Source organism: Miniopterus schreibersii (assembly GCF_964146895.1).
Source record: "Miniopterus schreibersii genome assembly, chromosome: 13".
NCBI classification, from domain to species: domain Eukaryota; kingdom Metazoa; phylum Chordata; class Mammalia; order Chiroptera; family Miniopteridae; genus Miniopterus; species Miniopterus schreibersii.
The window spans coordinates 39,622,854-39,745,504 of record NC_138113.1 but is presented as its reverse complement, the minus strand read 5'-3'; the positions used below and the strand labels follow the sequence as shown (position 1 = coordinate 39,745,504).

Here is a 122,651-nt window from a genome sequence, read left to right as displayed (position 1 = left end):
GGTTGATGAACTCCTCTTGTCTCCCTCTCTCCAACTGATACCATCCCCTATGACTTCATGACTGGTCATTGTCTCCTGTCTGGCCCTTTGGACTCTAATTATTCTGAATACTACTACCAAATATCCACATGGCTACTTCCCTCCTTGTCTTTTTTGGCTTCTATAGTTTCTGATAAGTCTGCTGTATTTCTTATCTTTTTCCCCCTCTGGATGTAATATACCTTTTTTTTTTTCCTGACTGCTTTTAAGATTTTCTCTTTATCATTGGTGATATCCAGTAATGAATTTATAAGACACAGTGTCAGTGGTAGGGAGGGAAACAACAGGAGCCCACCAACCACATCTCATTGCTCTCCCGGTAATAAATCTTCATCTTTGAAGAGTATTTCTGGTTGTCCAAGGATCCCATATGAACCTGAAGACCCTGTTTTTCAAAGCTATGAGATAATGTAAGCCCCTATTGCACCATACACCTAAAGGCCACCTTAGGAAAAGAAGCAGTGGATGGTATGGGGAAGTTATCTTGGAGACAAATTGTTTTTTTCTAAAAGAGATGTGTATCTTGTTGGACCCATTTAAATTATTTAATCATATAAGTTTAAAACAAGAGCAGGCAATCCTGAAAGGATAGGAAATATATGAAGCAATGTGACTAGTGTTACTGGTGTTGTGCAGTGTACTGGCCCTGCTTATCAACCACCTGTCTACCCTTCACTTCACATTATTCACATCTCTGTTCAATGCTCCTTCCTCAGACAGCTCTTAAACTAATCATTCTACCCAAAATAGCTATTTCCTAAAACATTCCTTTACCTTGCTTTATTTTTCTTTGTAGCACTTAATCACAGCATGACATTCTATTATTTATTGGTTACTTGTTTACCGTCAGTCTCCTCCCCTAGAAAACAAGCACCATGGGTGCTTGTTTTATTCATATCGTGAATACAGAGCATAGATCAGAGCATATGCTCAATGATACTTGTTGAGTGAATTTATTTAATTATTTATGTATTTACATTATTTATATAAAGAGTATATATCATTTATTTCACTATTGTTATTTAATCTGACATTAACTGTCGTTTTCATTTTTATCATTTATCCACTTATTGTGCAATCACTTACCAAGCCTCTGCTTTGTGTTATGTATAAGAGAGGTGGGGAGAGACAAAAACGTGTAAAGTAATACTTCCATAAACAAGTCCCCACTTCCTGATGAATAAATTAGAAGTCCTTAGCAAGCAATGATTGGACACCCTAAACCCAAAGGGAAAATAGGATTTTCTGTTTTTAAAAACACTGGAGAAGTTAGGTTTGTTTCTATAAATGTGTAAGAGTCACTCTGCTGCTTTGCAGCCCCTCCAGGGAGCCCAACTCTCCAGTTTTCCGCCAGAGCCACCTCCCCGCCAGCTTCGCTCAAAGCTCCTCCCTTGGTAATTGATAGCAGGGAAATCCCACTCAGTCCCCCCCACCCCCGATACGCTGAGTATCACAGCCCGTGGGAGGGGCTGCTGGATCGACCAATGGAAGGGAGGGGGAACGAGAGCCTGTGTAAACAAACGCGGAGGTGCTGCTCGCTGGGCTCCACCCAGCAGGACGCCGCGCGCTTTGGCCCAATGCCTATCCAGGACTCGCACGGCGCCCTTTCAGCCAATCAGAGCCGGGGTCTCCCGCAAAGGGGCGCTCCACCTGGAGGGAAAGAACCAAGGGAGCGAAGAGACAGTTGTTCATACCAATCAGAAGCTGGAACTTCTGAGGGTGTGGGCGGGAAGTACTTCACATTTAAGCCAATAAGCACCACACGTGCCCTTTTAGGTGACTGAGCGGCATCCTCTTTGGTCCAATAGACGAATAGGGCGGTGCCCAGCAACCAATGGCTTGGGTTCGGGGGCGGGGTGAGGAGTCAGTGTGCTGTAAGAGGCAACCTGGCTAGTGGTAGGGGCGCTTCTCCGTGCTGTGGCTCACGCTCGGGTGCTAGAGGCCGAGACTGTTTCGGCAGCGACGACCTCCGCGGCGACGGCTGAGGCTCTCGGAAGAGCGGCGGAGTAGGGTCTGAAGGAGGGACTTCTGGTCAGCCCAGGTGGGCTCGGGCTCCCGGGCTGCCGGGGAGGGGACCCAGGGGAAGCGCCGCTCTCCAGGTTTTGGGGGCGCCCTGCGCCTCCCTTTCCGCTGTCCTCGGGGCTGCCCGAGCTCCAGTGGGGAGGGTAAGCCGGCAAGTCCCATGTCGCGTCCACTGCGGTGCCCCTTAGTCCCTTAGCCCCTTGGAGGCGCGGGGATTCTTAGTCGTTTTTCCCCCCCGCAAAGGCTCGCTATTAATCCCCCTCCCCCCAACTTCCCTCGGCCCCCTTCTAACACTCGGACTGAAATCTCTGGCTTGCGAGCCCTTTACTACCTCAGTGCAGCACTGCTAGGCACATTAACCAGCGCTGCGTCCCCCTGCCCCCCTTCCCCTGGAGATGCGCATTTTTGCCCCTCCCCCATTCGCGGGCTCCTGTGCGAGTTTTGCGTTTATTCTACTCCCACCCACCCCCTTTTCTCCAGCCTCTCATTCTTTATACCTAATTTGGGTTAGGGACCTTGCCCACTTCTCTTCTGCCTTCCCTTCCGAAAATGAGTCGTTTACCCTCCTCCCACCCCGTAAATTTCATCCTCATGTCATGGAAACTAACATTTTCCACTTGCCCCTTCCAGGCAGCTGGAAGGTGAACACCGGAGCAGCAGAATACACTCTTTACAAGGTTGGGAACCTTAATCGGTTTTGTTCAAGGTAAACCATTCTTACTTAAAATAGCATTGGGTCATTATATCCTCTCTAGAATCTTTGTCCCAAAACAGTTGTTTTGGTGATAATTTCTGAAAATGCAGGTGAGAAGGATTTACTCGCAGCAGGAAATTTAAAATGTATTATTATTTTTTTAAGTAGACAGAATTGGATTACATTTTAAACAGCTTAACTGGGGTAGCAGAGAGTTTGCAGTGTGAGGGCCTGATCACTCTAGTTTGTCATAAATTATGGAACATACTTTAGCTGTGTAGCACAGTATGATTTGTTCACATCCAACCTATGGATGGTATAGCATTGAAACTGTTCAAAAATAACTTTCTCTATTCCCCTTTCACAGAGAATTTGTATTCACCTTCATAGTATATCTGTTTGGGTTTCAGCAGTGTTGATTGCAGCCATATGTTCTAGATAATCGTACAAACTATGTTGTGCCTAAATAAAATTATGCCAAGAATTTTATGGGGGAAAAGTAACTCACTACACTTAGATTTGATTGAAACTTTAGAGTTTTAAAAATATTAACCTAGATATTGGAGGGTTTTGTAACAGGGTTTTGTTTTTGGGGGTAGGGGAAATTGAAGTATTGGGATAAGCCTGATGGGCCCCTTAGGCTGTGCATGTATGAGAGAGTACACGTGGAAGAGAGAAAATGTACGTGTACAAAACCTTGTAGATTCTAACAGTGCTTAGTTTCATGACTTTACATAAGTTGGAATTGTTTTTCCTAGTTCTCAGTGATGAATTGTAAGCAGTGAATTTAATATCATGTCCACATTGTTTTGGCCAGAATTTTGCAAGCTTTTGTGAAAAATTCTTACTGTTTTTCTTATTCTATTTGTAACATATGTGTGCTTCCTTACATTTTGCCATGGTAATACTATATCTTATGTATAGAGAAGTAAGTCTAGTAGAGTGAGTTAAAAGGAATCTTTGCTATGAGGAGGTATCATTGTCTAATGGACCATATGTTTGAGCCCTATTAATAAATCATACTAAAAAGAGGAAGATCTTAAAGCTATTTCAACAAATTCCCAGGTGTTTAGAACAATAAAAAGAATTATAATAGAATTACTAGCAGTCAAAAAAGAAAAGTCCTGGGCAAATAGCAAATCTGTGAGTGGGTCACTATTATGAGTTGGTATAAGCTGCAGTTGGAAACCAAAGTTATTTTTGTACAGTCTTTTCATGTGGATTTGTACTTATAATTACTTGTTTGAAAATTTAAAGGACTATAGTTATGATTTCTTTGTAGAGATCTTGCCTTTAAGGAGTTCACAGTTTAATGGAAGGAAAACTTGTAAACCAAGAATTAACTGTCGAGGGAGAGGTTCTGCAGTACAGGATGTGAACAGGACCCAGAGAAGCACTGTGGCCCCGTGCCAGAACCCTGTCACATCTCCTGCTGTTCTAGACTTTCTGAAGTGCCATATTCCTGAACCTGTTTATTTCACACACCTTGGCTTCTCTCTGTAGGTGCTGTTCCCTATTCTTGAAGCCCTTTCCACAGCGTATGTGCCTAGTGAGGTTCTATTTCAAAATCTTCTTGAAGCTTGCCACTGGCTTCCACTCCATCAAAATAATTGTTTTTGATATCTCTGTTATTTTGTTATAAATAATCTGTTATTTTATTTTGTTACAAATTACAGTTGATTCTCATTATTCATAGTAATCATGGTCTATAAAGTCACCTAGGTCACTAAGTTAGCAAATACTGAACCATTGCTCCCAGGGAAAATAATCTTAAATTAACTAAATACAACTCATTGTAGTAGATTCTGTTTTCTTATTTTTACAAAAAAGAAAATGAGGTTCAGAAGTGTTAAGTGACTTCCTTGACGCTGCTCCCTAACAGGTGCCAGAATTAGGATTCAGACCCTTTTCTGTTGGCTCCAGTGGCAAAGCTTCTTGCACTATACTGCACTGCCCCCTACCGTTTGTGTCCTTTAGTAATCTCTGTGTGAGCTGAAAGAAGGCAGCGAGCATTGCCTTGTTCTGCCTTAGCTGAAAATGTGAGTGGTGACTCAAAATTTTTGCCATTCTCTGCATATCTGTGAATGACTGTTAAAATGCCATGAGTATTGATTTTAGATTTACAAATAAATTTTAGCAAGTAGGCTAATTCTTAAATACAGGATCCACAAATAATGAGGATCAACTGTACTTGTAAGTGATCCCTGGAGTCTTATTTCGTGGTAACCCTCCTCCCTAACACCCCCCCTCCCCCGTCCACTGTAGATTCCTTAGCTTCGAGAGTTTGTTCACTTATTCATTTATTCAACATTTTTTAAATTAAGCATTTACTATAAGTCAGTGTCTCTTCTAGGCTGTGGCAAACAAACTAGAGATTAAGCTCTTGCCTTTATTGATGTGTTATTTAAGTAAGAGGGACAGACAGATAGCAGTCTAGAGCTCAGGGGAGAGGTCCAGGTTGGAATTATAGATTAATTTGATCATGGTGAAACCTAGTGTGCCCCCTCCTACTTCACATCCCTTAGAATACTGACTTCCAGAACATTCTTGGTCTGCTCTGTGCATAAACACTTCCTTTTGAGCCCAGCCATGTCCTAGGTGATCTCCTTCAAGTTTAACCTGTCCTTAGTTAGGGCTCTGAGTCCTGGTCCAGTCTTTTGTGATCAAAGAAGTAGGATTGGTTTTATGCAATATCTGTCCCACAGACTATAGTATATACAAAAAGAACCCCTTGGAGACAGTTTCTTCAGAAGACGATTGAGACTATAGCAGTCTTTAGAGTTTCCTGAACATCTGTCTAATTCAAATACCTATCACATGATTATAGATAATGTTCAATAAAGCACCTAACAAAATAATTGACACATGTCACAATATTCCATAAATCTTCCTTTTGGTGTTGCACATAATATTATTATAGTGTGGTTATGTGTTCATATGGCTGTCTTCCTTCCTAGACTATGAGGTCCACGAGGCAGGATCCACAGCTTCATTCTTCTATCCTTTGCATTTAGTTCAGTGCCTGTTATATAGTAATAGATGCATAAATGTATGACTTGAGGAATTCCTAACTCTTCCTGAAAAGATGGGAAGATATGAAGGCTTCCTAGAGAATGTATTGTTTAAGCTGCTTCTTAAAGGATAAGTAGGAATGTCTTCCGGGTGAATAAAACCTTGAGACAGCATGGTAAGCAGGGACCCGCAGGTGCAAAGGCACAGAGATGTAAAAAGATAATGAAGGTTACTGAATACTCCTAGTAGGCTAAGAAAACAAAAAGCAAGCAAACAAAAATCACCTGAGGGAAAAAACGAGTGGGCTTAACTAGAGGGCATGTCACAACTGAGTTAACCATGACCACAGCTGCTCACAGTTATAAATGTAAGTTTTAGGGAGAAACTTTCTCAAGTTGTTGGCACGGTATTAATAACAGTTTAGAAATACATGTGTTGAACTCTGGAAACTATTATGCTGCAGTGAAATTATTTCCTTCATCATGAAGCTCATATGTGTCCCACATTGTTCAAGGTACTCAAAATATAATCAAACTTTATTCTCAAAGAGCTAACAAGTGAGCAAGGAGACAGATGAACTGATTTATCATATGATAAGTGAGGTAATATATAACTAAAATGCTATCTAAATAAGGAGAAAGGAGCACTGGGGGGAAGTTTCTCAAATAAGGTGATAATTGAGCTAGACATTGGTGGGTGAAGAGGAAATTCACTAAACTGAAATTAGGGACTTTTTGAAGAGTTAGTATTTTGTGGTAGAGATTTAAGAATTATGCATTTTTGCCACATCTATTGTGGGTTTTAATTAATAGTTACATTTATTCAGACAGTTTTTCTGAACACAAAATGTGAATAGTTATAGTAGAAGAATTTTGTGTCAAAATAAACTGGTTTAAACAAAGGTTTCTGTAATGCTAGACTTTTCTAGAGCCTTATTATATTATTGTCCATTGTTAACTGTGTATCTCCAAAAAGAGTACATTGCTTTTAACCATGGCTTCTCCTCCCTCCCTCTTGCTCCCCTGCCCCTGCAACATACCTAAACATCTTTTGGAACAGAATTATATGAGACATAGTTTGAGGAATGATGAATTAAAATATATTTCTACCAAACCATGATTTATCCTTGCTCTCCATGTGCATTGTAAAATAACCTGTATAATCTTATAGGAAGAAGGAGAGACATTTGGAGAGAAAAAATATATTCTAACCAGGTTATTATCATCTTGGTCAATAAGTTCCAAACTTTAAGAAAGTTACATAATCACACACACCTTCGTTGAAAAGTATAGCTTATTCATATTTTAAAATTCCATTGGAGACACCCTGGGGTATGGCAAAACCAGAACACAAGTAAATGCTGGGACCAAAGGCAAAAGTTGTCTTGAAAGTGAGAATCTTGAAATTTGAGAGGATGCTGCTTTTATTATGCATTCATATTAGGCCATATTAGACATATATTTTGCCAGTTATGTATTTTATTTGGGAACATACTGAAAATCCACACCCTCTTCTGACTCTGGACTTTCGGGGGGTGTATGCCAATATTCTCCTTTTAGTAAGATCTGATTATATGAGTATTAGGGACTGAGGCCTTATACTCTGTAATTTTAACTCATTTGTCAATTCTGATTGTGTGATTAACTCCCAAAGAATTGTTAAAATTAAGGAAGCAATGATCATGTTTTTGATAACGCACTGAATTTGAAGTTAGAAGACCTGGATTTGAAATTTGTCTCTGCCAGCTTTCTATTTGAATGACCTTGGGCACAACTACCTAACCATCTATTGCCTCCATTTCCCTTTTGGTAAAATGAAGATACATAGGGTTAGTGTAAGAATTAAGTGGCGCATGTAAACATACTTTATAAACTCTGAAGCACTACACAAATGTAAGACAGACAAATATATCCAGCTTAATTTGACTTAACATTTTATTTTTAGTTTTTAATTTTATATTACAGAAATAGTATGTAAAATTCGAAAGCACTGATAGGCAATGGGGGGGGGATTGTAAAGCCCTCCATAGATCCATCATAAGGAGACAGTGGTTAACATTTTGATGGATATGTTTTATACTCTCTCTGCATATTCTTGTCTATGCATATATAGACATATATATGCGTTTTTATAGAAATTGGTTCATCTTGGGTGTTTTATTTAGTCGCTTTATTTTTATAAGATAAATCCCCTAAGAGTACAGTTGCTTGGTTCAAGGAGTTATTAAGTCTTTTGCTACATGTTACTGTATATAATGAGAACTAGAAAAGGCTCTATCTTCTCAGCCTGATGAACGTATGACCTTGTGGTAATCTAATACCAGAGCTTCGTCAAAGACACATTCAGAAATGAACTTGATGTATATATGTGGTTATGCTTGGCATTGTAATAGCATGGTAGGAATGACTCTAGTGTTTGTTAACAAGGCGCTGGTTAAATAAACTTTGGTGTATCCAAACCATGGAATATTATATATCGTTTTCAAAAAAGAATAAGGAAGGACTTTGTACTCATGTAAAAGAGCTTTAAGATATGTTGTGATTTTTACAAAAGGAATAAGGTATGGAACTGTGTTTAGTATGCTTTTTGTGTTGAGAAAGAAGGGTAAAATAAAAATACACATTCATATTTGCCTAAAATTGCAAAAAGAAATTCTGAAGTGTTATATTACAAGTGGAAATGAGATTTCACCATATGCCTTTACATAAATATTTTTAAAAATTTTTTGAATCATGTGTTTGTATTACCTTTTCATAAATTGAATGAATAAATGAATGAATGCATGGGGTTATAAGAAAGAGAGAAGATAAAAGGATCTGAGGGACTGCCCATCTTTTTGGTACCTAGTGAAAAGATAGACAGTAGCAAAGATTGGAAGAGTGGCCCCAGGAAGGGGTTGGCAGCCTTTTTTTCTTTTACTCAGTTTTGTGTATTTTAAAAATAATTTGAGAACAATAAAACAATTTAAAATGTTTCCAGACAGCAGTTCCCATTGCTTTAATAGCTGCTTTCTTTTTCATATTCACTTGTAGAATTTTTTCACATGCACATGTATTATTGTCTATTGTAATCACACTTTTCATATTTTTAAACTTAACCTAGTTATATTTTTTCACAGGAGGACCTTTTTTAAAAAAATCAAGGTAAGGAAGCTTTGTCTAGTACAGTCGCAAAAGTGGGCTTATCTACCTCAAGAAGCAGGTATTCAAGCCCTCTAGTCTACATGTGACACACATACATGAGGAAAAAATAAGAACGAGATGTAAATAAATATAAATGAAAGTAACATTCCTCTTGATTATAAAAGAAACCTTTTCTTTTTTGTAATTATTCAGAAAAAAGTAAAGAAAAAAATGATCTCTAATTTTGCCACTCAAAACATTGCAGTTGTTTTGCTTTTTATACCTTTTTAATGCATGTAAACATTTTATTTTATTTTTATTTTTTTAAAGGTTTTTTTTTAATATCTTTATTGATTTCAGAGAGAGGAAAGGAGAGGGAGAGAGAGAGAGAGAGATACATCAATGATGAGAGAGTCATTGATCGGCTGCAGCCTGCAACCCAGGCATGTGCCCTGACCGGGAATCGAACCCTGATCGCCTGGATCCTAGGTCGACGCTCAACCGCTGAGCCACGCCCGGCTGGGCTGCATGTAAACATTTTAAAAAGAATAATAATATGTAGTCTTTTTTTTTACCTACCATATTTTGGTTCTATTTCCATGACAGTTAAATACATTTTGGCATCATTTTTAATAGCTGGACACACATTGTTAACTAACTATAGTGAAATTCCTTATACATGCATTTTAGCAGACTTGAGCAAGTATTTTTGGACTGAGTTCCTAGAAGTGGAATTTCCTGAGGAAAAGAATACAAAATAGTTTTATTTATTTATTTATTTATTTATTTAGAGATATCTTTATTGATTTCAGATAGAGGAAGGGAAGGGGAGAGAGAGATAGAAACATCAATAATGAGAGAGTCATTGATCGGCCGCCTCCTGCACGCCCCTGACTAGGGATCGAGCCCGCAACCCGGGCATGTACCCTGACTGGGAATCGAACCGCGATTTCATGGATCCTAGGTCGATGCTCAACCGCTAGGCCAGGCCTGACCGGGCCAAAGTAGTTTTAATATAAATTTTTTAATTATCCTGTAGAAAAATTGCTTCCATTTATATTTCCACCCACAGTTGAGTGAGAACTCCAGTTTCTCCCCTACATTTGCTATTTTTTACTGGTCTTTAAGCAGAAAAATCTCACTTTTAATTTACATTTCTTTGATTTATATTGCCTTTGACTGTCTTTTACATGTTTATTGGCCATTTTTATTCCTGTGAGAGTTGCCTGTTTCTTATTGTCTATTTTCTATCGAAGCATTTGTCTTTTTAACAGTAATTTTTAAGATTTCCTTATAGGCTAAGAATATAAGCCTTCTAGTTGTTGAGATTGCAAATACTTTCCCCCAGAAAGTAATTTGCCATTTAACTTTATTTTTGTTGTCTTCCTGAATGAAAGCATTTTTTTCCTGCATTGTACTCACATCCATCCTTTTTTTTTCTTTTGTGACTTTTCACTTTGGTGCCTTATTAAGAAAGACGTTCTCCCATCCTAAAGTTAAAATTGTTTATTTAAACATTGCATTTTTTTAACATTTTAAACCTTAATCTGTATGTAATTTATTTTTGTGTGAAGGTAGGCAGTTTGTTTTTTATTTGCCCTCCCACAGTTTTGAACAGCTGACTAGTTGTCCCAATGATTATTCTTTCTCTGCTATTTAAAATACAATTTATAACATAAACCAGAATCCTCTTTCTGGGCTTCCTGTTCTGTTGATTCGTTTGTTTCTTTCCTTTTTTTTTTTTTTTTTAATTAATTCTCACCTGAGGATTTTTTTTCCCATTGCTTTTTAGAGACAATGAGGGGAGGGCACATACATCAATGTGAGAGAGACACCTTGATTGGTAGCCTCGCGCACCAGCCCTGACCCAGGCCAGGGATCAAACCTGCAACCGAGGGCCCGGCTGGCATGGCCCAGCAGTTGAGCATCAGCCTATGATCCAGGAGGTCAAGGTTCAATTCCCAGTCAGGGCACATGCCCAGGTTGCAGGCTCGATCCCCAGTCGGGGGCATGCGGGAGGCGGCTGATCAATGACTCTCTCTCATCATTGATGTTTCTCTCTCTCTCTCTGTCCCCCCCTCCCTTCCTCTCTCTGAAATCAGTAAAGATATATTTAAAACAAAAAACAAAAAAACCTGCAACCGAGGTGCATGCCCTTGACCAGAATCCAACCTGAGACTCTTTGGTGCACAGGCTGATGCTCTAACTACTGAGCAGTACCGCCAGGGCTGATGTTTATTTCTATGCTCATTCTACACTATTTTACTTGATTTTTAAATTTCCCTTTTTTTAAAAAAAAGAACATCCTGTTGACTATTCTTATGCAATTATTAACTCACTTGAAATTAGAATTAATTTGTCAGGTTTTTGAAAAATTCTCTTTGAAAGTTTTATCAGAATTTAAGAAAGGCTTTAGATTGATTTGAGAAGAGTTTATATTTTATAATATATCCATCCATTTATTCAAGTCATTTGAAAATTGTCACAGTAAATTGTTTTATGTTCTATACATTTGTTTAGGTTTTATGTTCTATACATTAGGTTTATTCTGAAGAAGTGTAGATTTTTGTGTATATGGTATTATAATTTGGGTCTTTTTTTCTTTTTTTTGATTGTTGGTTTATATGAAAGCTATTTATTTTGTATGTTTATTTTGCAACCATCCCTTTTTAATTTTAGAGAGAGAAAGAATCATCGATTTGTTCTACTTATTTATGCATTCACTGGTTGATTCTTTTTTTTCAGTCTTCACCCGAGGACATGTTCACTGATTTTAGAGAAGAAGGGAGAGAGAGAGAGAGAGAGAGAGAGAGAGAAACATCAATCAGTTGCCTGTTGTACGCACCCCAGCCGGGGATCGAACCTGCAACCTAGGTATGTGCACTGATGGGGAATCACTCAAACCTGAAACCTTTTGGTGTAGGGGACAGTGGTTTAACCAACTGGGCCACCTGACCAGGGCTCATTGGTTGATTCTTGTATATGCCCTGACCAGTTATCGAACCCTCAACCTTGGCATATCAGGACGACGCTCTAACCAATTAAGCTATCCAGCGAGGGCAGTCTTATTACTAAATTCTCTTACTGTTTCTAATAGTTTTCAGTTGATTCTTAATCTTGCTGAAAAATGAAAGTCATATTGGCAAAGAAGGATAATCTTGACTCTTTATGATAGTTATACCTCTTATCTTGTGTTCTCGACAGGTTGCATTGGATGGTAGCACTCAAAGTTACAAGTGGTCATGATAGTGCACATTCCTAACATGCTTATATGAGTATATTGATTGCATTAAAGAAACTTGATTTTATTCCTTTTTTAAAAATTTGTATTCCTTCCTAAAATGATTTTTATTTTAAATCCTCACCTGAGGATATGTTTTAATTGACTTTTTTTTTAGAGACAGAGGAAAGGGCGGGAGGGGGGCGGGGAGATCAGTCGCTTCCCTCCTGTATGCACCCAGACCTGGGATTGAACCCACAACCTAGGTACGTGCCCTGACTGGGAATCGAACCTGCAATCTTTTGGTGTATAGGACGATGCTCCAGCCAGCTGAGCTACCCGGCCAGGGCTCTAAACTGGTTTTTTTAATGGGTATTCAATTTTATTAAACACATTTCTGGCAAGTATTGAAATGCTCGTGTAGCTTTTTTTCCTTTGCCTAATATGATAAAATACATTTATATATTTCTCAGTTTTAGACCATCTTGCATTTCTGGGCTGAACCCTATTTAATCAAAGTGGTTTAGTTTTAAATAAATTGCTTGATTTTATTTGCTCACATTTTATTTAAACGTATATGTTTGTAGCCTAAAAATAGGTCTGTAGTTTTCTTTTGTGCTATTTTTGTTATTTTTAATGTATTGAGTTACCTGTATACTAACCATTAGAAAACTCTTTTCGTTTTTTTGTGCTCTGAAACAGTTGCATGGGAATTACCTGCTTTTTGAAAGTAGGTGCTGTGTGGACTATAGACAGTTCTTGGCCAATATTTAAAATGTCATAATCTCAGGGGTAGTGAGTTTTAACATAGTGATTTTAGTGTAAATAGGAGCAGAGCAGAATGTAATTACCTAGTGAAAGCTGACTTTAGTTTGATAGTGGTGTTCTTGGTGTCTTTTTATTACTGATGGTGGTATTACACTCACCATCTGAGAGTTTATAAGACCTTTGTTTTAATATTGAACCCATATAACTGTTTAGTTCTGCAATCTCGAAGATTTGCAGTGTGCCTACCAGGGTTCTGCTTTATTCTCACTGAAAGCAAAAAGTTAGCAGTAAAATTTTGCTGTGCTAGAAGCTTTTGAAGAATGAGATATTCCGTTTAATTTTATTAACTTAGAAGTATAAAGGTGAAAACAGTCCTAAACTGTAACCCCTGTTGAGTGCAGTTCAAAGATGGAGCAAATAATTCCATTTTACTTCTCTGGTAAGTTTGATATATTCAGACTAGTTGATGCTTTGTTACAGAATTCCTAAAGTGTCAGGCTCACTTTATAAAGATCCTTGTTTGGACTTTAGATGTATGAAAATGTATTGTATGTAATCAGGCTGGATGGGAACCGATGCCTAAGTATATGTTTCAGATGAAATCTCTCATTGCACCTTGTTTTCTTATTTAAACCATAAAAATAAAACACATTTGATTGAGGGTGGGAGTTGTGAGGAGATTATGTTTTTTAATTGGATGTCTTTATTTCATATTAAGATAGAATATACAATCCCCTGGCTTTAGACCTACAAAAGGAAACACATTTTTCTACTTGCTGTATATCAGTGGTTCTCAAACTTGAGATTGCTTGAGAATCACCTGGAGGGCTTATTAAAACACAGATTGCTGGGTCCCACCCAGAATTTCTGATTCAACAGGTCTAGGATGGAGCCTGAGAATTCGCATTTCTAATAAGTTCCCATCTAAGGTGATACTGATGCTGCTGGGCCAGGGAACTATATTTTGAGAACCACTGCTTTATACTCACTGGAAATACTAGAAATCTGGTTCTAGAAGAAAGCTGAATTTGGTCTGGGAGTATTGCATAGGTTATGGAGCAAATCAAGAAAGATTCAACCTTTTGCTGCCAGCGTAGTGTTGTGTTCAGGTAATTAGTAATACACAGTGACACAACACAATTCTCTCTTCATAATTGTAAGTCCTAGCCAAATATCAAGTGAGAAATTATTTCATTTGCAAGGCTTAGAGACTACGGGACTCTGGTCAGGTAGGATTTAGTGATTAATCCCATTGCTTTGGTCCAGTAATTTTTTTTTAAATGTCAAAGAACTTTGAGTGCTTATTAAATGGAAAGTTTTGTGTGTTTTTTTAAAGATTTTCTTGAGATTTAAAAAAAATAGTAACTTAAGAGAAAAAGAAACTTTTTCAAAAAAGAATCACTGGAACTATTTTATCTTCTTGGAATGTTGGAGAATATAATCTGCATAAAACATCAGAAGTGCTATGGATTTTTTATTGTTTTAGTGATTTGTCATTGCATTGTTTGAGATAATAGTAGTAATTCTTGTAATCGCTCTGAAGATGAAAGATGAAGTCCAGAATTATAGACCTGGCATAGAAGCTGGGCACAGGAGACAACTATGAAGGAATAGATAGGTGGATATGTACACACATATATACATATATAATATACATACACTCATATGTTTTAAAATTTATTTATTTATTTAATAAAGACAGAGATACCCGTTCTGAACTTAGGCATCATCTAGAAGCTTCAAGTTGAAGAGAAAGCAAACTCTGGAAGCCACACCTTTTCACAGAGATTTGCTTCAACAAGTTTTACTCGCTCATCTGCTACCTAATTTCTGTTGTTCTGCTAACAGCCTCAGTTTTCAAGTTGATCAGCTGGTCCAGCATTGACTGTTGAAGGATAACTGGTATTGCAAACAGTGGGTTGGGCAGACTCCCTACATGGTTGCATTCCTGTTTTGTTCCCCCCTTTCCCCTCAGAGAAGACTTGAATGAGGAAAAGAAGAGTAGAATTAGATCCTGCAGACTAGACCAGTGCTTCTAAAGCCTGGCTGCACATCACAAACAATTTCCAAGAGTGGTTAGATCAGAGAAACTCAATCTTCAGGATTTCACAGGCCAGTAAATTTTCAAAAATATTTTGAGGACAAATCAACACTGTAAGAAAACCACTTTCCTAGTATCAGCAGTCCATATCATAGGAAAGTTTTCAACTTTTCTAAAGTGTGTTAATTTGGGGAACATCCCCAGGTTGAGATTATGGTAATTTTCCATTCCCTTTCTCATGAACAAGTGCATCCTGCAGTTTGCTCTCTGTGTTCTGCCTTGTTCTTGAATTAGAAGGGTTATTCTGTTCTTTCTTCCTCTGCCTTCCTGTTTTCCTTATGGTCATGTGCACTCAGGATTTATTTTTTGGACAAAGGCAGATGTTTTAGAAAACTAAGCTCTGAGTCTCTGAGAATGATTTCCATATTGATAAGGACAAGTTGTGCTGGTTGTAAACAATTGCCAAATGAATCTTTGGAACTATAATACTGTACAACCTGCTACTCAGCAAGGATCAGGACCTTTAAGAGTCGCTGTGCTAAGGAATAGCCCACTTACTTACACAGTTGCCCTGGCATTTAGAACAGACTTGCTTTTGACGTTATGCTGCAAATGGAAGTGGTAAGAATAAGGAACTGGTTTTCTCTCTGCTGTAGCCGTAGTGAATTATTATGGAGCTGGATTTGGAATATAAAAGCAACGTTTATAATACAGAAACATTAGAAACACCCCAAAAGACAGTATGGCTGTATTAACATAGAAATGAGAAAAAGCAAATGATGGAACACCATGCTGTTACTATTAAGAATGGAGACTTGGGGAATGTGTGTGTGCCTGTGTTTCTAAATACAGGCAGGGGGAGTCAGGAAAGTTATATGCACCACATTATTAATCATTCTTTACTCTGGCTGGTTGGACAACTGATGACCTTAATTTTCTCCTCTTTGCTTATCAATACAACGAACATGTATTATTTTTTGAAATATGTTCTGAAGAAAAACAAGCTTGAGAATCAGAATTAGAGATAGTCGCTTACAATGTTCATTAAGAATGCATTTTCTTTGCTTATTTAAGTATCAAGAAAGCCATGTGATCTTGATTAGGTTCTAGAACCTACAGAATTTGCCTTGGAAGGATTCACCCCCCTCCCACTTACCTAGAAATGCTAACTAACCCTAGACAGGTTTTTCTTTTTTTCTCCTTTCTTTTCTTTCTTTCTTTTTTTTTTTTTTTTTTTTACAAGAGAACAAATCCATTTATATTTCAATAAATTTAAATCCTTGAGGGGTATAGCATTACACAGATTCTGTGTCCAATAGTCAAAGCAGGAAGGTTGCTTTGGAATTAATTTAGTGCGAACCATGCCACTGTTTCCATGAGTTACCTTTCCCCAGATTACTCTGGTTTTGCTCCATTTGCTACCAGGGGTCACTGTGCTGTTCTTGCTTTGTACACATAAGCACATATCTTGCCTAGATAGTTCAGTTTCACCTGAAGCATAAATACCTTCAATCTTAAGAGCTGTATGCTCCCTCTGGTTCCGGAGACCCCACTTACAGCCAGCAAAAATGGTCTTGGACCACAGCCTTCCAGACATAGATTTCTATTATAGAAGCCCTGTTCCCAGAAGCCTCCACAGGCTCCAAGATGGCAAAAAGAGGATTTCTTTTTTCTTTTAACTCTTAAAGAATTGTACATCTGTATAGTTGATAACTACAGGATATTGTTAGTTTTGTAACAGGTACAGATTAGCAGTTCGTGTTCATGTATAGTTAATAACTTTGACTTAGAACTTCAGAAGCTTCTGGAAGAATCTGGATAATATTACAGGTTTCATTTCCTTAATCCTTGTAACATTTTGTCCTTTCTTTTGCTTCTGTTTAGGTTCTACCATAATGAATGGATCCAGTGTGGCAAATACATCACCCAGTGTAAAAGCCAAAGAGGACCAGGGGTTAAATGGGCACGATGAGAAGGAAAACCCATTTGCAGAGTACATGTGGATGGAGAATGAAGAGGATTTCAACAGACAGGTGAAGAAGGAAGTGGAAGGACAATGATGTCTGTAACTCAGCAGCTATAATGTTTTATAATACTTCTGTTACAAAAGAAATGGTTTCCTTGGCTTTAGAATAACTTAAAAATACATGGAGGCCTGGTCTGAGCTGACCAGGAAGCACCTTCAACTGGTAAGAGACCAGACAATACTTTAGAGGAAGAGCGTGATATTTTTCTACCATATTGTTTTAAAAGAGGGTCTAATGGCATGGTGAACTGGTATAGACTGCTGAGAAACAGTAGTTTTGTGCAGACAGGCCAGCTTGGCATGCCCCAAACAGCAGCTCAGGGACTGGCAGAATGTGAGCCTGAGACAGTGCGTAGTAAGGTGGGGGAAGACTAGACAGCTTCAACAAAGATTGAGGAGTGATTCATTGTTTTCTTTCTCTGTAACGTTAATAGCCCAAGGTAAGCCATTCCAGGTAGACAGGTGTGACCACATAGTTCCTTCCATGGTGTTGCTTTGCCACCTCCAGGGCATTTTTATCAGCTGAGTAGCTGAAGGATAACTAGAAGTCTATCTAGCATGGGAGACTGGAAATTCAGTATTAACTGAACAGCCTGTTGCTTTGGGAAGAAGAAAAGCTGTGGGGATGCAGCCAGCAATTTCCACTCCCAGTGACTCACTGTGTCGTGATTTGTGTGAATAGCATATATACCATGCTTCTGTCACACCCCTATGCCCAGGTCACCATTTTTTAGGGTTGTGCCTATGAATAAAGTTAATTTTTTAAAAAAATATATGTCTTTATTGATTTCAGAGAGAGGAAGGGAGAGAGATAGAAACATCAATGATGAGAGAGTCATTGATTGGCTGCCTACTGCATGCCCCATACTGGGGATCAAGCTCGCCACCCAGGCATGTGCCCTGACCGGGAATCGAACCTCGACCTCCTGGATCAAAGGTGGATGCTCAACCACTGAGCCACACCGGTCAGGCAAGGGTAAATTTAATAAGGGGAGCACACTGTTATGCTTTTGGAGCAGATCTTGAGCACTCACATTAAATCTCGTGGCTTGGAAATATTTTGTGATTATTAGTTTAAGTACTTCATAACTTTCTAATTTATTTGAAAATTTTTTTTTTAATGTTCCTAATTATAATGTTGAAATACTATTTTTGAGTCTTGCTACCCCACTGACTTTTCCTTGAATTTGTGAGGTTAGCTGTATTGGCTAGTTTGGGTGATTATTTTTGCTTGACCACCCTGGTGGTGGCCTGAGTGAGCTGTGACTATGTCACCAGGCCAGCTTTGAGAAAAGGGATGGCCAAATGTGAAGCAGGAGGCCTGTTAAAAATCACAATGTGCAGAATGAACTCTTTTGTAAAAGCTAACAGTGCCTGCAAACAGGTATAAGATATCCTAGATACATACTGCTTTAGTTTAGGGCAATCTTTAAGAAATATGGAGTTGTTTAAATATTCATATTCTTTCTTTTTTAATCCTCACCCCCGAGGACATGCTTTCATTGATTTGAGAGAGAGAGTGAGGGGGAGAGAGAGAGAAACATCAATGTGAGAGAAACATTGATTGACTGCTTCCCAACGTGGGATTGAACCCACAACCTGGGTATGTGCTCTGACCAGGAATCAAACCCGCAACCTTTTGGTGTATAGGACGACACTCTAACCCACTGAGCCACACTGGCCAGGGCTAATATTTTTCCTTGTTTTGAAAGAATACTACATTGATGACATCATTTTCTATTGGTATGCCAAAAGGTGTTCTTTATATCTTTCTAAGGTTCTGAAAGTATTTTTCACCCTTAGAGGCCTCATTTACCTGCAAAGTGGGCCAGAAGCTGAGAGTTGGTTTTGATTTAATGTCTGCTATCCAGGTAGTGGTCTAGTTACATAGTACCTGTACCTTTTTCATAGTTGTAAAATGAGAAATTTAGGAAGAGTTGCTTCTTAACAAGATTGAGAAAATAATTTTATGCTTTAAAAATGATTTTCAGTAAGTACCACATGAATGGAAAATATCTGTGTCACATATTAGAGGTCTTAGAAGACTTGTGAAGAATTTCTATTATTTTGAATAACTATTTTCTCAGTCCTGTTGATGGAATTTGGTTGAAAAATTAAAAATTATGTTTTCTGCAGCCAGTCATTAGAAGTATCTTAATTCTTAGTCGATCTCATGCAAGATCATTCTTAATCTTGGAGTAATAACCTCTGAAAGAAAGAGGTGGAGAAAAACCTGGAAGGGATGAGTGCCACGGGGCCGGTAAGTCTGAGCTCCTCATCTTTGCTTGCCAGGTTGAGGAGGAGCTGCAGGAGCAGGACTTTTTGGACCGGTGCTTTCAAGAGATGCTGGATGAAGAAGACCAAGACTGGTTTATTCCATCACGAGACCTGCCTCAGGCCATGGGACAGTTGCAACAACAGTTAAATGGACTGTCTGTCAGCGATGGCCATGATTCTGAAGATATTTTGGTAAGAGCCATAAGTAGTTCCACATGTGACATAGTGAGAAGAATATGGATTTGGAGTCACAGACTTATTTTCTGGCCCTACTACCTTGGGCAAGTCTCTGGAGCCCTGTAAGCCACTATTTCGTCATTCATCACGTGGGCATTAATAAGCAGGTACATTGAAGATGCATTCGCCTCATAAAGCACTGTGAAAACAGTAATGTTGCAGCATCACCAACTTTCATTTTCCCCAATGGGCTTTTCAAAGTAGAACTGGGATTAAGGATAAAAATTTGAACATGGGAAGGGTTGGTTTTAAATTATCATTTGCTGCTGTCATTTTCTTTTACTATCCCTCAAATCTATATTTATAATTTTGAATGATGCTGTTACAAAAATTGTTCATTATGGAGGAAACATTCTCGTAAGAGGCCATTTTCCACTTAAAATTAGAAGACCAGATAATTGAATTCCCTGCCTTCCATGTGTACTTAGGAAATTCTGAGTGATTTAGTTCTCACACAGCTCATGTTCTGAATGATTATGCCCCATAGTTTGCTAAGGTTTTGACTCTCTTGCAGAGAGAGTCCAGCAGGATGAAGAAAGATATGTGTGTATAGGGATTGTGGCAACCAAACTGGTTTGATGGAGTTCTTGGATGCTCATCAAGTTAGGGTTCTCAATGAGTTGAATTATTTTTGGAGTCACAAGCCCCTAATGGAAGCATCATGAAGGGAGCAAGAGTCTGAGCAAGAGGAGAAAGTGAGGTTGGTCAGGGCTTAGTATGTCAGGAGCCACTGAGACCAGCCCAGCAGTAATAGCCTGAGTTGCAAGGAATTCTGTTTTTCTCTCCTTGAGGTTGAGAGGAAGGTACTGGTAATATATGGAAGCAGGGAGAAAATAAGTTTTAAAGTGCAGCCTGCCATGGGATTTATTATCTCTTGGTTCTTATTTCAGAGCAAAAGTAACCTGAACCCGGATGCCAAGGAATTTATTCCAGGAGTGAAGTATTGAGCTGGCAGAAAAACTTTGAGGAGGACTTCTATGTCCCCACATCTGGGGACATCACTGCACAAAAATGCAGAGCTGAAGGGGGTGGGGTGGGCTAGGGATGCACAGCGGGGAAGGGGAATAGTGGTTTAACTTGACACTGTGACTGGAGTAGCTAACGTGCTCAGTCTTACTCTACAAGCCTCTGAGTATTTCTCTTTTGTTCTACTGACTTTCATTTTGATCAGTTTCCTATTATTATTATTAGGTTTTGGCTTTTTGAGTTAAAGAAATTGCAATCTTCTTTTTTTCCCTTTCATCAGGAACCTTCTGCTATGTGTGTTTAAACAAAATAAGCTGACCAAGAAAATCTGGGTGTTTATGAATGCCCTTTCACACCCTGCTGTATACTTGCAAGGGCAGTGAACACCTACAAAACTACTATCGAGTCTGTTAAGCTGGATGGGAAGAGGGACGAGTGGAAGAAGTAGGTGTTTTAAACCAGACTATGCAATTTAGCTCTCCTGACCCCTGGGGGCTTTTTGCAATGAACTGGGATTATCCTTGGCCTGCTGAGCCCATGTCTTCCTGCCTTGAACCCCATTCAAGAAAACACAGACTTAAAGTACTGGTTTACGGTAACTCTTGATGATTGATGAAAGTTGTAAATTATAAGGGGAAAACTGTGATGATTATTGTCACTTGAATCATACGGTTACTGTTGGCCTACTCTTAAGCCTCTGTTTACAGCTACCATCAAACTCATCATTTACAAGGTACAAAAGCACTAAGGTAGATTTGCCTCTTTGTCTCTGATGGTGTCTAGTCCCCTATCCCTTTCCATCCCCACCCTACTCTGATTTTAAGAAAAGATACTGTTACCAAAGGTGTGTGAAAGGCATGCTGTGCTGACCATCAGCTTCAGCCTGGAGAAGTCATCCTTGAATCCTGTTAGTGTGTCCCAAGTTTATTTTTGACAAGTTTTTTTTCCAGCCTCATGAAGACTTTGTTCTTTTGGTATCTTACTTCCCTTGGAAAGGTTTATGCACCTTTACAAGTAAATATATTTTTTTAGAACACTAGCAAGAAGCTCAGTTCACAATTTTGATGCTTCTCCCACTTTATAGAATTATGCAAAAGAACTACAAAAAAAAAAAAGCCTAGTGGAGTGAGTCCAACTTGACCTAGGTGACTGTGCTCCCCACCAGGATAATTTCAGCAGCTATAAAGTTTTGCTCTTCCAACATGCCCAGCTTTGCGAGATTGTGAGTTTTCTAGGTTGGGCTCTTTGGGTACATTCCTTTTGTCTTCCCTGCCTGTAAGTCACAGTGGTTTTTTGTTGATACTCATAAGGAACTAAACTGGGCACCAGGTGCTGCCTTTGTGTGATAGAGATATAGGTGCAGTCAGGTCTAAAAGAGTGTCTCAATTCCTGACCATTCTCCCAGGATGAGGACTTGCAGAGGCCTGAGGACAGTGGCTTCTGTGTGACTGCTGCTGTGTTGTGTGATAGGTATATCAGGGCGAGATCTTGTAACTTGAAATAAAGTCTGTAAATTCAGTATGTGGATGTGGGAGAGCGGTTGGAAGGAAAGGACTAGGGTCTGGAGAGCTTAAGAACTACTTTTTCTTATGAGTTCCATGTTGACTTTTTGAACAGCCACAGCCTATGGTCAGATTTAAAATAGTAACCGACAGCTTTTTCTTATATGAGTCTATTGGACGGCATTATTTGAACTGGCCTTCCTTGTTAGTTCACATGTCATAGGAGAGTATCTTAGGGAGCTTGTATTGCCAGATGTGTACATTGATTCCCAAGCCTTTACCTTGAGAGAATGGAACTCTGACTTGTTTTTAGGGAGGTGTATAAGCAAAGAAAATTCTTTATTCCAGCTTCAGCTTTCAGCTGCAGTCGTTGCCTAAATAAGGAGAGGGCCTTGGAAGTACAGAAATAGAAGTATCTCTTTCTTCTGGGGCTGCTTTTCTTTCTTTGGTCTCCAGTAGCTTGCACAAGCTCAGACTTATAAAAGCTGTTGGAAATGTGTTGCACTTGCAGAAAGAGCCATTTTCTAGACCGTGGGTATCACCGTCACAAAGAGTACAATGGATTCCTGTGTGGCTCCAGTCTGGAAAGTGCTACAGGGATCCAGATCTAGCCATTTCTTCATCCTGAAGACTTGCTCTTCTGACACAGGGCAGGCTCCGATTCTAGGTGCAGTCTAAAGGGCTTGTCCTTCTGTCTGGTTTGGGGTTCCATCTTGGATGTCAATTTCAGTGTGGTTTCACAAGGCATATTTAGTCAGGACTAAGAAATGTTCCTGCCAAATGAGCAGTGAACCTGAGGGCTGGACTTTCCAGTCCTATTTGGACAGAGTGTGCTGATTCCAGGATCAGAAAGCAGCTAGCAGTGTGATCCGCTTTTTAAATGTTTAGGCTGATGCTTCCAGTGGCTCCTCTTACAGCCCAAATTTTCTCAATCCATTTTGTTGTGAGGTGGGAGCACAGCTGTTACCCAGATCACAGGCTCAGCTATTTTAGAGTTTGCCAACTTCTTAGCAGAAAATGCTTTTGGGTCTCATTGGACCTTGACTGGGAAAGGCTGGGAGCCTCTGTCTGTCTCGTAGGAGAGGATCTGGGTGCAAGCCAAGCTGGACACCTTTATCCTTTAAAGGCGAGGCTGTTATTTTAAAGTGACCACTTTGATGTTGAATTTAAGTTACTATTTTGTTGAAACTTTTTTTATTGGCAACTGGAAGTTGGAGAATTTGTATAGAAAAAAACATGTATTTTTAACAGTTGCCAATGCCTGCTGGTCTCAGTGTTCGTTTATTAGTGATTGATTTCTAATTTTTGTGGTTATTGAACTCTAAAACTCTAAGACGAAAATTATTTTATCTCTTGCTTTTCAAGGAGAAAAACATGAAACAAAGGAAATGCCTTTTCAGTTTCTTCGGGCCTTAGAACTAAACAGAAAACTTGATGGTCGCAGTCTAGGCCTAAGCACCTGTAACTTCGGGTCTTTGGGCCAGTTTCTGACTGTAGCAGTTGACTTTGGTGGCCATATAAGGCCAAACCGAAAAAGATCATAAATAAAAGGCTGGACCTTTGTAGCACTTCAGTTTCCAAAATCAAAATAACTGGGATCTTTTAAATTAAGGTTCTGATGCTAACTCTATGGCTTAAAACTGTTTTTAGTGAAATACTAAGCAGTTTTCCAATTGTGTATTGCTACAATGTCAAAGTTTTGTCTTGATTTGGAGAGGCTGAGAAGTAAGGTCAGTTGGATACTCTGGCAGTTATATATCAGAGAGGAAAATCTTTTGAAGTAGTCAAAGGAAACAGCTTAACTGAATCTTCTTACATTAGTGCTGCTGCGAACACCACATAGAAACATTAGGAGCCCAGGAATCTACCTACTGTGATTGGAAGGGGCAAGTGTTCTTCAATAAGGGTCCTAGCAGCACAGGTTAATAATGTTTCTTGGTTTAGGTGATGTTGAGGTATGGGAACAGGCAGAAGAGACCTACATTTAACTAAGATTTGGAGATACCCACCTATTGGGAAAGACTATATATCCCTCTCCTTGGGGATATTGCAAATCTTACTAGTTTAGGAGGTGGGTGGGGAAAACAGGAGGGTTGACCCAGATCTGGTGTGCATTGGGAACCCTCATCTCCTCCTACCTCTGCTTGCGGTTCCCAAGTGAATCATTGCTCCTTCATTGCCCACAGTATCCTTCATTCTTCTGGTCCCGCTGCCCTTTGTAGTTCACAGAGTACTTTCTGCAGCCACTGCTCTGCTGTCATGTGAATTTCATCCACAGACTTGGTTAGTCACAACTTTGAAAGATTTTCCCCCATTGTTTTTAATCTTCTGTCTTTATTTCTCCCATTTTGCAGCTGTAATTGTTGGCAAGGGACAGGGCAGTAGGAGGGTGACTGAAGGCAACACTCAAATTTTGTGCCTGCTACTTGACTCTCTGCCCACCCCCGTACTGCCGCCCCCATCAGTCTAGTTTTTATGGGAGTCATAGGAATCGGACAGCTTAGTACACTGAACTCCACAAGGTGTCAGCCAAGAGTCACCACCCCACCCCAGGGGATAGAAATCTGTAAAGGGACAGAGGCACCATTATTGTTCCAAAAGAAAATGCCCCCTTAGATTTTGTTACTAGGAGTCTCATTTTTGAGACTACCTTCTACTGGCTACCTTTTATTTTATAATAGTGAAGAAACATTCTAGGCAATTTACTATAAAATGGTACAATGTTTTCACTCTGTAACTCAATACTAAGTGATAATCTGCCCTCTTGATTGTGAACCTCAGGAATGTTTAGTGCTGAATGGGTGGTTTGGAAGGCAGGGTCTTTTTTTTTTTTGAACAACTTTATTGAGGCATATTTTACCTATCATAAAATTCACCCATTTCAAGTGTTAAATTCAGTTATTTTAGTAACTTTCCTGAGTGCCGCTGCCATAACCGTTTTAGAACATTTTTACCCACCCCAGTAAGATCCTTCATTTATAGCACAGTCATCCCTGTTCCCAGCTCTAAGTGACACTGATCTTTGTCTCTATAAATTTGCCTTTTCTGAACGTTATATCAATGGAATCATACAAAATCTGGTCTCTTGCCTCTGGCTTTTTTCACTTAGCATATTGTACGATTTGTCCATGATGTTTAACTTGTGTTGGTAGTTCATTCCTTTTTATTGCTGCATAGTATTCCATTGATGGATATACCACATTTTGTCAGCAAGGAATCTTTTAAACTTGGACTTTAATCTCCTGTGGTCTAAAGGAACCCTCAGAACATAGGACTCTAGGGGAAGGTGCTCTGCATATCAAAGGAAATGCTTATCAGAACCAGCTTTGTCATCAGAAGCTCCGCATTAAGAGCCTGAACTGCTGCAGAAATTTTTGTAATTTTGCAACTTTTTTTTATAAGGAACTACCTGCTCTCTACAGGAATAGCATCTGATATTAATTTATTCTAACATATGAGCATGTATTTGAGTGGACAAGAAAGTGAACCATCAATAATACTGTATTGGAGATTTTTTTCCTCCTGAACTGGATGGTGGAGTCTCTGAACTTTATAAATACAGTATCTCCCACACAAAGCGGGACCTTTATTAAAGATCATGCTGCCTTCGTTGGACAGATTTTGGGCGGAGGACCGCCAGCAGAGGAAGTGCATAGAAGGGGAGCGCAGCTTGTGGAGCAAGAAGCCCCCAGAGGTCTGGGCACGCCCGCCTTTCTGCTGGTGTGGATGGTGAAGTGCTGATGGTGTCCAGAGGCAGCGTAGCACCTCCAGCTGGCCTGGGTCTTGACTTTGGACCTTTATCCCTGTTTCACAAGTATTTAAAAGCTGTTTTTATTGCTTTTTCCCCCTAAATAAACATTACATGGTAGCTATTAATACTACTTTGGGGGAGGGGCAGGGTTTTAAAATTGAAAATAATTTTCATAAAAATGTCAAAAATAGAAAAAAAAAGTTATGTTTTAAGAAATTTGCTATACAAACCAAATGGCAGCTGTTGAAAATCTTAATAAAATGAGAATAAAATGTGTTTGCTGGCAGTGGGACCCTTTTTCCTAAGGTTGGGTCATATTATACAGGTTGTGTATATGTGGTGCGTGTTTGTGAGAGACTTTTTTGTCTCAAGATCAATCATAGTTTTCAGGTGCATAACTTTCCATTCTAAATAATGTTACAAAATAGTATTAAGCATTGACTTGGATATTACAGACCTGAGTAAATTCCACCTCTACCACTTTCTTTGTGCTTTCGTTCTGGACCTCAGTTTATTTGTAAAGCTTCCTGGGGATAATACAACAATTAGGCTGAATTTAATTTCAAAGTACTTCCTGGCACATAATAGGCACTTAATACATGGTAGCAGTAGTGGCAATAATATGTACAGGTTTGAACAAAGAAGTGGTAACAGGAAGTCCTTGGGTTTGAAAAGAAATTGGTTAGCTGTTATTTTTTCTGTTTCTGGGTAAAACTGACTCTTACCTAAAATACAGGGATTCTATATCTGCCTTTCAACTATTGAACATGTTTGAGAGCCTGCTAGGTCCCAAGCCCTGTCCTAGCTGCCGTTGCTGCTGTGGTAACAAGGTGCTGTCCCTGCTGTTTGGAGGTTAATTATTCCTACTACTCAGTTTACACCTAGCCTGAACCAGTTGTTTTCTGAGGGGCTTTGTCATGCGGTAAAAAAGATCATGGGACCAGACCATAGTCCATGGATGTTGCTTTGAGTGCTGTCATTTCTTTGCCTCCTTCCTTAAACCAGGAGAGCAAAAAAAAAAAGCTGATTTGCCAATTTATAGCTTTTTGAGGTACTATAGTTATGTATATACAGGGACTGAAATACATCCTTGAAGATGTGAATGGTGTTTTCATTTTTTAAATTTTCATTAAACTTAATGGAAGTATGTAACAGAAAAGCACAGATATTGTAAACATGCAATTCCATAAATTTTCACCAACTTTCAGTTGGCACAAGGTGTAAGGGTATACTTTCTTAATCCTTAGAGCAGCCATCACAGCTAGAAGACATTTGATAAATGTTTGTTGAAAGAATGTTCCAGATGAGGCTGTGCTGTCCACAAGATCACACAGGTAGATAAGGCAGTGCTGGCCTCATCCAAGTCCAGTTTTCTTTTTTAAATTTTATTTATTGAATTTAGAGAGATTTGTTGTTCCCCTTATTTATGCCTTCATTGGTTGCTTCTCGTATGTGCCCTGACCGGGGACTGAACCCATAACCTTGGTGTATCCTGACGACGCTCTAACCAACTGAGCTACCCGGCCAGGCCCTCCAGTTCTTGTTCTAAGCTCTCTTGCTTTCTCCCGTATTACAGGCTCAGATGAGATGAATATATGCATCTCCAATGCCTTGGTAGTGTGGAATCCCATTAATTGCTCCTGATATTTGGTTGGGGAAGAGTGTAAGTTTAAAATTGAAAGGGAAAAACTCATCAAAAATCACTTCTGCACTACCACCTGTGTGCCATAGAACTTTACTAATGAGTAAGCTACCTCAGCACCACTCCTGTGGCCAAAGGAAGTAGGAACACATCTGGTGTACTTTAATAACTAAGACTTATTCAACTTATGTGCTGGCACTGAAACAAAATCCTCCACTGTCCAGCTGGAAGAGTAGAGCCTAGGCAGCAGTGAGGAGGGTGAGGCCTCTATTTTAAATTCTTCACCAGTAAAGTTTCAGATTCTAAATCCAAAATACTGCGTGATCCTGATCCTGATATCATGTGAAAAACCTCCAAAGCTCACTGCTCATTAAGTGTTATCAGGACAAAGGGATAGCAAAGGCGCTTCCACTGTGTCTCTGTTCCCTTTGCTTTTACCAGATGATGTATTGGAGACTTGCTGAGAGCTGGACCCCAGTGATTTGGACCATAGATGCAAAGATGGCTAGCTGTCCCTTCAGAAGGGACTTGGCATGAGTTCTTATTGCTCGAAGCTCCACCTTACTGTTGGGCAAGAGCTGATGGAATGAGAGCTGCTACCATTCTGTGAAGTAAGTGTCATCTGACCTGGGAAACAAATATCCAAGACCCCTTCAAGGATCTAATCAGAACTCAAAAGCTGTAGGGTAGAGCTCCCGTAAGTGCAGATCCTGGACCTCTGCAGCAGAAATTACAAAAGGTGTTTAGAATAAAAGTCCCTATCGCATCCTTAACTTGTTGAATCAGACACCTTATAGAGGGGGAAGAAAACAGAAATCTCAGTTTAAAACAAGCTCTAGAATAACTGATACATGTAAGTTTGAGTACTGATGTCCAGGAAATAATCGATGCCATCTAACAGCTTATACTCTAAACACCTAGAAAGGTAGCCACTGTTAGTCAAGGCTGTCTTTGGCCTTCACTAAGCAGCATGGACAGCAGAACAGGAAGCTTTGGGCTTGTCTTCACCAGTCAAACTGCAGTATCCAGAGGACATGAATCATGTCTGCTCTTCACCGACGTTCATCTTTCCTGGTGCCACACAACAAATACAGTGTCATGCTGTAACCAGAGCCAGGCTAGTAGTCCCAAAATAGGTAGGCCACCTAGTTGTATCTAGTTGGCCTTGAATCTCAGCCATTCTCATAACCTCTCCAAGAACTCATTCATGCAGAAAAACTGCAAAATGTGCTGGTTACCCGTAAGTACCAAATCCAGTGAGGTAAAAATTCTCCCAGATGAGATTTGCACCCTGTCTCCTAAATCCTACTTGGGACTATCAGTAGAGGAGTGTGTGGTATGTCTAAGGTTATTCCCCGTGATGTTTTGCATGGAAAACATTTAATTTCATTGAAAATGCTCTGGCAGAGACTACCCACTTTGACAGAAAACTGAGGTCACAGGTTAACTGGCAGAAGTATGCTAACATGGGGGGAGTGGCACGCGGATCAATTATTCAACTGCAGGGAAGCAGACTCTAATCCACAGGCCGAGCACCTGGGAGTAGGGCTTTAAACCCTGGGCCAAAACCATTCCAGAGTCCTCCGGGCTCCCTGCCGGCAGATGCACTGAATGTACACAGCAAGTGTGCTTCACAACACAATCCAATTGGAGAGTGGGTAAAGTGCATTTATTTTCTTTTATATGTGTTTTTTTTAATAAAAAAAAAAAGGAAAAGAAAAAAGAGTCCCCTCCCTTCCAGCACCCAATGTCCACTGGGCATGGAGGGGGTGGAGCCAGGGCCAATCCCCTAGGAGAAGGTATAAGAGTAGAAGGCAACGGCGTTGACACTGTAGTCCATGGGGAGGAGATGTCCAATGTGCCGGGCCCCTAGGCTGGCCCCACCCAGAGCAGAGGAGTGATTCAGCTTCATCAGGGTGAAGCTGGAGAAGGAGTTCTGAGCCTGGATCTCTCTGCCCTGCGTCAGCGCCAAAAGGAAACCTGGAGGAAAAGAGCGCATGACAGAGATAAGAGGAGACCAGCAGCCTGTGATGGAGACCAGAGTGGAGACAGAGTGAGGAAAGAAGGAATACCCAAGCCCTGAGGTGTGCCTGCAGAGGTGCTAAAGGGGCCCACATGCCAAATCCCCAACAGGTGGTGCACCAGTATGTGGGCCCAGTAATGACGGGGGTACTGGAGCCAGCTGCTCCCAGCACCCAATGCCAGGAGCTTCAAGAAAGCAACAGGTCCTTGAGCTACTTCAGAATGTCTAATTGCCTAATGGAAACCAGAGTTGCCCAAAACAAGGCGGCAAGGGAGAAGGCATGTTTCTTTCCTTAAGGCTAGCACAGTGTTAAGACTAGGGATGTCACCATATGCTGGTCTGAAGCTCTGATCTTGTTAGATTTGTCTTTAATTGTTAAAAAGTGGTGCTTATTTAATAAATCCTTTGGAAAAGAACATCTTTTTAAGAGTTCAAAGACCCTGGATAGGACCTTGTAAAAGGGCTCCCTGGCAGACTGAAGGCTGAGGGCCTTGAGCTGAGGCATCAGTGGCCTGTCCAGGCCTCAGGTTCCAAGTCCTCCCTGAAGCAGGCACTTTCTCTGGGCCACCTCTTTTCCAGCACCATCCCCTGCCCTTGGCCCCACCCCATACTCACCTTCCTTCAGCAGCTCCCAGCTTTTCCACACAGAGCCCACACACAGGATGGGGAGGCCAAGGTCCCCTTTGAACAAGACCTGGGCAGGGAGCAGAAATGGATAGTGGGGGTGACCAGTCTTTCCAATGCTGTGGTGGGTAGACCAGCGCTCCCTATCGCACTTACACTCCTAGTCAAGAACCAGAGGTGAACTCAAGAAAAGATAAAAAGGAAGGAAAATAAGGAGATCTGTAAAGGCAAGAGGGGAGAGGGGAAAGGAAAACGTGTTGAGCAACAATGGAGGAAGGAGAGGGAAGGGGGCAGAAACATGACTGAAAGGGGAGAGCACATGTACATTAAACCAACTTACTATATATATAGAAAGATTACAGACCAGCCAGAGGGAAGGCACTGGACCAAAGAACTATTTTGTGTTATAGATGTTCTACAAAATTTTTCTCAAACCCAAGTTTTCATTTAAAATTGTATCCAGCTTACAGAGTTTGATGGGACAGTCTCACCCTTCATGGGAAAGGGCCAAACCCCGCCCAGCAGCTCCCATCTCAACTCACTGGGTCAATCTCAGGCAACACTGCCACAACATGTCTGCCCAGCATCTCCCCAGCCTTCCGGAAGATGTAACGGGAAAGGGGGTCTCCCTGCTGGGCACCTGGGGGAGGCAAGAGGGAAGGAGTGGTGAGTACCTAGGGAGCCGCCAATGCTCAGTTCTCTCTCTGGTGCAGGGCAGCAACAGCTAAGTCTAAATCTGGAATGGATGCCCATCTCATGGCATGTGGGTAAGTAAACCTCCAAAGCTGCCACTCCACCCTTTATTCCCCCACCCCCACCTGGCACATCTACTGTAGGAAGGGTGTCCGGTATGGATGCACTTGAGCAGGGAAGCCCCCCACTAGAGAAGCACACTGGCACCTAGTTCATACTCCGGCTTACACAGAGTTGAGTCTGTCTCGGAAGGTCCCTCAGCTCTGGAGACCCAGGACCTACTTGAGCAGCTGATGGTGCTCCTGTGAGGGCCCCACCTCCAACAGTCTGCTATTGGTCAGCCCCTTCCCAGCTCTGCTCTGAAGGGGCCTCAGTCCCTCCAGTGCCCAGAGGCTACAGGAATCCAAATTAAGGAAGTGTGGACCATACAGAAGAGAAAGAGTAATGTGCAGACAAGTAGGCCCTATGGTTCAGCCTCTCCTGACACCCAACCAAATATGCCTAACCTCTCCAGGATCCCTTAGTTCTTTGGGAATCATCAGTTTAAAAAAGTTACAGATTCACCCAAAGGACAACTGCTTCATAAATTTCAGAAGCAGACATACAGCCTGCATAAGTCATGATAGCTGCCAAGAAGAGAAACATAGGCACTATAAAACAACTGTCAGTACAACCCGCGTGTCCTTCTGCCTCCACCTCAAGGGCCACCAGTACCAAGACCCATGGTAGCAGAGAACTGAGGTCACTTGGTCAAAGGGAGATTAAACTGGCTTCCAGGCCCCATCTGAACCTTACTCCACTACACCCCTCTTCCCATCTGGGAGGGTCTTTGGGGAACAAAGCCAGATAAAACCTTGCCCCACCTACAGTACCTTCTGCAATTTTCCGGCAAAACCCAGCAAACCTGCATTTATCAAAGTCCCTATACAGGTGTACGAGGATTCCAAGCCGATCTGGCACCTGAGAGGCAGAAAAAGGGTACAAGATAGTCACCAGAAGCAAAGGAAAATTCCCAGTCTTCCCACCCAAGTTGGCCTTCCTCATGTCTCTACTGTTTGAAAAAGTAAAATAATGTTTGTTTTTAAGCTCTAGAGAGTACGAGGATTTGAGATTTCTCAATCAAGAAAAGTTCTTTGTTTTCCCAACATGAACTCCATGGCTCCTTACTGATTAGATTGGACAGAACACATATCTCTGCTCATCAAAGTGTGTTCTGTAGTTCCTTGAGGTGCTCATGAAAAGATTTCTTTGGTCAAAGGAATCTAAAGACTACTGCACCCTGTAACTGTCCCTTAGAGATTCACAATGCACATTAGCAAGTTAAAGGCTCTGAGAAGTCCTGAACCAAGAAATCTATTTGTTTCCCCCAAACTCATTTGACCACAGAAGGTCCTTCTTCCACCCCAACAAACTTAACACACTAGTAATACCTCTGAAGGTCCTGAGCAGACAGTGATTCCCCAGATACAAAACTAAGATGGAAGGGGGGGAGGGGGAGCTAAAATTTGAGCACCTATAGCAATGTTTTAAGCATGTTATACAGACTATCTCATTTACTCTTTGTAATGGCCTTATAAAAATGACCAAAGGATAAGAGAGGGAGTGGTAGATATTACTGGTGTTTAGAACCAATCTGCTGAGTCAGGATACCTTAACTCCACTTCCTACAGCAACAGGAAGTGACTTCTCTCCCTGTTCCTCATCTTGGCCCAGGCCAGTTTCTCTATAATTATCAACCCCTCAGCCTTGAAAATACAGGTCCTGCCTCCCAGCATTTCTAGTCTTCTTCCCTGGCCCCAGCCCCAGCTCGCCTAAGTGGCTGTCACGCAGAGAGATGTCTATCACATAAACATTCTCTTCCTTCTCGTCTTCCCCTTTTACCTCTGGCTCAGATAAAGACAGCTGTTTCCACACCCACTACAAATAAGCATGGCTCAGAAAGAAGGAAAGTCAATCCCCGATACCCTGGGTAGAAGGCTACACCTCTGGAAGAACTCTCCCTGTCCACTTTTAATGGCTGCTGTCTCTGTAAGCACTATTTCCTGATCTCACCCTGCATTTCTCATTCCAGCTTAGAATGTCATCTGCCTTTAACTCCCAGCAGGGTCTAGCTGCCCAAGAATGAAGTGTGGCTAACCACCTGTCCCCAACCTACCCCTCCCTCAGGCCTGATGCCCTCCTGGAATACAACGCCCATAATCCAAATCCTGTCCTCACCTATGACTTTTCTATCATCCAGCTCTGACCCTGACTCACCCCGACTCTCCTTTGGCTCACCCAGTCCCTCTCCTGCATTCACTCCTGCTCAGTCTCCCACTGCCCTATCCCAGGTGTGCATGTTTATGGGGGACAGGGGAAGTACCTGGAAATAGTTGAACATGGCCTGTTTGACATAGCCAATGTCATGAGGAGCTGCCTCTAAGTTGTCGATGGAGTCAAACACTATTTTCACTGCTTGATGTGCAATCCAGTAGGCTGTGGAGAGCAGAGAGGGCTAGAAGATGGGGTAATCTCCCCCGGCTCACAGGGAAGGAAACTCAGGCCTAGACAAGGTTAGTGATTAGCTTGTTTATTACAGCAAATTAGGTGTCCCGATTCCCAGCCTGGGGGCCTCTAATTAAACTGTATCTGACAGATTTACAGAAGGGAAAGCTGGAGAGGGAAGAAAGAACAGGTGACGCTGTGTCACACCAGATGCTACCCAAAACTAAAGACAAGGTAAATCAGTTATCCCACAAACCACTGAACCACCGCCATGAACTGGATCCCAAGGGCCCGTATGAAAATGTACACCTGCTGCCTGTAACGAGGTGCTAGCAGGAGAAGCTTCTATAGCCTTTTCCCACTAGTGGAATAGTACAGCATCTCCTGGCCTCTGTGGCCCTAACCTTCATAGTGTCGATTTCTCCCCAGGGCTCCAAAAGTCAACAGAGGTAGTCAACAGCTATTATGCTGAGGCATGAACCTGAATCCTGGGTGCAAATCACTGCTGAAGAGCAAGGCCAGCCACTTGTCCAGCATTTGCATCTCTATGATCCCTCAGTCATTATTATGTACTCAGGACCATCAGATTCAGGAGCTGTCCCCAGAAAGCCCCAAGGGGTCAGCAGGCTGAGGGCAAGAGAGAGAAGATGGAGAGCTGCAGGAAGGGCAGGGCCCAGGACCCTGAGCCAGGCCCAGTCGGCGTGATCTCACCTGAGCCCTCATCCCCCATCATGTGGCCCCAGCCACCGCAGCCACTCTCAGAGCCATCGGGGTTGATGAGCCTGCAGTTGGAGCCCGTCCCAGAGATGAGAACGATCCCACCTGGGGAAAGGGCACAGGAGGTTCAGTGTGGCTGACGCCCTGCACAGAGCAAGCACACAGCTTTCAACTAAGGAAAGACAGTACAAAAAACCAGCCCCAGGCCAAGGAATCACCACCCAGTCTTGCAGAGAAAATGGAGTTAGCTAGTTTCCTGCTAAAGGTGAGGGGGGCGGCTCTCAGAGAAACTCCAATCACAGACAGCCCTTCTCTGGGGGACAGAGAGGAATATGAGACTGTGTCTCCTTGCTTTATTGAGTACTTACTATGTGCTAGGGATGGTGTTACACCCTATTCACAGTGATACTCAATACCCTAAACCACCTTATCAATACAATTACCCCCATTTAATAGATGAGGAAATTGAAATTCTGAGAGTTCTGTAACTTCTACAAGATAGTACAGCTGGCAAAATAGGAACTGAGACTCAAATGCCAATCTTGTGGTGCCAGTGCTTTTACACTCCTATCAGAGCTCCTCCCACCTTCTGCTCAGCATTTTCTGCTTTCCTCAGCCAGACTCAGGACCCCCTTCCTTTGGGGGGGGAGTCTTATGTCTGACTACACTCCTTGCTTCTCAACAAGATACCCTCTTGCCCTCCCTCCTGTCCAGTCCTTGAGCTGGCAGGGATTTAAGCTAATTAAAAGGGGGTGGGGTATGATGGAGGATGCCTTCCAGATATTTTGCAAGACAAGTTCTACCAGCTACATCTAAGCTTTCCCAAGAAAAACAATTCTCAACCTCACCCCTCCCTCCACCTCCTCACCATCAGGTGTAGCTGTGGCGATGGAGCCAGCGGCGTCAGTGGTGATTACGTAGCTTTCGCTCAGGTAAGGAAATCGGTCCCTCAGCTCCTCCATCAGGATCCTCACCGCATCCTCCTGCTCCCCACCGCTCAGGGATAGGCCCTAGGCCACGGGGGAGGTGAGTGAGGGAGCAAGGCCCCAGATCCAACTCCTTTCTCAACCCCTCCCCTCCTATCTGCCCCCTGCTCTCTACATCTGGGCCCTGCTTATCCAGCCCCAGTCCTCCTTCCACCCTCAGAAGGCTGTGGTTGTAAGAAGAATCTGGGCTGGGAATGGATGGAGAGGGGATTCAACAATGCCAAGTTTGGAGCTAGTGCCCTTAACAGAAAAATTAGGCAGAGGAGCAACTTGAGGAGAGACAAGTTTGGTCTGGAATACATGGGGTTTTGCTGTGCCTGTAGAGCATCTCACCGAGGACATGTCCAGGGAGTAGCCAGAGCAACATCAACTTGGGAGAAAGGCCTGAGCTGGGAGTAATAGCGAACATTTAATGAGTGCTTATGGGTCAGGGTCTCTGCTAACTACTTCAGGATGTGTCATGCCATTTTACTTTCCCAACAACTCTGAGGTAGCTACTGTTATCTGCACTTCTCAAATGAGGAAACTGAGGCTTAGGGAAGGTAAATAACCTGCTTAGGGTCACAAAGATGTTGAGTGACAAATCAAGATCTCAGTGGCTCTCCAAAGCTCTGTGCTCTTCCAATTGTTGTGATTTGTAGACGATAATGGAAGCCACAAGAATAGATGAGGTCATGCGAGTTTCTAGACCAGACACTAAGCCCCCAAGGTCTTTCCCTCTGCAGTCAAGATCATCAAACTCATCTAGTTCAAACTCGCCTTCTCAGTGTTGCTGTGACTTAATTCCCAGGCTCTACCCCAGACTCACCAAGCTTCGAAGCGGTACCAGAGGGTCAACCCCTGCTTTCCGTTTGGCCCTGCTCACCATCTCGTTGATCCTCTCCACACACTTGTCTGTCCCGATCAGCTAGCCCCAATCAAGGGAAGGAGGAGTTACAAAGGCCTGCACAACCTGTGCTGCCCCGACAGGCTGCTACATTAGCCCCCCACCACCACTTTAGCAGGAGCTACAGAGAATAAAGCCACAGCCAAGCCCACTGGTCCCCTCAGTGTGGACTTTACCCAGTGGTTTGTGCTGAGCCCATCTGCTTCTGCCAGGATCTGCCCATCTTCTGAGAGTAAAAGGACCTTGGACTGTGTTCCTCCCCTACAGAACACAAGGGGGCACTCAGTATTGCTCAGAAAAACCCGAAGATACAGCTAAGCTGGCGCAGTCCTTGTCAGAACCCAGTATGATGGAGACTGCTTCAGTAAACCCAGTCACCATCCCCAAACCCACCTCTGTGGTTTGGTGTTTGCTGTGCTCTTGGACTGTACAAAGGCCCTGCTCAGCTTCCCCTGGGGAGATCTTACTTATCATGCAAGGCCCTACTTATACAGCAGCTAGTCCCTGAAACCTCTGATGTTTGGCTCACCCACATAGCTCCATTAGTTAAGCCAAGTCAGTGCCCCCCATAACTTTTAAGGATTCCTCTGTATTGAGAGTATTTAGTTGTTTTTCTGTCAGCCTCTCATTAGACACAAGCTCCAGGTCATTTACTATCCTCATGCTTAGCACAGGCAATGCTCAGTAAATGTTGACTAAAGAGAACGGCATATCTCTGCTTCTCACAAAAGCTAAAGGCTGCCTTTCAAGATCCAGCTCCAGCTGCCAAGGTCTTCAAGACACCCAAGTGAGAAACACTGACCAGATGGCAGGGAGAGTTTATACCCACTTAAGCAACTAAATGGTGAAATGCTTATTACTGGGGGAAATGGTAGTTTGGAGGGAGGTCTGTGGTGGTGTGATGTATATTTCTTTACTGACCAGTACTTTTAGGAATATCAGAAGCTGACACTGAAGACCTGCTGACCAAACTCAAAAATGACAAGAAGTTTCAAGGGAGAATTAATGCATGAGATTCAACACAGAAAAGAATCTCTTGACAAACTGGGAAAAAAAAAAAAAAGGCCATATCTTATACATATAACAGGGATAAATGCAAACTCCTGTATTTAGTCGTTGTTTTTAAAAAGGGCAATAGTTACAGGATGGGGGAGATCAACTTTAACAATGCATGTGAAAAAAAGACGTTGGGGTCCGTGAGTCAGCAGATGCGGCTGCCATGGAAGTAATCCAATCTCAGATTCAGAAGTGCCCTGGCTGAGACCACAGCCCTTTCTATTATGCTCTGAGTTGACGCACCCAGATTCACAGAAATGTTGTCACTGGCAGGGGACCTGGAGATCATCTCCTTCATCTCTCTTCTCCTTTATACACATGTGGTAACTGAAGCCTATACTGGGCAAAAGTCTTGCCCATATTCGTACCGAGGGGAAGAGCTATTACAAAAGTCCAGTAGACAAGCTTCTAAGCAGGAAAAATGCAAGAACAGCAGAGTTCTATCTAGGGTGAGGAGCCCGGAGTGCCAAGAATGAAGGAGTTTCAGAGATCAGGATGGCTAGCCCTCTGGCTCGCGGCTGTTCCAGCTCCCAGATACCCTCCGGCAAAGATCTTGGCCCCGTTTTCACTACGTTCTTCCTCCCCACCCCCCACTCCAGCAACTTCACACCTGACACCTGTTGAGCAAAACTCTCTATGGGATCGGGAATTGGGACAAGGAGCATCTCCAGCAGGTGACAGAGGAGTGGGTCGTTCTTGGGAGAAAGGGGCGTGGCTCCGCCGTGAAACACAAAGGACCCCCGCCCCCCCGGGGTGTGGCCGTGGCACACGCAGAGCCCCGCTCCGCAAGGCCCCGCAGCTCAAAAGCCCAAAGTGGTCGGACTCGGAGGTGGGATGTCATCAGCCTGCCCGCGGTTCCCTTCCGCCCCGCCCTCGGACGGGGGAGGCCCAAGCTCCTCCCAGGACGCCCCTCCCGGACTCCCTCCACCGGGCCGCACTCACCCCTCTACACCCCCGTAGAGCGCGGCCATGCCGACGTTACCGCTGCGGCCGGTTCCGCGGTCTGCTCCCCTCGGGCCGGCGATCCCCCGCCGCTGCCCGCCCCGCGTCACGTGAGCGCCAGCGCCGTCCAGCTGACTGCGAGTGCGCGTGGGGAGGCGTGGCGCCGAGGGCCCGCTCGCCCTCAGCTGGCCCGGCCGAGTGGGCAGGTCTCCCGGGAGGGCGGGGGGAGGTCGCTCCCGGGCGGCTCCTCGGGCCCCTCAGGCCCCTCCCGACCTCCTGGCCCCTGCTTCCGGAGAGGGACACCCGATCCCAAGCGGAAGCGCCATAGAGGGGTGCCTGGGAGGGACCCGCGGGACACTGAGGTACCCGCCCCTCAGCGCCCGGAAGTTGCTGGCGGCCCAGCCTCGCGCGTGCGCACTGCTGGTGAGCCACGTAGACTGTGATGTGCGGTCCTGCGAGCGCCGCGGGAGACCCGCTCCCGCAGCGTGTGGGGTCGGCTAGGTGCTCGCGTTAGCCTTTAGGAAATTATTATAATATGCAGCCCAGCAGCTGTCTGGAGATGGCAAAAGTCACAGGTGCACACACTAACCCCCCGCGGACTTGACGCGGCAGTTGTGTGATTAGGCGTCACCTGGAGAACCCAGACGCGGGCTGGAGGAGAGGAGCGCTGGGGCTGTCCGTGCCCTTGGCCCAGAGAAGGCGCCTTTAGCTGCTACTGCCAGTCCAGCTTATTCTTGGCGGGGGAGGGGGGAGGAAGCAGTGAAGATAGGGAATATATAAAATAGAGACACTTTAACCAAGCTGCTAAAATTAGTAACGTTATGAAGGATGAGGCATGAGAAAGGAGTTCATTCTTAATTCTAACTACCCTGGGAACTTAAACTGTTTTGAATTTTCTAATCCTGCATCAATGCCTGGATACATATCTGGACTTGCAGGTAACCCTCTAATTACCCCTGAAGGACACCCATATACAGGGTGTCCCAAGAAAATGTATACACGCTTAACAGCTGGTAGCTCAATTGATGTTTCCTTCTTTTCAGATATAACCCATTGGAGTTAATAATTATTCAAAGTGTATATGCATTTTGGGGGGATACCCTGTATATCCACCTGACATCCATTATCCAGACCACTGGGTGTGACCAGACCTCCTGACACCCATCTTCTAGACCACCTGGCATCCATCATCCTGACTGCCTGACATCTGTCTGATAACTGTCTGGACCAATCCTAGGGCTCAGAACGTAGGACTGATAATTCTCAAGTTAATAGTTCTATAAGAACTTTTAACTTTTCTTTTTTGGAATGCTTGTGGGGTTTTGCCTGGCTGTGTTCCCAGTCTGCAAACTCCAGGACCTTGAATAAATCTCTATAATTTATTTCTAGCAAAGCCTCAGGCTCTTTTTGAGTTAATTTGACAAGGGTATTTGTGGGGACATAGACTACCAGATAAACGAGCAGATACGGCTTCACAAGCCTTTTGCTGCCCTCCAGCCACCGCCCTGTGAAGGGAGGGGGAAACTAGCCAGGTCTGGAAGTCAAGCTGGAGCTCCTGCCAGCAGCTCTGGGCTCGTGAGGGGCAGCTTTGCTGGTCAGGAGGGTGGTCAGTTGCCCTTGGCACCTCTTTGGGAACATTAATTTAGGGACTGGTCCTTAACAGGGCAGTTCTCAAGCTAGCCTGTCCCCTACTTTGCCCCTCACCCATACCCTCACGTGCCTGCTATCTTCTTATAGAGAAATCCTGCACTGGGAGCCTCTCCCTGTTATCCATCTGGGTCTGGTTATGCCTTGGTGTAAACATTTGGCATGTATGTGCTTTTTAAACTAGAAGAGGGAGTCTTTACATCATTTCTTACTTATTTGGGATGCTGAAACACCACAATGTAATCCTCAAGGGTAATTAAGAAGTAAATCACTATATCATAGAGAATATCAGAGAGAGGTAGGCTTTTAAAATACCCATTTATATTATTTACATCCATAGCACATCAGAGCTGAAAGGTGCTTGATCCAGTACACACATATTTTTAGAACAATGATGCTAACTGATTCTAGTGGGATTAAACTGGGCATGATTTTTGAAGGGAGGAGATTATAGGTGGATTTTGAAAGAATTGTACCTTTTCATGCACTGGTGAAATGAGTCTTGAGAGCTGTGTGTATAATATTCAAGTTTCCCTTTGTATTGCTTGTTTAGAAAAGGAAGCAAAAGAGAAAGTGTCAAGTTTGAAGACAAGGATTGAGTTCACCATTTACTAGCTGATGATCTTGAGTCAGTTACACATAATTGCTGCTGCTTCTGCTCATCTACAAAATGGAGATGATAAGCCTCGGCCTAGTCAGGCTAACATGGGATTTAAATATCAAGAGTTTTGGAAACTGTTAAGTACTATAGAGATCTTTAATTTTTATATGCATTACTGATTAGTGTGTGCTGCCCAACACAGCAGCCACATGTGAATGTCAAGCACTTGAAGTGTGGCTAGTCCCAAATGACGTGTGCTATATGTGTAAAATACACACAGGATTTCAAAGATACAGTACCAAAACAGAATGTGAAAATAGCTCCAATAATTTTCATGTGAATTACATACTGAAATGATAATATTTTGGAGATAATGGGTTAAAATTATGTATTATTAAAATTAATTTTGCCAGGCTGTTTTTATCTTTTTTAAATGTAGCTACTAGAAAACTTTAGATGACACATATTTGTGGCTCACATATTTCTGTTTTACAGTGGTGGGTCTCTGTCTTGTCTCCTATCCATCCAGACCAGAATATTTCTTCTTTAAGTCAATCCTATGCCATTATTTATTTCATAAACAGACACTCAGTTGATCATTCTAACAACACTATGAGAATGACAGAGATTTCTGACCACATATTACAAGTGAAGAAACTAAGGCTAGGAAATCAAAGTAACTAGCGAAGGCTCACACAAATAATAGTTGTTGCTTATTATGGGTATGGGTAGTTACTGTAATGGGAAGGAAATAAAGATATTGCAGTGCAGACAAGTGTTAACTTCTATACAACTTTCTAAGAGCTCACTGCCCTCTGTGCACTGGGCTTGCAACATCTCAGCACTGCTCCTGTGATGCTCACAAGGTTAGTGAAGTCCTCTAAGAATCTGGAGGCCAAAGTCTTGTTCTGTCTTTTCTACTTTGTCCCCATGACCCCAGGGAGGCCATATTTCCATGGGAGTAGGGAAGCAGGTAGGAGGGACAGTGGAAAAAAATACTTCCCTTCTAAATCCACTTATGATTTGGAGCAGAGGATGTCAACAGGTTATGTTGTCTTGCTTTGTGAAAGCATCACCACGTCCATTTTTACTCACCACTGTGTTTCCAGAGCTAACCACAGTACGGGGCACAGGATAGGAGGTCCACAAATAGTTTTGAGAGTGCTTATAAACTATAAAAGCACTGTACCACAACCATAATAGGTGGTAAATGCCCCACTTTGAACAAAAAAGACAGCTAGCAGATTCTATGGCAAAGACCATTTGTAGACCAGACTGGGGACAGAAAGACATTTGAAGAAAATAGAAGTGAAAATTAAACTGGGGAAGGAGTTGGACATGTGGTTAGGGGACCTCAAAGGGATCTAGCCTTAATCTGTCCTGCATGGGGAAGTTGCCAGTACATGTCTGGCCTCAGTGCTGTGCTTTAGGATAATTTATCTGGCAGGTTTGTTGTAGCAAGAAGAATGGGAGGGAAGAGCTTGGAACAGGAAGACATTTAGAAGGCTGGGGCAATGGCCCAGGCAAGAAATAAACAAGGAAGTAATAAGGGACAGGGAAGAGCAGAAGTCATGGGGATGGAGCCAAGCGGGGTCATGTTGACCTCTTGCTCTGTAGATCTGGGATGAGAGCAGAGACAGAGGCTGGAGTTGGCTTTCCCACAATGAAAGAAAGGAGTAAGGGGTTGCCTGACTGAGGTGGAGTGGGATTCTGGGGCTGGTAACTGTAAGGCAAGGGAAGGGCTCTCCCAGACCTGCAGGACTGCCAGGAGTAACCCAGAAAGGACAGGGGTTGCACGGGGGCCCCAGAGTCTACTAGCAGCTACAGATCGCTGACTGTAAACCGTGTGCCCTTCAGGTCTCCTCTGCCTTGAGCCCAAGTGGCCCTGAAAGATGTGCGGCCATAGGCCAACAACCTCAGAAAATCAGGCTGCTTTATTTCCCCTTCCTGAGTGCGTAGGTGGCCATGTGTGCATTTATATGCATGTTTTGGCTTGTGTTGGTTTATATGTAGATGTATATGTATTTATATATTTGAACTTGTCTTTGTATATTTCTAAGTGATTAAATGTACCTACAAGTGTGTGTATCTGAGATAATGTCTTTATGCATTTTTCTGTCCTAATGTATGTACTAATTAGAATTTCAACTCTAGGCACCTTTTCGCAGATGTGCAGATGTATAAATGGAATTTTGCGGCATCGTGCCAGAGCCGGCTCGCACTAGCTCACACTGGTCTGCATCTTTCTAGCTTCCATTCAGTGATATCACATTGGTAGCTCAAAATGGCCATGGTGGGAGTATTTGCAACACAGAAGTCATCAGCTGCTACAAATCAGGTTGTTGATTGTTTTCCAGAAAGCTGGCTCTTAAACACATCCCAACACACTGAATAGCTGTTTTACTGATGTGAGAACGTCCGTGGTCTGTGTCTATCAGTGTGGAAGTACAATATGAAAGTGGGTACCTATGTAGCCAGTCCAATTTTTTATAGACCACAAACTCAGAGATGAAAAATGCAATGGGTTTCTTACAACTAAACTGAATTTCTGACTCAGTCCTCCACTCTTGATCTAATCACTTATAGGTGAACTCGGTCATTTCAGGTTTCAACTTAGACTGAACACGCCCTCTTCTTGGTTCCCAGCTCTGCCCCTGAGGGCTGGGGTCAAACAGCACTGCAGCCGTGAGGAGGGGCAGCCGCGTGCAGTTGGTGAGATGTGCAGCTTTCCCATCAGGGCCTCTGCTCATCTGCACTAATAAGTGCCCACGGTCTAACATCTTCCGGTCTCCTGACAGCCCTTGAGATTCTCTAGGCCCCAGTGCCATTTGGGGAACTTGTACCCTTGTCCAGTGTCAGGGGTGGTTTATATTTCCTTCCTCTCAGGCTCCAGGACTTACCCTCCACGCTGTCGTTTCCAGGAATCTGAAAAAAAAAAGAGAAGGAGCATCACGTTACCTAACTACACCACACCTTATAAGATAAACTCTACGCCCATTTTATAAGGGCTGAAATTCCCAGAAGTCAGGGCCCTCAGGGCCAAGCTGGGGTTCGAACCCAGTTCTCCCTGGCTCAAGACTTTTCAGTCTACAAGACCAAGGATCTGTGGCAGGCACTGGATCAGCAGAGGGAAGAACCAGGAAGAGCACTGTGAGTGAAGCAAGGGCTGGGCGAGGAGGGTCTATGTTGGGCAGGGGCCAGGATGAACAGGGTTCTTTAGGGTTCCAGAGCCATGACTCAGTGTCTTGCGTGGGTGAGGGTGGTGAGTAGGGCCAGGTATCTTTCCTTCTATTCTCTACCTGTTCAAGAGACCTGGCCAGTGTGACCTGCCAGGCAGGAAATGAGGCAGAAGGGAGAGGAAGGGCTGGCCTGGAGCTTTATCAGGTAAAGCAGTCCCCCTGTCGGGCGTCCCATAGATCTCAGGGCTCCTAGGACTCCTTGGAGCCCATCCCTGCTGTTTCAGTCCCTGCTAGGAAATAGCAAGACCAGCGGTGTGATTCACTCAGGGCTGAGGGAGTTCCTATGATGTAGGGCTTCCAGTTGTAAAAATGGGAGGAGTTGGTCACCCTATGAGAAGTTGGACTCTTCTGGAGAAGGGTCCTGGGGCACAAATGAGGGAGTCACCAAAAAGACCTATGATGGATAATATGACATGTGTTTTTAGGAGAAGAAATGTTCAGTTTTCAGTGCTATAAAATCATCTTCCAGTAATTCAGGAGAGCAAGATTTATGTGATGGCAGACGACAGAGCAGAGCATTACTCCCCAGATCAACCACAGTGTTTCCCACTGTTCCCTTAGGAGATGGTAATCGGTGCTTCCAGAACAAAGGGTTTCTGTGATCCTTGGGAACACAGAGTCCTCTACAGTCCACCCTGTCCCGCCCTAATCATGGAAGTCCTGCTGCCCATCAGTACATTCAGGCTCAGAAAAGTCCCAAAGGAGAGAAACCTGTTTCGTCCCATTAACTGGCACAATAAACAAGGTTATTTGCACAAAGAGAGAGTCTACCTCTCAAGAGGTATTAAGTTCCCAATAGAGGTCCCCACCAACATGCCCCCAACATACACCAAATTTTCTCTTAATTCCAGTTTGGAAGACTCTGGAAGAGAATATAGATCTACAGGGTCACCTGCTTTATCGTCCTAGGGGACCTATAATGATAATCCCATGAGCGGACTTTAAGGATAACCCAGTTGGAAGTGTAATTTCTATTCTTGTTCACTTTCTCTCTTTCCTTTCTTTCTTTTTAAAATAATCCACTGGCTTTTAAATGCTGGACTTTCCACCTTTCCAAGATACCTCACTCTCAGGCCTCAGGCCTGGGCTTTGTTTCCCTCCCAGTTGGAACCACCAGCAGCCTTGGATCATTCTGTGGACCCAGATCATGTCTGCTGGAGGCCCAAGCCCGAGGAAGATGGACAGAGCTGTGCCCTCCCGGGGGAGGATGGGGCTGGCATTCCTCCACTCCTCCTCCCTCCTCCCTCCTTTCCCTGAGCAGCCCAGATTCTCCCCCAGATTCTGGGTCAGGCAGACTTTGGCCTGCCCAGCCTTTTCTGGCCTCTAAGGAGGAAGGACAAGGTGGCTTTCAGCTCTCCAGATCCAGAGCAGGTGACAGACCCAGCCAGGGGGTGTTGCCCAGAGCTTCTCTGAGCCTTCCCCAGCATCCTGCCTCTGAGTGGTGGAATATATAAACGGAGGCCACCAGAGTTATTGAGCAGATGGATTTTTTTGCAGCCATGGTCCCTCCCCACCCCCCACCCCCAGCTGGGACACTGAGGGAAGACAGGCAAGAGAGGCAAGATACCCAAATCTGCCCCGACCTCTGTAGTCCCCTGAATGGGGCAGATGAGACAAGAATGTAGCCACAGGTTGCAAGACCAGGGCTGAGCAGCAGTGGGGGAGCCTTCCTGGAGGAGGCAGGATTTGAGGAAGGCTTGGAGAGTGAGAAATATTCTAATCTCAAACTGAGAAGAGGCTTGGGCCCTGGCAAAGCTGTGAAGGGGTACACGTTAGGCTCTGGAGACATGAAAAGTGAGAGCAGGTTAAGCAATCTCCCATAGGAAACCAAATCTTGAGTATTCTTGTGGCCCAGTCACTGGCCCACTCTCCACCCTCAAGCCCCCCTGGAAAGGAAGTCAGATAAACCAGCATCCACTGAGGATCCCACTTGGCTAAGGAAAGGCCACTTAACCTTCCCCAGAGCCCTAATTTCTCAGATATGGGTGTATGATATCAGTAAGCTGGGGCAGCTGCCTCTCCTCTGACAGCAATCCACTGAAAATGCCTGGAAATGGGGTGTCGGGGCATAACGACATCAAGGTCAGAGCCCTGGCAGATAGTATAAGCAAGGATTGATTGTAATATTCCAGTCAGTGGTGTTTCCTCTTCCCCATTCAAGTTCTCCCCCCAAATTAGGCGATGTGCACTTTAAGAGAAACCCTGAGAGACACCAAGGATTGACCCAGAAGACTGGCCTAACGGTGGCATTTCAGGCACTGTAACAGGCTCTGACAGATATTTGGGCTAGGGGCCTTCATACCCTTGTTATCGTACCATACTGCTTAGGTAAATGCCCACCCCAAGGCCAGTCCTGTTTGCTGAGCTATCTCTGCTCTCTCCCGAGAGTGAGTGGGGGTGGGGACCACCATCAGAAGGGTTCATTGGCACCGTCAGTCCCATGTGGCCAGGCATGTGCGGTTCAGTGGCCAGCTGAGGCCTAAGCAGAGGGGACAGCAGCGCCTTTCCTGAGACAAGTGGAAAGAAGGTATCAGCCATGGCTGACCGAGCTGTGACCCAGGGCCCAACACAGAGCCAATTAGCAGCCACCACAGTGGTGATGGGCTTGCTGCAGCTTCCACAGGAAGCCCCACGTGAAACCGGCATGTCAGGACGATTTAGCACCAGGAGGGCTGAGTGGAGTCCAGCTGGAGGCTGCCTGGGTGGGGGAACATGGGCGATAACGCTTCCCCCTGGGCTCTGGGGAGCTGGGCCAAGTGAGACACGTGAGAATGCACCCCTCTGCCTGCAAGCTGTGTGCGTGTGCACGTGTGTGTAGTGCATGTGTTCATGCACATGTTCATCATTTAGGACTCGTGTGTCATAGGCATGTGCATGCCTGCTCATGCTCATTCAGCATGTTTAGTGCAAACTTTGTGTCTACTTCATGCCTACTTTGTATGCGCTAGGAATTCTGGGACCACACAGGCCAAAGTCCCTGCCCTCATGGGGCTTATGTTCTAGTGGGAGAGACAGAAAAGAAACAAATAACATCTACTATATTGACACATAGTGGAAAGTGCTATGAGGAAAGGTAAAAGAGGAAATGGGGTGGGGTTGCTATTTTAGAATATGATCAAGGAGGGCCCCTCTGAGGAGGTCACCTTAACCTAGACAATGAGAAGGCAGCCTGCTGAATATCAGGAGGAGGAGGGCTGGAGACTGGGGGGAAGAAGTGGAATTCTACCATTCTGCTGGCGTATATGGTGTGGACAGAGGAAAAGGGCAATGCCACAGCTGAAGTTACAGCTGATGGTCCAGATAGCACGACAGCCCTCAATAAGAACCTACATGCCCAGCTCAGCTCTGAGGGGCAGCTCTGACCCCTCCCCAGATCCAATCCCACAGTCCAGCACACTGAGGCCTCCCCTGCTAGTGCAGGGCCTGGGGCCATCCCCAGGTGGACAACCTCAGCTCTGCCAATCCAGCTGTGTCCACATAGCAGCCAGCAACAAGAGAGCCACTGGGAGTAAGAACAAAACTCCGACAGCCAGCCTGGACCATGAGACTGGAGCCCGGAACTGTCCTTGATGCTGTGTCGTGGTGGCCTGGGGCAAGGCTGCCTGTGGATACTCTGACATGTGGGACCTGCTGGCAGATGGTATGATGGGACTGCTGAAAGACCAGAGGGGAACACTGGACACCCAGGACTAGGCTCCCTCTGGACTTTCTTTTGGGACACCTGGCATGGTACAACAGGCAGGACAGGGCCTTGGGACAGCGGGAGACCTTAACTGCCCTGACTGCCCTGACCATTTCCTCTTCCTGAAAGGGGCAGGCTGCAGACCCTGGTGAAAGTGCTAAAAACCAGCTTCAAATTTTGCCTTCATTTCCCAAACCACACAGCCCTGGGACAGTCCCGTAGGCGCAGGAGGGGTACCAAAGCTGGCCTGCCTCAGGAGTCCTTCAGGAGAAATTGGTTGGATAAAAGCAAAGGGAGGCAGGTGGGTGGGAAAAACGTCACCACGCCAAACCACCCAAAGGCTTCCTTTGACTGGGGAAGATTGATTTAGGTGTCTCAGGCACGATACCTGTGTCTGTGGGCCTCCCTGGGAACCTGCACCTGTGGGTCTGTGTATTTGCCGTCTGGGGCAGTGTATTTGGCGTCTAGATCAATCTGACGGCTACCCGATTGTCTACGTGTCTGTGAGTGAGTCCCATGTGCCTCTATGCCTGTGTCTGCCTGTGGGCCTCTCCGTGGCCCTGCACATGAGGGCTGTGTGGGGCCTCTCTGTGCACATGCCTTGCTGGGTGTGAGTGCACGAGGTAGCCTGAGGTTGGTCTCCTATCAGCCTCTGAAGTCTGTAACACCCTGTTCTCGAGCCTGACTCTGAGGCTCTCTAAGGAGAAACTGCCTGTTCCACTCTCATCAAGGCTGCAGATGGAGTTGGCAAGGAGACGGAGCTGCTCTCGGGAGATGTGCTTCTGCTGCTGTTTGTTGGCAGAGATTTGCACTTAGCTTTGTCTTCGGTCACCATCCACACACACACTCAGCCCCACTGCTGTCCAGCTAGCCGGACTGGCCCTGAAACCAGCACATGCTGATTCTGGCCCCTTAATGACCTCTGGCTGTGGGTTCAGACCCTCGTCACCGCCGCTGCCCACCCTGAAGGGGTCTGGAAGGTGGCGGTAAGGAGAGGCATGCAGGTCAGCTGGGACAGGCAGTGTGACTGGGGCAGGCAGCTCACCTGGTGTGTTGGGCTCAGAGATTTCAGCTTTGGGAGGAAACTAAGAAGTAATCTAGCCCCCTTCTCCAACTAATCCTTGCCAGCGGCCACAGCTGCATCTTTGTGTGAGAGAGAGCACCTGCTCCCACCAAACCTGACTCTCTCAGGACCCTCCTGAGGATGGGCCCCTCTCTGAAACCCAGGAGTGGGGAGGTGAGAGAGAGGGGCTGGAAGCAGCACCCAGTGTGCCAGTTTCTGAGCATCTACACATGCCTAGCCCAGGGTTTGGCCATGCTGAGGGTGGGCACACATGGGGTCTCACAGACCAGCTGGGAGGTAAGGTGTTAACTCTAGGAGAGTTCAGTAAGAAGCCCAGAAGTCATGAGGAGGCAGTTGAGTATGATGAGGACTGTGGATTCTGGGTGCAAACAGAGAAGACAGCGGTTAGAATGAGCTGGAGCACTCAGGTAGGCTTCCTGGAGGAGGAATGTTAAGTGGGTCTTGAAAGACTGGCAGGAACTGGATTAGCAGAGAGAAGGGACAGGGCGAGCACTGTGAGTGAAGCAAGGATTGGGGAAGGAGGGTCTGTGTAGGGCAGGGGGTCAGATGAGCAGGGTTCTTTAGGGTTTCAGACTCATAATTCAGAGTGTCTTGCATGGGAGGTAGGGCCGGGAAAGCTCCGGGGAGTCGCCCTTGGCTGGATAGGGGCTGGAAGGCAGGGGAGGAAGAAGGGTAGGTTGGGCAGGGATGACTACACATGCAGGCCCCTCTACTGCCAATGTCTCTGCAGCTCTACCTGGTGGAGGAACTGGGTATGGGCACTCAGGACTCCAGTGACTCCATGCTCTCCTGAGCTCTCTTTTTCCCCGGTCGGGCAGTGGCTGCCATCCTGGCTGCCCTATGGACACCTTGCACAAATAGGGACCGTCCTGTGCAAACGAGACACTTAAAAAACTGTTGCTGCCTGGGTTCCAGCCCAAAAAGTCTAATTCAGTTAATCTGAGGTCATTACATTGTGCAGCCAAGACCCAGAGCCACTCATGTTGGAGTTGGAGGAGTAGGGAGTGAGACAGGTGGAGCTCAAACTTCAGGTCAGACCCTGGAAACCTCCTCCCCTGAGGCAGTTAGGACTCTTGAGTTGCAAGCATTGATTGGTTGTGTCCCACACGTGCCTCGACCAGGATCTGGAAGAGAACCCTCAATCCTTTGGTTCATGGGCCAATGCTCTAACCACTGAGCAACACCGGCCAGGGCACAAGTTGACATCTTAATGGCTAAGTGTCACATACTGCACACAAGCTTATGCAGCTCTCTCTGGCTCTCTTTCCAGTTCTAGGAAAGAGAATCTGTTTGGCCAGCTGAGGTCAAGGCTCCACCTCTCCAAGGGGTGTAGTGTGATCCGGCAGAAATATGGCTGCAGGGGTCAACCGTATAGATGGGATGGTTCTTGCATGCCAGGCCCTGTGCTGGACACTGGGGACACAGAAACGAGCAACTCCCCATGGCCTTCTCAGGAAATATTTGAGCTGGGTCTTGAAGAATGAGAAGGAGTTGGCTGGGTGGAAAGACAGGGAAGGGTGCAATGAGCAAGGCTGTGGAGTCTGGATTTGAGGCAAGAACACCACAGAAAGAGAAGGAACTGGCCAACTCTGTCTCTGTGTACACAGGGAGAATGCCAAGGCGAGAGGGGCTCCAACAGGGCAGAGTGCTAAGGAGTTTTTTTGCATTTGATATGTGTCATACTTCCATTGCTCCCACCCATCCCTCCAATGATTGGGCTGAGGCTGATGACAGAGACTTTTGTTGCTTTTTAAATTTTTTTTGAAAAGCAGGGCCCATTGCTGCTCTAAACAAAGTAGAGGTTCTGTTAGGAAGGAAGGAGAAGAGGGGATTCAGCGGAAGCCCCTCCGCCTACACACGTTCATTCCCCTTTATGTAAGCACCCGACTCGGACACCACGGAGCGCAGGGAAGAAGCGATGGGCAGGCTGTCCAAGGAAGTTTGCAAAAGCAGGAGGAGACGGGCAAAGGGATGTGACAGTCTTCCATATGAGGAATGGCTGGCTACAGGAGAGGACTTGGGGGGGGGAGTGTGTGTGTGTGTGTGTGTGTGTGTGTGTGTGTGTGTGTGTGAAAGAGAGAGAGAGTGAGAGAGAGAGAGAGAGATTGAGAAAGAGAGAGGGAGGGAGGGGGCACTAGCTCTGCAAGGGTTTCATGTGATGTGTGCAAAGTCCCAGACTGCTTCCCTTCCCCCACCTCCTTCTTTCTTCTTGGTCCCCAGCCTCACCCCCTCTCCTCACCTCTACCCCCTCAAGCCTAGCAGCTTCGATAAGGACAATGCTGAGGCAATTAACAGAGCCCTTTGAGGACTTGTCACTAGAAAGCTCTTTAACTCAGCCACCTGAGTTGGGGCCCCAGGCATGTGACAAGGATGGGGGAGCGGAGCCAGGAACACCAGGGCAGCAGCTTGGGTGGGGAGCAGAGGAATAGCAGAGAATCAGGGCTGGGAGGACTAGATCACAAGGACAAATAGATTATGTGGACATAGCAGTGGTTGTTGTTTTCACTGTGGTTTCCTACTAGAACTTTGCTCTGCTAATTTGCTGCAGAACCAAGACCTGAGAGGTAGGATGCCAAACTAGCCTGCTGACTACATGGACTGTCACAGGAAAAATGCCCCCTAGGATGTGGGCACCTTAAAGAGGGGACACCATGTGGTAACAGTGTATGTGTTAGAGGTGGAGTGGGGTGAGGTAACATGTCCTTAAATCTTCCTACCCCAACACTGCTTCTTTTGGGGCTGGGGAGCTGGCAGGGAAAGTGCTACATAGGGGAGGAGAGAAGAGGGGCCTGGGTCTCCAGGCCTGTGTCTGCCTGTCTCTGACTTCATGGTGTCTCATGCAACAAACATTGTCTGTAGCCAGGCCAGGCAGGGGCAGCAGAGGTCCAGATGCTGATGTGGACCCTGTTTCCAACTGTGTGTAATGTGTGTTTGTGTGCGCTTGGAGCCAAACGGGGGATGATCACCAGGTCATGTGATCCAAGGTTAGCCAATTTATCTGTAAGGCACCACACCGTGCTTTTCTCACAAAGGGTCTAAGTAACAGCAGGAAATTTGAGGCACCCTAGCTGGTCCAGCATACCATAAAACTTTTAATTTTTTAAATTGATTTGTGTGTGTGTGTGTCTGTGTGTGTGTGTGTGTGTGTGTGTGAGAGAGAGAGAGAGAGAGAGAGAGAGAGAGAGAGAGAGAGAGAAGGAGAGGGAAAGAGAAAGGTTTGTTTTTCCATTTAGTTATGCATTCGTTGGTTGATTCTTGTATGTGTCCTGACCAGGGATCAACCCTGAAACCTTGGTGTATCGGGATGATGCTCTAACCAACTGAGCTACCCGGCCAGGGCCCAAAACTTTTCCTTTTAAACTTAACTTATAAATAGGTAATACATTCACATATATTTCCATAGTTCAATGTTTTATGGATATAAAAAGAAATACAGTGGAACACCACTTTCTCTTCCTAGGAAGCAAGCAAACTCACCCTTTTCTAATGGATCCTTCCAGAGATATTCTATATAAAGTAATACTTATGTAGCTGCTTTTCCCCCATGCATTTGCCTTTCTCAAAAGGGGATCCTCCTATTTGGGTACATAAAGAACATTCTCAATTGTTTTTATGGCTCTGCTATATAATGTACCCAAATGTACTTATCCAGTTTCCCATGAATGGGCATTTAGATTGTTTTCAGCCTGTCCTGGTGCTATAATGAAGATTCTTGTAAATGAGCACACAAGGTGCTACTGCTCCTTATACATATTCCTCAGGGACTCTTAACCAGGGCCTTGGGACCCCTTAGAAGTCAGCAGAGAGAGAATTCAGGGAGACAAATTGAATGACCCTGATGGGAAAAATCTTTTATCTTTATCTGCACTAACCTCTAAGTGAAGTTCAACATTTCCTTCCATTATGAATACAGACAATAAATTCACAGTAGTTGGCAGTATCTATGGCTCTCTCATCTTATATGATAGAAGATATTTTGAAATATTTACTCTCATCCCTACTTTGTCATTGTGGTAGTAAAGGAAAACTGTTTCTTTACTCACAAGACTTCTTACACCAAATGTGTGCATTTTCCTTCCACATCAACCAATTTTCCAACTCTCTTGACACCAACTAGGAGTCCTGTAATTATATTCATTTCTGACAATAACTACCTGGGGATTAGCATCAGACTCCACAAGTTTAAAGGCTCAGTCCCACAAGACTTCCTTCACCCCAAATGCCAGTCACAGTCATGGGTCCCTGGGGTACCTATGCTTCTGTCTGACTTGGCTACAAATCAGAGGTGCCCCCCCCCCCAGGGCTCAATAATTTGCTAGAATGGCTCACAAAACTCAGAAACACTTACTCACATTTACCAGTTTATTAAAGGACATGATAAAGGGTAAAGTTGAACAGCCAGGTAAAGAGACACATAGGGTGAGGTATAGGAGGGTCTTGAGCACAGAAGCTTCTGTTCCCATGGAGTTGGGGTGTGCCACCCTTTCAGTACATATATGCATTCACCAACCAAGGTCTCTGAACCTCATAGTTTAGGGATTTATATGGAGGCTACATCATGTAGGCATGACTGGTTATTAACTCAGTCTCCAGTCCCTTGTCCCTCCCTGGAGGATGGGGGTGAGATGGAAAATTCCAAGCTTCTAATCATGGCTTGGTCTTTCCAGTGACCAGACCCCATCTTGATGTTATCCAGGAGCCCACTAAGAGTCACTTCATTAGAACAAAAGATGCTCCTGGCACCCAGAAAATTCCAGGGGTTTTAAGGAGGACTGCATGAAACACTCCTAACACTTCCATCACTGAGAAAATTACAAGGGTTTTAGGAGCTCTGTGTCAGGAACTAGGGGCAGAAACCAAATTATATACATTTCTTATTATACCACAGGTAGATCCTTATTAGATTTTCCATTAGATCTGGTTTATATGATGCATTAATAAAGAAGCACATATATTATTACATCACACATTTAGTTTTGGAAATAATATTTTAATATCTGTATTTCAATATAATTTTTGTCTTATGTATTTTTTTAAAAAAATCATTGATTTTAGAGAGAGAGGAAGGGAGAGAGAGAGAGAGAGAGAGATATTATGCATTCATTGGTTGATCCTCATATGTGCCCCAACTGGAGATCAGAGATGGAACCTGCAACCCTGGTGCATCAGAATGACTCTCTAACCAATTGAGCCACCCAGCCGGGGCTTGTCTTATGTATTTTTAAAATCATGGTAAACTATACACAAAATTGCCATTTTAACATTTTAAGCGTACAGTTTAGTGACATTCAGTGCATTAACACTGTTGTGCAACCATCACCACCACCCACCTCCAGAACTTCTCATCTTCCCATTGAACACTAATTCCTCATAGCCCTCTCCCCCACCCAACCACCATTTTACCTCCTGTCTCTATGAATTTGATTACTCTAGATGCCTCAAATGAGTGGAATCGTATACTATTTGTCCTTTTGTGTCTGGCTTATTTCACTTAGTAAAATGTCTTCAAGGTTCATCCATGTTGTATCAGGTGTCAGAATTGCATGTCTTTTTAAGGCTGAATAATATTTCATTAGATTTACTCACCACATTTTGCTCATCCATTCATCTGTTGGTGGACGTTTGAGTTGTTTCTACTTTTTGACTACTGTAAATAATGCTGTTACGAACATTGGTGTACAAACACCTCGAGTCCCTGCTTTCAATACTTGTTGATATATACCCAGGAGGGGAATTGCTGGTAATTCTATGTTTAATTTTTTGAGGAATATGTATTTATTTTATGCATGAAAAATATTCTGAGATGAGAAGCATACCAGACTCCCGTTACACACACTCTATTTTTGCAAGCCTGCCTCGGCCACTAGAGGGGGGACTTCTTGACAAGGACGGTCTGACTCCTAGTGCGGCTTCACAACTCTCCCAGGGGTGTAGTAAATGCGTTCCGCGCCTAGTGGGCGCCTTGCGGGCGCTGTACTGGGCGAGTTGTAGGTGCTACACAGGTGCAGGCTGTACCCCAAAGGAACTCAGCCAGAGGGAGAGTTAGGCTTGAGGCGGACTGATCAAAGCGCCCCGACTCCTGCCTGCGCCGCTTCCCAGATGTATAACCTGAGCCAAGGTAACCTTCCTTGGCCCCAGCTTGCCCATCCATGACATGATCTACATCACGAATCAATATCCGTCACGTACATACTGCCTGCCTTTAGCACAGTGCCTGGTACACGTGAGGCGCTCAACAGTTCCGTCCCTGTTACCTGCAGGCCAAGAGAAAGTCCTGTAGAAAACCTGGAGGCTTCTGGCCCATGTTGCTGGAGGCGGGTCCGGGGGCCCTCCCCAGTCCTGCACCTCTCCAGGCTGGCGCGGGAGTGCACGGGGTGGGTCCGGAGGTTGCCTTCCGAGCCGCTGTAGCGGAGCCGCACCTTCGCCGCTCTGGACAGTGCTGCCTGCGCCAGCTGCATCGCGAACCTCCCCCTCGGTGTTGCCATCGGAGCCTGGCCATCTACCAGCGTTCGCCTCACGAGGCAGCGGCGGTTGGCCCTCCGCGCCGGCGGGAGGCGCTAGTCTAGACCCGGCCAGGGCGGCTCTCGGGCCCGGCTCCTCTCGGCCGCGGCGCACGGCGGTCCCGCCGTCCGAGGGGCGGGGACTCGGCAGCGGTGGCGGCGGCTCCGTACGGTCCGATCCGGAGCGCGCAGGCCCCCCCCGGCGGTCGGGGGCCGGGCGGGGCGGGGGCGCCATGTGGTTCATGTACTTGCTGAGCTGGCTGTCGCTCTTCATCCAGGTGTCCTTCATCACGCTGGCAGTCGGTGAGAGTGCGCGACCCCAGCCCGCGCGGGCTCCCTCCCACCGCGGCATCTGTGCTGGGGGTCGCACCACTGGGGCGCCGGAGCGACCCAGAGACCCCTGCCCGGTGCTCCTGACCTTCGCATCCCCCCTCCTGGCCCACCTGGTCTTGCCCCTCCTGCTGACCCCAGCAGCCCAGCCTGATCGCGGGTCCTTCCAGGTGTCACAAAGTCCGCCCCAGAAGTGCCTGGGAGTGGCTCTCAAGTGCCCGGCACCTGCGCACCGCCTACCGCGGCAGCGCCCACCCTGGGGGGCCAACCGCGCCCTGCTTCCCCCCCCCCCCCACTGCCGCCGCCCTTTTGCCTGGGGGCCCTTCGAACTTCTAACTCTGACACACTTCCCTCTTCTGGCTAGTGCTACTGTGGATCTGTTGCGATCTCACCTCCTCCGGGAAGTCCTCCGTGTGGGGTTTGATGGTTCAGCTGTACCCCTCCTTTCCCTGAAATAGCACTTGTCACACTGGAATCGTCTGATTCCCCTTCCTCCTCCTCCCTTACCCCCCATGCCCACCCCTAACTGGGTCAGAGAAGGGACCTTATCTGTCTTGACTGTATTCTCAGCACTCAGTCCAGCAACTGGCCCATATTAAGGACCCAACATGGGTCCTTATTTATTGAATAAGCGAATGAAACTCCCCTTTACAGGGTCAGAGGTTAGCAGAATGCTGAGGGTCAGGTACAGGTTTCCACTTTTATGAAATCTCCTAGGTTGCCCTGATTAAGTTTTACTTCTTCAGACTTTGGAGGGCAACACATGGGTTGTTTGGTTTGTCCCTTGCCTTCTGGAGTCTGAGAGGGGTAATGGGAACCCAGCTGCAGAGAAAGGAATGACCATGATTGTGGGAGTGACCCTGGCTAATGTTCTTTCTGTTTGTTCTTTGTCCTGTCCCCCCAGCGGCTGGACTCTATTACCTGGCAGAACTGATAGAAGAATATACAGTGGCCACCAGCAGAATCATAAAATACATGATCTGGGTAAGTGGGCACTTCCCGAAAGGTTTGCCCTCCCTCTTTTGCCCCGCCTCAAAAGGAACAAGTGGGGAAAGTGTGGCATGGATGATGAGACCTCTGTCGCTGCTGTTTCCCCAAGGGTGCCACCCCTGCCTCCCTGCCCTGTACTTTGTTCTCTGGGTCTGCTCTCCTGGGCCCAGGTCTTTGCCTCCTTCCCTAAATGGCATTGCTTCACTGCAGACCCCATTCTCAGTTCCTTAAGGTAACAGCTGAGTGCACATTCTCTGTTGACAGGACCGTGGCTTTGCCTTTGCTTGGCTGTCTTCCACTGTCTTTAGCCCCTTGCTCTGCTCACAGCATTTAGAAGTTAGAGGAACCTTAAGGACAGTTTTGAGTACTTGCTCATTGCCCTCTTTTTCACTGGATCAAGTGACTCGTCCCAGGCCCTGCCCTCCCTAGGTCTCATGGAAGGCTTCTCTTTCTGAAGACACAATCCTTGCCATTGATGTCAAAGCCCCAGGAGTGGCTGTTGGTGGATGGATTTCTGCCAGCTGCAGGAAAGGCTGGGGATATGGGTAGGAGCATGTGGACATGAGTCCAGTTCCTCTCAGGTCACCATGTGTCAACAGCCACTTCTACTCTGGGCTTGACCTGAAGTAGGGAGTTAGTGATGGAGACAAGTGGTGGCTCTCAGCTCTGGGTTTAGAGGTCCAGCTCATGGGTGTTGGTACAAGAAATTGACCTCCATTTAACCAGTTGTCATTTGTTGAGCACTGAAAACTAAGTCCTTGGAACAGTGTTTTCAAACTTCAGGTATGATTCATTATTGGGTTGTATTATCAGTTCGTTAGGTCGTGATTAGTATAAAAAAATGGAAAAGACTAGAATTGAAATTTGAACTTTGATCATATATGTGTATGCGTGTGTTGGGGTCACTGTGAACATTTTCTTACTATGGGTTGCTGTCAGACAATTTGAGAATGGCATTTAAAGATGCTACCTTTTGGGAGCCAAGAGGCCAGTTGGGGAGATCAGATATGTGACTGAAATGAGGCGAGACTGAAGCGTGAACCTAGTGTTTCCCCAAGTGGGCCGGGGGTTAATGAGTCCTGGAAGACTGCCTGGAAGAGGCTCTCTGCACTGTGTGCTTCTGGTTGTTTCAGTTCTCCACAGCTGTGCTGATTGGCCTCTACGTTTTTGAGCGCTTCCCCACCTGCATGATTGGCGTGGGCCTCTTCACCAACCTCGTCTACTTTGGCCTCCTCCAGACCTTCCCCTTCATCATGCTGACCTCGCCTAACTTCATCCTGTCTTGCGGTGAGAGGGGGCAGAATTGAGGAGGCAGCTGAGGTGGTTGGATGTGCCCAGCTCAGTCCATGGACTGAAGGGGTTATAGAGAAAAGAGGCAAACCACTGAGGTCCTTCAGGAGGCCAGGCTGATTGGGAGGACAGGCTTCTCACATGTGAGGAACCTAGAGCCCACCTTGGCTCAGTGACTAAAATTTGGTGAGAGTGGGGTACTCAGGGAGGGCTTTCTGAGGGAGGTAAGTATGAAGAAGGTTTGGGGAGAGAGAAGAGGTGGGCTGGCTGAGTAGTAAGAGGCCCTAAGAAACCACTTGTCCAGGAAAAGCCCAAAGCCCTTCTCTGGCAGGCAGGCAGGCAGGCAGCTCCCCTCCAATCCTGTGGCCCAGTGTCAAGATTAAGATTGGAGTTTCATGGGGCTGTGGGCCCTCTGTAGACAGCTGCCTTGAGGTTGATGAATGTGTTTGGAGGACCCTGGCCTTCCTTCCTTTGCCCTGCCACCACTCTGACCCTAGGGAGACATTTCCCCTCTCTGGGCCTTCGTCTCTCCATTTGTTCAAAAATGATGTTTAGGAGACTCAGTTGGCACAAGTAGGTACTTAGAGATATTTGCAGACATTCACAAAAAAGGTTCTGGAAAGTATTTGATTACCAGGATTGCATTTTCTCCCATTAATTATCACTGGTCATCCTAACCTTTGATCAGGATATCAGATTGGGGATTTTATAGAGCTACTTTTCTGTTTCTGTGGGAGAACCTGGGAAGAAGATTATTATCCACAAGGAGGGTGTAGTGTTAAAGCTAGACCTGGTCTCCTCTCTGGTTGGGGAGTCCTTCCCTGGAAACTAGGCCCCTTTTGCATCTTTTCAGGGAAGAGGCCCCTCCATCCACCCCCACCCCCACCGCCAGCAGCAGGCTCCCCTGACTTGCTCTTCAGATGCCTGAGTTTTTCCGAAAGATTTTGTAGGCATAAGGCACCATCCTATCTTGCAGTATCTCCTAGTGCTAGAGTGTGCTTCAGCATGGTGGAGCTGTGGTCTCTGCCCTAGAAGGGAGAGGCAAGAGGAGAAAAGAGACATGGCAGTTGGCTGAGAGGTGTGTGTGATAGGTGTTCACGCGGGATGCTTTGTTCTGGTGCCTGCCCTTGACCTCACCGTCAGGTCAGGCGGGAGTGCCTGTCTCTGAGCAGCCTGTCCCCAGGATCTGCTCGTTCATTCTCTCCCATAAATTTGCCTGCACATTAAGGAGGTGTGTGGGGTCCAGAGCATATTAGTTCAGACCAGTGGGCATTACCCTAGAGCAGGATAAGGAAAATCCTCTCCCCCAGAATTTTGAGGAACCCTAAGATGCACCCCCAAAGTGTCTAGCAAACTGTGCCCTTTTATTCTTGTGGAGTGCTCTTTATTTGTGGCGCCCTCCCTGCTGCCCAGGTTGGAGTGGAATTTCTTGGGAGTATGTGACCTGCACACCCATGACTTCATCCATCCACTACCTATGGGAGAGCTCTCTTCAGGACTCACATCCGCTAAAAACCAGGCTAATTGTCGTGGTGCTTCAGAGGATGTAACACTGAAGTCTCTTTTTTATAACATTCCAAGGGCTTTACCTGCCTTCTAATTTTACTCATAAACGCCCTCTGCAGTGGGAAGTTGGGGCCTAACTCACCCATTTTAACAGATGGGAAACTGAGACCTGGAGGGTGGTGTACTTAGCCCATACTCTGAGTCAGGTGTAAAGTTAGGACTAAAACTCAGGGATCCCAACTCCCAGGAACCTTTTGAAGGTTGAAAGTCCAGCTTTTATGTTGTTCCCCCCAGACTAACTGACTCTTCATTCCCTCGACAGGACTAGTGGTGGTGAATCATTACCTAGCATTTCAGTTTTTTGCGGAGGAATATTATCCTTTCTCAGAGGTAAGAAGTGTTTAGTACATGAAACTACTAACAGGAACAGAGGATAAAGGGAACTTGCATGATTTGCTCTGTGAACCTAGCTAGGATTTGAAACTGAGTCCATTGAGGGATAACATGTTTTTAAAAACTTAGTACAGATGATTTTAGAAAGCAGTGTGGGTGAGGAGCCGGGACCCTTTCGGCTGAGATGGGGCAGACACCGCCTTCCCTAGTGAGTCCTTTGGGTCTCCAAGGGTCCTGGCCTAACACCCTGAAGTCAGGGTCAGTGGGGCAGCCTTGTCTGATGCAGACTTCACAGGGCTGCTGTGAGCTGCAGCCCCAAACCCCCGCTCCTCCCAGTGCCCTGCCAAGGCCTTCTCCTCTCAGCATTCCTCCACACCCTGCCACTCCAGTCTGCCCCTGGGGAAGGACAAGGCCACTTCTCTGGGCAGTGTGGGTCAGTCATGCTTTTGCCCTCCATCTCCTTCAGTTTAGAGGAGTTCCTTTTCCTAGCGACCAAGACTTGGGGATTGTGGCCACACTCAGTCACTTCCAGCCTCCACCATTCCCCACTGTACTATCTCCATGTCTGAGGATGTCCTGTCTCTGCTTCCCAGGCCCTGGCCCCCTTCAGAGATCAGGTGTGGGGCTTCTGTGCACTCTTGACCACCTCTCTAAGATACAGGATGACCATGCCCAGCCCACCCTTGGCACCTCCAGGGGCACCCTCTTCTTAGTGTCTCTTGTTGCTAGGTCCTGGCCTATTTCACTTTCTGTCTGTGGATAATCCCGTTTGCATTCTTTGTGTCACTGTCGGCTGGGGAGAACGTCCTGCCCTCCACCATGCAGCCAGGAGGTGAGAAGGGGTTTGTGAGGGGTCACGGTGGGAGGACGCCAGCAAGGCCTGAGCCGGCTGGGGGAGCCAGAGCCCAGCCCTGTGATGGACACACTTGGGTTTCAGGTGGGGAGAGCTGTGCTCACTTTCAGACACACACACACTCATCTTCTTGCCTGTGTCTCCACAGATGACGTGGTCTCCAATTACTTCACCAAAGGCAAGCGGGGCAAACGCTTAGGGATCCTGGTTGTCTTCTCCTTCATCAAAGAGGCCATTCTACCCAGTCGTCAGAAGATGTACTGACCCCCTTGGGGAGGGGATGTGGGGGCAAGATCTGGAGTGTCAGGCCCCTGGGCCTCTGTACTAGGTAGGGGCTGTGAGCCTGGAAGGTACCTTCCCCCAGCCCTGGCCTGACTTCCTGCAACTCTCCCTGAAGCCCCCATCCCCACATTCCTCAGGATGCTCAGCTTGGCTCGGATCTGACGCTGCTAGAGGTCATGACCTCAGAGGCACCAGGGAGGGAGCAGAGCCTTCTTAGCTAGAGGCCGTGGTCCACCTGGTTGTGTAGAAGCTGAGCTCCCTGTGGCCCTCCCCACCCCTTCCATGCTGGGTCAGGAGGTTCTGGCTCAGGCGGGGCAGGCAGGGCAGGGGCCATGAAGCTGGAGAGCAGAAAGTGATAAGTTCTTTGGGCAGATGGCCATGGGGCGGGGCCATGGCTTGGCAATTCCCAGAGAAATAGTTTTTGCTGTTGAACTGTGATTTCTGTCCAAGTCTGATTCCTGTTTGAATAAAGATTCTAGGTGGCACTGTTGCCTTAATACCCTGAAAGTTCATCTTCCTTTCTTCCTGCTGACCTTCTGCCCTGGACTGGATGGGCTTTTCTGCTCCAGGGGTTTCTTTTCTGGGATTGGGTCTTACCTTTCTGAAGGGACTGCTCTTATGGCCCTTAGTGGGAAGGGGGCAGAGATGAGCTGAGCCTGGTCAGGGGATGGGGCGTGGCAGGTGGAGGCAGCCTTTCTTATACCCCCCCTTTTCTTCTCTCTCCTTTCCCCAAGGCTTCATGACTGTCAAGCCAGGGGCGGAGAAGGGACAGTTTGGGACTGGGTTAGATTTTCAGAGCAGCATCTACAATATCCTATTTATAAGTCTTCCCCTGGAGAAAAAGGAGTGGTTTCTGGCAGAATTCTTTGTCAGGCTCAAGGAGAAACAAAGTAAACTTGGCTTCCAGCAATCTGGGCTGCAGCCTGTTTTTAAAGAAATGGGACTGGTGAGAGAAGCCATCTGTCACTCTAAGAGTACACAGGCTGGCCCTCTTTGCTGTGTGCTCCGCTCCTGGGGAGATGACCTCAGGCTTCTAAGACAGGCAGGCCAGGTCCCAGGCACAGACCAGCATTTGTTAACCTTGCACTCCAACTACAGTGCCTTGCAGATACTCAGTAGTACATACCAGAATGAAGTCCCTGTGAGAGCCGTTACTGGCCATGTCTTATACCTCAGAGAGAGGGTAGCAGGTGCAGAGATGGACTGCACACATGTAGTATCTTTAAGCTCCTGGGAAGACCCGTGCTTGAAAATTTTTGTTCCACGTCCTGCCTCAAGTCCCAGTGTAGCCCTTCATTTCCTTGGCTTTAGCATTTCCTGTTCTCAGCAGCACCAGCCTTCCTCTCCCTGGGAGCAGCAGCACATTATCATCTCTCAATGGGAATGAGATGGCAAGGCCCTTTCATCCTATGCAGACAAGGGGGGACGAGGTAGAGGACACTGGGGACCGACATCATCCTCACTGCTGGGCCCTGCCCTTCCTTGCTGTCCACTTCTTTGTTCCTCACCCTGATGATGTGGCTTCACCCCTCCATTTACTCCATTGCCAGTGCTCTCGGGGGTTGCCAGTGGACTTTTTGTGCTAAACCCACTGAACCCTTTTCATATCTTACTGGGTCTCTGCATCTGACAGGGCTGATCACCCCCAGCTTCTTGAATTGCACTTCTGCAGCCGTTTCTCTTCCTACCTCTGTGGCTTCTCCTTCTGGTGTCCTCTGCAGGCTTCTCCACTCGCCCCATGCACAGTGGGGTTTCTCAGGGTCCTGTTGTGGGCTCCCGGGGAGCCCTTCCATGCTTATGGCTTTGACTCTTTGCCAAGGAAGTGATAGTTGACCTCCAGCCCCCACATCCCTCCTGGGCTTCTGAACTGCGGTTCTGCTGCCTTTGAGTGCACAAACAACTTTCGTAGCCCAGATGGCATCTGCTGTCCTCTGCAAACCTGTCTCTTTCGGGTACCTGCTGTGGCCCCAATATCACTCAGGAGCCAGACCAGAAACCTGCTTTCTATCCCTGCTTACTTTTTACCCCCCACATCCAATCTCTGAAAATTGTCAAGTTTGCCTTCTTAACATCTCTTGGTTAGAGTAGAGCCACTCCCACTGTCATCAGCTGTCACCTGGATTATTGTGACAGCCTCCTCCTGTTTCTCTGTCACACAGCCAGAGTTGTCTTTCTAAAATGCATAGCAAGTCACTTCCTGGCCTACAACTTTCCATGGCTCCCCTCTTCCTTCAGGACAAAATCCAGGCCCTTAGCGTGGCTGAGACTTGTATCCTGCTTCCTGCTCGCCTCTCTGGCCTTATCACTAGCACTCTGGGTCCTGGCCTCATGTATCAAGATGCCACGTTGAGTCCCCTTTCTTTTCACCCGGGCATCTTCTCTGTTAGTTCTCAAGATTTTACTTCATCCAAGGAGCTTTGACTGTCCCCTCTCCTCCCCCCCCCCCCCCCCCCAAGCATACCACACTGATCACTCTGGGCTTACTCGCCTGCGTGCTCGTCTGTCTCCTCACTAGACTGTAAGCTCCTTGAGGGCAGGGACTGTCCTTCAATTTTTGTATCAACAGCACCTGGCTTGGTGCGTGGCACATAGAAAGCACTCAATAAATGTTTGTTTACTGAATGATTTGTAGTGATGTGTACAGCGGATAGCAAGGGATGCAGGCTAGCTTCCTGGAGGAAGTCCAGATGCTTTCATAGTCTCAAACTAAAGCCATAGGTCCTTCCTTCCTCCCCCTAGATATGCCACCTGTGCCCCGCTGACCTGCAGAAACCACAGTGGCAGGGAAGCCCATGGCAGGGTGACACATTGGCTGTCTCCCACCCTACTCTGAATGTGGAGGTGAAGCATGAGGCCCGGAGCCTGCAATAGGACTTAATCTGAACAGGAGGTAGATTTGCCAGTGCTGCCTCACCCTGAAAGCCTGTCCCTGATGGGCTGTTTAGGGGGAGGGGGAGTAAAGGGGACACCAGAGTGTTACTTTTACAATGCTAAGGCCTAGGATAGAGACTGCCACTCTGAGCTTTGGGCTGCTGTCCTAATTTGAATCTCTTGGGGGGTGTCCAAGAGATTTCTTTTTAGAGAGAAGGGAGACTTGGGATCTGGGCTTTTGTTGAGGGGCAGGGGCTCTGACCCTTGATCTTGGGAATGGGAATCCTGTGGGCACTCCTCCCCTTCTTCCCTGTCCGCAGCATGAATGGCCATACCTCGGCCTTCATTGGCCTGCCTCAGGTCGAGAGGCTACAAAAATAAGTTTATGGGGGGGGTTGGGGGGAGGGCAGAATGGGGAGCCCTTGATGAGCTCGCACTGCTGCCAGGAAGGCTGCGTCAAATGTCTCACGCAGGCTCATGGCTAGAGTGTCTGTCCAGAAGGTGTTGTCGCCCAAGTACCTCTTCCGATCTATGTCCCTTATGCTGACAGAGTGGAGGCCCTGGGGCACCTTCATCCTGCACGGCCGCACCTGAGGGTACAGCTCCCGGACTATCACCTCCAAAGGCAGCCGAGGCACAGGTGCCACCTGGTTGCCAGTCACCGTGCGCAACTGCGCACCACCATGCCCATCAGACCTGATCTTGAGGAATCTGCAGAAGTCATGCTCGGAGCTGGGGTCTGGATGCACACCCAGGCGGATGCCCTGCGGGTAGCTGATCTGGGTGGTGGGGGATCTGGCAGGGTTGTTGTTAGGATTCCACGACTTGGGCTGCCTGACTCTGTGCTGCTCGTAGATGGGTGTGAATGCCCCCAAGGGCTGCGGCGCGGGCTGTGGTGTCTGTTGCAGGTGCACCAGTGGGAAGGGGTGGAAGCTCTTGGGAGGCTTGGGGATCTTGGAGAGGGAGATGGCCCAGGGTGGGGCTCGGGACTCTTGCTTAGTGTTGTGGATCAGAGATTGGCCTCGGGGCAGTAGCTTGTGATGGAGCCACTTCTTGAAATCAGCCTCTTTCAGCATTTGGTGTTCTTTCTGCAATGTCAGAGAGCACAAGGTAGTTGAGGAGGGCTGCTCCCTCTGTGCTTCTGTGGAAGGAGACCCTGTGGCTATAGCCCTTGAAAACCTCAGGTGTGATTGGTCGGACACTGTCCCACCCAGGGAGCCCTGAGTCTGATGGGAGAATCCCCTGCCTTATGGCAGCCCTTGTTCTGATGGGGAAACAACTATTGCCTGAAGGGAGCCCTGGGCTGATGGGGCAGACAGAGTCTCTCTCATAGGAGACCTCCAGTCTGATGGAGACCCAGCCTCCACCCTAGGTGAGGTCTTCAACTTGAGAGGGAAGACACAATCTCTGCCCTACAGAAAACCTTGAGTCTGAAGGGAGCAACCCATTTTGATAGTGGAGACATGTCCTGTCCTAAGAGAATCTCTGGTTTGATGGGAGGGAAAGGCCCATGAGAAGTGCAAGCTGTATCCTTGACCCTGGAAGGAGAAAGCAGAAAGGTTTGGAAGGCCTGGAGCTGGGTGGAGCTAATCTGGGCAGGTTTCTTAGAAGGGGTTGGTCTCGAGCAGTCATGTAAGGGGATACAGTTGGCTGACCCTCCTGGCTGGGTGGTGATAATTTGGTCTAGCTGCCTGTTCTTGCCTCCACTATAGTTGAACCTTCAACATGTCACAGAACTGTCCCCTCCCTGCCCCTATCTCAGTGTCACACTTCCCAGACTGGTGCTAAGCCATCAGGTGGTTTGGAGATTGACCCAGCTCTGGAGGTAGCCTCTGATTAGGCTAAGCCTCTCATAATAATTCCATCAGCCTTTCCCCAGACCTAGGTCAGTCAGCACATGGCTTTACTTTAGCTTTAGGGATTGGAACAAGAATGGACAAATGATCCAACTGAGGTCAATAAGAGATGAGGGGAAACCTGCAAGGGGCTTCTGGGAAAGTTTACAGCCACAGGAACAGATGGGCTTTGCCTCCTCAACTGTGAAGACTGGGTAGCACTGACAACAGAGGAGGGCAGGGCTGAGAAAACTGGAGAGATGTGCAGCTGGAACAGCCAGAGTCCTAGATTTGCCAGCCCCAAAGCCTTCCCTGCTTCTGGATCCAGTTACGATTCCCAGCATATTCTTTCTGGGTTTTCTGATTCTTGCATCCTATGTAATTATACCTGCTTCAACTCCTTTAGTGACTCTCTTCTTCCCCAGCCAAGGTCTGTCATTGACCAGGGCCCCTGCCTAATCTCTAGCTTGTCAAACTCCAACTCACATCAGACCCCCTGGCTGTCCTGAATTTGCACTTCTCGGTATACATCACGAATCCATGTGCTTCTGTCTCCCCACAGGGCTGTCTGTTCCTTCTGCCTGGTCAGCCCTTCCCTGCTTCTTCATATGGCCAACTGCTGCCCATCTTTAAAGACTCCTCTTAAGCATTATCCCTCTGGCACCCCCTGGACCCCTTTTTCTGTGGGAATATAATCTACCTCCCATACTAAACTCTAAGCTCCCTGAGTGAGAGGACCACCTCTCATTGGTCTTTGGAGCCGCAGGGTCTAGCAGGTGCCTAGCAGAGGTGTGTGCTCAGTGTCTGTTGGAAGATGGGTCTTTTTAACCAGTGTACTTTCCAATAAGGCAGGACCTGGGTCTCATTAGAGATTCTCCTCACCAAAAGGAGGCACTGCACTAGGAGGGGCTTCATAAATACTTGCTAATTTAAGCTACTTTTGCTTTCTGACACAAGACAAGACTTTTGACCTAAAGGAGTGGCTTCTAAGGGTAGAATTTTAGTCAGAGGAGGGGGAGAGGGAGGCTCTCTCTGGATGGGACTGCTTCTAGCCACTCTAACCGCACATGTGAGTCACTGCCTCTGCTCACATGCCTTGATAGTAGCTGATGTACAGGGCCCCGGCAGCCCTGCCCCTTACTTGACACTCAGTCAGGTGGTCCTGCTCCATGAGGGCCAGCTGTCCTTTGAGCCTCTTCAGTTTCCCCATCTCACAGGCAAAGTCCTTCTTATCCCGTTTCCACATGGCATCCTTCAAGAACCTGGTGCCAAGGTGAGGACATCCCCCAGTGACTGGGCTTCAACCTGGGAAGACTGGCTGCTGCTGAGGGCCTGGGTGGGCATGGGAGGGGCTGCCAGAGATGAGATGAACAAGATGACCCATCCCACTGCCAAGGCCCCTCTGGCTAACTACTTCCTGTGAGGTGAGAGAGGAAAGTGTCTGATAGTCTGATCACTACCCTCCTGGTAAGGAGCCGGGGCAGGAGGGCAGTGCTAAACCCAAAGGGGTGAGGCCTCTGGAAAGGCCCAAGGAATAATATCCTGGGAAGGGGCCAACTCTTCAGACTTATCCCCTAGCCACTGGCTTCCCAGACCCTCCTCATAAAGGCTCCACCTAGGGTGAGGGCCCCAGGGGCAAGGCTGGGAGAGGGAAGGGGTGGCAGGCTGGAGGTGGTTCTTCCACCCTCACCGAGCACAGATGCGGCGGTTCCATATTTTGCAATAGTCGATGGGCTTGCAGCCCATGGCATCTTGGGCATGGACATTGGCACCACTCTTCACCAGGACCTTCACACAGCTCAGCAGCCCCTCCCGGGCTGCCAGGTGCAGCGGTGTGGAGCCCTTGCATGTCTGACTGTGGAGGCCCCGCCAAGGGGAAGAAGGCAATAAGGAAGGACAAAGGGCATCTACCTATCAGGTAGGTTGGAAAACCAGCTTCCAGGCCTGCTCTGTCACCAGCCCACTGGGTGACACTGGCATGTCCCTTCTCTGTCCCTCAGTGTCCTCGGCTATAGAAGGAGGATTTGGACTAAATGAGCAGTTGTTCTGGTTATGGGGGTATGGGACAGTGAAGAACTGCTGGGACGAGAGCTGGGTGGGCTGAAGCTGAGATCACTAAACTCACCCTCTGAAATCAGCCAGCCCTCCTGCCCCTTCCCGTGCCTGGCCATGGCCCACAAGCCTGTGTGCCCTGGGCCCTGCCTCGTCCTCCACCTCATCCTCTGACCTTGCAGCACTCATTCCCAACACATGGCCTTTGCACATGATGTTCACTCTGCCTGGGACACTTTTCTCTGGCTCTTTGCATGGCTGGCTCACCATCTTCAGGTGGTACTTTAAATGTCACCATTTTAGAGGTGACTGCCCCGTCCAAAATAGATCCTCTCCCTACCCCCTTTACTCCCCACCCCACCACCATTTGTTCCCTTCATAAATACCACACTCTAGTCCTTAATTTACTTATTATGCTGATTTACTATCTGCTGCACTATGAGGATATCAGCTTCATGAGGGCAGGGACCATTCCTGTGTGTTCACTGCTGTATCCCTCACCTCCGGCACAGCGCTTAGCACATAGTACATGCTAGATAAATATTGAGTGAATGCAGTCTCCTATGTGCCATCCATGCACTTTCCATGCATTTTCTGAATTATCACAATAGTCTCATGTGATAGATACTGTCATCCTCCCAAATTTCATTTGAAGACACCGAAGCAGTAAGCAGTCCCCAAACTTTGCGGCAAATTAGAAACATACGTGTATCTTTTAAGACTTAGCAAAGCCCAGGCCACACCCCCAACTAATTAAATTACAACCTCTGGATTGGGACACAGGCATTGGGCTTTTTGAAGTTCCCCAAGGGATTCCGATGTACTGAAGAGCACTGAGGCTTAGGGTTCAGTGACTTGCCTGAGATCTTGATGTTTGCTAGCAGGTGGAAAAGCTGGGACATAAATTAGTTCTGTCCTCTCCCAGAGCCCAATTTCTTCATGTGGGCTCTCTAACTGCTTTATGTGGGACCCAGTTCACCCCACAGCCCCTCTGCCTGTCCTGCATGGATCTGCCTGCCGGAGGTGGGTTCCTATCTTCCCCGCCTCCAAGCCACTCTGCTGATGCGGGCTGGACTCACGTGTTGAGGGACGCCCCGTGCTCCAGAAGATAGTGAATGCAGGGGAGGACCATGTTCTTGTTTTCCTTGTGGATGACGAGGTGCAGTGGTGTCTGGCCATTGTTGGTGGGCAGGTCCACGGGAAACTTGTACTCCTCTACCAAGACCTGCAGGCATTCTAGCTGGCAGCTTTGGGCTGCAAAGTGGATGGCAGAGAAACCCTGTGGTGGCCAGAGGAGGGCAGGAAGAGGCTGAGCAGGATGGGGACCCCAGGGTCCAAAACCTAACCTAGGCAGCAGTTCCTTGGGGTTCGCCTTCCCTTCTTCCCTCTGACCTCCACACCCCCACCCCTCCAGAGTCACTCACTCCTTTCCCACTTTGGTATGATGTGCTCATTTACTTGATGCTCCCATTGGCCCTCCCACAATGGGAGGTGAATTAGGATCATCTTCCCAGAAGCGGGCTCCTCTGGATGCTCTCTGCCAGGTGAGCACTATGTGAGGAGCTCTTGGTGGGAGGGGAGGATCTCGATCCTTGCTCCTGCACTCCAAGGCCTTACCTTGTTATCGGTGGGGATTTCCTCAAGGTCCGGATCCAGACAGAAACGCAACCATTTCAGGTTGCCCAAGGCGGCAGCGAACCACTCGGAATAGCTGCCAATCGCCCCCTGGTTCCTCTTATCGCTGGAGTCAGCGCGGGGGTGGGGGAGGGAGGAAGGAGAGATGGAGGAAGCAGCGGCAGGTCCCAGTCCCACGTGGGCCAGGCTGTCACTTGCTCACGAGACGTTTACTGAGGCTGGCCAGCAAGTCGGGGAAGCAGCAGTCCCCGAGCGTCCCCGACCCCCTTCAGGAGGCCAGCCAGGGCCCCAGATCAACTTTCCCGGCTTCTCAGCACCCCCACCCCCCGGCTCCGCTCCAGGCGCTGCCCCTCCAGGGAGGCGCTGAGCGCGTGCCCGGCTGCAGCCCGCCACCTACGGCCCCGCTCACCCGGGCAGCATGGACTCGGAGTTGCTCCAGAAGAACTTCTTCCAGGAGACTTTGTCCGCCAGCTTCAAGGAGGCGGGCGTTGTGGGCGGGGCCTGCGTGCCCCTCCTCTCCCAGCTCCCGGTCACCGAGTGGCACCGCTGAATCCCCAGCGCGCAGTCCTCCAGCCGAGGGTGCAGCGAGCTCATGCTGCGCTGGGCGCGGGAGCCGGGCCGCCAGGAGCCGGCGGAGGGACCGAGCCCCTGCGAGGACCCCGCCCCCTGCCTACCCGGACCCCCTACCTGCCCCGGCCCACTCATCCTGGAAACAGCCTCAGACACACGCACAGCACGCTGAAAGGCCTTAGCTTTTGTTTCTGATTATAAAAGTAATTAAGTGCCCATTGTAAAAACGGAAAAAGACAATGAAGAAAGAAAAAACCCACAATCCCACCAATCAGAAATCACCATCTGTCACGATATGTTGCATATCGTATAGAGAGTTTGTACCTCTTTTCACTTAGCGTTATATTATGAGCTAACTGCCATCGACATTCCTTACGACAAACGCGCAGTGTGACGCAACCCTAGCCCACGTGACGTAACCCTGGCCCCGCGCCGGGTGGCTGCGCTGCCGTTTCACACGTGCTGCGGGCAGCACACTGGCACGGATTTCTGTAAGTAGAATTACTCCGTGACAGGGAATGAACATTTTTTTAAGCTGTTGATATGTTTCCAAATTGCCCTCCAGCAAGGTTTTATTTTCACTTACACATCCACCTGCAGTGAAGCAGGTTCTACACATCAGGGGTGTGACAAGTTGCTTCGGGCAAGTTACTTGACTTCTGTATCTCAGTTTCTGCATCAGCAAAATGGGGATAATTGTACCTACTTCACAAGGAGGGAAGGGATGCAAGCGATGAGAGGAGGCTGGCTGAGTAATTTGCTATAATTAAAAGGAACTATTCCGCCCTGCCTGTGTGGCTCAGTGGTTCAGCGTGGACCTATCTGATCCAGGACCTGTGACCCAGGAGATCGAGGTTCAGGGCACACGCCCGGGTTTCGGGGTCTCCCCAGCAGGGGGGTGCAGGAGGCGGCAGATCAATGACTCGTCATTGATGTTTCTATCTCTCCTTTTCTCTCTCTGAAATCAATAAAAATATATATTTTTAAAAAACAAAAGGAACTATTCCAGCCATCACCAGCACTGGGTATTATGATTTTAAATAAATGTTCGCTAATTTGGAAGTGGCTATGGTGTTCTAATTTGACTCTTTGATTACCAGCAAGGGTTAAACAATTGATTATCAGGTTTTTTCTCTCTTCCGGGAGTTAGCTGCTTATTCACGTTGTTCATTGAGGGCCTTAGTGTGTGTTATTGATTTGTAAAACTTATTAACATAGTAACCCTTTATGTATTTTTGTTGTCAATATTTTCCTCAGTTTGCCTTTTAACTTTTTACAATATATAGTAGTCAACAGTGTTGCTTGAATCAGTGTTGTTACTGAACTATTTATGTTCTCACACCTTCTTAATTAAAAATGGGCAAAGAACCTGAATAGACATTAATCCAAAGAAGATTTACAAATGGCCAATAAGCACATGAAAAGAAGCTCAACATTAATCATAAGGGAAATCAAAATCAAAATCATACTGAGATATTTCACACCCATTAGAATGGCTAAAATAAAAAACACAGATAATAGGTGTTGTCCAGGGTGTGGAGAAATTGGAACCCTCATTCACTACTGGTGGGAATGTACAACGGGATAGCCACTCTGTAAGTGGATTTGCAACCAGGCAGTCCCTCAAAAACATTACACATAAAGTCACCATCTGACACCCAGTCATTTCACTCCTAAGTACATACCCAAGAGAAATGAAAACATATGTCCACACAAAAACTTGTACATGAGTGTGGAAACAACCACATGCCCATAAACTGATAAGTGGATAAACAAAAGGTGGTATATCCATGCTGTGGAATATTATTTGGCAATAAAAAAAATGAAGTACTGATACGTACTATAGTGCTTGAACTTTGAAAAGATGCTAAGTGAAAGAAGCCAGTCACAAAAGACCACATATTGTATGATTCCATTTATATGAAATGTTCAGAATAGGCAAAGCCTAGGGCTGGGAAGGGTTTGAGGGGCGATGGCTAGCAGTGCAGGGTTTCTTTATGAGGCAATGAAAATGTTCTAAAACTGATTGTGGTGATGGTTGCACAACTCTGTGAATATACTAGAAGTTGTTGAATTATACAATTATAAATAGGTAAATTATAGGGCATGCAAATTATATCTCAATAAAATTGTTATTAAATAAAAACAACTCTATGCCTTGTAGACATCTATAAGCTTTCCCCAAATGGCTGAATTGTCATGGGGGTGGGACTTTTATTCTCAGGGCCTCCTTTGGTGTCAGTTCTTGATCCAAGAATTCTGGCTGGTTCCACAACACATTGACCCAGAAATGGAACTCAGCCTTTTTTCTGAAGTTCCATCCCTCCAACCTGCCCTGCCTCTTAGGAAGTGTTCATGACTTCATTGTAGATGAAGAAGAGGAGATAGGAGGATGACATTACAGAAGGGCAGGCAGCTTTCAAAGCAACATCCAGTATCCTGGGTTTTAGGGTGTCTTTCAGCCATTCTTAATTGGGGCTTCTCCTCAGCCTTTCACCCCCTCCCCATGTCCCTCAGGCTCTCTCTCCAGGAATTCCCCTCCCTTCCTGTCTGGAACACACCAAATTCCTTCCTGGCATCTCAGAGCTGGCCAGTCAGACAAATCTTCTGTGGCCTAGATTGTCCTTTACATGACCTCTGAGCTCAACTTCCACCCAAGAAATTTATCAAGATGTTTCTTAGCAAAGTTAAATATCTTCCATGTGGCTGGGGTTTTTTTTGGTTTGTTTTGTTTTTAAGTGGAGAGAATAGTTTAACGAACCTCATCATCTCCAGCTTTAACAATTATCAACGTTTTGCTACTCTTGTTTTCACATAAGATAAATTCTTCATCTCAATTACTTCTCACTTGGGGGGCTTTTAAAATAAAAATACAAAAGCTCCTATCAGAACGAGACCTAGAATACATGCTTGACAATCTGTTCTCTCCCAGCGCCAGGAGCCAGGGGGAGGGGTGGATCACGCCGGCCCCCCATAGCCAGGGGGGCTGAGGGTGGGCGCAGAAGCGGCTGGCTGGGGTGTGTGGAACACGGGGGGCGGGGAGGGGCGCGCGGACAGGCTCCGGAGGGCAGGGGCCCCAGGCGCCGTCGGGGCGGCTGCGGGCGGGGCTAGAATGCAGTGTCCGTCGCGGTGTCCGGCGGCGCCCCCTCGCGGGAGTAGAACTCATCGACCACGCTCTGCGGGATGCGCTTCAGCATCTCCTTGGGGAAGATGCGCAGCAGCTTCCAGCCCAGGTCCAGCGACTCGAACACCGAGCGGTTCTCATAGGGGCCTGGGGACAGAGAGCGAGTGTCAGGTGCGCGCGCGCGCGCGTGCGTGGGCCTCGGGGTAAGGGGGTTACCGCAGGACGCCCCCCCCCCCCCCCCGCGCGCCTCACCCTGGTTAATGAAATTCTTTTCGAACTTCTGCAGGAATTCCAGGTAGAGCAGGTCCTCGGGAGTGAGCGCCTCTTCCCCCACCACGGCCTTCATGGCCTGCACGTCCTTGCCGATGGCGTAGCAGGCGTACTGCGGCGGGGCAGAGGGGGGATGGTCGCCGCGGGCTTATCGCCTGAGCCCCGGGCCTCCCCTACGGCTGCGCTGGGGGAACCGCTTTGGGGGCAGGGATTTTTGCCAGGAGAAAAGCTCATGGTCTAGACAGGTCTCAGACCTCCAGCATCTGAAACCAGCGGCAGCCCCCCCCCCCCCAGCCCCCCGGCCCGCTCCCTCTCACCAGCTGGTTAGAGACATCTCCGTGGTCCTTTCTTGTCATCCCCTCGCCTATGGCCGACTTCATCAGTCGCGACAGGGAAGGGAGCACGTTGATGGGGGGGTAGATCTGGGGGAGCAGAAGGTGTGGCAGAAGGCAGGGTCCAGGCTTTCCTTTCCTTCCCACCCTGCTTGTTCCCCCACCCCCTGGTTGTCAGGGGTCCTCATTCATCTCTGGGTGTGTAGGTGTCTGCATGTGTGGGGGGAGATGACCTGGTGTCAGTTAATGAAAGCAGCACTATTTCAAAACCTTTGATTGCTGGACAAAACCATGTTGAAGCTCAATAGCTAGAAAGAGAGAACCTGCCAAGCAAAGGGGGAACAAGTCACAGGGTTGCCTTTAACCTCAGGGGGCACAGGCACATTTTCTAACCATTGGCACATGATCCGCCATCTACTGTGTCAGTTACCCATGGCTTCCTGTCCACCAGAGCAAGTTACTGGAAAGGGAAGAGAGGTGATATTTCTTCAGTATCTACTATCCGCCAGATGTGCTCTGTATGCCAACTTCTTTTACCCTCCAAAATGTAGCTGATAAGTGTTTTTATTCCCATTTTAGAGAAGAGGAAACCTATGATCAGAGAGTTGAATTATCCTCTCCGGTCCCCGTGGCCAGGTAGGCTGGACTCTACCCAGACCTGTCTTCTCCGTCTGTGAACCACACAGTCCTCCTGGGGGTTATCTCCTGCTTGGGGTTAGCCTTGCTTGGCCATTCCTAATGCACCGAGACATGAAGCACGGGCGTGGTGGAGAGAGCAGATGGTGGGTGGGGAGGGGACAGTACCTGTCTGTTATGGAGCTGTCTGTCCACATAGATCTGTCCTTCTGTGATGAAGCCTGTCAGGTCTGGGATCGGGTGAGTGATATCTATGAGGAAATTCGCTGGTGTCAGTGTAGATGGGGCCCAGGTCTCCACTCACTCAGGGCATCTGGGTTCTTTTCCCATCATGGGGGTGATAGGAGTAGTTGGGGGCAACCGAGCTACTGCACACCTATGCGAAGAAGCATGGGCCCTTTAAGCGTCCGGGTGGGAAGGGAGGGCAGGGGGTGCGGAGAGCAGTGGGCAGTGAGGGGGCTCACCGTCATTGGGCATGGTGAGGATGGGGATCTGAGTAATGGATCCACCCCGCCCCAGCACTCGGCCTGCCCGCTCGTAGATGGTGGCCAGGTCTGTGTACATGTATCCAGGGAAGCCCCGGCGCCCAGGCACCTCCTCTCTGGCAGCTGAGACCTGCAACATCCACGGGCATTGGGGTGAGAAGGAAGTTGAGAGGCTGAGACAAGGAATGGTGAATGGGAGGCTCAGTGACTATGAGAAATGGACTGGGGACAGGCCTGGGTGAGCTCTGGGGTGCAGGGGCTGGGATGACCTGACACCCCCTCACCAGCCACCTCACCTCCCGCAAGGCCTCGGCGTAGGAACTCATGTCAGTCAGTATGACCAGCACGTGCTTCTCACACTGGTAGGCCAGGAATTCAGCCGCTGTCAGTGCCAGGCGAGGGGTGATAATCCTCTCGATCCTGGAGACAGTCAATGGTTAGAGTGCCTGTGCTCTGTTTAGCTCCAGTATCGAGTGGAAAGGGAACTGGGGAGCTGGGAATGTGCATAGCAGCAGAGGACTGGATATGATGAGCCCCTGCTCCCAGCCCCCAGGTCAGGGCTGTGGTTCCTGGGAGTGGGCACTCAACCAGGTCCCACACTCTGGCCCTGTGGTCCACCTTAGGAAAGAAACAGACGTGGGGGGACTGGATGAGAGTGGGACAGGAAGGACTAGGAGTGTCTGATGAGGATGACAGTGCCCAATCTGTGGCCTGAAGGTGACAGACTCTGGCATATCAGGGGGAGGTGGTCGGGGCTTCTGCTCCAGCTCCTGCTTTCCCCAGGGCAGCCGCCCTTGGGTCAGCCAGAGCACTGTCACTCTGTGTCTCCAGGATTCTTTCCTTACCGGTCCTCTCACGGTTCCCGAGCACACTTAGCGTGACTGTTCTGCCCTGGCTGCCCCGCTCCATTTTGAGCATTCCTGAGTCCCTGGGCAAGATGCCTGTGGGTCTCTCCTTTGGTGATGTCATTGCGGCCTCCAGAATTCTGTTACTTAGTTTTTGGAGTACACTCCACACCCAGGACAGTTTATTAGAGTTGTTTTTTTCCATCCACTTGACCCCCAGATTTAAACTCACATTTTCTAAACTTTAAAATAGCAGTTTTTCTAAACAAATGCTTTAGGGAAATATCTCTTTAGTGGTGACTTTGTGGAGGCGACTCGAGGATGAGGAGCCCTGACTTGGGACAGTGGTTGAGCGCAGGTTGTGGGAAGAGCAGGACTGCAGGCAGCAGGCGGGATGGTGGTCCGGCTCCCTCTGTCTCTTTGTGGGCTATTCCTACCCCTTACCAGCCTCAGTTTCTCCATCTGCACACCAAGGGGTTGTTCTCCCAGCCCTGGCCCATGGCTGTAGCTCCGGGAAGTCCGTGAGCCCCGATACTCTGGGTCTTTGCAGGGGACAAGGCAGTATGGGCACCAGGGGAGGACTCACGTGGGGTCATTGGCCAAGTTCAGGAACAGACAGACGTTCCCCATGCTACCATTCTGCTCAAAGTCGGACTTGAAGAACCTGGCTGTTTCCATGTTCACCTGGGCACACAACAGGGAGGGCTGGAGGCGGGGCCCTGTGGCCTGAGGACAGGGGCCCAGGCCCCTCCTATCTCTTCTCAGTAAAGCCTATGGACTGGGCATGAAGGTGCCGTGGTCACTGGGGTGACCTTGGAGCTTGAGAGGGCAGTGCTGGTTTGCTGCCCAGTCCCAGGTAGGGTCTCATTCGATGCCCAGAGAGATTCAGCTTCTCCAGGCTGAGCCCTACTCAGTCCCATTCCTCCCCTTCCTTGGCCAGCTGCTTCCCATTAACTTCCTGACCACCCCCCACACCTTGGGCTTTTGTATCTGCCTCCTAAAGCTGTCTTGTCTCCTCAAATTTTCTAGTTTCCCTTCCTCCAGGCCACCCTGGGCTCATCTTATAGCTTCCATGGTCTTTGGGGTGTCTTGAGGGACACACTGCTCTAGTCACGAAGGGGTGCCACCGCATCCCTTCAGTCACACTCCCTAGGGGCCTAGGGAGACAAGGCCACTCACCCACAGCTTCCAGAACTTGCCCACCTGGCCAGCCCCTCTTACCCCCATGGCCGCAAAGACAATGGCAAAGTTGTCGTCGTGATAATCCAGCACGGCCTTGGATTTCTTCACCAGCCCAGCCTGGCGGCAGATCTGGGCAGCAATCTGGGGTGCACGGGGTTAGGAGGAGGGATGTCAGAGCCCTACACCCAGAGCCGTTGAAGAGGATGGGCTGTTCCCAGTCTGCTCTCCTGCCAGGGCCTTCAGCGGGAGGGGCCCACGGGGATGAAAGGGCCACCCCAGGGCCTACAGCTTTTCTCACGGGGGACACTGCCCTGTTCTGTGGCTGCTAAAGGGCCGAAGGTGCCTGTCAAGGGCAGCAAGTGGAATAGCAGTTCCAAAGGGCAAGGGCCTCAGCAGGGGTTTGGGGCAGCTAGGCCCTCACAACCCCTGCACCTCCCCCCAACCTGCTGGGGTTTATCTGGGCACAGACTTGCCCTAGGCCTCACTGTGTGGAGTCAGCACACAGATTGGGGTGTGTGTGTGTGTGTGTGTGTGTGTGTGTAGGGTGGAGAACGGGGATGCTTATGTCTTCTGATCACTCAGGCCACTTTGAGGGTGAGCTGGGGCACATCCAGGAGTCGTCAGGTGGGGAGATGGTCAGGGGAAGAAATTTTGTCACCCCAGCTACTCTGAGAGGAACAGGGCTCTGCACTTGTGGTGGCAGGAGTGGGGCAAGAACCTGCACAGGGAGGCTTCAGATGGCCATGGGACTGGCATGAGAGGGGTTCATTTGTGCAGGAAGTAAAGCCCATGACAAGGACCAGTGGGTAGAGCTGTCACCTGAGCAGGACTGTCAACACTGGGGCTACCCATGGGCTCTCTCATGAGCTGGTGAGTACCCCACTCACTTGGGCAGAGGCTTGAAGATCTGCTTGGGGACAAGGAGGAGGTCCTGTGCAGCCCTGAGTCCCTGAGTTGGCAGAGGACAACTGCCAATCTGTATGCTGATGACCCCAGCTTGGCTGACCCTTGCCTACTCAGCAGAGGAGCTCTCCCCCCTCACCCACCAGCCAGGCTCTGCTCTGTCCCTTGCCCTTGGCAGTGCCTGCAGGTGCCCACAGGCCTTACCTCATTGTGGGGGAGCCCAGCTGCTGAGAAGATGGGAATCTTCTGACCACGGGCAATGCTGTTCATGACATCGATGGGAGAGATGCCCGTCTGGATCATCTCTTCAGGGTAGATGCGGTCGTAGGGGTTGATGGGCTGGCCTGGGAGATGGCAACCATAGACCTATGCTCAAGGGTTCAAGTCCTCCCCTGCCCGCCCCAACCCTCCTCTGCCTCCTGAGCAACACTATGAACAGTATTCTCCGCCTTGATGGAAATGGGCTCTAACTGCGCGGCCTAATACATAGCCCTAGGCACATGGGGCTATTGAGCACATGAAATGTGGTTTTGAAATGACATTTTATTGCACTTATGAATTTGTACTGAAGTAGCCACATGTCCAGTGCCCCCTTGGACACGCTGCCCTGGTGCATTGGAAGTGGCAGGCAGGTGGGAGGGCAGGCTGAGGGCCTCACAGTCAGAGCCAGGGCCCTCCTCACGACTTGCAGGTGCTAGGCAGGGTCAGGATGATCTGAGGTGGCTCAGAGACCTCCTGTTTGAGTGTATATGTGTCCTGTGCTCTGCCTCTGACTTGCTGTGTGGCCTTGAGCCAGCCAAGGACTCCCATGGACCTCCATCACATCCTCGGTAAGCTGATATGACAGGGTTGGAGGACTCAGGACAGCCCAGCCCCACTTTGAATGGCTGAGAGCCTGGGAGGGGCTGTGTCTACTTGCACAAGCCACCCAAGCCAGCTCTCAAGGGTGGGGACAGGGAACTGGAAGGCAGGAGAGTGGTGGTCTTGGGACACACGTGGAATCCTGCACAACGATGATGGCATTTTACAGGAACTGGACATGGAGTGCTGATAGCAGTGTTTCTGGCTCTGTGTCTCTTGGGGACAGAGAGGCCTTTGCTGCTCTCATGTCACACGTGATCAGCCCTGGAGGTGAGCCCTGGCTTGTGTTTGGTGCAGGATTTCCCAGGGCAAGGTGGCAGAAGTGATGACTGGGGATGGGGAAGGTGGTTGAGGGCTGGACCCCGAAAGCCATCCAGAGCCTCCGGTCACTCACCATTGATATCCAGGAAATCCTCCGCCATGACTGTCGGTCCCTTGTCAATGGGTTTGCCAGAACCATTGAAAACCCGACCTGGGGGCGGACAGCGGGTGTTGAAGAATGCCCAGGGCCAGCCCTGGGTCTCCCACTGCTGCTCAGCCTCCACAGCACCACCAGCTCCCACCTGCCCCCCACATCCCAAATGCCCTGTGTCTCCTTCCCTCTCAACCCTTGGTTACCCCCAGAGCTGGCTACAGTGACTGTCTGCTTGGGAGTCTTCCTTTCTTTCCTGGAAATCTTCATAAGCAAGGCCCTGGCCCAGAACAACTACTCTAATGGGGTGATTTGGATGCTCGAAAGAGGAGAGGGCCAGGTGGAGCAGATCTCGGGAGAAAATTAGGGGATGTGCAGTCCATTTCAGGCTGATCCCCGGGAGATGGCCACCTACTGTGCTTCTAGTTTATTGAGGCTGCTTTCCTCATTTATTGAACCCCTGCTGAATATAAGTCAGGCCCTGAGCTGGGGGCGAGGGTCAAAGAGAGGAGACACAACCCCTGATCTCAGAGTTCACAGGTGAGGCTGACATGCAAACAGGCAGTGACAACGCAGCGTGCTAAATGCTTGGTTGAGACATTGGATGGCAGGACAGAGGAGCGCACCCACCCTTGTCCCACCCCACCCCTCACCCAGCATGTCCTCTGACACTGGAGACCGCAGGATGTCCCCAGTGAATTCGCAGGTGGTCTTCCGAGCATCAATCCCAGAGGTCCCTTCAAACACCTATGGGACAAGAGGTCAGTGACTCCAATAAGGGGCTTGCCGGAGAGAATGAGGCCTCCTTTCTCCCATTTATACCCATCTCCGGGCAAGGTGCTCTCAGGAAAATGGGGCATTTCCTGCCTTTGGAGCTTATTTGATAATGTGGGAACTTTGTGGGTTTATGCATTTATTCAGCCAGCCAACCTCTCGCTGACACCACTCACCTGCACAATTGCCTTTGTCCCAGACACCTCGAGCACCTGTCCGCTCCTCTGAGTCCCATCTGGGAGGGTGAAGTTGACGATCTCAGCATACTGGGCGAACTGGCAGGAAGGGAGAGCAGCCCAGAGCAACACTGAGACCAGAGGCGAAGTTCCTGTCCCCTGCCTGTCCCTCCTGCACCCGGTCCCAAGCTTCTTTCTCCCCTCTTGTGCTCAGATGCTCTTGGAAACAAACTTGAAGGGCCAGGAAGGGGCAAGTTTGAACTCTTTTCAGGAGGCAGTGTACCTGGTGAGTGGAGCACCAACTTCAGAGTTAGAATCAAAGCTCTGATGCTTGGAAGCTGTGTGACCTTTGGCAGTTACATAATGTCTCTGAGCCTTAGTTTTCTCATCTTTAAAATGGGGATGATAATAATAACAGTAATAATAATAATACCTACTTCACAGGGCTGCTATGGGAAGAAAAAGAGATAATATATGTAAAAGCATTAACTGGTGCCCAGCACCTCGTGCCAGCTCAATAAAATTTAGCAGATATTGTGGCTATTTAGGTCTCTTGGACAGCACAGTGGTTCCTGCCCCTGGGGACTAATAGTGAACACACTGTGCACACGCGAGGGACCAGGTTCCCAATCTTTACTCACGTCTAGAGGAGGCTGTGAGCTGGGTCAGGGAAGCTGGGCTGGGAAAGCAGACCCTCCACAGTGACACTGGTCCTCAGCTCTCATCAGCACCAAGACAGCTAAGCCCTGTACCTGTACTTTCTTCCCAGGGGAAACACTGCAGAGCATCGGCCAGGCTCCCTCACCTTGCTCCCCGATTGCTGAACAGGGATTAAGTCATCATCTTAATCCAATAAAAATAAATGGTAAAAAGACAACATCCCTTCCCACAAAGTTTCTAATATTCTAGAAAATCAAAGTACTTTTTAAAAGACTCCTTGGACATTAGAGGAAATAAAACTGAAATGACATCGAAAAGGCATCGCTTGTGCCATGACCCATACAACACATCAAGCTGGGCCATGTTTTCTGATCATAACCAGAGGAAGATAGAAATTAATAGCAAAAGACAGAAAAGCTTCATTCGTTTGGACATTTAAAAGCATTCTAAATGTAGAAGAACTTATCAGAATTAGAAAACAGTACTAAAAAATAATGAGAACTATATAGCAACATAGATATGATGCATCTAAAGCTTTATGCTTATATTAAAAAGATAAAAGGTTGAGGAAGCTAAAAAGAAAAAAGAACAGCATTAAAACCCCACGAACATAGAAGAAACAATAAAAGGGCAGAATTATTAACACAGAAAGCAAATGTGTAATAGAGATCAGCAAAGCCAGTTGGTTCTTTGACAGGCTAATGAAATAGATCCCTGGCAGCACTGGTTGAAAAAAACAGAGAAAAGGCATGAATAAATAATTGTTGGAATAAAAAAGTGAAAAGTAGCTATACTAATAATATTTAAAAGATACAAGGAATTATGAACAACTTTATACAATATATTTCAGAACTTAGATGAAATGAGTAAAGCCCTAGCAAAATTGAACCCAAACCAAAACCAATGAAAAGCAAAACAGGAAGTCAGAATATTCCTACAACCCTTAAGGTGTTATATAAATAGTTTAAATTTTTCCATGAAGAAAACACCAGTCCCAGGTTGTTTTACCAGAAAATTCTAACAATTAAAGAACAAATAGTTTGAAACTTATTCAAGCTTTTCAAAAGACTGGAAGAAAAAATATGGCCTTTCGTTCATTTTATGAGGCAAGTGTAACTTTGATGCTAAAATGAGAATTGTGGGAAAACTATAGGCAATCTTGCTTATGAACATAGATACAAAAGTCCTAAACCAAATTTCAGAGAACCAAGCTCAGCAATGCATAAAAAAGACCAAGTTACAAACAAACCAAATAATAAAAGAAAAAAGGTGGAGATAAACACACACAAACAAAAATACTAAAAGCCAAGCTGGGATTATTCCAGAAATTCAAGATTAGTCTAATATTAGAAAGTCTATTCATGCAATTTCCTTATTAGTGGATAAAAATATTTTAAGGTCAGGAGAGGCTGAAGAGGGTAAAGGGGTGAACTATACGGTGAGAAAGGAAACTAGGCTTTGGTGGCAAGTACACAATGCAATATACTGATGGTTTTATAGAATTATACATTTGAAATTTATATAATGTATTAACCAATGTCGCCCCAATAAATTTAATTTTTAAAAGGGCAAGAACAAGATTACTCCCTGAAAACAGAAAAAAAGGGAAATTCCTTAACTCCCAAAAGTATCCCCCTAAAACCTACTGAAATATTATACTCAATGGTATAATTATAAAACATTCCCTTTAAAATTAGGAGCAAGACCTCAATGCCTGCTTTCATCATGCAGGTCAGCGAGCCCCGGAGGAACTAGCCAGGGGACTAAGGGGAACAGAAAATAAAGATCAGACAGAAACAAAACTGCGAAGTGAAAACCACCCCCAACCCTAAACCGATAAAGAGCACAGCCCTCAAAAAACTATGGACCAATTTCTTATACAGATGCAGAAATTATAAAGTGCTCCTCAGTAAATCAATCAGTGTATAATTATAAAACATTATAAACAACAAGCAGGGTTTGTTCCAGTGACTGCAGGCCTAGGTCATCAACATTAGGGAATCTGTCCACAACCGACCGCCTAATTCACAGGAACAGGGAGTTTGTCAACATAAATGAAAAACTCCACAGGCTTATGTAAATAGGAGCTTAAAAGGTGTTTGATAAAGGTCGGCAGCTGTTTCTAACACAATTTCATGTAAAACAGGAGCGGAGGCAACTCCTTGAATGGGAGACTGTTAATGGGAGACAACATTAAAGTCCTGGTAAATGGTGAAATGCTAAACCCATTTTCATTTCCAGTGAAATCAGCAACACAGAAACGCCTGTGTCACTGTTGTTACTTAATTTTGTTCCGGAAATTTTAGTTTATACAGCAAGACCAAGCAATAAATAAATAAAAACAAAAAAACATGCCAAAAACATCAACGGAGAGTGTTCTATTAAAGAAAAAAAAAGTGGTGAGGGGAGGAGCTGTATTCTTCAAAAATGTCAAAGAAACTCTCTCTGGAAATGTCCCAGGTTATCGGAGGCTAAGCAGAAAAAATGACTACATGCAACACCGACAGAAAAAGACAGTTCTCTTTACTTGCACGTGATGTTATATAGCTAGACAAACCCAAGAGGCTCTCGTTAAGACAAGAACAATGAACCCCGGGATTAGTAAGAGAATTTGGCTGTCTACGAAATAAATACGTAAAAATTAAACTCCTTCTCTTCCTATTCTAGCAACGAACAGAAGGGGAAATGAAGAAAAACATTCCACCTACAATACGGCCCAAACTCATAAAACACTGAAAATAAATTTACCAAGAAGGCTAAGGGAAAAATAATAAAATGTTACAGAAGAGCATAAAACAGTCCCCGAATAAGTGGAGAACACATTGTTTTTCCAGACAGGATGACTCCCCACCATAAAATTATAAATCCTTTCAAGAGTGTATATACTGGATGCCTTCCCAACAGATTATTGTTTCTCCTGGAACTTAAAATGATCTTAAAATTCATATAAATGCCTGAGACTATCCAAAAACCATTACAGAAAAGATCAGGGGTGGAGGACTTGCCTTATCAGATATTAAAACGTGCTCTGAAGCTCCCGAAGCAAGTGGTGAGACAAACAGATCAGTGGGCCAGAATAGAGAGTACAGACACGGGAGCCAGGTTTTAGGGGACTAAATACGGCAGATTAGTTCACAGGAAAAAAAGAATTTATTGAACAAATGGTGTTAATATAACTGGGTATCTACTCAGAAGATGCCTGCATCAGAAACACAAATACATTCCAGGCACATAAAAAATTTAAATATCAAGCTAAAACAAACAAAAATCCTAGAAGAGCTTCTCTTCTTTCCTTTCTTTCTGAATAGCCCAGTTAAAAGCAGGACGAGAGAGCTGTTTTTAAGTAAGACAAGAAATCCAGGCCCGGCCGGGCGTGGCTCAGCGGTTGAGCGTCGACCTAGTATCCAGGAGATCAGGGTTCAATTCCCGGTCAGGGCACACGCCCGGGTTGCGGGCTCCATCCCCAGTCGGGGTGTGCAGGAGGCAGCCCATCAATGACTCATCATTGATGTTTCTATCTCTCTCTCCCTCTCCCTTCCTCCCTCTGAAATCAGTAAAGATATATTTAAGAAAGAAAGAAAGAAAGAAAGAAAGAAAGAAAGAAAGAAAGAAAGAAAGAAAGAAAGAAAGAAAGAAAGAAAGAAAGAAAGAAAGAAAGCCACAGATGAAAAATTAGAAATGTTGGATTATATAAGCATTCGAAATTTCCATATGGTAAAGATACCATACACACGAATGTAAACAATAAACAAAGAGCTCCCAGGATTCAAACCAAAGACTCACAGAGGAGGGAGTGAAATCTAAACAGATAAAAAGATGCTCAACTCTCCTGTCATCAAGGAAACGCACATAAAAGCAAGACAGTGATAACTGTCACCTATTTGACAGACAAAATGAAAGGAGAGAACATATTCAGGGCTGCAAGGGTGTTGAGAAGCGAGACCTCTCCTACAGATTTGGTAGGAATGTGAGTTACCTCAATCTTGTTGGGATAAGCCCCAAACTGTCAATGTCTATTTAAAAATAAATATACACTTTGAAGCAGCGATTCACTACAGGGCATCTATCCTTTAGCAGGAATAAAGGCATCAGTATAAAAGGGACATATATTGCTGTACTATTTGTAACAGCAAAACCTGGAAACATGCTGAATATATTAATAGTGGAGCTAAAGTCACAGGACATCCATACTGTCCCCCTTTTATGCTGCTATTAAAAAGAATGGGTAGAGTGTGTATCTGTTTTCTGGCATGCCTATATTTGCCCATATACAGCAGGATATTTACATCAGTCATCTCAATAGGTTAGGGGCAGATAGTTAACTTTATGTGTCTTTTCTTTGTTTCATTAGTTCCAAGGAGCATTTAAAAAAAATTAAAATGTAATCAAAATTTGGAACCTGTTCAAGGGATGATTCACCATCACTATCATTATGTCCCTTTCTCTCCACAAATTAGTGACCTTAATGGCCAGGGAGGCCGGGCGTTTTGCCAACCGGGTGTGACCAGCGTGGGGTCCACCCCCCCAGGGCACCCCTGCTTGGGGCCTGGGGCCGAACCTGAGACAGGAGGGTTTGCAGTCCTGAGAGGCGCTGAGGGAAGCTCTGGCTGGGGCTCCTCCCAGTCCTGTGAAGAGGTTGCCTGGAAGGGGAGCTGATTCCCCTCCAAACCCCCTCCGGCCCTGTGGAAGGGGCGTCCTGGGGGAAGGCTCCGAGGGCCGCAGCGCTGCTCACGCCCAGCCGTCTCTGGCTTCTCAACCACAAGAGGGAGCCCGAGAGCAAGGACTGCGAGGCTGGGAACCGAGTTCCACGAAGCGTCCAGGCTCTTTCCTCGCACCTCTGCTGGGACCTCCCCGTCTAACCGGCCACGGGCCTCACGGTCTGCACGGCAGACGGTGGGTTGCTAACCTCAGGAGGAAAACTGCTGGACAGAGCACAGACCAGAGTGGGCCCAAGAGAAATCAGACATTAGGCCCCATAGAAACCAGGCAGCAGGGAGATTAAAAAAAAAATCCTTTTTAGTGGGTTTATGTGGGTGAGGGAGGGTGGGAGGAAAGGAGAGTGGAAAGCAAGTGGCACACTGTGTGTCCCTGAAAAATGAAATCAGAGAAAAGGAAGATTAAGTAGAGAGATTACAGTCAGACAGTCAGAAGAACTGTCAGAGCCATCACACCCGGGCACGGAAGGTGCAGTCTGGAATCCTTTAAGAAGAGAGCGCCAGGCTCTGTGTGTTGCTGTGTTGGATGTGCGTTTTTAGGGAGTGGTGGTCATAGCAGCTTAGAGCAGTGAGTTCGGGGGAGAATTCCAGTGTGCAAAAACGAGCTTTTACCCAAAGGAGCCCCTTTTCCCAGCCACGTGCTGAGCAAGGCTGATTCTCTCAGCTCTCACTGTTGGTTAGTAAGAGCATTGCAGGGAGCGGGGAAGGGACAGCGCAACCCATCTCCTCTGCTGGAGATTCAACCGAGTTCTCAGCCAGCCCCTGCTCAAGCACAGGCGAGCTACTGGACACACTCGGAGGGTCGGGAAGTCCTTAGGAAGACTGGCAGGAACTTGCACCTCAGAAAATCAGATGAAACTGTGGAAACTACCTCCAGAAAATGCACAGGCACATGAATACATACCTTCAAAAGTTTGCATACAATTTTAAGGCCCTTATTCCCTGGGCCAAGAGCCTCTGCTCTACACAGAATTCTTCCCGCAATATTTTCCCATTTGAGGATGGAGGCAGGAAGTTAATTGCCTGTGTGATTCAATGCGGACAGAAGATGGTGCTGTAGAGGAGGAATTGGGGTATTTTGCCCAAGCAACTCTAGAACAGGGAAAGGAGTGTGAGCCCTGGAAGAGGGGTGCATGAAAGTGCCTTCTGAACTTCTACTAAAACTGCCATTTCCTTTCCTTCCCCTTGCAAGCCCAGGGTTCTCTGGGTATCTCCATCACCCAGTTATTCTGTTCTGCAAGAGTTCCAGATGCATGCGATCATCATAGAACCACAGGTCTGGGGATCTATTTCCAGTTTCCTAGTCCAGCCCCATTTTACAGTTGAGAAAATGGGTGTCTGCGTAGGTACTGACTCTCCATTTGGCAGTGGGTCCTATAGACTGACAGGTATAGTAGGGAGTGTGGTGGAGGTGAGCGAGGGGCAGGAGATGGCACCACCTGTTTAATCAGGCATATTAGCACTTCTGCCTTCCAGGCAGAGCTATTCCTAGCTGATCTCAAGGAGGAACAGTAATTATACATTTATCTGATTTAATCCTTACAACAGCGATATGATGGTTTGATAGATGAGGAAACTGGGATTTACAATCCTAGATAGATGGTTCTTGCACTTCAGGGAGCATCAGATCACCCTGAGGGCTTTTAAATACAGACTTCTGGGCCTCACACTTAGAGTTTCCAATTCTGTCAGTTGGGAGTGGAGCCTGGGAATCTGTGTTTCTAACAAGTTCCCAGATGGTGCTGATGCTGCTGATCTAGAATGGACAGGTAGCCAGCAGAAAGAGTGAGATGGAGCTGGCATTAAAAGTCAAGAAGCCAGAGTCAGACTGTCTGACCCCAGTGCACACACACATAACTACTCCACCACACTTCCTCCCAGGGTGTCCCCAACATTAGTGGGTCAACAGTGATGTCTGTTGAATGTGGAATCTGTTTTCCAGAAATGAGTGGGTCTGATTTCTTTAATATAGGTTGGCTCAGGTTTTGAAAGGTCCATATTTAGTTATGTTAACACTTTTCATTCATTCATTCATTCATTCATTCATTCATTCATCTTATTCACTTACTCACCCTTCCTTTGAACAAACCAAGTACCTATGGTGGGCTGGTGTTCACTGACAGTGCAGTGTGGGGCTCTGGGAGCTCAGGATTAATAATACACCATTCATGCCCATTAGGAGGCCACAGTGTGGGGGAAGGGGACAGGGAGGCGACATGTGGCCAGGTGGTAACCAAATGCCTCAATGGATGGGATGCTGACAATGCGACAGTACACAAAGTTGAGAGGAGGGATAGGCTCACTGCTCAGAGGGCTGGGAGAGGCTTCGAGGAGAAGGTAAGCTCTTGGCTGGCCCCTGGGATGAGTCAGATGGAGGGCATGGGGGGAAGGTAGTCAAGGAGGCAGAGGGAAACATATATGCAAAGGCCCTGAGACATCAAAAGGCAGCTACAGAGACAGTGTGGGTTGAAGTGGAGAAGGGAGAGTGATGAGACATGAGAGTGGAAAGGTGTGCAGGAACGCTTTTGGAACATAGGACCAAAAGGGTTCCTGCACACCATGAGATGAAGGCACCGGGGAGCTCTAAGGGAGTTTGAAGCCGGGAGTGAAGGGGTCTGGGCTGCATGGCAGCTGGGTGGAGGGTGAGAGGGTGCAGGGCTAGGGGCCCAGAGGCCATGGCCATAATAAGGTAGTGGTGGGGTGGGAGGTTGCTGACAGATCATGTGCCCTGACAGATTGGGAAGGGAAGAAGGGAGGAGTCAAGGGTGGCACTCAGGCCCTGCCCAGTGTGGCTCAGTGGTTAGAGTGTTGGCCCACATACCGAAGGGTCTCAGGTTCAATTCCGGGTCAAGGGCCTGCACCTGAATTGCAGGTTCGATTCCCAGCCCCTGTTGGGGAGCAAGCGGGAGGCAACCAATCGAAACATCTATCATATCGATGTTTCTCTCTCTGTCTCCCACCCTTCCTTCCACTCTCTCTAAAAATCAATGGAAAAAATATCCTCAGGTGAGGATTAACAAAAAAAAAGGGGGTGGCCCTCAGGTTTCCAGTTTGCTCAAGCAGGGAGTGAGGAGGGAGGCTGGGGCGTGCAACTGACAGGTGGAGGGCCCACACCACTGCAGGCTCCTTATGCCTCAAGAATCCCAACCACAGGACTAAATCCTGCCAGTGCCTGCCACGGTCCTGCAGTTCCGCAGGGGACACAGAGCAGCCCCCATCCCATTCCTTCTGGGAGGCCCCCTTCGCTTCCCACGCAAGCTGCAGATTCCCAGGCCCAGATATTCCAAAGGCCTCTGAAAGCCTCAGGCTCTGTAGGAGAGCCAGTGGGCAGCGCTCTGGGCCTCTTTCTTCTCCGTTTACAGAAAGAGCCAGGAGAGCGGCAGGTGGGAGAGTCCCACCCTACGAGGCAGTTAGACACGGCCATCTCCTGATGAAGAGAAGCCCAAGTGCCTGGATCCCTCAGCTCCCTGGTGAGAGAAGCAGACCGCCCAAGGCCCAGGGTGGGGCCTCCACTGAAAAGGCAGGAAGGGGAAACCTGGGGGGGGGGGCTGGGAGACAGCTGAGGAGGAAGGTGTGGGAGTGGGTGACGGGGGCTATCTAGGGCCAGGGCAATTTAGAAGAAATCCTGCAAATCCTGCATCAGGACTAGGGAGTCCTGGGATTTGGCCTGAGTGCTGGGGAAGAGGCGGGAGTCTTACCTTGACCTGGTCCAGCACCACCAAGGGCCCGTTGACACTGCACACAGTCCTGTAGGCTGGGGGAGGGGGGGGTGGGTGAGGGTCTCACACCCAGACATACACACACCCTCAGCCTTCCCTTCCCTCCCTCTAAGCACCAGCTCCATCCCCTCCCCAGCCTGGGCCATCAGGGTCATTAGCTGTGACAGAACCAGCCACCATTGCTGTAAGGGTCATGCCCCTGCCTGCAGGGCCCCTGCTGCCTCGGACACCTGCAGGAGGCTGGGGGAGGGCTGGGGCAAGGGCAGAGGCCCCAGAGTCCTCCCCACCCCAGCCATACAGAGAGGCCTTTCTCATCCCCATGGCTGCTTCCCCTCTGGCCTCAGCCCCCACCTCACCCGCTCCCTCCTCTTTGACCCACAGTGTTTTCCAGAAGCTCCTGGCCCCTAGTCCTGGCAGAGAACTGCTCTCCCCTGCCCCTCACCAGGACCACATTTCTCTCCATCACCCACACTGACTGAACACTGTGTGTAGGGAGTGCCGGCATCAGTGAGAAAAACCAGCCAGGGAGGCTCCTGGACTCCCTAGGCTCACTGGGTGCCCATGGGGGAGGGAATAAAGCGACAAGGAAGGAGGAAGCCAAGAATGTCCCAGTCCTTGTGGCTGCAGAGACCCGCAAATGGGGACATGAGCTCCTCTTACAGGAAACGATTGGGTTACACATCAGAAATACTTTCTGACTCCAGTGTTGGGGCCCCAGGGGAAGCAACCCTGCTGCAGGCAGGAAGCCTACTTTGGCCTGAGGGACCCTGAGGCCCTCCCTTGCCCACCCCCTTGGGACACTGTAGCCCTCGCTGGGGTCCTTGTGAAGTGCCAGTGAGACAACTGCCATGAAGGAAGTTGGCAGGACAGGAGGGCAGGGTCTGTGAGGTCGCTGGTTCACTCACAGACTAGAAGGAGGGCCCAGGACCGTCCTTTTAAGAGATGAGGAATTTAGGGCACAGAAGGCTGAGCAGTCTGGCCCCCAGTCACACAGCGTGCTTGTGGCAGGGGAGGGGCTGGGACCCTCTCTTTGTTCTCATCAGACCACATTGGCTCTCCGCCACTTGCCCTCTGCTTGTAGGCCACCCGGTGCCCAGCCACCCCACACCTAGGGAAACTCGATGCCCCTTGTCCATGCCCTTCCTGGTGGTCAAACTCCTTACTTTTGTTGGATATAAGTTCCTTTCACTGGGACTTGGGCTAGGAAGACAGGCTGGGAGAGGGTATTTTTGCACAAACAACTGCAAGGCCTTTCTGAGCTTAAAGACTGTTGGGAAAACTTAAGAACAGGGAGGACGGCACCAGAAGATGAGCCCTTCTTGGGCTTGGCCCCGGAGCAGGGGCTCCTCACCTTCCTGCCTTCGAACTACCAATCCACTGAGCCACCCTCTCTTTTCCCCTGGGGGAGGGTCCACCTTCCATAGGCCAGACCCTAGAGATGACTGCTCCCTGGAGTGAAGGGCCAGCACCTCCCCCTTTGCAGTCACTCCATCCAGCGAGCTCTGGCATCTCCCATCTTAAAAACTGCTCCCTCAGCCCCAGTCCTTCTCCAGCTGCTGCCCTCAGAGCCCAGCTTCTCACAAGCAGGACTCCTTGCGCTCTTCCTTTCTACCTTCCCCCCCCCCGCTCCCCCCCCCCCCCCCCCCCCCCCCCCCCCCGCCTCGCCCTCTCCAATCTGGCTGCTTTCTAGGCCACCTCTGGTTTATCGATTGCTAAATTCAAAGGGACCAGACCCTGGATGCCCTGTCTCCCTGCAGCTCCCTGGAGGCCTGTCCTTGCATGCGCCCCCTCCTCTCTGACTGCTCTTCCACACCCCCCTGCTGCCCCCCAACCTATTGGAGGACCTTTGGATGTTGGAGGGCCTCAGGCTGGGACCTGGCTCTTGACTTCTCACTCTCCTGCCCCAGGATGACCTGCTTCCCTTTCTACCACTCTTCCTTCCTTCAAGCATATCTATCAGATGTCCTGTAGGTACTGGGCTAGGCAAGTATAGGTGGCAAATAAAATAGGGAGCTTACAATTAAAAAGAGGGGATAAACATAAAACAATTCAATTACAAACTGCGGTAGGTACTATGAAGGGGAGGAACAGGGTGGGTGAGTAGGAATGTGTGGGAAGACTGGGTGCTCACGAGGAAGCACCTTGCAGGAAGGGCCATCTGAGCTGAGCCTTCTAGGTCAAGTGGCCATCAGCCAGCCCCCCCCCCCCCCCCCGAGCTGGGCAAGGGCACACCTGGCAGAGGTGAGGAGGCCCAGAAGGGAGAGAGAACTCCGTGCTTTGGGGAGCAGAAAGGAGGGCTTGCACAGGCTCACTTCTGGGGTGCAGGAGGACAGAGCCCCATGACACATGAGAGAGCAAGGGTGTGTGCAGTGGTCACTGCTGAGTCCCTACATCCTAGAAGAGTGTAGGCATATGGTAGACACCCAGTAAATAGTCACTGGATGAATTATGGAAGGTGTTACCTGGTCCCACCAGCTCATCCCCATATTTCCCACATCAAAACCCATGTGTGGCCCCCCATCACTTTCCCAGCCCCAGACCACATGAGGGGCCTGTTACACAGTCCAAGGCCCTGGCCCCTACCACTCCTGTGAAGACAGAGGGTGGAAGGGACAAGAGAGGATGCACAGAGCTAAGGGGGGCGTAGGAAGACCCCAATGAGGGGGCAGGGCAGAGGCTGTGGCATCATCTTCCCCATCAAGAATGAAATTTGCCAAACAGTCCCTAGTACCCCTCTGGCCCCTGGCATTTTGATGCAAATCTCTGGATTGTTAGAACTACTTGAGGCAGAGGAGTAGGTGAGCCCAGCAGGGGGAGAGGCTTGGAGGAAGACGTGGACTGTGAGAATGCTAGAAAAAGCATCCAGTGGGGGCCTCATAGGGAGGCGGGGGTGGGGGGTGGGTGAGGGAGGGGAAAGGCCCAAGGTCCAGAAAGCCCCAGGGATCCATTTCCAGCTCTGCCAGGAAGACAAGCCTTTCAGCTTCCTTCCCATGTTCACAGCCAGCTTCCCCACTTCACAGCTGCTGTCATGTGAAACCCTCACCAAGCCCCACATCCAGCAGCTCTACCTTGGCGGGTGGAGCATCCAAGGAGGGGGAAGTGGTGGTGGTGATGGCACAAAGAGGGGAGCAGATCTGCTGCTCCCACCCTCAGCCCTCAAGGAGGAGGGGCTGGTTTGGGGGAGCCTAGGGGCTGGGGCAAGTGCCTGCCTGCAGCTGAGCCAGGCCCTGGGGCTGCCAGCGGACTTTCAGTTCTGTGCCTCCCCCAGCCCAGGCACTCGGCTGACCAGCATGAGGTCTCTCATCTATCTCAGGCCACCAGCCTGGTCTGTAAGCTGCCTCCCCAGGCTCCCAGCAGGCACTGTGCCTGGCCCCAGGTGGGCCTCATAGATGGTTGCTGGATGAATACATGGCTCCTAGCCTGGCTCTTAGCTGCAGATAATCAGTTATGTGGCTATTTCTGTTCAGCATCCAGATTTTCACATCTTTTGAGGCTCTACCCTTGACTGCAGCCCACTGGGTCCTCTCCCCTCTGAAGTCCACAGGGTTCCAGGCTGGCACCCCAGCGGGTATCCTGTTCACCAGGTTGTCTGTTCCTTGACAACATAGATAGACTGTCTCTCCCCTCAGCCTAAGGTGTCCCCTGTCAGCCTGGTCTACATCTTTCCCAGAGGCTGGCTGGTTTGGACATAGCCAAGGCGGTGGCTGAGCAATAATGATGACCTTGACTGGAGGCCAGGCCTTTGGTTTGTACCCACCCCCAACTCTGCCCATTGTGTCCATTGCATGGGGAGGCAAACTGAGGCCTAGAAAGTTGGCTGGTTTCTCTTGGGGCACAGCACAGATCAGGACAGTATCCTGTGGCCCCCAAGGAAATGGCCACTACTCCAGGCCTGGGACACACCCTTGACCCTGGAGAGGTGGAGACTGGGGGAATGCTAAGGCGGGGGGCTGAACCAGAGACCTAGGAGGGCACTTCCTCAATGGCCTTCCTGAGACTTTGCAGACTCTCCCTCCCTCCCGCCGCTCTGCCCACCCCCTCTCCATTGTCGGAGCTGACACTTCGGGTTGCACTTTGGGCTGCGGGCTGGTGGAGCCCCTCCCTGACCCTTTCTCCTCCCGGCCTTTCCTGTCAAAGGCTCAGCAGGGGGCTCGGGCAGCCCACTAATTAGGGCGGCCCAGCCTCACACCTGCAGTGTCCTGGGAGCTGGCTGAGGCGGCGACCCCGAGTGAGGCCAGGGTGGGGGCAAGCTGGGGGCAGCGGGTCCCTCACCTCCTCCTTGATCCCACTGGAGGGATTAGGGTGGGGGGGGCAGGGGCTGGAAGCAGAGGATTCTTAGAATCAGCCCCAGACCCTGCTGGGTGGAATTCTCTCGGTGTAACTTCCCTGCCCTTTCAGTTGAGGAAACTGAGGCAGCCAGTGGTGTGGCACTTAAGTGGGCAATCTGACCTGGCTCCATCCCTCCAGCCGGGCTGCCAGCCTGGCTATCATCACTGTTGCTCATGCTGTGTCCCCCACCCCTCACCCTATCAGCCTAGCAACTTCTGCCCCACTCGACCAGATAAAGCTCCATGCCACCCCCTCCCCTGGGGGAACAATTATAGTCTGAGGGTGGCAAAGGGGTCCCTTCATTCCTGGAGTGGACAGTGGGAGGGTTCACTCCCTATCCTGACTCCACCCTCCCCTTTCTGGCCCACTCCCTCCCCAGCCACTGCAGTGCCTCAGGTCACCTCCTCCTCCAGGAAGCCTCCTGGGCCCACCCCACCCATTGGCCCAGGGAGCCCTGGGGCTGGGAGCAGCTGCCCTCCTCCTAGGCTCTTTCTCTGCACAAGAGTTCTCCTGCCTGGAAGTGCTTAGCAGGTGCCCGGTAGAGAGCCAGAGTGGAGGAGGGGGGCAGAGAGGGACACAGGAGTCCTGCCCAGCCTATGGAGGGCAGCAGCTCTGGGTTTTGTGCCTGTCCAAGCCCCCCAGGGAGAAAACCCCTCAGGCACTTGAAGGGGAAAGGAGGAAACTGGTAAAAGCCGAGGTGCAGAGCACACTGGGGAATCCTGCTTGCCCTGGGGGGAGGAGGGGTGGGGGGGTGGCTGTCAAGGCCAGGCTAGGGCTGGCCCCTGGGTGTATCCTGTGAGGACACTGGTGTGCCGCAAACCAAAGGTGGTGGTCTTTGTTGTTGCAATAACATCTTTAACACAGCTGTGGAGCCTGAAGGGGCTCCCCCTGCACTAACCCCTGCCTCTGGGTCAGCTGTTGTGTGTGAACACATTTGTCTGGGTGGGGACCGCATGGAACAACAGCCTTACAAACCCGGGGTGGGGCCGGGGACTTGCTGCCACCCCTAGGTTCCAGCCTGGATCAAACTTGACCCAGGGCTTATTGACTATAAATAAGGGACTGGCAGGGAGGGAACTGACTGGTGGTGTGGGGGTGCAGCCTGCAGGGTTCCTGGGAGGGTACATTCCAGGGAGAAGGAAAGCAAAGCATGTAGGTCCAAACTCCATACCCCATAGCCCACTCAGGATCCTGGCAGCTCTCCTGTTCCCACAGGGAGAAGGGATGACGAGAGGATCCTGCAGGGTAGGCCATCACACGGGACTGGAAAAGACTCAGTCAGCTCTTCACAGGTCTCCAGGTCTGGACTCTGGACCCACGGGAGGTCCAGTCACTGCATATTTCTGGGCCTTGGGGACTTTCTCTCTGCCCCAGGGGAGGATCTGGGCCTCCATCCTCTGCACCCCCAAGGGCAGAGCTGGCAGGGCCCGGGGGCCACCTTGACCAACCTGACACAACTCCTCTCAGTTTCTCCTTCGCTGGAATGTAACCGGAGAGGGAGGGCTGGCTGTGCTGGGCCAGCTTCTCCCCATACACACCCTGTTAGCAGCCTCTGGCTCAGCTTAGCTGGTGCTGGCCAGGCCGGTTTACTCCAGTGGGCTGGGCTGCCTGAGAATTCTAGAATTTGCCAGGCCAAGAAGAGTGACCTTGGACTAGGAGAGATGGCAGGGGCAGAGGGCTCCCTTTGGTCCACGGGGCCTTACCAAGTTCTCGGGTCCAGACATCTGGACTCGGGGCACCCCTGCAGGACAGACACTCAAACCTCCAGGGTGACACCCTCTGAAGGCTGCAAAGGTACACTCCAGCACACACACCTGTACACCTGGGTGCCAGGTGCTCACCCCACCACTGCACACACACAGACATGTGATGCCATCTGACCACACACTCCCCGTGTTCTCCCATGATCACACATGCTTGAGCACATACATGCACACATACACATACCCTAAGTATACAAGGGTGCACATGCAGTCTCTTCTTTTTCCCCTTTATCCAAAATGACATATACACCCACATTTCTTCATTCTGATCACACACACACTCAAGCTGTCACACACATCCACACATATCCTCACCTGAGTAAAGATGGGAACACACACATCCAGGCACATGCCTTTCCTTGGTCGTACACACAGACACCCTCCCCCAGAACACACACACGGACGGCATGCAGTCATTGATGTGACACACACAGTGTCACGTAGTTCCCCATCCGGTACACATCCCCAGGAACACTCGCTCATACGTTTCCTCATGCTGCGTGTTCACATACCCCTAACACACACACTCTCAGGGGCAGTTGGGAACTCTCTGTACTTGAGATGACTGGAAGGTCCCTGCAGCTACTCCCCTGCCCTCTCCTCTGGGGTGACCTGGGTTCCCATCTCTCCACCTGCAGAGGTGGCTCCTTGTCCAGGCAGCCCATGGCATCACTCCACTGGACCAAAAGCCCCCCATGTCACCCCAGCTCTCTGGTCCTCCTCTTTCCCTGAAGCTAAAAAGCAGTGCCTGAGGACCCAGCAACCCACCCAAACCTCACCCACTGGGGGTCATACTCACTGACACGGGGGTGGGTAATGTAGTTTCGGGTGACCGCCTGCATGTGCTCCCGAGCTGCGCCCAGGTCGCAACCACTGCTGGGGAGCCCCCCAGGCCTGCTGTCTACCTCTGTGGCCATGGTGAGGTGTGGAGCTGGGAGCAGTGTCTGAGCCTGCTGACGCAGGTCCAACACTCCAGGCCCAGCTGGAGCTGGAGAAAGCTGACCGGCCTGCCCCTGAGACTACCCCTCCCCTCCCCTCCCCTCCTCCCCCTAGTCAACTGTAAACAGGGAAACTTGGTTTCCTGGAGCAATTCCAGATCTGGGAGGTGCCCTAGGCCACCTGAAGCAGGAGGATGGGGGAAGGGAGGGCAGAGGGGTCCGGCTGGCTTCTCTCACCTCTGTCCTTGGCTGTTCCTCCACCCCAATCTGCACTCAGTGTGAACCTTTTTCCCCTGCCTGGAACTTCAGGTGCTCTCACAGCCCCATGCCCCTCATCACTTCTCTCCCTGGTCTTCCCCCTCAGGTCTTCTCTTCGCTGTCCCCACCCACAGCCTGCCCTCCTCTGCACCCCTGCCCCAACCACGCCGGGACTTCTTTCCCTGCACAATTCCATTATCAGCTTTTTAAAAAACCACACCTATGGAGGGTCATTCTTTGTCCTTTCTCCTTTGTCCAAAATGACATATATACCCAATTTTGCCTCACTGTCTTTGGACTAGACATGCTCATATGAATTCCCGGTGTGCATGTATTAAAATTCCACTTTGTCCTGTTGATCTCTTTAATTTGGTTATTAGCCTAGCTAGAAGATGGGAGGAAAGGTATTATTTTTTAGCCCCCACGCCCTTTTGGAGAGTTCTCTTTTGCTGCCGTCACTGGTCTGTGAGCCCCCCAAGTTGAACCCGTGTCTCCTCCATCAGACTTGGGGTCCTTAAGCCTTTCTATCTCGTAATATTGACAGCACCCTGAGAACCAGGGCAGGTCTCCCTTTCTGATCCTAGAGCCCTCCATGCAGCCAGCCTCCCCTGACATATCTAGCCCAGGGCAGCAAGTACAAATGGAGGAACACTTTTTGTGCTGGGTGGTTTCCCCTAGGCTGGCGACACAGATCTGCTGGGAAAGACAGAGTGGGCACTGGGTGGCAGCTGGACCGGCCCAACCCAAGCTCTGCCCCAGTCACCCGTATGTCGCATTACAGACTCAGGATTCCTCTCCCAGCACCCCATTCTGGGTGACTCAGGGCTGCCAATTTTAAACCAAATACGTGTTTCTGACTGGAGCAGACTGTTGCTCCCCACAGAATCCAAATCTTACCCCCCCATCCTCCGGCCTAAGGACTCATTTCAGGTCTCTGGCCCCTCTCTCACAGTTCCCCTTCTTTCAGAGAACCCTCTTGCGCTGAGGCAGGTGTGGGTGTGACTATGAAGGACTGGCACAGGAGGTCTTTGTGGTGATGGACAGCTCTAATTGTTGATTGCTGCGGTGGTCCATGAATCTCACACGAGTGATGAAATCACGTGGAACTGTGCACACATGGTACTGATGTCAATTTCCTGGTTTTGATGTTTTACCATAGTTACAGAAGATGTGACCATTGGGGGAAAATGAGTGAAGGGTACATGGAATTTTCTGGACTGTCTTTGCAATTTCCTATGCATCTACAATTATTGCAAAGTAAAAAGTTGAAGTTTCTTATTTGAGCAAAAAGGTGTTTTAAGTGCTTCATATTGCTGTGTCTGTGATTGGGGGGCCTGCTAAAGCAGGTGGGGTCTCACCTGGGCTTACCTTTAATGCCTTCTCTCAGGCTCTCTGGATCCACCCTCTCAAAGGACTTAACATCCTCCCAGCCCCCCACTCAAGTATTTTTATGTTTGAAAGAGGAGCTCTCTAAAGGCGATGCTTAACCCATAAAAGTGTCGATGTTACCATGGGCCCGGGAATGCCCATGTGGGAGCTCTAGCTGGGAGTGGAAGCCAGGTAGCCAATGACCCCCCCATAACTGTGAAGGGGCCCAGTTTCTGCCCCCTCCCATGAGAGATCCCCCTCACCTTAGCCCATTTTCCTTCCCAGTGAGGAGAGGGAAAGAGGGGTGGAGGGGCAGGGGTGGTGCTGGGGGACTCCGTTTCCTTTCATCATTGTTTTACTTTTATTTCAGTGAGAGGCTCACGCACGCCACACTCACACACACAAACTGAGCGACCAAGGCCCTCTGGTCCTGGCCCAGAGTCTCTGAGCTGGGGGGCAGGTGGGGCAGGACGCATGGCTGCCCACCTCCACGGGGTCTGGGGGCGGGGGTGGTGCTGTGCCTGGGGACAGTGTCACATCGGGGTGGAGGCTGAGGCGTTAGCTTTCTTGGGGCCCCCGGGGCTGCCTTCTCTCCGCGCTAGCCGGCTGTAGGGCGAGCTGTAGGGCTCGAAGGCCGAAGACCCCAGTTCATAGCCGGCAGGCAGGTCCAGGAGCTGGGCAGCGGAAAAGCAGAGCGCAGGAGGCAGGGGCCGCAGCGGAGGGGACGCCGAGGCCAAGGTCGAGGCCGAGGCCAGCGGGTTGAGGCGTGGGGAGGAGTTCCTGGGGTCAACCAAGGAGGTGCCCCTGTGGCCCGCAGGCAGGCCCGGCAGGCCAGGTGTCAGTGCCAGGAGGCTGGGGGCCCTGGGCACGGACAGCAGCCGGCCCTGCTCCAGCAGCCGCAGGATGTTGGAGGTGGCGAAGGCTTCGGAGGCCGAGGACGTCGCCTGTTTCTCCAGGTCTCTGCTCTGGTCTTTCTTCTGTTTGGTGCGTCGGTTCTGGAACCAGACCTTCACCTTGGGGTAGACGGGGCAAGGTGTCAGGAAGGGAAAAGGGACAGGCAAGGCAAAGGGGCAGGTGGGAGGAGAAAAGGAGTGGAGGGGTATGGGGGTGCAGGGGTATGGGAGTGGGGGAGCAAGGGTGGAGTGAGAGGGGAAAGAAGAACATTCAGATTGTCATTAAGGTCTTCCTCCAACCAGCCTGCTGTGGGTGAACTGATAAGGGACCCTGGCCCCCCCAAATCATGGACCCCCTTCCACTGCTAAGCTGACCCTGGCCTAGAATGGAAGAATGAATTGGCAGATGGAGGGTGGAGCTTGGACGCACAAATGAAGTTCCCCTCTTGGCTGAACATATCTTCCACTGTTAGTCAAGTTCATGGTTTCAGTCACTATTTATTTGCTAGTAATTCCCAACTTGAGATCCAGGCCATTATCCAACTGCCCGGTAAACTCCACTTGTACAGCCCTGGCTGGTGTGGCTCCCATGCCAGTTGGTTGGGTGTCATCCTATGCACCTGAAAGGTTGCTGGTTCGATTCCAGGTCAGGGCACATGCCTGGGTTTTGGGCTCTATCCCTGGTAGGGGGTGTGCAGGAGGCAGCTGATCAGTGTTTCACTCTCACATCATTTCTCTCTCTCCTTATCCCTTCCTCTCTCTGTAAAAATCAATAAAAAGTCTTCTAAAAAGTAAAAAAAATAAACTCCACATGTACAGACCCAGCTCAGATCCACTCCCCACTCCCCCACACAGGGGCCCCTCCCCACCTTCTGTCTTCCATGAGGAGCACCTCCATCTACCCAGCAGAAACCTCAGGAGAGCTCTGGAGGTCCCCTCCCCATTCCCTAGCACAAGCCCTCCTCTCTTCCCTTGCTCTGGTCACTCAGGAGAGCCACCTGGGGAACCTAACTCACACCTAACCTCAAATCATTCCACTCGAATGGGGGTGGCTGGGTCCCTGACACCAGGAGCTTCTAAAGCTCACCAGGTGATCCCAAGCTGAGAGAACCACTGTTTAAGGATCCCTGTGCCTCACATTTACACCTTAACATTTGCAGGGCTGGGAACAAGAGGAAACTACAAGGCTCTGGCTCATGGCCTGCCCTGGTTCTGACTTGCAGAGCCTCTCTGTGCCAGCCTGTTCTCACTTTGCAAACAGCCCTCATTGGCCACTCTATGGGCTTAAGCTTCTGAATAATGGCTGCATGGCCTGCCCTCGGGAATACTGACGTGGAGAGAGGCCCAGGCAGGTGCCAGAAGTGGGTTTGGGCCATTTGGCAGGGAATTCTGGCATCTTGGACATCAAGGGTGTGGTCTAGAAGGTAGGTACAGGCTTCTGGTGGTGGGCAGGACCCCTTGGCCTTGCAGAATCTTCACCCCACGAAGGGGCATGACCAGCGGAGGGCCAAAGTGCAGCCCTCTACGGCATGGGGCCTACGGCATGGGCCAGTTGCCTAGTCTGAGGACGGTCCTACCTCTCCGGTCTGGGCTCTGCCCGCCTCTGAAGTGAGCGCTCTAACCCAATCTGACCATCCCCCTGTTCGAACCCATCATAGCCCCCTCCTATCCCATAACCTGTAAAGTCTGGGCTTCCCAACATGATACCAAGTGAGAGGGTGTGGCATGATGTCCAGGGGGCCTCCCAGTGGCCACATACTCAAACCTGGGACAAAGAGGTGTCAAGTATCCCACATCCTAAATGGAACCACTAACAGAAGCACAGAGAGAGACCCTTTTTCAAGGCTTATGAGAGGAGATCTAGCCTTCTACCATGGCCCTCATCTGTAGAAGTAAAGAAAGGCTAGGAGGGAAGTTCAGTGGTCAGTCCTTATGGGGACCCCTGATGGTGACAGGAGACTTCCTTCCATCTCTGAGAAGGAGAGGGTGCTCCCCCGCAGAAGGCAAGTCAGGAGGCTTAAAAGAATCACTGGTAGAGTAGCAAATGGTATGGTGAAAAAGACCCTGAGGTCAGACAGCCTGGATTCAATTCTGGTTCTTCCCTTAATTAGTTGGATGACATAGGACAAGTTACTTAACCTCTCTGTGCCTCAGTTTCCTCATCTGTAAAATGGGGATTGTAATAGTGCCTCCTCATCAGTTTGTTGTGATGGCTCACTGAGCTAACAATATGGACTTAATCTAGTGCTGGCAGATACTGAAGTCTTTTAAACAGTGTGGTGACCACATCAGCTGAAAAATATATATAGTTGTTGGGTCTTCTCTAGAAATTTTGACTTGAAACATGTGGGCTGAATGTGGAATCTGAGCCAGGAATCTGTGTTTTAATGAGAACCTAAGGGTTTCTACATGTAGGTGGTCTGCACACCAGTCCTTGAGAAACGATGCTTTAATCAAACACCAAACATTCTCCTTGAAACAAAGCATAGTGACAAAATGTATTAGGTGTTTATGAAAATAAGGGGAACTAGAGTACTTGGGACCCTCTTTTTTCTCTGACAGGAGAGGTGCTTTCAGTGCAGGCACCTTGGGGGAATGGGGGTGGTAGGAGAGTCTTCTGATGGTTCCAAGAGAGAGATCCCTTTGAGACCACCTCCTGCTCTCCAGGGCCTTCTTCACTGCACAATGTCAGGTTCTGGGCAAGGCCACGGGTGGAAAGCAGCCACGCTCTGTCTTGTTCACTGTTCTCACATCAGAAGGGCCCTTCCTCCTGCAGACCTCTGTGGGTGGTGGGGTGGGGAGGAAAGGTCTTCACTGTTCTGTCCACCCAGTCCTGTACATGGGCTTCCCATTTAAATGTTTAGACAACTCGACTCAATTGGGCACACAGAACTTAAGGAGGAGACTAGAAATCTGAATGGGCGCTGGAAAGCCCTGTGCTTTCTCTGTTGAATTAGGACCACTCCTGGGCCCTCCTGGTATCCAGGCGAGGAGGGTCAGCACTCTGGTTGGCAGCAGGAAGAGAAGAGAAGAGAAACAGGCAGATACAGAGAGAAGCAGGCACTTGGAGAGCAGTTGGGCCATGTATTCAATGGCGCACCATAGAGAAGATCTGTGAGTACCTGGAGCTGGAGACTTGGGTCCACAACAGCCTTTGGCTTCCAATCTCTATAGGCCTGGTTATACCATGGCTCCTGTTTGTGGATTTGCACATGGCTGTGCCTCCTTTTTATCCCTTAGGAGCCCATCCATTATCTGAACACACTTGAAGAAATCCCTTATTCTTTCCCCCAAAGAGCTCCATGGAAATGCTGGGGAGGTAGCACATCCAGAAAAGGTACGGGAGCTCCCTGAACTGCTCCCTCGCCTTGCTCTGTGCATCTTTCCCATGTGGCTATTTCGGAATTGTGTCTTTTATAATAAATTGCAGACTTGTATCCTTTATATATAATAAACCAGTAAATGTAAAGTGTTTTCCTGAGTTCTGTGAGTCATTCTAGTGAGTTATCAAACCTAAAGAGGGGGTGTGGGCACCCCCAAATTGAGAGCTGATCAGAAGTGCTGGGAGCCCTGGGACTTGTGACTGGCATCTGATGTGGGACTGTCTTGTGAGACTGAGCCCTTAACTTGTAGAGTCTGTGCTAACTTCAGGGGTTTGTGTAAGAATTAAATTGAATTGAACGATGGGGCATCCAGTTGATGTCGAAGAATTGGTTGCTGTTGGTGTTGGAAAACACCACACATTTAGTATCGGAAGTAGTGTCAGAAGAGAAACCTCACAACTACTGCACAAGGCTGTGGTGAGAACTAAAGGAGTTAGAACTTGTCAAACACTCAGAGCAGTGCCTGGTGCATAGGAAGCTCTCAATAAATGTTAGCTATACTTTATCTTATCTGCAAAACCCCAGGATTGGGAAAGAGAAAAGAGGGTGGTAAGCAATAATCAGTAAGGCAAGGATTCCTTGAGGGCTCGCTGTGTACCCAGTTCTGTGCTGGGCTCTTCAAGGAGGCCTGAGGAGACATGGCCTTCAAACACATTCCTGTCCTTGGGAAGTGCTTGCTGGTTGGTGCCCACCACACTACACACACACACACACACACACACACACACACACACACACTTTACAGATCCAGCCATGTGGAAAAGCTCTCTTGGGAGGAGACCAAGATGCCTTAGGAAAGGCTTCCTGGAAGAGGAGGGGCTCAGCTTTGACCTTCAAAGGCAGGTAAATGTAGGGTGTGTGGGGCAGGGCAGGGGAAGGATGAGTTCTCGGCATTTGAGGTGGCCTTGGAAAGCAAAGTTTTGGGGGAGTGTTTGGGGGCAAAATTAGGTGAGGCAGAGGGTAGTTAGGGCAAAGAGGAGGGGCAGGTATTGAGGGGTGACTCTGTGCCTAGACTTCAGGGTTTTAGGGTATCTCCCTGACATCCTCCAGGAGCCACTGAAGCTCCCTCTGTGAGCACAGCCTGGCTTTCTAGCCCCGGAGGGAGCCCAGCTCTAGGGAGGACTCAGCTACCATGGGCCATGTGCTGGGTTGTTTGGGACTCTACAGAGGCCTCTGGAGGAAGACAGGTCCAGGTGCAGAGGACTGACTGATGTCTGCAGGACATCGGCCCTTGCCCGGCAAGCCCCATCCTCCCCACCTCTCCTCCTCCTCTCGCCCCTTCTCACCTCTCTCTCTGCCCCACTCAGGGTTTACCTCGGGAGGGCGGGGCAGTCCAGGCATATCTGACTGCCCCATCACGAGGGGTGGACTGGACAGCATTCTGTTAGTGTGACTGGAGGAGCTGGAGGAATTCTGATGAGGCAAGTGGTGCGACCCAGACTTAACCGCAGCACCTGGGGTGCCAGGGGCAGGACAGGAGCCGCAGTACAGGGAGGAGCCTCACCCATCCTCCCGCAGCCTCCCCCAGCAGGCGCACCCTTCCAGCCTACCTGCTTCCTTACTCCTATCCTTCCTCGTATAAATCCTGTTTTGCCCTTGTTTGCAATACATCTGTTGACTGATCTCCCTCATCTATGAGATTAAACTACTAGAGCTGTTGCTAAACAAACTCTTTGACAAGCTCCAGGTCGATTGCCCACTTTATAGGCAGCATAAAGATGCTTCTCCAAACCCCAGCTCTGGGGCTTATTAGTTGTATGACTCTGGGTATAATCTTTCTTCATCTGTAAAATGGGATAATACTGCTACTACATCAAAGGGTTGTTGGAAGGGATTGGTGAATTAACATATCCAGAATTATAACCTTATTTTCTTTAATCTGGCCCTTTATTGTGATACTTTCCTTTGACTCAAACTGGCCTCGCCTAGCACCCTAACTCACCCACCTCCCTCTCTCCTGCTTAACATTAAGTCCTCAGGACAAGGAGGCTCTGGTCAACAATACTGAGACAAAGTTTTCAATCAAACTAAACATAATATCTTGGGCTTCAGTTGTGTTTTAGCTCTGGACCCAGGAAAGCAGAATGATCCCACAGAACAAATTCTTGTGAAATTGAACAGAACAGCTGCATGGCTGCCATCAGGACCAGATGCAGTGATCAGTTACCCCCTACTCTAGCACCAACCGGTCAGCAGAGAACATGACCCCAACTCTATCAGTCACCATGATTAATGATTTTTCCCCCCTGTATAATCCATCCCCTAGAAGCCACCAGAGAGCTAGGTCTTTGAGCATGAGCTACCTGTGAGTCAGCATGGCTCCATCTCCTTAATAAAGCATTACTTTCTTGGCTGCAAAAAAACAGCAACAAAAAAACCCCAAAAAACCAAAACAAAAAAACCCCACCACCAACAGCAAAAACCCATACCCAAAGCACTTAGAACAGTGCCTTGACACAAGTAAGTACCAAGTAAATATTATAATTATTGTTGTTGCTATCACGACATAGCTCTATTGCCAGCTTGAAATGCCCCCATCCACACAGGATAGGGGCTCAATTTACAAAAGCTTTTCCTTTGGGTTAAGCATACTATTGTTAAAATGCTAAGCCTTTTGGGGTAAAATGGGTGTTCAGAGCCCTTCTCTCTCACAAGAGGTTCTGAGCCACCCTGGGATGAAGGAAAGGTGACTGAGGGTAGGAAAAGGCCCAGAATGGGGACATGGGGTCCCAATTGTGTAAAGCCTCATCTCTGCCCAAATCCAACCTTTCACCAGTCCTCTCTGCAATCTCCTTTCACTTGCCAACATCCCCCTAAGCCACTCCCTGCATCCTGAGTGTCCTTCCCCCCAGGTTTCTCTGGCCTTTCCTCCTGTTCCATCCAAATTGCCTGATGCATCCAGAAGGCCCTGTGGCGTTAAGCCTGTCCCTAATGCATGTCTGAACTCCTCCAAAGTTGGTTCTCACACCAAAGGATTTCCCAGGCTGCCGGGACAGGGGTGGAGTGGCTCGGATGTCGTCTTACCTGGGTCTCTGAGAGGTTCAGCTGGTGGGCCAGCTCAGTGCGCTCCCGGCCCACCACATACTGGCAGCGCTGGAACTCCATCTCTAGGCGGTACAGCTGCTCAGCCGTGAAGGATGTGCGGGTCCGCTTGGGCCGGTCCAGGTCCAGGCCCTTGGGTAGGACAATTTCCCGGATGGTCCCTTTGGCATCTGCAGGGGCCATGAAAGGAGGCAGGTTAGTTCACTAGTTAAGGAGTTGGGCCACCAACAAGCATATTAATTACAGGGGAACTCCTTGGGTTGGGCGTGACTGTGTGACCTCTGACAAGTGGCTTACCCTCTCTGGACCTAGCTTCCTTAATCACCAATGCAGTGTGTCATATCTAATAGGTATATGTATGTGAATGGGCCTCAGTACAAATACTTTCATAGCCTGGGCAGAAAGGACTCACTCTGACTCAGCGAGGGTTCTGTTCCCTCAGCAGAGTAAGGGAAAAATGGAAAGAAATATAGCAAGTCTTCAAGTGCAGAGGAAAGCATTGGTCAGCATTAGGTGTGATCAATCAGGTAAGGCTACTGGAGGAGATGTCCAGAGCCAGGTCCTGAGCCCTGTGTGTGCACATGGGTGAGCACTCTGCACAGACGCTCCTGGGGTCCATGCAGAGTCAGAGGTGTGAGGTAGAGGACACCCTGGGAAGCTGGGGTCCCCAGGAGGAGCCCAAGAACCCTTGCTACTACATCAAGCTGGGATGCCTTCCGGAGGGGGGCTGTTGCCACTCCCTATGAACCTGGTTCTAAATAGCAGGGCCACCCTCCCAGGCGCTCCATGCACGGGGCCTCCAATATTCTGGAGCCTACTTAGGAGAGGTTGAAAACCCTGCAGCCCACACTCACCAGATAGTCCTGCTTAGAGAACACAGTAACAGTGACAATGTGGTCAGCAAAAGTCACATGGGGGTGCTATTTATATATGCATCAGCTTTAACTACAAGACACAGATGATTCATGTTTGAACCATACACATGGATGGCTTGGAATCTAGTTATTAGAAAATTGTATGTCAAAAATTAGAGTGTGGAATATGCAGCACTGTATTCTGTAGGATTTACCAAACCACTCCCAGCACACGAAGGCGATAATAATAAAGCTAAACTAACAGAAATTTACAATTTCCTAGGAAGATGAGCGTCAATGGGAAAACTTACCAACCCCAGGCAGCCCTGATCAAGCACAGGCAGCCCCAGCCCTGATCAAGACACCCTCCGCAGTGGCAGGAACTCCAACCCCCAATAGCAGGTGTGGTGTCCCCCGCTTATGCTTTAGTCATAACAGCTGCCGCCTCCTCGCCTCCTTGCTCTAAGCCAGGCATTGCGTTAAGCGCTTTAACCATTCCAATGTCTCAATGAAGGTGGAACTATTATTTTCCCCATTTTAAAGACAGGGAAATAAAATGTAAGGTCACACTGACATTGTTTAGTAAGTTCTAGAAACACCCTCATTTTACTTTATAAATACTCTCGCTTAGTAAGCCTTAATGATTCAATTCATAGGTTATAATGAAGGGGACTTTGGTCGTGGATAAAAATAGAACTTTCTGGACGGGTGCGTCATTGCCCTGGAAGACACAGGAAAGGACCTGCATTTGGGATGTGCGTTTGTCAAGAGGCTCCTCGTCAGCCACAGGACTGCAGAGCCTACCCTTAGAATCCCTGCTCTAGAGGGTGAACCTGAGACCTCTCCCTCCAAATCTACCCCACCCCCCATAGTGTTTTTGAAACTGGTTCCTCCTTGCTCCTGCCAGGGTCAGCTCACTCCTCCAGGATGCGCTGCAGCTCCTCATGGACTCTGGCTCATAGGTCCTGTCTTGAATCTCAGAGGTTCTCAAGCACCTTCGTGTTCACAGTCAAGCCTCGGGGAGAAGGTGAGTCTGCATGGGGGGACACAGTCACTGCTCAGAGGTGGCCCTCTCCCCACTACTAGGCAGATCTTTCTCGGGGATGCTGGGCAGAACACGACAAATGGATGTGGGTCCTGCTCTTGGAGTGTTGGTGGGAACCACAGGCTTTTGGGACAACTCAAGCTTCCCCTCCAATTCTTTCCACATTCCAAAAAGATGGGGTAATATTTGTGGCCCTGTTGTGACTGGGTCCCACTATTTCCAATTGTGAGCCCAGTCTGAGAACTTCCTCACAACACCTAAGTGATTTCATCTCCAAAGGCATTAATTTTTATTAAAAGTGTCTTGGGGGTAGGGTGCTGGAAGCTTCACACCCTCTCCCCAGTGAGCCCCCCCAGCGCTTACCCGAGGCCCTGAGCCTGTGCTCCTAACCACCGAGGTCAAACCACCCACCATCATCACCACCCCTTTCTTCCTTGTGGCAGAGCTGAGAGGAGCATCCCCACCTCAATCAGAAGCCAAGGTCAGCTCTCCTGTCAGATACCAAAACATGCCTTACAAATAAGCACGTGACAAGATGCTCCACATCGCTAGCCCTTAGGGAAAGATGAGTCAAACCACGAGAAACATATCAAAATAGATAAAATAAACAACACGGAGAGTGCCAAATGCTGGTGAGGACGCAGAGAAACTGGATCTCTCAGACATTGCTGGTAGGAATGTAAATGGTTCAGCCGCTCTGGAAACCTATCTGGCAGTTTCTTAAAGAGTTAAACATACACTTACCATAGAATCCAGTGCTCACACCCTTGGGCATTTATCCAGGAGAAACAAGATCTTAAATTCACATCACAATCTGCATATGATGCCTTGGCTGGGTGGCTCAGTTAGTTGGAGGGTCCTCCCATTCACCAAAAGGTTTCAGGTCCAATTCTCAGTTGGGGGGCCTAAGGGAGGCAACTGATCTATGTTTCTCACATCGATGTTTCTCTCCCTCTTTCCCCCTTCCTCTCTCTCTCTAAAATAAATAAATAAATAAATATATATATATCCTTGGGTCAGGATTAAAAAAACACACCAGCATATGAACATTCATAGCAGTTTTAGTTGTAATAGCCCCCAAATGGAAAAAGCCCAGATGTCCTTCAGTGGGTGAGTGGTTAAACAAAATGTGGTGTAGCTACACTATGGGATGCTACTCAGCAAGTGAAAGAAATGACCATTGGTTGACATGACAATTGGACAAATCTCCAGGTCATTATGCTAAGTGAAAAAACACACAAACAACCCAAAGTGAGTCCCCAAGATTCTGTACTGTATGATTCCATTTCTACAACATTATTAAAATGACAAAGTTACAGAGGTGGAGCACAGATCCATGGTTGCCAGGGGTTAGGGGAGGGAGGGTATGACCAGAAAGGGGCCTGTGAGGAAGCTTCTTAATGATGATGAATGGTTCTGTATCTTGACTGTGGTGGTAGTTATATGGATCTATAAATGCAATAAAATATCATTGGACTATCTATGTATAAAGACAAAATGTAAGTACATGCAAAAACTGGTAAAATCTGAGGAGGGTCTGTAGTCTAGCGAATTCTATTGTGCCATGTCAATTCCCTGAGTTTGATACTGTATTACAGATATGTAAGATGTCACCATTGGGAAAAGCTAGGTGATGGATATACAAGAGCTCTTGGTACTATTTTTACCATCTGCGAGTCTGAAATTATTTCAAAATAAGATATTAGCAATAACAACAACAAAGCATGCCATGAAGCTATAATGATGTTCTGTCACAGAAATGGACAAATCCTATAGAGGAAAAAACGCAATAGTGTTTCCCCACAGTGCCTCTGCATTCTACCCATGATTTGTAAGATGATTTTAAATGGCACATAGATAAACATTTGTCATTTCAATAGTTAAGCACTTACTCTAATGTTTGCTAGGAAAAAAGTTAAACCTATGATTTTATGTGCTTAGGATGAGGCTAAAGTAGGTATTTGTTTTTAAAATGTATTATGCTAAAATATTAAGTAAATAAATGGAACATGAATATAACAGAAATGATGGAAACAGTATGAAAATGACTGGATATCGGGAAACAATGAATCAAGAGTACACAATTAGACCCATGTACATATAATGATAGAGTTTATGATCAAGGGAGCATTCTAAACGGGGAGAGTTTGATCTAGTCAAAAAGTAGAGTTAAGTAGATTGATGTCTATAAATTATCTGTTTGGAAAAAAATTAAATTATATTTCAGCCTCATACCATATGTAACAATACATTTCAAATGAATTAAAGAGCAAATCATAGACTATAAAATGATAAAGGCACTAAAAGAAATATAGGAGAGTATTTTTATAATCCTAAGCTTGCAAAGAGCTTTTTAAGCAAAATACAAAACTATAGCTGAAAAGTCAACAAAGGATGTATTTGAATACATTAAAACTGAGAAGTTTTGTATAACAAAAGTACCAAAACCAAGGTAAAATACAAAAAAAAAACAAAACAAAAAACCCCAAAAAACAGAATAGAAGAGAATACTCTTTTAAAAGGCAAATATATATATATATAAAATCCGGAATATATAAAATGCAATTACAGATAAATGTTTTTTTAAAAAGGGAAATAGTCTAGTAGGAAAAACGCTCAAGTAATTTATCTGGGCCATTCTCAGAAAAAGATGCCAAATGGCCAATAAACATATGGAAGGACAAGCACAGCTTCGCAGAAGTCAGGATAATTCAAGTTCAAGCAACAATGCAAAATCATTTACCTCCCTTAAGATTGGAAAGGCACTGAAAGATGGGTAACAAAGCAGTGATGCACCATAGGAAAATCCACCCCTTCATTCACTGTTGGTAGTACCATAAACTGTCACGATGTTTTAAGGCTGCATTTGTCCAGATTAAAGATGCCTGGACACTTTTATTTTAGTAGGTACTTATCAGAAAAGTCACAGGTTCATGTGCTCCAAGGGCTATATAAGGATGTCTGCTGCAGCATTGTTCAAAATGTTAAAAATTAGAAAGCAGCCTCGATCTTCTCCACAAGGCAAATGGCTGAACAAATTATAATAATTCACACTATAAATTACTATAGTGTAATTAAAAAGAATAAGGCAATGTCTATATGAACTGACATTAAGTGAAAGAAAGTTATTGAGTAACATTTTATTTACAACTATATATAATATATCCAACTATTCAACATATACTTAATAAGCACCTACTGTGTCCCAAATACTGTTATATGATCCAGGAGATCGCTGTTGGAATCCTGGTCAGAGGATTTATCACGTGCCTGGGTTGTGGGCTCAATCCCCAGTAGGGGGCGTGCAGGAGTCAATCGATCAATGACTCTCATCATTGATGTTTCTCTCTCTCTCCCTCTCCCTTCCTCTCTCTGAAATCAATAAAGACATTTTAAAAAAAAAAAAGAAATGAGCAAAATAAATAAGGTCTCATGTTCCCATAGACCTTGTATTGGGGAGAAAGACAGAAAAAAAATTTAAAAAACTAATATGTAAAGTAATGATAAATGATAGGAAGACAATAAAACAAGATAAGGTGATATTACTGACCCTCTCCAAATAACCAAAACTCAGTAACCATAGCGTGTGTGTGTGTGTGTGTATATATATATATCTGCTTGTGCATGTGCATATGTGTGTGTTTGTGTGTGGTGTGTGCGTTTGCTGTTTTAGCTAGGATGGTCAGAGAAAGCCACTCATCAAAGTCAAGTTAGTGAATAAACCATGAATGCTGTTCACCAGGGTTTCTAACTCCTTTCTGGCACATGGTAAGGTTGCACTAATTTTCTGCCCTTTGAAATGAGATATGACAACATGACTTGTTTTAGCCAAGAGGAAAGGATGCCGGCACTTTCAGGTGAACACTTGAAAAGCTGGTTTACCTGCCACACCCCCTGCCCCCTGTGGTGATGGTCCTTGATCTGGAGCCAAGATGGAGTTTCATCAGCCTGGGTTTCTGGTACCAAGATGAGCCCTGGCTCACCTGTGATGGACTTATCATAGGAGCAAGAAATACAATTGTGTTTTGTTAAACCTCTGAGACTTTGGTTGTCTCTGCACCAAAATCTGGCCCATCCTTAGGGACAAGCCTCCTTCCCAGAATCATTCCTTCTCTGGGTAGAGTTTGGGGGAAGCACTAGGAAGTAGGAACAGCTTTAATTCCAGTGTCCCTCTGCAGAGAGGTGCTTGTTAGGGTGAAATGCATGGGTCTAAATGGAATGAGTCTTGAGTTTTATTGCCCTTTAGGGATTCTCAAAAAGGGGTAAGCCCTAAGGTACTGGGGAGAGTGATTCTGTCCAAGGAGCTTCTGCCCCGGGAGAGGTAGTGACCCCTGCCTGACAATGCTCCTGACCCCAGGACCAAATAATACCCCTTCTGGAACCTCTCCCAGGAGATCCCCTGAAAGTCCCTCCTGACTTCATCCTGCAGCACTCAGGAAGTTCCTTCGCATGACAAGCTGCTAATGTGCTGATTTTTCAAGTGTGACAAGGGCTTTCCAGCCTTAATCTGCAAATATAACATGATTACTATTAAAATTCCTTATGAAAAATTCACTCTAAAGTTTATTGGGAAAATTGAAAATGAAAGAATAGTTAGGAAAAAGTATTTAAGAATGAAGATAAAATACTCCCTTATCACATAGCAAAACAGATTACAAATCTATAGCGACTAAAACGGTACGATGCTGGCACAAGAGTTATGAACCAAACCCACACAGAAGTGAGGATTCGGTATGTTATAAAGCTGACATTTCAAATTAGCTGGAGAAAAGACAGAATTGGTAAGCATGTGGCTTTTGCACAATTAGCTCATTATTTGGACTAAAGTAATTGTCTCACACTGCATACAAAAAGAAATAAACACAAGACAGATTAAAACTTTAAATGTAAAACATAAAGCTCTAAATATTGAAAAACACCTTAAAAGATATTCTTTAAAAGGAAAACCAATTACAGTTTTGAGTACCTAGAAGTTTCTGCAGGATGAGAGACGGTTAAAAAACGAATGACAGATTGGGATAAAATATTCGTAATGCATGCATACCAGAGTCTAATTTCCAGTACACGCACAGTCTCTACAGACCAAGAAGTAAAGCCACGCAGTCCAGCAGGAAGCTGAGGAAATTATATGATGCGTTATTCAGAGAAGAGAAATGCAAGCAGCTAATAGATATAAAAAATACTCAAGCTCAGGGGAATCAGAGAAAGTGAAAGAACAGCAACGAGATACAATTTCTTTCAGATGCCATATTTTATCTCTCAGGCTGGGAAAATGGTGCTGGCAAAGGTGAGGAAAAATATAGGTTCTCTCAACCTCTGTTAGTATGAATACAATTTAATTCAATGTGAGGTTTTTTTGGAGGACAATTTCACAATGCCTAGCTCAATTAAAAATGCATAAATTCTTTGTCCTAGAAATTTTATAGAGGTTTCTACCCCAGGGAAATATTAATATACTTTGATAAAGACAAATCAGCTGTTTGTAGCATAGTTTGTAAGAGAAAAAAAGGGGAAAGCTAGATGTTTATCAGTAGGAATATGCTGATAAAATCACAGTGTAATCATGCCTTTTGCTGGTATATTAATAGACATTAACAAGAAAGAGGACCATCTCCATATTCTGACCTGGATGGCTGTTCATTATATGCTGCTACATAAAAACAGCAAGTATGTATAAACCAACTTTTACAAAGAACAAAAGTAAAACTATTAAGTGTGTGTGTGTGTGTGTGCGCGCGCGCTTATACCTACTTAGGATCAAGTCTCAGGATAAACACCTCTCTCTTCCGTTTGCTCTAGAGAGTGGAAGCTGGTCAGAGGGGGAAGATTTCTCCCTTCTTACTTTGTGTACTTCATTATTATTTGGTTTGTTGCAAGGACTAACAAAAATAATTTTGCAACAAAATTTGAGATATATATAATATATGTAATATTATATAGGTATATGTAATATGTTTATTTTTGGTTGGAGAAAAACTTTCTAATTGAGAACTAAAATGTAGAAGCCCAAAAGGAAATGACCATTAGATGTGATTACAGTTTAAATTTTGATTCAGAAAAATAAAAAATTCATAGCAAAATTAAAAAAAAATTTATAGCAGTTTTTTAAAAAGGAGAAAAAATTCATAGCAAGTTTTTAAAAAGAGAGATCTGCAAAACATCACTGAAAAAAGGATCATTTCCTTAGTGTATAAAAAGTGTTTACAACTATAAGAAAACAATGAGCAAACCAATACAGAAATGGCTAAGTTCATAAATAAAAGATTCACAGAATATAGAAAATAAAAACAAAGAATAAGTCTATGAAAATATGCTTAACCTCACTAGTAATTCAAAACGCTAATAAAAATGTGATTTTTGTGTGTTTTTTCACTTGAAAAGATTTTACTCTAAAAGATTGAGCATATCCTGGGATGGGAAGATGTGGATAAGTGGCACATTTATACACAATTGCTGGGGGTATAAATTAGTACATATTTGGCATTTGGAAAAATCTGTCACAATTTTAAGTGTATATACTTGGATTTCAAATGTTCACTTCTAGGAATTTGTCCTGTAATTATACTCATACCAGATATATATGAAATGATGTTTATTTAAAACATTTTACTATGAAAAATTTTAAACATATACAAAATTATAGAGAGAACAGTATAATGAGCCCTGATATACCTCTCTTTTGACTTCAACAATTACAAACTCAGGAACAATCCTATTTCTTCTCTATGCCGTAATTTTAAGCAACTCCCAGACATTATATCATGCCATCTAGAAAATTTCTGTATGTATCTCTTAAAATTAAGGTTCCTTTAAAAATAAACAACCACAATACTAATACCACAATCCAAAATTAACAATAATTCCTTAATATAAAAGTCCCACCGTTTTCACATTTTTCAGATTGTCTATAAATGAGGCTTTTAACAACCATCTGTTCAAACTGGGATACAAAGATGTTCACTGGAGCATTGTTTGTAACAGTGAAAGAGTAGAATCAGCCTAAATATTCATCAATAGGGAACTGTTTAAATAAATCTGCATAATGGAATACTGTGCAGGTATTTTTTAAAAACAAGGCAGTTCTATATAGAAAGATTTCCACAAATGCTTAGTAAATGAAAAAAAAAAGCAGGTTGAAAAAAATCCCACTTCTGTAATACATAACTTTCATAATTATGTTTTTCAGTTACTAGGCAAAGTTAGGAAGGTTACATCTTGGGAGTGTATGATATGGGAAAAATAAAGAATTTCAACCTTTACATGATATAGCAAAACAGCATAGATTGGTTTTGTAATTAGAAAGTTACTTTATACTTCAGAAATAAAGTACATCAGAAAAAATTAGAGAAATTATAAACTGAAAAAAATTGCAACACATATTGAAAGCAATGAGCTGCTATCCATAATACAGAGTCTCTACAAATTAATAAAGAAGGGGATATTTGAAAATTAAAATTGGTCAAAGGAAATGAATTAATAGGTAACAGCAGAAGAAATACAACTGGCCAATAAACATGAAAAGAAAATAAACGTCATTAATAATCAAATAAATAAATAAATAAATAAATAAATAAATAAATAAATAAATATTAAAATGCCAGTGAGGTACTATCTATCTATATCTATCTATCTAATCTATCTATCTCCATGTCCAATGTGGGGAGAGGGCAAAGGTGGGGGTATAAATTGCTAAACATTTTTTTCTTGAACAATTTGACAATAGCTATGAAGATATAAAGTATAAACTGTGTTGGCCAGGTTTGGAGATACAAGCACTGCTTTTAGGGGGTGGGTGTACCATCTGTAAAGGGCATTATCTTCCAAATTACAAATATAGACACTCTTTGACCCAGTAACATACTTCTAGGAATTTCTCTAACAGATATACCTATACCGGTGGAAATGACTAAGGAACAAATTTATTTATTGCAGCACTGTATATAGTAGCAACAGATAAGAAAAAAGCTACATGTCTACCAAGAGGGCATCGGTTCTATAACGTACATTATGGCCCATCCAACCTATATAAATGGAATACTATTCATCTGTAAAAAAAATGAGCAAGAAATTATTTACATCCCAAGATATATTGGTAAGTGAAAATAGCAAGGTGCAGAAAAATATATAGATGTTACCATCTGAGTAAAAAATAAAAACAAGAAAAAAGACGATAGCTGCAGTGATGTGCATAAGCATAACAATTATTTGAAAGGACATATTAGAAAGCATTAAAAAAAAGAGGGTGCCTTTGAGCCTGGTGAGAACCTGGTGAGGACAGGGCTGGGAGAGAGGTTTTTCACTGCATTTTAAACAACTTTTTGAATTTGGAATCACAAGGATTACTGTTTTTAAATGAAAGGAAACACGTTTTTAATTTTTAAAAAATTTTAGTTTCTGTAACCTTTTTCAAGCAGCAATTCCACTGCTAGGAATTATCCCTTGGAAATAGTCGAAGTGCGGCAAAGACCTGTGCCTTGGGAATTTATTTCAGTGTTTACATTTGGGGAAAACATCCACCAGAGGCAAGGGGAATTTGGCTTTCCCCACCCAAAGGAACAGTGTGAAAGCGCTGAGCCTGAAAAGACAACCTCCGCGGATTAAAGTCTTTAAAAAGGTAAACTGCAAAAACAGTTTATGTAAAATGGTTTCGCTTTTGCTAATGTTTGTATATGCACATGGGAAGAATACACCTGAAACTGGGAAAGGGGGTGTTTCCGGGAGCCTTCGCCCGCTTCGGTTTTACTCTTTGTTTTTCAATCCCCTCGACCACAAGCGCGGCCCTGCGGGAGGCTGGGACCTCCGGAGCGTCCTCCACGCCCCCGCCCGCTCCCCGCAGCCCCCGCGTGCAGGCGGTGGAGCCCGCAGGAGCAGCAATATTAAGAACAGACCCTGGCTTTAATTTACCCCGGTAATTTCAAATCCCCGCGAAGGACTGGAGGCGTATGATTGCGGCGAGGAAGGGGCACGTAGATATTCTCACCGCACTGGCTGGCTGTGCGGGTGGAACCGCACACGAAGCAGCCAAGAGAGCCGGGAGACTCACCACCGACCCTGTTGCCCTGAGCTTCCCGGGCTGCAGCCCCGCGGGCCTCCAGGCGGCCTCTCCGCCCTGGGGATCCAGCTACCAGTAAAAGAACCACATTTGAGGTTTTTCAAGTTTTATATTTCGGTGGTTTCCAAAGTTGAGGATTGCAGAAAATTCCAAAAATATGGCGTTGTCAGCTTTATATTTTAAATTATTCTGTGTTCTGGCATCATCGCCATTTCATAGGAGGAACGACATTTTGATGTCGAAAAATAAGGTCATCTTGGAACAGAGGTTCCTCCCGGGAAGGGCGTTAGAGCCTTCTATTTAGTGAAACAGGCGATGTCTCCTTTCATTCATTCCACAAATGCTTACTGAGCGCCCACTGGGTGCTAGGAACGCGTCTGAGCGGCTGCAGGGATTTGGCCGCACGGTGACAACCTCCTACGTGGTCCCCCCGCTGCACCAAGGGCTCCTGGCTCTGGGCAACTGCCTCCCTCTAACTGAGCGCGCACAGGGCCCCCTGGTCGCCCGGCCGGGCCGCAGGGCCTGGTCAGGAGCCCGAACGACCCTGCAGGAGTCAGTCTGTCGGCTGGTTGGCAAGCCGGGGCGGAACGCGTAGGCTTTAATGTCTGTGCAGTGAATCAAAGAGCGAGCCAGCAAGCAAAGGGCAAGGCCCGGGGTGGGGGTCGGAGGGAGAAAGTGGGAGAGATGATTGGAGGAGCCTTAAGCGCCCCAGGAGCTCCTTATAGCAGGCTTCACCCCCACCACCCCTTCTGTGCTTGCAGCCAGGGCTGTTCTGGGTCGACCCACCCCTTGGCGATGTAGGCCAGATCCCGCCGGGTCCCAACGCTGTCACCATTTCAGCAGTGCAGAATGCCGCCCTGGTATCCACGCTGGAGACCCTCCAACCTCTCTCTTGGGTTGGGGGGAGGTCAAACCAGACGCCTAGACTACCCTAGGTGCCAAAGACTCCTGGGCGGGGCCCACTCAGCCTCGGTGTTCTCTGAGTTTTTCAAACTGGAGTAGGAACTCCCTGGACACACTGCCATGAAGCCCCCACAGGCTTTTGGAGGAGAGCAAGGCCAATCTTTATCTTATGTCAAGCAAACAGGAAATAGAAGGCGAAATTCATATGCTCCCTTATGCCCTCACCCATTTAAAATACAAATCAAGGAAACTTGGCAAACAGAGCCGGGAGCTTAGGGCTAGTAAGGCCCCAGGCTCATAAAGGGTAACGGAAGAAACAGCATAGAGCCATTAAGACCCTTAGACTTCTCTCTCCCTACAGATGATGGGCAGTGGGTAAAGACTCCAATTTCTTTGCCAGCTTAGGCTGGGGGACACACATCTCTGGTGGTCCCCTCCAGTCCCAAGTACTCACTGCCTCAACTATCAAAAGACTCAGTCTCCCAGCCCACCAGTTCACCTGGGAGCCACACCTGTATGCTCCAATCCTGTGTGTGTGTGTGTGTGTGTGCTGAGAGAGAGAGATGTGGCAGTGGGCCCATGGCCACCTGAGTCCAAGCATCTACACAGGGCCCAGAACACAAGGAGCCGACCAATGTCCCACCCCGCACAGTTCCTTGAAAATGAAAGCACTCCATCCACACAGGCACACCACACAAGAGGACACTTTCGGTTGCTAGCCTGTTTCAGTATGTTTTCGGGGTGGGGAGTAAGGAGGGCATGCATGTAAGGGAAAAACAAAGACCAAAATGATAGGGCCCAGCACACACCTGCCATGAGGATGTGCACCCTTCTGCCAAAAGCAAACAAAGCAAAAGGAAAGACAAAACAAAAACAATCCCAGGAAAATAAAAAAGAAACCTAATATTCTCACAAACCCCAAAACTAAAAATTAAAATAAAAACCCAAAGTGCAATAAACCCTAACACTAAAAATGAAAATAAAACCCAAAGTGCAGTCCCCTGCAGGGACCATTTAAACTTTTCAGCCACTGCCTTGGAATGCTGGTCCTGGCTTATCGCATCTATGAACAAACTCTGATATTGAGGCAGTGGTCCCACCGGCCATGGAGGGCAGAAGCTCTGAGACTCGAAATCCAGTGCTAATTCCTATACAACACTGTGCCTGCCTTCGCATTGCGGAAACACCCGCGGGGTGTGCCCTAGTTGGGGCTGCTGAGACCTGCGGGAGAGTCCTGGGGCATGTTCCTGGGGCAGCCCCCCTAGGATCAGTGGCTGTTGTAAATCCAAGCACAAAGCAAGGGGACATGGGGCAAGCTTAGTACAGGCTTGGCTGCTGATGGAGGGAGTCTGTTCCCACAGGCCACTCCCAGTGCAAGCCCCCCAAGCCGTGGCACCTTGCCAGGCTTCTTCCAGGCTTCTTCAGAGGCATCCGGGGCATCCAGTGTTCCGCCGGAGGGGGGGGGGTGTCTGCCATTCTGCTGTTCATAAATGTTCCCATGTGTGTGTTTCTGGAGCGTGGGTCCAGCACTGTCCCTGGATTCTCAGCGGGGTCGGACCTCACTAAATTCAATGCCCCCTTTCCCTGCACCGACATCCACAGGAGAAATTGTCCAGAGGCAGCCAGAGACCCCTGCCTTCCTACGTTCTCCCATGTCCCCAGCCGTGGAGCACTTCCATCAGGCTCCCAAGTGAAAGCGGTTCTGCTGGCTAGTGGGTGGTGGTGTTGGGGGTGGGGTGGGGGACCAGCAGCCATTCACTCAGTCAAGGGATCCGGCAATTTTCCTATACTCCTACTCCCAGACAGGGTGCTGAGTCAGGAACAGAGCTCCTCAGGTCTCAGGCCCCGGGAGCACTCTTAAGGTAGCCTCTGAGTCCTACCTCAACTGGGCCAAGGTGGCAGCACCAAGTTGGGGGCAGAGGGTGTGGTCCGAATGGGGTTTTGAGTCTTACAGGCCCAAGTGCCGCTTCAGGTGAGTAGGGACCAGGACCACGCACTGTTTCGGTGACACTGGCAGATGGCCATTCCAGGCTCTATCCAGAGGGGTTGTTGAATTCGCCTCGGGATTGATCTGGAAATCACATGGGCGCATCTGAGTGTGCCAGTTCGAGCCAGGATTGTGAGGTTGCAGAGAGTTTGGGGTGAGAGTTGCCCCAGCTCCTGTGACCGCGGGGATCCCAGGTCCACCGAAGAGGCCTTTGCACCGGGGCTGCCCTGTGCGGTTAAAGCCACAGCAGGGAGGTGGCCTGTTCCCCACTGCCTCCTGCCCAAGTTTTTTAAAAATATGAAACAAAAGGATTCCCCATCCCTACCCCTCACCAGCCAGAGGGCAGTTCAAGCAGAGGTGTGGGGAGGCCTACACAGCTGTATGGTCCCCGGGGAAGCCTAGCTGTGTCTGCAGTGGGGTGTGCCAGGTTCCTGTTGTGTGCACAGGCTTGTTATCCCAGCAGCCTTGTTTGTGCCGTGTGTGGCATAAAGCAGCCACCATTTTGAGGCAGGGGAAGCAGAAAGATCAGTCTCCTTGGTTCCCTGACCTGCATTTCCCAGAGGCAGCCAGAAACTTGAGTGATTGGTTGAGCCAGGGTTCCCGAAGGGAATTGGCGGGGGGCTGCAAATGTGGTCTGAAAGGTGTCGGGAATCCTCTTTTCATCCGCAGGTTCTTCACCCCTTGGCTGCTCACCTCCAAATCCTGTTGGGCCTGGGGGCACAAAGGCAACCATGTTCCCAACAGGGGGGTGAGTTGGGGGAGGCCTCTGTGGAAGGAGGCCCACTCCCAGAAGTGGCTTGTGGGTCACCTTGTAGTTCCCCTGTTTACATTCAATAGAATATTTCTGAAAATTCTGCTGCGTGTTCGCAGTTTTATGGACACGAGTTTTGACTCTTGGCACAGCCCTTCAAGGTCAGAGGTACAGTTGAGGAACCTGAAGCATGGAGGGGGCAAAGAAACTGGTTCAAGTTCAAAAGGCTGTAAAGCCAGTGTTCCAAATAAACTCCACGTAATTCCAGCGCCCAAGCTTTCCTCTTACTCCACTGTGCCATGGGACACCCCTAAAGATCTGCTACCTTGGGATGGTGGCCTCAGGGGAGCAAGTTCAGCGTGGAAAAGAGGCAGAAAGAAGGGCAGAGATCCAGAGAGAGAGTGGGCCTCTTTCCCAGAATCCTTACCCCACCAGCATCCTGAAGGCTATGATGGCAAATGCCTCATTCACCGTTTTTTTTGTTTGTTTCCTCCATAGATACTTAGGATGTGTCCTCAGAGGTTAAGGGCAAAATGTACCCTCTGCTTAGAGCATACTGGAGGGATATTCGTCTTGGGGCTAAGGCACTGCTGACTTCCCTTCACCAATGCTGAGCCTTTCATTTGTCAGAGCCTTTGCTCTGGGCCCCAGTAGGGGCCTGGAGTGACTCAGGTGACCCTGGCTGGAAGGGATTAGTGGTAAATGACATCCCAAGTATCTCAGGCCTATAATAACCTCCTTGTTATTAAAAGGGAAAGGACAGGAGGATTTATGAGGGCTCTGTTTACCTTTTATTTCTTTTAGGTGCATAAATACACCTTCTATGCTATATTTCCATTATATTGTACAAATGTAAGGCATCGCTGTATGTGCATACATGCATTTGTAAGAGTACACCTCCTGCCAATGCACACAAGTCCATCTCTGCCTGGCTGTGGATTATTCCTGGCTTGGGTGACTCACACCCCACAGAATTCACAATTGTCCAGGCAGAAGGAAATGCCCACCCATAGATGGAGTGTGAGGTAGTGAGTGTCACAGGCACTTGAGGGCCTTAATCTGGTAGTATGGGTTTTGAAGACCAATTTCTCCATTTCTGTAAACCCTGTAGGTTTCCTTAATGGAACTCCAAGCGATCTGCTAACATCTTGTACCCAGGACACCCCACAGTCTATGGAATGGCATCTAATTTAATCCCAGGTGTCAACAGGTGCATACACCTCTTGGAATCTCTGCTGGGTGGGGAATACCCCCCCCCCACCATGTCCTGTCCTGTATCTCAAGCCTGCCCCCAGAACAGCCCTGGGTACTCTATCTCTAGGTCACCACACCTGACACCAGGAGTGTTTCCCAAGCCAGGGTCCCTGAGTCTATGTGCAAAACAGTCACCAGTCAAGTTCACACAGGGCTGCCTCCATGCTCTACCCTAGCCCTGTCCCCCATTCCCAGAGCCACTCAAACCCAGCAGCTGTGGGGAGGACAAGTTCGACCAGGCCAAGGTGACCCTGTCTGTGTGTGAGTAGCCCAGCTCAGATCAGACAAAACTCGGGATGCTGGCGCTGGAGCGACCTTGATCTAGCCAGCATCAGGCTGGTTCCCTTTGCCCAGGCGGTGGGCCAGAAAACTCTCAGGGCCATGGTAAGCAGGACAGGCGCTTAAGAAAGAAGAGGCTGGGAAAAGGCAGCAGGGGGAAGCGGGCGAGGTAGTTGGAGAAGGGGGCCAGGGCAACCACTACCAGCGAGTGGCCTCTTCTGGGCTCTGGGTCTCCCGGTCCGGGGGCCCTGGGATGATGGGGAAAACAGACCTCAGGCTCCGGCCGCGGCCTAGAAACGGGCTGAGAGCAAGACGCCAGAATCCCCTTTCTCCCCGCATCTCTCTGGGCGAGGCCCGGGTCCTGCGAAAACTGAGCCTAGACCTTCCCTAGAGGCTGGCTTGGGGGGTCAGAAGAGCCTCATTCTCGCGGGGAGAAAGCTGGGGAGAGCTGGGTTACTCGGGCGCAGTCCAGAGCCGCTGGCAGGAAGAAAGCGATAAGAAGGCCAGCTCGGCGGAGAGACACGACCCGGGGAGAAGGGAGGCAGGAGAAAGGCGAGGGAGAAAGGGGGCGAGCAGGCCCGGAACAGGCCTCACCGACGGCCGCCTGGGCCCAGGCGCTGCGAGGGAGTGGGCACCGAGAAAGCGAAGCGCAGGTGGGCAAGCGCCCCGCGGGCCATTCCCCGCGTCCTCGTGCCTCTCCCGAGGGCAACCCGCGCGGTCTGCGTCGCTGGGACTGGGACGCGAGGCTGGGCAGTGGGGGGAAGCTCCCGGCAGCGGAGCGGAGCGGAGCCCCGGCCTTTCTCCGCCGCCCCGCGGTTCCCGGCCCTGGCCCCTCCTCGTCCGGACCCCGCCGAGCGCTCGCGATGCTTTTCTCCGCGCCCAGCGCGAGGGACGCAGGGCGGAGTCGCGCACTCGCGCCTCTGCCCCTGCCGCCGTCACCCGCCGGGTGAGCCGAGGGCGAGCGCCGCCTGAGGGGCTGAGAGCCGTAAGACGGTGAAATGGGGATCTCGTTGGCCCCATCCGCCTCTTTGTCCCTTGCACTCATGTCAATGTCCAGCACACAATAGACGCTCAAAACAATAGTGACCGAATGAATGACTGAACGACGGCCGAGGGAACGAATATACGAATTGGGAGGTGGCGCCTGCGGGAAGGTCCGAGACCCCAGTTGAGGTAGGGTGCGGGTCCCGCGGTCCAGGGCCGCGAGCCGTCCTCTTACCTCGCACCAGGATGCGGCGGCAGTGGTCTGTCTCTCCGAGCCCCGGCTGCCCGTCGCTGTCGGCGCCGCTCTCCCTGGAACCCGCGGGGCTGGAGGCAGAGGTCCTGGCAACCTCCCCTGGGCTGCGGCCGCGGGCGTCAGCCCTCGAGTCCTCCGCTCTGCCGCGCCCGCCGCGCGACTCCCCGCGTGCGGGGCCACGGTCGCGCTCCGCGCCCCCATCGCCCATACCGGCCGTCACCGCCGCCTGTGCCACTGCCCGGCGAGCCTGGGCTGGCCAAGCCCGGGGCTCCGGGCCCGCCCCGCCCACTCCCACCCCCACTCCGCCTCTGGCCCCGCCCCGCCCCTTGCTCCGCCCCTTTCTGCTGACGCGACCGGCGCCCCGTGGGTCCTACTCGCAGTGGCGCACTAAGGCGCAGTGGGCGCTGGCGGCGGGGCGGGGACAGCGGCGCGGCGGCCCCACCCCTCCACCCCTCTTCCAGCCCTACTCCCCTGGCCCACGGAGGCTGGGGTGGCTCTGGGCACTGAGGAGTGCCCTACATCTTCTCCTGGAGTTTATCAGCTCCCTCCCCCGACCGCCAGGGAACGCCCCCTCCACTCCCAGGGTCCTGCTCCCCTCGTCCGCAGGGAAGTACCAGCCTCAGCGCTCCGGCTTTTCATCTGGATCAAAAACTGGAGGTTGGCCTTGCTTGTGGGCTTGGCGGGGTGGGGGCTGGAGGCGGGGGCTCAGGTTTAGGGTTCAGCCCTCCATCCTCGCCCCCAGATTCAAACCTCCAGCCACACTAGAGAACCCAGACCGAAGACCCCTCCCAGCGCCCCAGGGAGAGCGAGGCTGAGAATGCAGTAAAGGAGCCGGGAGAGAGTGAGGCTAGGGGACTGACGGCGCGACCCACACTCTCCAGAGGAAAGAAAACCGGGGTGCAAACAGATAACCGGGTTCAGGAGCCGAGAGGGGACAGTGAGGCCGCGACTGACAGGCTCTGAGGCCTTCACACAGGGGACCGTAGTCTCAGACGGGGATAGAAAGTGGGCATTTCCTTGTGTCAACCCCAGACCCGTTGAAACCGCCCCCCCCCCTCAGTCCTGGGTTCCAGGTCTCGTCTTTGCTTGACTGGGGAGAGGCAGGGACCAAGGTGAGCTGGGCTGGAGGCC

The 122,651-nt window shown here is 47.9% G+C and overlaps 6 protein-coding genes and 1 pseudogene across 9 annotated transcripts; 2 read left to right on the top strand and 5 right to left on the bottom strand.

Moving 5' to 3' along the window:
• Positions 1–1,900: 1,900 nt before the first annotated feature.
• Positions 1,901–21,527, top strand: PAIP2B (poly(A) binding protein interacting protein 2B). Of its 2 annotated transcripts, XM_081156937.1 has the most exons (5): positions 1,901–2,080; positions 2,692–2,767; positions 16,803–16,951; positions 19,237–19,413; positions 20,349–21,527. In XM_081156937.1, exons 3-5 carry the CDS (start codon positions 16,814–16,816, stop codon positions 20,403–20,405), a joined length of 372 nt encoding a protein of 123 aa, XP_081013063.1. In that variant the 5' UTR covers positions 1,901–2,080; positions 2,692–2,767; positions 16,803–16,813; the 3' UTR covers positions 20,406–21,527. The 2 variants fall into 2 exon arrangements, with proteins under 2 accessions (XP_081013063.1, XP_081013064.1); XM_081156938.1 differs by lacking the exon at positions 2,692–2,767 and having other exon boundaries at positions 2,000–2,080.
• On the bottom strand, positions 16,191–16,515 carry LOC308566535 (large ribosomal subunit protein eL33 pseudogene; annotated as a pseudogene). The gene has a single exon. The product of its transcript is annotated as a large ribosomal subunit protein eL33 pseudogene (transcript).
• Positions 21,528–28,944: 7,417 nt separating the features above from the next.
• Positions 28,945–38,031, bottom strand: NAGK (N-acetylglucosamine kinase). 2 transcript variants are annotated; one of them, XM_081156806.1, is made up of 10 exons: positions 37,731–38,031; positions 35,909–35,993; positions 35,655–35,753; positions 34,729–34,870; positions 33,855–33,965; positions 33,022–33,134; positions 31,532–31,619; positions 30,509–30,606; positions 29,958–30,036; positions 28,945–29,299 (listed from the first exon to the last, which is right to left on the bottom strand). In XM_081156806.1, exons 1-10 carry the CDS (start codon positions 37,757–37,759, stop codon positions 29,109–29,111), a joined length of 1,035 nt encoding a protein of 344 aa, XP_081012932.1. In that variant the 5' UTR covers positions 37,760–38,031; the 3' UTR covers positions 28,945–29,108. The 2 variants fall into 2 exon arrangements, with proteins under 2 accessions (XP_081012932.1, XP_081012933.1); XM_081156807.1 differs by having other exon boundaries at positions 28,946–29,299; positions 33,022–33,153; positions 33,548–33,965; positions 37,731–37,838.
• Positions 38,032–54,615: 16,584 nt separating this feature from the next.
• On the top strand, positions 54,616–62,749 carry TEX261 (testis expressed 261). Its single transcript, XM_081157315.1, has 6 exons — positions 54,616–54,786; positions 55,718–55,797; positions 56,937–57,090; positions 58,922–58,989; positions 59,722–59,824; positions 59,994–62,749. Exons 1-6 carry the CDS (start codon positions 54,717–54,719, stop codon positions 60,107–60,109), a joined length of 591 nt encoding a protein of 196 aa, XP_081013441.1. The 5' UTR covers positions 54,616–54,716; the 3' UTR covers positions 60,110–62,749.
• A 63-nt stretch (positions 62,750–62,812) lies between these two features.
• ANKRD53 (ankyrin repeat domain 53) lies at positions 62,813–68,989 on the bottom strand. Its single transcript, XM_081157314.1, has 5 exons — positions 68,503–68,989; positions 67,965–68,164; positions 66,524–66,688; positions 65,975–66,095; positions 62,813–64,086 (listed from the first exon to the last, which is right to left on the bottom strand). Exons 2-5 carry the CDS (start codon positions 68,015–68,017, stop codon positions 63,382–63,384), a joined length of 1,044 nt encoding a protein of 347 aa, XP_081013440.1. The 5' UTR covers positions 68,018–68,164; positions 68,503–68,989; the 3' UTR covers positions 62,813–63,381.
• Positions 68,990–69,639: 650 nt separating this feature from the next.
• Positions 69,640–95,331, bottom strand: ATP6V1B1 (ATPase H+ transporting V1 subunit B1). The gene is made up of 14 exons (XM_081156982.1): positions 95,076–95,331; positions 88,164–88,219; positions 79,091–79,189; positions 78,794–78,887; positions 78,123–78,200; positions 77,072–77,211; positions 76,004–76,105; positions 75,369–75,466; positions 74,234–74,357; positions 73,917–74,067; positions 73,621–73,703; positions 72,802–72,906; positions 72,467–72,596; positions 69,640–72,361 (listed from the first exon to the last, which is right to left on the bottom strand). Exons 1-14 carry the CDS (start codon positions 95,191–95,193, stop codon positions 72,198–72,200), a joined length of 1,542 nt encoding a protein of 513 aa, XP_081013108.1. The 5' UTR covers positions 95,194–95,331; the 3' UTR covers positions 69,640–72,197.
• Positions 95,332–97,180: 1,849 nt separating this feature from the next.
• On the bottom strand, positions 97,181–121,747 carry VAX2 (ventral anterior homeobox 2). Its single transcript, XM_081155846.1, has 3 exons — positions 121,503–121,747; positions 104,141–104,328; positions 97,181–97,853 (listed from the first exon to the last, which is right to left on the bottom strand). The coding sequence occupies exons 1-3, from the start codon at positions 121,726–121,728 to the stop codon at positions 97,374–97,376; spliced, it is 894 nt and encodes a 297-aa protein (XP_081011972.1). The 5' UTR covers positions 121,729–121,747; the 3' UTR covers positions 97,181–97,373.
• Positions 121,748–122,651: the final 904 nt, after the last annotated feature.

Excerpts from the sequence above, each read along its gene's own strand:
- PAIP2B (XM_081156937.1), top strand. The coding sequence starts at position 16,814 with ATGAATGGATCCAGTGTGGCAAATACATCACCCAGTGTAAAAGCCAAA. Across the intron at positions 16,952-19,236 it reads AAGAGGATTTCAACAGACAG|GTTGAGGAGGAGCTGCAGGA; the intron begins GTGAAGAAGGAA and ends TTTGCTTGCCAG. Across the intron at positions 19,414-20,348 it reads ATGATTCTGAAGATATTTTG|AGCAAAAGTAACCTGAACCC; the intron begins GTAAGAGCCATA and ends TTCTTATTTCAG.
- NAGK (XM_081156806.1), bottom strand. The coding sequence starts at position 37,759 with ATGGCCGCGCTCTACGGGGGTGTAGAGGG. Across the intron at positions 35,994-37,730 it reads CTCTACGGGGGTGTAGAGGG|GGGAGGAACACAGTCCAAGG; the intron begins GTGAGTGCGGCC and ends TGTGTTCTGTAG. Across the intron at positions 33,966-34,728 it reads CGCCACAGCTACACCTGATG|GTGGGATCGTTCTCATCTCT; the intron begins GTGAGGAGGTGG and ends CCCTTTCCCCAG.
- TEX261 (XM_081157315.1), top strand. The coding sequence starts at position 54,717 with ATGTGGTTCATGTACTTGCTGAGCTGGCTGTCGCTCTTCATCCAGGTG. Across the intron at positions 57,091-58,921 it reads TAACTTCATCCTGTCTTGCG|GACTAGTGGTGGTGAATCAT; the intron begins GTGAGAGGGGGC and ends TTCCCTCGACAG. Across the intron at positions 58,990-59,721 it reads AATATTATCCTTTCTCAGAG|GTCCTGGCCTATTTCACTTT; the intron begins GTAAGAAGTGTT and ends TCTTGTTGCTAG.
- ANKRD53 (XM_081157314.1), bottom strand. The coding sequence starts at position 68,017 with ATGGTCCTCCCCTGCATTCACTATCTTCTGGAGCACGGGGCGTCCCTC. Across the intron at positions 66,689-67,964 it reads CACGGGGCGTCCCTCAACAC|TCAGACATGCAAGGGCTCCA; the intron begins GTGAGTCCAGCC and ends GGGCCTCCACAG. Across the intron at positions 64,087-65,974 it reads ACCACCTGACTGAGTGTCAA|AAAGAACACCAAATGCTGAA; the intron begins GTAAGGGGCAGG and ends CTGACATTGCAG.
- ATP6V1B1 (XM_081156982.1), bottom strand. The coding sequence starts at position 95,193 with ATGGCCACAGAGGTAGACAGCAGGCCTGGGGGGCTCCCCAGCAGTGGT. Across the intron at positions 74,068-74,233 it reads ACGCCGAGGCCTTGCGGGAG|GTCTCAGCTGCCAGAGAGGA; the intron begins GTGAGGTGGCTG and ends TGGATGTTGCAG. Across the intron at positions 72,907-73,620 it reads GACAGCTCCATAACAGACAG|ATCTACCCCCCCATCAACGT; the intron begins GTACTGTCCCCT and ends CTGCTCCCCCAG.
- VAX2 (XM_081155846.1), bottom strand. The coding sequence starts at position 121,728 with ATGGGCGATGGGGGCGCGGAGCGCGACCGTGGCCCCGCACGCGGGGAG. Across the intron at positions 104,329-121,502 it reads CCGCCGCATCCTGGTGCGAG|ATGCCAAAGGGACCATCCGG; the intron begins GTAAGAGGACGG and ends TGGCCCCTGCAG. Across the intron at positions 97,854-104,140 it reads TGAACCTCTCAGAGACCCAG|GTGAAGGTCTGGTTCCAGAA; the intron begins GTAAGACGACAT and ends GTCTACCCCAAG.